Source organism: Castor canadensis, chromosome 1 (genome assembly GCF_047511655.1).
Source record: "Castor canadensis chromosome 1, mCasCan1.hap1v2, whole genome shotgun sequence".
NCBI lineage: Eukaryota > Metazoa > Chordata > Mammalia > Rodentia > Castoridae > Castor > Castor canadensis.
The window spans coordinates 77561560-77705738 of NC_133386.1; the positions used below are offsets into that span (position 1 = coordinate 77561560).

Consider the following 144179-nt stretch of genomic DNA (forward strand, 5'->3'; position numbering starts at 1 on the left):
ACCCATCAAAAGACACCGTTTGACAAAATAGATTAAAAAAGAAGATCCAACAATTTGTTGCTTACAGGAGACTCATCTCACCGACAGAAATAAGCATATGCTTAGGATGAAAGGCTGGAAGAAGATTTACCAAGCCAACAGCCCCCAAAAACAAGCAGGAGTAGCAATACTTATCTCTGACAAAGTAGACTTCAAACCTACATTGATCAAACGAGATAAAGAAGGACATTCCATACTAATAAAAGGGGAAATAGACCAAAAGGAAATAATAATCATCAATCTGTACGCACCCAATGTCAACGCACCCAATTTCATCAAACATACCCTGAAAGACCTAAAAGCATATATAAACGCCAACACAGTGGTTGTGGGAGACTTTAACCCTCCATTATCATCAATAGATAGGTCATCCAAACAAAAACTCAATAAAGAAATCCAAGATCTAAAATATGCAATAGATTAAGTGGACCTAGTAGATGTCTACAGAACATTTCATCCAACCTCTACACAATATACATTCTTCTCAGCAGCCCATGGAACCTTCTCCAAAATAGATATCCTAGGGCACAAAGCAAGCCTCAGCAAATATAAGAAAATAGAAATAATACCATGCATACTATCTGACCACAATGCAGTAAAAGTAGAACTCAACAACAAAAGTAAAGACAAAAAACATGCAAACAGCTGGAAACTAAATAACTCATTACTTAATGAAGAGTGGATCATCGATGCAATAAAAGAGGAAATTAAAAAGTTCTTGGAAGTCAATGAAAATGAAAACACAACCTACCGGAACCTATGGGACACAGCTAAGGCAGTTCTGAGAGGAAAGTTTATAGCCATGAGTGCATATATTAAAAAGATTGAAAGATCTCAAATCAATGACCTAATGATACATCTCAAACTCCTAGAAAAACAAGAACAAGCAAATCCCAAAACAAATAGAAGGAGAGAAATAATAAAAATAAGAGCTGAAATCAACAAAATAGAAACCAAAAAAACCATACAAAGAATTAATGAAACAAAAAGTTGGTTCTTTGAAAAAATAAACAAGATCGATAGACCCCTGGCAAACCTGACTAAAATGAGGAGAGAAAAAACCCAAATTAGTAGAATTAGGAATGCAAAAGGGGAGATAACAACAAACACCATGGAAGTCCAGGAAATCATCAGAGACTACTTTGAGAACCTATATTCAAATAAATTTGAAAATCTAAAAGAAATGGACAGATTTCTAGATACATATGATCATCCAAAACTGAACCAAGAGGAAATTAATCACCTGAATAGACCTATAACACAAAATGAAATTGAAGCAGCAATCAAGAGTCTCCCCAAAAAGAAAAGTCCAGGACCTGATGGATTCTCTGCTGAATTCTATCAGACCTTTAAAGAAGAACTGATACCAACCCTCCTTAAACTGTTCCATGAAATAGAAAGGGAGGGAAAACTGCCAAACACATTTTATGAAGCCAGTATTACACTTATCCCAAAACCAGGCAAAGACACCTCCAAAAAGGAGAACTATAGGCCAATCTCCTTAATGAACATTGATGCAAAAATCCTCAACAAAATAATGGCAAACCGAATTCAGCAACACATCAAAAAGATTATTCACCACGACCAAGTAGGCTTCATCCCAGGGATGCAGGGGTGGTTCAACATACGAAAATCAATAAACGTAATAAACCACATTAACAGAAGCAAAGACAAAAACCACTTGATCATCTCAATAGATGCAGAAAAAGCCTTTGATAAGATCCAACATCATTTCAGGATAAAAGCTCTAAGAAAACTAGGAATAGAAGGAAAGTTCCTCAACATTATAAAAGCTATATATGACAAACCTACAGCCAGCATTATACTTAACGGAGAAAAATTAAAACCATTCCCTCTAAAATCAGGAACTATACAAGGATGCCCACTAGCTCCACTCCTATTCAACACAGAACTGGAATTCCTAGCCAGAGCAATTACGCAAGAAGAAGGAATAAAAGGAATACAAATAGGTAAAGAAACTGTCAAAATATCCCTATTTGCAGACGACATGATCCTATACCTTAAAGACCCAAAAAACTCTACTCAGAAGCTTCTAGACATCATCAATAGCTATAGCAAGGTAGCAGGATATAAAATCAACATAGAAAAATCATTAGCATTTCTATACACTAACAATGAGCAAACGGAAAAAGAATGTATGAAAACAATTCCATTTACAATAGCCTCAAACAAAATCAAATACCTAGGTGTAAACCTAACAAAACATGTGAAAGACCTCTACAAGGAAAACTATACACTTCTGAAGAAAGAGATTGAGGAAGACTATAGAAAGTGGAGAGATCTCCCATGCTCATGGATTGGTAGAATTAACATAGTAAAAATGTCGATACTCCCCAAAGTAATCTACATGTTTAATGCAATTCCCATCAAAATTCCAATGACATTCATTAAAGAGATTGAAAAATCTACTGTTAAATTTATATGGAAACACAAGAGGCCACAAATAGCCAAGGCAATACTCAGTCAAAAGAACAATGCAGGAGGTATCACAATACCTGACTTCAAACTATATTACAAAGCAATAACAATAAAAACAGCATGGTACTGGCACAAAAACAGACATGAAGACCAGTGGAACAGAATAGAGGATCCAGATATGAAGCCACACAACTATAAGCAACTTATCTTTGACAAAGGAGCTAAAAATATACGATGGAGAAATAGCAGCCTCTTCAACAAAAACTGCTGGGAAAACTGGTTAGCAGTCTGCAAAAAACTGAAACTAGATCCTTGTATATCACCCTATACCAATATTAACTCAAAATGGATCAAGGATCTTAATATCAGACCCCAAACTCTTAAGTTGATACAAGAAAGAGTAGGAAATACTCTGGAGTTAGTAGGTATAGGTAAGAACTTTCTCAACGAAACCCCAGCAGCACAGCAACTAAGAGATAGCATAGATAAATGGGACCTCATAAAACTAAAAAGCTTCTGTTCATCAAAAGAAATGGTCTCTAAACTGAAGAGAACACCCACAGAGTGGGAGAAAATATTTGCCAACTATACATCAGACAAAGGACTGATAACCAGAATATACAGGGAACTTAAAAAACTAAATTCTCCCAAAACTAATGAACCAATAAAGAAATGGGCACGTGAACTAAACAGAACTTTCTCAAAAGAAGAAATTCAAATGGCCAGAAAACACATGAAAAAATGCTCACCATCTCTAGCAATAAAGGAAATGCAAATTAAAACCACGCTAAGATTCCACCTCACCCCTGTTAGAATAGCCATCATCAGCAACACCACCAACAACAGGTGTTGGCGAGGATGCGGGGAAAAGGAACCCTCTTACACTGTTGGTGGGAATGTAGACTAGTACAACCACTCTGGAAAAAAATTTGGAGGCTACTTAAAAAGCTGGACATCGATCTACCATTTGATCCAGCAATACCACTCTTGGGGATAAACCCAAAAGACTCTTACTCCAGAGGCACCTGCACACCCATGTTTATTGCGGCACTATTCACAATAGCCAAGTTATGGAAACAGCCAAGATGCCCCAGCACTGACGAATGGATTAAGAAAATGTGGTATCTATACACAATGGAATTTTATGCAGCCATGAAGAAGAACGAAATGTTATCATTCGCTGGTAAATGGAAGGAAGTGGAGAACATCATTCTGAGTGAGGTTAGCCTGGCTCAAAAAACCAGAAATCGTTTGTTCTCCCTCATATGTGGACATTAGATCAAGGGCAAACACAACAAGGGGATTGGACTATGAGCACATGATAAAAGCGAGAGCACACAAGGGAGGGGTGAGGATAGGTAAGACACCTAGAAAACTAGCTAGCATTTGTTGCCCTTAATGCAGAGAAACTAAAGCAGATACCTTAAAGCAACTGAGGCCAATAGGAAAAGGGGAACAGGTACTAGAGAAAAGGTTAGATCAAAAAGAATTAACCTAGAAGGTAACACACACGCAGAGGAAATCAATGTGAGTCAATGCCCTGTATAGCTATCCTTATCTCAACCAGCAAAAACACTTGTTCCTTCCTATTATTGCTTATACTCTCTCTACAACAAAATTAGAAATAAGGGCAAAATAGTTTCTGCTGGGTATTGAGGGGGGAAGCAGGAGGGGGCGGAGTGGGTGGTAAGGGAGGGGGTGGGGGCAGGGGGGAGAAATGAACCAAGCCTTGTATGCACATATGAATAATAAAAGAAAAAAAAAAGACAGGGACTTATACGGCCCAGACTAACTTGGAACTCACATTCTTCCTGCCTCAGCCTTCCAGGTGCAGGGATTACAAATGTGAACTGTCATGCCCCATTTAGCACAGATTATTTGATAGGATTTCCTCTAAAACCTGGTTCTCTGACACTCTGAAAAAATAAACACCCTGAAAGTGACCAGTGGAAGCTCAACATGCACTGCTGATAGGACCATGTATTCGCATTCCCTTATAGAACTTTGTTTATGGAGCCAGGCCTTCCAGAAAGCACTCTGCCATTGTCTCTCCCTGGTTCATGTGCAATTATTTGTGGGGAGTTAACAATCCTCAGGTGTAGAATGAAATTCTAATGGAGAAACACAACCGTGATTACCTCAAAAAGCAAGGGTATAATTGCCGTGTTTTGTCCTTGAGAAAGATCTGGTTTGAACCATGAGGGCGGGTAGTATTACAAACACTTGATTGCCTTCAACAGCCACTTCTCTCAGATTCTTGTGAAATTTCCTCTTAAAGCCAATAAAATTTGATGGGCAGAGCTAGTTTTAATCTACTTCACCACAAAAGCATTAAAAGGCTGAAGATCAGATGTTTTATTGATTTTTTTATTATGCAATTGCTTTATTTCACACATTGGGCTTTGGAATGCTAATACAAATACTGTATTACTGACAGTTAAAAATTTGCATATGTTCCCCCATTCTTGTTTTTAGTAGCTTTACCTCCATACCAAAGCACATCTCTATACTCCTTCTTTAATCAGCATTTAGTCTTTATTTCTACAAGTCTAAGTTTCACTAGCAATTCTGATGTCTCTCTAGTCTTTCTGGTTGTCTCAATCTTATTCCCTTGTAAATTCCTTAGAAAAGGCTTTTGACAACAGTAGTTCTTCAGTTCTTGCACTCATTAAGTTTTTGCCTTTATAATAAAAAAGAAGCATGTCTTTCATGGGATGTAAAATCCTTGGCTCACATTTTTCCTACCTAAGTGTCTAGCTGCTTTATACTGCTATTTTTTTAGGGAGGGGTTTCTGGAGATGGAAGCCAGGGCCTTGCACATGGTAGGTAAGCACTCCACCACTGTCATACACCACCAGCCCCGCAACACTTTCTTATAGCATAAAACAAGGCTGTTGAAAAGTCTGACGGTAATCTAATTTTCTTTGCCTTTTAAGCCATGACTTTTTGGTTCTTCTTTCTAGATTACTGAGGCTTCTTTTTATTGAAGTTTCAGTAGTTTTGCTAAATTTTATCTTGGTGTTATTTTTTTTCCTGGTACTGCACGCTAGGCAAGCACTCAATCACTTCAGTCATATCCCCAGACCTTTGGTTTGTATTTTGTTTTTGAGATACTATCAGGTCTTACTAACTTTGCTCTGACTGGCTTCAAACTCACAATCCTCTGGCCTCCATCTACACAGTAGGTGCCATCATGCCTGGCAGTGTGTTGGGTCTTTTTGAATGAATATTCTCAAGTGGCTCTTTCAATGTTCATATCAGTTTTTTGTTGATTTCAGAAAGATTTTTGTTGCAGTGTATTGTTTTTAGTACTTATTCTTTTCCCTTACTTTAATTTTCACATTTAGGAACTACTATAATTTGCATGTTGGATAGCTTTGGTCTTTAATGTTTACCATTCCCTCTTGAATCCTTTTTAGACTTGTTTCTTTTACATTTTCTTTTAAGAAGTTTTATGTATTTGTTCATTCTTGCATTCTTTGTAATCTTAATAATTAAAAACAGGAATACTTTGAGACAGAGTTTACATACTGTATAACTCACCCACTTAAGAGTACAATTTGATGGTTTTTAGTATATTCAGATATGTACAACCCATAATCAGAGCCAACTTTAGAACACTGTCATCAGTTCAAAAGAAAAAACTAACCTCTGCGATTGTAGTACTCCATCTTATCCTCTACTCTTGTGTCCTGTAAATGATCATTAATTACTTTCTATTATAGATTTCCCTTTCTAGTCATTCATATGAATGAGTCATGTATGTGGAATTTTATAACTGGCTTTTTTCACTCAACATAATGTTTTTAAGGCTTATCCATGTTGCAGCATATATCAGTCCTTCAATCCTTTTATGGCCAAGTAATATTCCCTTGAATGGATGTACCATATTTTGTTTATCCATGTACTCACAGATGGACATCTGGTTGTTTCTGCCTTTTGGCTGATCCAAGGTACAGCTTGCATTCCATGAGTGGGGGCTGGGATTCAGAAGGGAACTTTAACCAAGAAAGTAAACACATTTCTGAGTTTTAGGTCATCACTCTTGCATTCTGTTTTTAGGTCTGCTAAACTGGTAACTATGGATAAAGATGGCTTCACCATAAAACCCAAGCTGAAAGATACCAAGAGAATTGGCTGGATTGGCTCATGTTCCACTTTTCTTTTGTAGTCTGTTAGCAACAATTCTAAACAGCATAAACCATACAGAGTCTCATTCATCTGCTGTGGTAGTCTATAGTCATCAACAGACTTGACCCCAGGCTGATTTGGAACAAGTTTTCATGTGGCTGAGATGACGGGCCATAGCAGAGGTTGTAGTCAATCCTCTGCCAGAACAAGGAACTTGAGTATGTGTGTGATAGCTCCTCTTTTGCTCCATTACATTAAGGTAAAAATCAAAAACCTACAGTGATATCTAAACAAATCTAATCACCTTACCTTGGACAAATTTCTCTCTGTTTTCTTTATAGACTGTGATATACAAAATGGCCCACCAGAGATTACAACACCCTACAGCATGCAACCTTTTGCTATGTTATATTACATGGCAAAAGGGACTATGCAGCTGTAATTAAGATCTCAATTCTTTAAAGGAAAATGATGGAGGGGGTAAATTCAAGTATCATGTATTTGATATATTGTAAGAAGTTTTGTAAATGTCACAATGTATCCCCAGCACATGAAAAAAAAACCAAAAAACTGTAGTTCTTAAAAGTAGGGATTACCTGTGTATCTCAGTGGGTTCAATCTAACCACATGGGCCTTTTAAAAGAAGTTAACTTTCTCTGGCTGGGGCAAGAAAGATGTGGTGGGAAAAATTCAGAGAGCTTCAAAGCATGAGAGGGACTTGATCTCCCAGAGCTGGAGGGGCTGCATAGAAAGCATGATAAAGAATGTGGACGTCTTCTAGAAGCAAAGACTTGACCTCACTGACAGCCATCAAGGAAATGGGGGACTCAGCTCTACAAGTGCAAAGAACGAAAAATCTATCAATAACCTGAATGAAGCCAGAAGGACAACTTTCCCCCAGCCTCTAACAAAGAGCCCGCCCCACCCAGCCAACTATTGATTTCAGCTGGTAAAGCCTTAGAGGCCCAGCTGACCCACACTATGCTCAGACTTCTGAGCCACAGACTATGAAATAATAGGTGAGTGTTTTTTAAGTCACTAAGTTTGTGATAATTTTTCTGGCAGTAATAGAGTAACTAATATATAAACACATAATTACATTCTTCACAGGAATAGAAAAAGCAATCCTAAATTCATATGGAAACACAAAACACCACAAAAAGACAAAGTAATTCTGAGCAAAAACAATGCTGCTGCATATATCACAATATCTGACTTCAAATTACATTACAGAGTTATAGTAACAAAAGCAGCATGGCACAAAAATGGATATGTAGATGATGGAAGACTAGAAATAAACACACATAGCTACAGTTATTTGATTTTTGACAAAAGTGCCAAAAACACACATTAGAGAAAAGACAGCCTCATTAACAAATGGTGTGGGGAAAACTGGATATCCACACATAGAAGACTGAAACTAGATGCCTCTCTTTCACCCTGTACAAAAATCAACTCAAAATGGATCAAAGATCTTAATGTAAGATCTGAAACTACTAGGGGAAAACGTAGGAGAAACACTTTAAGATATAGGCAATGACTTTATGAATAAGATGCCAATAACTCAGGTAATAATAGCAAGAACTGACAAATGGACTTGCATTACATTAAAATGTTTTTGTATAGCAAACAAGAGTGAAGAGATGGAGAAAATCTTTGCTCTCCATCTGACAAAGGATTAATATCCAAAATACATAAAAATTTATAAAAAATTAAACACCAGAAAGAGCAAATAATCCAATCAATAAGTAGGCAAATGAACAGTTCTCATAACAAGTACAAATGGCCAGTACATGAATGAAAAAAATGTTCAACATCTTTAGTCACCAGGCAAATACAAACATAAACCACATTTACCCCGTCAGAGTGGCTATCATTAAGAAAACAAAAAACAACAAATGTTGGTGGGATGTGGAAAAAGGAACCCTTACACACCTTTGGTAGGAATATAAATTTTTATTGTTTATTGTGGCTCTACTCACAATAGACAAGCTGCAGAATCAGACTAGGTGATCGTCAATGGATGAATGGGTAAAGAAAATGTGGTATATATACACAAAGGAGTTTTGTTTAGTCATAAAGAGGAATGAAATTATGTAATTGCAGGAAAATGGGTAGAACTGTGGATCATCAGGCTAAGTGAAATAAGCCAGTCTCACATAGGCAAGTATCACATGTGCTCTCTCAGATGTGGAATTTAAAGAGGAAAAAAATACATGAAAGTATGTTTGGGATGTGGAAAAGGGAAGGGAAAAGAAAGGGTTATAGAGGAGGGAATATGACCAAAATACATTATGTATATGGAGATGTTGTAATGAAACCCATTATTTTATACAATATACATTAATAAAAGTAAATACATTTTAGATTGAAAAACAAAAGCAAGCAGAATTCTCAAAGGAATTTTGAGCATAATTCTCTTTCTTTATTGCAAATATGTGATATAGGAGTCTTTGCTCAAGAATAACAGTTATAACCTACACAGTATTTCACAGCATGTGGCTATTATTCACTGGAAGACTGTTTCTCTCCAAGACCTTCTAGAACACACATAAATTTACAATGCATTCCAATGAGATCAAGATTGCAGCAGGAAGACTAATTTTCAGGTCACTGAATGATAGACCAGGATTAGTTGGTAGGGGGAGTCAGATTGGAGAGGGAGACATTGACATTGATTCTTAAAGGTTCTAGAAGTGCCGAGTATGTGAAAAGTAATATTGAACAGGAGGTCTAAGCTTGGGAAGGAATGATTATGGTTAAATTTTAGTTTGGGACAATTTGAGTTTGACAGCCTTGTGGATAATCCAGATGGCTTCCAGGAGGTATGTAGGTATGAACACTGAAGTTCAGTTGATTTTCAAGTTAGAGACTTCAAAGTGGGAATTATTAGCATGTAAATTGATAAAATACTGTAGAAGAGATTACCCAGACAATGCTTATATGTGTTCTTTGGTTTAAAATATAATAAATAAAAGGAAGAATGAAGAAGAGATATACATAGAGAACAGAGATGAAATTGTTTGCTTGAGGTAAATGGAAAAAAATTGGAGGAGAGAGAAAAAAAGGCAGGGATGGGGGTAGGTAGCTCACGCCTATGATCCTTAGCTACTTTGGGAACTGCAAACGGGAGAATCTAGTTTCAAGGCCAGCTTGGGCAAAATGGACTGGAGGTGTTGCTCAAGCAGTAGAGTGCCTGCTTTGCAAGCATGAAGCCCTGAGAACCCCAGTTCTGCCAAAAAAAAGGTTAGAAAAGATGAGAAAGATGTTGGCTAAGACAGACTTGATGTATTACCAATGAGCTACAAACAAACAAAAAGTAGTAATAAAAGGAGGGAATAAAGAAGGTAAGGAGCCATGGAACTATAGGAAGTTCCTGTAAGCCCCCAGGGAACACTGCTGGCCCAGAACAGATAGATTTTTGACTTGGTGAGTGAAAATGAGGGTGGACCTGGCTACATTAGAAGGAGGCACAGGAAAAGTGAATGTGCAACCAGCCATTTATACATAGGGTGCTTATAAGCTGTGTGTTTATAATTTGGGGAATGTTAATATTGTGTGCCTCTGAGTAAATTACTCCTTCACAAAGATTTAGCTATTTACAAAACCATTTATAGGAAAACTGGAGACTCCTCTCATCCCCAATTTTTGTGAAAACACTGCTGCTGCCTTAAGACTGAAAAAATCCAAGTTAGCTTACGCATTCTCCACCCTGTGCATTCAATACAGTTTCCTCTTTAAAATCACAATGACTTTTGAAATCCTTTGCTGAATCCCAGTCTGGGAAAGGATTTCAATGTTGCCCACAGCAGCACGAAAAGAGAATGAACAGCCCACACACCAGTGTCTAGGAGGGCTCCCTGCCAAACTGCCCATCCTAGGGAAAGTAGCCAGCCAGGAACAGATTATTTAGGACAGAATGTTCCTCTTTCTCCCAGCTGGTTTAGATTTGCTCAAAAAGAATTAAAACTTAACTCATTCCAAAGCACTAAATTATTAGTTTAAAGTCACAGACTAAGGGCTGATGGAGTGGCTCAGGTGGTAGAGCACCTGCCTAGCAAGCATGAGGCCCTGAGTTTAAGCCCCAATACCGGGGGGGGGGGGGGGAATCAAGTAAGGTCATAGACTAGATGCTACTTTTTCACCCTTTCCTGATATCTTTGGCATTCATTTGGAAAAGAATCAAAATAGTTGTCAAGACTTAGTTAAGCTACAACATATTTAGTCAAAGCTGCATGTGTGAACTGTCTCTAATATCTTCTATTGGTTCCTTTTAAAACTCCCTTTAAGACACTGGTCCACTATTGTTACATTCAACTACATTTCTAGCACAAGGATTAAAAAGTACTTAAGTATAATTTTATTCTACTCTGCATCAATGCCATATACACACACAAAACTGTTTTGATCACTTAATAAGTTACTGCATTCGTTTTAATATTAATAACAAGAACATAAATGATCAATTCCTGAGTTAACAGTGCAATGTAAAATTGAATCTGTATTGCTAATAAGACATTTTATAGCATAAAAAACGTGATCAAAGTGATCATTTACTTTATCATGTCATAAAACACAAGTGATTACTGTAGAACAGTGATACAATTTCAATGGTAAGGAAACGTGTAATCCACAACAAAGAATCTTGTGTACATTTGTTGCCATGATTGACGTTCCAGGTCAAATAGCTGTAATAAAATAAGTTATGGTAAAAAATAAAGCCAAGAAGTTACCTACACGAAGGAACATTTGATTTCATTTAAGAAACGGATACCTGGATTCTAGTCAACCTTTTAGTACATACAAAAACTGTTCTCTTAAAAAAATCTTAAATAACCACAAATTTAGAGAAATTCCTTGAATAAAAGACAATGACAACTCTTCATTATGCGGTAAAACTATGGATCTCATCTGTGGAAAAGTTAAGATCTTGCAGCAACCTGAAAAACAAAAGTACATGTTTCTTAGGGAAAAAGTTTCAAGATAAATACAATCTAAGTTTACCACCACACCATAGTGCCTTTTCATTTTTTACATTTCATATGTACTTTTTAAAAAATACAATTCTCACATCTAAAAAAATCAATTCCTAAATGCCATCAACTATCTAGGCAGAGTTCAAATTTTCAGCCATTTCATAAATGTCATGACTATGTCAACTGCTTAAGTCATGATCTTATTACAATTTACTCAATGAAACTGGCTAGTAAATCTTTTAGGTATATTTTGATTTATAAGATCTTTGTTTCCCTCCTTCCACCCACAAGGTACTTCAATGTAATTGTTGAAAAAACATCAGACTTATTTGTTGATTCTTTCATGGCCTTCATTTTGCTGCATCTTGGTCATATTTCTTAATAACATTTTCCACAATTTAATGGCAAGCCATTATGGGTAGCATTCTTCCAGCCAGGGTTACATAATACCAAGTTAACTCTCTAACTGGACGCTACCAGCCATTAATGATAGATGATATTCTACTTTTATCATTCTTTGTTCAGCTGAAGAATTCTATAAAGAAAAAGTTCTGCCATTTACTATGTGGTTACTCAGTAGTATGACTCATCTAGAGAAGGCAGAACAAATGCTTGATTTTTTTTTTCTTTCTCTATTCACCAGTTTTCTTTCTTCCTTTTTTTTTTGTGTCACTGGGTTTGAACTCAGGGCTTCACACTTGCTAGGCAGGTGCTTTACTGCTTGAGCCACTTTGTCAGTCTACCAGTTTTCAAAGTAAGGAACTGATTCTAACATTCTACCCTCATTCTCCCTCACTGAGCAGAGAAAGAAGACATACTGCTAAAATAGAATTCAACTTGGAACACAGTACAAACGGAGACAAAAACCACAGAAATGGTTTAAAATGCTGCTGAAGATGACCACCATTTATTTAGTACTTACTGTATGTTTCACTATGGTATGCACTTCTCATGTATACTTCTCATGTATTACTGCTTAATCCTGTTTATAGATAAGCACACTAAGCTGAGAAAGGTTAAGAAGGTGACCCTAGGACACCCAGCAAATGATTTCAAGATGATTATTAAAATAGTGGAAGAGCTCGGACTGAAGCCCCAGTTGACAGTTTCCACAACTCACACACACTTACACACTGTGGCACAGGAGTTCTGAAACAGCAGTCTAGGATCTCTATCTGAACCCACCCTACCTTCCAGTCATGCAGTCTATCTCCTCCAGGCAAGGGCCTTCACTCTAGCCAAACCAGTCCAGTATTCCAAATACCTCTACTCTCAGTGCATCTGCTCCTTTTTTTCTCTGCCTGGTAAACTTCAGTCATCATTCAAAGCACAGGTCTTTTTGACCATGCAGATCCCATCTCTCTAGGACATACAACCCAGGTCTCTCCCTGACTTTCCATAGCATCTGATTTTATTTCTATTAAAAATAGTTATAGGGACTGGGGATGTAGCTCAGTGGTTAAGTGTTTGCCTAGCACACACAAGGTCAACCCCTGTACCACAAAAAAAAAAAAAATACAGTGTTATGAGTTGTATGTTAGCTATGAGTGTGTGCATTTGTTTACACCAGTAGACAGTGTGGGCCTTTTGATCTGAGACTGTTTTTCTCATCTCTGTAATAAAGTGGGCAACTAGTGGATCAAAAGAGCATTATTGGTGAAGTTGTAATAAGCTGCCTGTCTGTAGTTAAAAAAAAAATAGGTCGCTAAGTCTTTCTCTGTTGTCTTATCATACAAATTGACAAATGTTCACTAAATATGGAGAGCATGTTTGAGATGTTATACAGTTGTCCTTTGGTACTGAGGGGGACTGGTTGTAGGCCCACCCATGGATAGCCACCTCAGTGGACACTCAACTCCCTTATATTAAATGGCAGAATATTTGCATTCTACGTATTCATCTTCTCATATACTTTAAATTATCTCTGGATTCCTTATAATTCTAAAACAATATAAATGCAATCTATAAAGTACTCATTAAGATACTTCTGAAATAGTGTCAGTTCAGAAGATGACCATCCTCTACTTAGCCTTATACAGCTTAGTCTTTTTTTTTGCTAAGAAATTAAATACTTTTTCCTAAGAAATTAAAAATTTTTTGATTAAGGCAATAATTTTCATAATTAAAAATAAAAGAACAAGATAAAAAGTTACCAAGAAAATGTTACACTTGGTCACATACTAAACAAAAATAAGATCCAAAACATTTAAGGCAGTCATATATAAAATCATCTAAAAACTCAACAGTGGCTGTATTTAACTAAATATTTTAAAGTGTCATTTTAGAGTTAAATCGTATCAAGACAAATTTCAATCAGTGGCCACTATACTGATTTTTCATTATGTAGGATTCTATTTTAGCCTTATTATGTTCTAGTGTCTCCTTTCTGTATTGATGCCTCATTTTTGGATCACTATATTTATTATTTAACACCTTTTAACCAGGTGCAGAGAATGAAGATGGTAAACTATTTGAGATGATCATTGCTTATTAACTAGTATTTATACTATAAAGATTTGGGGAAAGAAGAGGTTGAGCCTGCTGTCCCAAAGAAGACTGTGGCGCCAATCTTGTAACTGTCCATTATGTCATTCATTGGCAGAAAATAGTGATTTCTGGCTGTGTCTTACTTTTGTGTTCATGTATGACACTATGAAAAATCTGGCTTCCAACCCCTCTCCTAAATGAAGATCAAAACCTTCATTATTTTCTTTAACCATAACAGATTATAAAACTGTAGGTTCATATGACTAGGAAAACTGAGAGTTATGTCCTCTGCTTTTTATGGAAGATATTCATTTTAAGGTGTTGTAGGTTCTACTTCCTACCACACTACTACTCACATTATTCCTTGTTCTGTAAATGGTGTTGGTCCACAAATGCAGAGGAGGACTTTGGATTTTTCTACACTTCTTTTAAAAAAATCAGAAAGAAGAGCTGGTGAAATGTGTCCCTGTTTTCCATTCCATTCTGAGTTAGGTGCTGAGAGAACAAATTCAGCATCAAATCTAAGGAAAAGAAACAATTTTCAAAAGTCTATTATTTTAAATATATTAGCATGTTTGAAGTTCAATATAACATCTGCCCCAAAGAACAAATCAATATATCGAGACTTATACACTCGATATATTATTACAGTAGATTATAAGTAATGATTTAACAAAACATAATCCAAACATACTAAGGATGAGCTTTTGTTACAGATAAGTAATTTAGCATTTTTATTAAACTCATTAGAAAGAGAACTCCAAGGATCTTAGAGAACACCACACTATTAATAATCTGCTTGTATAAATCAAAGTAAAAAACAATTTCCGGTGATATGTGTATTTTAATCTCTGGCTCAAACCTCTGACTTCTTACTGTTGGCAGTTCAAGGGCTGTCAACCTCATCTTGTGAGAGCTCCCTGCCCCATACCTGATATTAATTCTGTGAACAGTGCCAGTCCATGTGGTTGCATACGCTGGAAATCTGGGAACCTTTCTGTATCTTGCCCTGCATACTCAATTTACCACCAAGTCCTAGTCCTACTGTGTCTCCTCTCAGTTTTCTTGTATAGCACTGCCGACTCTCACTCTTCTTTCTACAATGGTTTGACTTCCCCTCACTCTTTTGTTGTTAGTTTAGGCATCATGTACTTAAGCAAGTGCTATGGCCCCAAAAGTCTAGGGTCCTTTATTACACACATTGTAGAAATGTTCTCCTTCTCCTTCTATTCATGGCCCTTCAGGTTGCAAGTCTGTAGTCACAAAGATGATTATTTTATCTCCTTTAGGTCTTACTTCTTACGAGTCCATTTGTGGAGCAAGGTGGGGAAATCACATATTGTCTTACAATTCTAATATTCTATGATTTTATACTCAAAGCACATAAAGAATTATGTTTTAGTTCTTACCTACAAAGTTACCATTTAGTACTGGCAGAAAGTCTAATCCACCCTGGATAGAACAGCCTCCCCAAATACAGGGTGAGCATCTCTAACCTGAAAATACAAAATACAAAATGCTACAAAATCCAAAGCCTTCTGAGTACCAACATAATGCTGAAAAGTTTCAGATTTTGGAGAATTTGGAATTTTAGATTTTCAGACTAGAAATGCTCAACCAGTATACGTAAATATTCTAAAATGCAAAATCTGAAACACCTCTGGTACTTTAGAATGTACAGTTGGATGCCCTATCACCAAATACATTTTTGATAAAAGGGATATTCAACCTGTACTTTCCTTCACTAACCTACTTTTTTGTTCCTGGCAGTTAAAATTGAGATAACATTAGATAATTTCAGAGTGTGATATTTGCTTACTGCTCCGTAAGAGCAGAATTCCTGTCTTGTTCAACACTGCATATAGGCCTGGTTGAATGTAAGAGCTCAAAAAACATTGGTTGAATGAATAAAGGAATTTAATGACAAAGAAGCCATATGAGCTAAAAATAAAAACTGTCATGGTCATATATTGTCATTTATGAAATTATACATATAAATGTATATTAATTAATAAGTGAATTTTTCTGGGATGGTTTATAATCTTTCATCAGATTATCAAAGGGGACCCAAAAGCAGCTACAGGATCAATGCCCTAAGAAATCTCCAATTATACATAGATATTTGGATAAAAGAAACACTGTGCTCCAGTAAGTTAAAAGATAGTCTCTTACAGTTCTATTTCCAACAAACTTTCAATGGAATAAAATTGTTAAGACATACAAATTAATGCTAAATCCCTATAATCTACAATAAATACTTACAATTTTTCTTTACTGGTATACTTTTTTAAAAAGGCCAATCAATGGTATACTTTCCATAAGCATCTACTTAGATGATGAGAAATAATTGAGATTCTTGCATAAATGGAATAAGTTCTCATGCATTTCATATCTATTCACATAATGGTCCCATGGCTCTAATTTTAGGCACTTAATGGAAAAAGTGAACAAGTGCCAGAGACACAATGTAAGAATATTATAAAGTGGTTATTATCCTGCTTATCTCTTCACGGAAAGAGAAAATTACTTAAACTGGAGCAGGAATGATTCTAAGTTAAGATGAAGAATGAATGATTTCTTACAGCATATAAAGACACAGTAGTGTCTGTGGAATCTGTTCTCTTGCATTTTTCTGAATGAAGGCCAACTCACTGTTGGAAGCAATTTTAGCAATGAGTTGCTAGAGGCATGAAAGTGCACATCAATAACAATTCCAAATTCCCCTCTGCCCTGTGATTTCAAAAGAATCAGGAAGGACTAGGATTATTGAAAAGGTTAGCTGGAACTAACCTTTAACTCATAAAATGCAAAGCAATATGGCAAAAAGAAGAGAGGAAAGGGAAAAAGAAGAGACTTGCTTCTGATGAATGCATACATGGTCTAAAATGTCAATGAAAGTAAATAACCTTGTTAACATTTTTTATTGTAAAGCAGATTGACTGCAGTGAAATAAAAAGTCTTGAAATACAAGTATATTCATTTTAAAGCACATGCAGAGCTTGCATATCCAACAGCTTATTTCTTCTTCCTCAGTTTCCTAAACCACCTCTGCTTCCAAAACCTGCCTTACTCTTCATATTTCTTGCACGTGCCTCCTACTTTCTCAATTTTACTGCCACAACTCCAGATCAGGCCCTTGTATCTCCTGTCTAAAATACTACTCTAACAGCCTTAGTCTTAGTCTGTCTGACACACAATGGCCATATTAGTTCTCCTAAAAGCCGAGATTCAATCATGGAACTTCTTTGCTTAAAAAGCAGTGGTTCTTCCGTGAATAGCCAAGGCAATACTGAACAAAAAGAGCAATGCTGGAGGTATCACAGTACTCAATTCCAAACTACAGTGCAATAAAAACAGTATGGTACTGGCACAAAAACAGATATGAAGACCAATGGAACAGAAAAGAAGACCCAGATATGAATCTATGCAGCTATACCCATCTGATTTTTGACAAAGGTGCCAAAAACATACAATGGAAAAAAGACAGTCTCTTCAACAAATGTTGCTGGGAAAACTGGATATCTATATGCAGAAAACTGAAACTAAATCCATGTCTTTCACCCTGTACAAGTATCACTTCAAAGCGAATTAAGGACCTTAATATAAGACCTGTACTTTAAAGCTAGTGCAGGAAAGAGCACGGAATATACTGGAATTAACAGACATAGGCGATGACTTCCTAAATAGAACTCAAATGGCTCAGCGACTGAGAGAGAGGACTGACAAAAGGGACTTCATGAAATGAAAAAGCTTCCGCACAACAAAAAAAATGGTCACCAAATTGAAGAAGCTCTCCACAGAATGGGAGAAAATCATTGTCAGCTATACAACTGACAAGGGATTAATAATCAGAATATTCAGGGAGCTCAAAAAACTAACTCTCAAAAAATCAGTGACCCAATGAAGAAATGGGCAAATGAACTGAACAGAACTTTTTCAAAGGAAGAAGTCCAAATGGCCAAAAAAACACATAAAGAAATGCTCAACATCCCTGGCCATGAAGGAAATGCAAATCAAAACCACATTAAGATTCCACTTCATTCCTGTTAGAATGGCTACCAGTAAGAACACAAACGACAACAAATGTTGGTGAGGATGTGGTGAAAAGTGAACTTTCATACACTGTTGGTGGGAATGTAAATTAGTACAACCACTATGGAAAAGAGTATGGACACTCCTCAAAAAATTAAAAATAGAACTACCATATGATCTACCAATTCCACTCCTAAGGACATACTCCAAGGAATGTAAGTCAGCAAAGGCACCTACACACCCGTGCTTATTGCAGCAGTATTCACGATAGTTAAGCTATGGAAACTGCCAAGATGACCCACTACTGATGAATGGATTAAAAAAATGTGATATTTATATACAGTAGAATTTTATTCAGCCAAAGAAGAATGAAACTATGTCATTTGCAGGTAAACAGATGGAACTGGAGAACATCATCTAAGTGAAGTTAGCCAGGCTCAGAAGACCAAAAGACACATGTTTTCTCTCATATGTGGACTATAAACCACATATGGTTTATATATATAAACCACATATATATACAGCAACATTATGAAAAACAGGCTACACTAAGGGGGAGGGTCACAAACAAGAGAGGGAGGGTAAAATGAGGAAGTTAGGAGGTGGATATGGTTGATATACTCTCTATACAAGAATGAATACAGAATTTTTAAACCTGTTGAAATCACCATAACAAGGGCTTAAGGTAGAAAGAAGAAAAACAGAGGAGATGAACCAATTTGGGTTATAATACATATACACATGGAAGTGTCATAAGGAAATTCCCTGAATAACTATCTTAAGCAAACAAAAATGCCATTTTCTTTCTTTTATAAAATCAGAGAACAGGAGGTCCTTGGGGAGTGGTTGTTGTGGAAGGGGAGAAGAGTAGGGAAAGGGTGCATATAGTACTAATACTGTGTGCACAGGTACGTAAATGGGAAAATGAGACTATTCCAGGAATGGGCAGAGGGAGGATAAAGGAGAATGGTGGAGAGAGTAAATTCAAGTATGATACATCTGATATATTGTAAGAACTTTTATAAATGCCACCATGTATCCCCAGCACAATTTTTAAAAAAATTTTTTTAAAAAAAGCAGTGGTTCTTCATTGCCCACAGATTAGCATCTCAGTATAGTTAGGGCCCCAGATTTTCCTTTTCCTATTTTTTGTTTTGTTTTCCTCTAGCTAAAGAAAAACTCTAGGAGCAAAACTGGACTCCATCACTAAAATACTAGAACAGTTTGGCCCTCATGTCTTTACTCATAAAATCCCACTACGCAAATTTCTTTTCTTATTCATAGAAATGCTAATTTGTTTCCCAAAGGCCAATTCAAAACTCCATTCTTCCATGTAGCTCTGCTATCTCCAGTCTCACAAAAATGGAATTATTTGGTCAGGCACAATAGTGCACACTTGTATCCCAGCACTCAGGAGACTAAGGCAGAAGAATTTGGAGTTCGAGACCAGCCTGGGCTACATAGCAAGACCGTGTCTAGAAAAACAATGACAACAGGAACCAAAACAACAACAAGAAAACTGTAATTACTCCTTTTTCTCCTGAGACTTTCATGCCTTAGTATTTGTTCCTCTCACAGCACAGACTCTATAGTTACTAACTTCAGAACTTCTCACCAGTAGGGTACTCTTTCTTATTTTGTATCCAATGTCAAGCACATTTTACAAATAGTGAGCATGGAAAAGCTTAAAGTAATGCAAATGATCTTCTGTTGGTGCATATAACTGGGTAAATAATCCCCTGCCCTTTGTAACACATTCCCTTGCTGTTTGGAATACTTTCTCTTTTTGCTATGTCCAACCACTAAACTCTCCATCCATTCTAAAGGAAAAATAATGATAAAATTAGAGCCAGGGAAAATATTGGGTGTTAAGTACTTTACTTTTCAGAGACTAATGGTCAAAATGCATCAGCAGCCTTAGAACATTTTGATCTAGTGATTCTTCTGATGAATTTTTATCCTCAACAGCTAAGGGAAATACAGAAGTGTGTCTAATAGGAAGTATTTAATTAAGTAAATTATGCTATGTTCACATAACTGAATACAATGCTGTTATTAAAAACCATGGTATACTAGATGGTTTCCCAACCAACACCACTGACATTTAAGGTTAGAGAATTCTTTGTTTTGGAGGGGTGTCCTGTGCACTGTAGGATCTCAGCAGCATTCCTGGCCTCTACCCACTAGATGTCAGTAGCATCTCCTCTCCAGCAGCGTCCCTGTGAGTAATGGGGTTGCTCCAGGTTGAGAACCTACAAATAGTATACACTGAACAGGAAATGTAGTTATAAAAAGTATAGTCAGTATGACTGCACTGCCTTAAAATACAAAATGAAATGTGTGTGTATATAGCACTAAGGGAAAATGAAGAGACATACGTCCCAGAGTGCATGAGAAAGTAAGTCAATGCACATCACATTACTGATGTGCCTCTGTGGACAGGCACTTGGTAGATGCTCACACGTGTTTCATGAATAAATGAATGTCTGCTATAAACATGGTAATTCTGGACTAAGCATCTTTATCTGCTGGTGTAGGTATTGATGTTTTTGTTCCGTAGATGAAAAAACTGAGGCCCAGTCAAATCAAGTAAGTTGCTCCAGGTCACACAGTTAACAATTTTCCACTTCATAATATTAGTTCAAAATTTTTCATTTGTTAACAATACTGTCTAGATAAACTCTGAGCACAAGAAGAGCATGCTTACTGAAGACGAAACCATATTCTATTCTTCCATGTTCCACAAAGGACTGAGTAGAAGGGGAGACTTAATTCTAGAGAGTATTTCAATGTTTTAAACTACAAAATTTCAGTGAATTTAAAAAATATTCACAACACTGAAAAGGGAGTGTGTTCAGATAACATATTCTGTCATCAGAAACTTTACTACTAAAACTACAAGTGACATAGGGGAGGTAAAATATGGAAATGGATAATTTGATATATATTTAAAAATTAATAGCCTTAAATGTCAACTAAAATATAGATGTGATTAATTAAAATTACCTTACATTAAATTTGAATTTTTATTTTCCTTGGATGTACAGGGTACACAATTATGTATTGACTGAATAGTACTACCAAAACGATCAATAAGCCTTTATGGGAGAGCAAGAGGAGAAAGAGAAGTAGAAGAGGGAAGAAAAAGGCAGGCTAGAGATGGGAACACTATCACTTCTCTCAGCAACCTGCCCAGGATAATTCACCTGGTAAGTGTGGTTAGAGCCAGGCATCCAGAAGTATAAAAAAAAAGGGAGGGTGGTGGGGCTTTCCTCAATCCTCCAGCCTATGCCATTCTACTGACCCAAATTATATGAAACAAAACAAAAAAACACAGGTGACTTTGTTAAAAAATACTTTATGTTTAGAGGCTATTGACACATTTTTTATCAGTTAATTTGTAAATAAAGTTTAACTCTTATTAATAGACTAAAAGTGCAATATCTGTTCATTAAGATAAAGCTAAATTTCTTTAAATGTTTTTATAATTTTTTTCTTTAAGGGATTTACCTTAACATTTCTGTCAAAAATTCATGAGAAATACATAAAAAAAAAAAAGCCAACTAAAACAGCCTGCCTATTGTCTATTCAAATTCTTTTAAATGTTTGGGAAAATAGGAGCTCTACACTTGATCTTAGACAAAAGGTCAAGAAGCTATGAAAAACAGTAGCTCTGCATTAAGGGCAACAAATGCTAGCTAGTTTTTTAGGTGTCTTACCTATCCTCACCCCTCCCTTGTGTGCTCTCGCTTTTATCATGTGCTCATAGTCCAATCCCCTTGTTGTGTTTGCCCTTGATCTAATGTCCACATATGAGGGAGAACATACGATTTTTGGTCTTTTGAGCCAGGCTAACCTCACTCAGAATGGAGTCAATGCCCTGTATAGCTATCCTTATCTCAACCAGCAAAACCCCTTGTTCCTTCCTATTATTGCTTATACTCTCTCTACAACAAAATTAGAGATAAGGGCAAAATAGTTTCTGCTGGGTATTGAGGAGGGGAGCGGGAGGGGGTGGAGTGGGTGGTAAGGGAGGGGGTGGGGGCAGGGGGGGAGAAATGAACCAAGCCTTGTATGCACATATGAATAATAAAAGAAAAATGAAAAAAAAAAAAAAAAGAAAAACAGTAGCTCTAAAGGTCAAGAAAGAAAGCACACACATTTATGGAGATCCTCTATCATCACAATCCAAACATCTGGAGGCAGCTTTACAGTTTCCAAAGCCTTACTTTACCTTTTCTGAAGCTCACAATAGCTTACTGAAGTAAGCAGAAAGACATCATTATTTTATTTTGAAGATAAAGAAACAGGCCCATACAGCTAAGTAATTTTGTAATAAAATTTCAGCAATACAATGGAAAGTTGAGGAGTAGAAATAGAAATTTGAATTTAGGTCTTTAAGGTTTCTTGATAAATGATTCAAAGTAAGACAAATGAAAACCTAAGAATTTGTATTTTTTAAAATCACTTTCTAAATTGTCATACAACTACCTAAACAGTAAATACTCTTAGGTTTATGCTTTCAGAAGGTAAAGAACAGTAACTATTCAAGGGTTAGTGTTCAGGCCAGCCTTAATTTGTGAAAGTTACTCATTAAAAGAGAAAGAAGAGGATGATGAGAGATAACAGAGAGAAAAAAAAATAGTAAAGACCACAACATTTACCTTATTTCTGATATTCAGAAAACATCCAGAAGAACCCTGAGCCTCCAGAAGAGCTGAGTTTCTAAGGGATCTAACTCTAACTTTTAAAAGGCCTGGAATTTTACCTGTATTAGACATTTATAAACATAAATGTTGACTCTAGCTATTTTGTGTAACTTATAAAGTCCTGAAATTCTTAGAAATAGCTTTCAATGATTTTAGAAATGCTTTAGAAAGTATGACAGCTTCTCTAGTTCATTATTCTTTTAAGAAATTTGTTCTGAATTTCCTATTTGCTTTCAATTAACTTTGTTGAGTTCTTTTCAAAAAACACATTCTCACTTTGCTGTCCTTTCTGCCTCTGAATTCAGCTTGACTAGAAATATTTTCTATTGACTACACCATCACTTCATTTCCCAAGGTGCATACCAAGGACACTGGGAACAGGACTATTAATAAGTTTTAACACAAACAAAAGAGACAATCTTGCTAATTACTGCATAAGAAATCCTTCTTGGAAAGTCACAATGTATATTCACGTATTAAAGACTCTAAGAAATCTTGTAACATTTAATCTTACTTAATCCATCCTTATCAAATTTATATTATCTGCCCCGTTATAGAAGAAAATCTTTACCAAACCGACTACACACTGGAACATTTTCAATGAAACATTTAAATAATATATTATATAGATCTTATCAAACAGTATTTGTTTGGGGGTTGGGGACATTAACATTATTTACACTTTGAGAATTATTAATTGGCTTTTTGTTTTCTTTGAAGAAGTTTCCTGGTCAACTCAAAGCTTTAAACCAAAGGAGGTAAGGCCTAGACTTACTACACAGATCTGAATATTTAAATTTAGAGTTAATACCAATGCAATACCTTTCATCTTTAAGTGCTAATTTTTCCAATTGGCTTCTCCAAATTATATCATCCTCTGTCTTATTGAAGAACATCAACTTCACTTTCCTTAAAAGAAAAAAATATGTACCTCATTAAACATAACTAATTAATTACATTTAAAATATGCACAAGCGCAAAGTCTAAAGTGAATTAGGGTGAATGCTTTTTTACTACCAATTAGATAACCAAAATTATCAAAAATTGAAATGAGATAAAAGAACCAAGTTAATAAGCTAACTAGGACTGGAAGAGGCAAGAGTAAGAAATAATGAATGAGGGAATGAGAACAAGTCTGTTATGGCTCAGTGAATTATCAACTTAGAATCCCATATGCTAACAAAACAGCCTCACAAGCAACAATAATTAGAGACGAGTTTACATACCTGAGACTGGGTATATTAGTCAAAGCATAATTCAGTATTTTAACCATTGGTGTGAAGCCTGTTCCAGCTGCCAATAAAAAGAGATCTTCTAATTCTTGGAGTTTGGATATTTTAAAATTGCCCTCAGGACTGCTTACAGAAACAAGATCTCCTAAACAATGAAATATAAACTAAATCAGAAAAACAAAACAAACAAAAAAACCCAAAGGGAAACTGAGAAGGCTAAAAGTAGCTGGATTTAGGACACTGACGAGCAACAGGATGAATACTTAATCGCAGCCATGACGTGTGTACTCTACGGTGTGCACGGAGTCTCAGAGGTGACCATTAGGCCTCCTACTGTCTGGATTATATCATTATAGTCAAATTAATAGTGAGGTTTTATTACATCATTAAGCAACATTACATTCCCAAACTATCTGAAGTACAAAATTCACAAACTGTGAAAAAGTTATCCACAAATGATCATTACAGGATTGACTACTAAACTACATTATAAGAACCTCAAAAGCAGAGTTCATTTATACCTGTCTTGTGTAATACAAGGTAGAGAATAAATACTTGCTATTCATATTTTAATTATTAATCATAATGATAGGATTAGGAGAGAAAAATGAAGTAGAAATATATTCTTAAATCTTACTCAGTAAGTGTGCTAACTTCTCCACCAATTATTTGAAAAGGCCTATTGATTAAAACAAGAAGAGCTGTTCTGAGTGTAATTCCTAGGAAAACAGAGCAGGATCAGAATAGCAGGCACCTATATTTGGAGCACATACCTCCCAATTCAGAATCCACACAGCTGAGAAATCAGTACCCAATTTCTACAAAGCAGTTGATGTGACCACTATGTACATTATGTACACTATGTAAGAAGTAATTTTCTTATATGATAGTAGTTTGTCAGGGTTACATTCAGACATTTCCAAAGTTACTTTAAAAACATAACCTAAAGCTGCCATTATTTCCTCTTTGTTGATGTTGCAGAAAAATGAGAAGACACAAAAAAGGAATTAGAAGCAAGAAGAAAGGCTTTTAAATCTTAAAAGATTCCATTATAGTTCTTTTATTCAATCTTTATTGATATTATGTGCCAATTGCCATGCTAGGTACTCAAAATACAAAGATAAGTAGGAAATTTCTACCCTTAAATTCAATTATGATAAAAAAGAAATATATTTATTCTTATAACAGAGCTATGAACAAATTATCATTGAGTGATTTAGAGGAGGAGGGAAGCTTCTTAAAGGAAGTATATTTTGTTTGAGTCTTTTTAAAAAAGGCATTCAACAGAGAAAGGGTGGAGGGGCATGCTAGGTGAGGAATTGCATACAGTTACGAATAAGGATGAACAATTTGTACAATTGTGAATAGCTCAAGTATTTTTTACAGAAAAAGATGAAGCTGAAGAGATCATCAAAGTCTTTGTAGGCCCAAGAGAAGACTTAGTTACAGTATAGATAAAGGGGACCCATGAGAAGCTTCAAAGCTACAGAGCGATAGGATTAAATCTCTTCTGAAAGCAGACTGGAAAAAGAATTGAAAAATGCAGATAAACAGAAAGACACCAAAAACAGACAGTGTGAGAGACCATTTAGAGGGCAACAGAAAAAGGAGAATGGCAAAATGGACAGGAAGGAAAGACGACAAATTTACTGGGATGTAGACTCAACAAAATTTAGTGGCTACCTTGACTGGAAGTGAGAAAGTGGGAAGACTTAAAGGATGACTCAAGTCTCCAGACTGAATCAAGGATGAACAGTAATGCTATAAATAATAAAGTCAGGGAACATGGAGTACAAGATAAAGAGATGATGACTTTGGTTGCAGACATATTTAATAGACTCCAACATAAGATAACTAGAGGATATTTGATCCAATCTAGAGTACAAGTAAGGTTTAAAAAATGCAAAGTTACTAACCAATCTGAAGATGATCAAACTCTGGTGTGAAGAGTCCAGCAGGATAGATTTTGATCAAAAAATAGATGCATTTATTATTGGGAAGAATTGGTTCTTTGAACTTTGAGAGTAAGGAATCAGATACAGGTGTGTATGGCTTTACTATTTCTGTACCTAGAAAAAAAATCGAAACAAAGAAATTAAATTCTAAAAACCTAAAAGCTCTTAATGAAACATACGAATTTTATAATGCTATCAGTATATATTTAAAACTAATATGTATATAATTCGAACTACATACTCTACAGTCATGTAGTAAATGTATTTATATTTAGCTCAAACTTTAGATGCTGAAATAAATTTTTTTTTGGTGGTATTAGAATTTTAACTCAGGACTTCACACTTGCTAAGCAGACACTCCACTGCTTTAGCTATGCCTCCAGGCCAATGCTGAAATAGTTCTAACAAATGAATACTTACTTACTCATAATATGTTTTATTAAATATGATCTAAAATAATAAGGACTATGTTAAGAAATTTAGTCAGTCATCTAGTCCATTAGAATATACATTTTGTAATGGACCACAATAAAAATGGCATCAAAAAATTTCCATGGAGATGTAAAAAGGTATTTACATACTAATACACTAAATATTTAATAACAGATCATTTGAGGTAGAAGGGAAGAATTTCACTTTTTCTGTATTTTAAATTGTTTTTAACATTTCAACACATATTAATGATAACTGAGAAGAATGTTTAACTGTTCAAAGAATATATTATTTTTTAAAGGTAAAATAAAAATGTACAATATAATTTTAATAGCCAAATTCAAAAGAGAAGAGTCATCAAACATTTGTAAGCTCAAAATTTAATACATGGCTCCTCGACATCTACAAAATTAATTCATATGTAAATTAAAACACATTGGTAATAACTGCATCGAGGAAAACACCTGCTCTTGAATGAAGCAATCTGGCATTCGTGATGATGAACAGAAAAACTTAATAGTACTACCGTAGATATGGTAATAATACCGTATCTACCAAATCCTAGCTGGTAATCTGTCAGACTGATTGCTAGAAACACTATGACTGTCATGAGAATTTTACCTTTTGCAGCTTCAAAAGGCAAAGAAAATGTTCAGTATCAGTAAGGCTGTTAAAAATAAACAAGGAAATTTTAGGATAAAAATCAAGGATTTTTTTTTAAGAAAAAATAATTTGCACAGCAAGGAATGGTACATTTATAGAACTTCTTACACTGGTGGCATGTATGGGGTATCATTCATAAGACTGTTTTAAATTTTCTAAATTCATTTCCATAAGTGATACAGTCCCAGCAGCAACTAAGAGGTGCTAGTATGAGACTCTAGGAGTAGTCTTTGTGAGTACCTGTGTACTCCCTCACCTCTTTCCCAGGAATGAATCACAATGCTCTTGGAACCACCTCTCTGACCAGTGGCAATCTGTTCCACATAATGATGTAGTACAGCACACAGGAAACAATGCATCCATAAATCAGCAATCCAGCTGCTAATAATTTAATAACTTAAATGACTGCTTGTTCATGAGATGGGTACTATTCTGAATAACTTAAATAAGAAGAAAATGTTCCCCAAAGCCTCTGTTTGCCTTACCTGTAATAGTGAGCTTGAGGTAAACATGTAGCCCAATTGGCACCTGAAGATGAGTGCTTGGTGGCAGCATCAAACAGAAGAGCTTTGTATCATGCGTAATATCTTCCTTGGAAATTAACTTACACTTTCTAAAGTACAAACCTAGAAAGCAATGGATTTTCTTTTATTGACAAATTAATAGATAGTAATACTAGATCTCAAATGAAATCACAAACACAGTTTTTGTTCTCTGGAAAGCTTTAATCCCACTAAAATGCCTATGCATTTTTAAGATTCATCAATACTATAGGGACTTTTAAATTTTTATTTTTGTAAGTAATCTATTTTTATAAAATATAAATACTTCTAAAATTTGAAAAATGAATTCAGTGTAATGAGCATTACTTCCTCAATACCTGTTACTATGCCCAAACCATTATGCTCTAAGAAATTAAGGCCAGGCATGGTGGCTCAAAACTATAATTCTAGCTACATGGGAGGTGGACACTGGAAAGATGGTAGTTCCAGGCCAGTCCCAGCAAAACGTTTACAAGACCCCATCTCAACCAATGGTTGTGTGCAGTAGTGTCTGCCTGTTATCCCACTGTACCTGAGCACAAGTAAGAGGATCATGATCCAAGCCAGCGGGACAAAAGCAAGACCCTATCTCAAAATAACCAACACAAAAAGGGCTGGCAGAATGGATCAAGTGGTAGAGCACCTGCCTAGCAAGCACTAAGGCCTGGAGTTCAATCCCAAGTACTGCCCCCCCCATACCCCCCACCCCCCGCCGTCAAAAATAAATAAAACCTTTTCCTTTGAAGTTTACTTTTTAAGTAATTTCATGTATTAAGCTTTATGGTTAATTTATATGAATTTTTTGTGAAAAATATTTGCTAAACAACTTACCTTCTGAAGTTTTTTTACACAATGTGAAAGATCTGAGCTGCAAGTATTGAAAGTTTAACAATATTAAACTATTTAAAAAACATTTCTACTTTATTATTGCTGTGCTGGGATACTGTATGGAAAGTTCTTGCAATATATCAAATTATCATATTTCAATTTCTCCCCTCCATCATTCTCCTTTATCCTACCTCCCCCCCACTCCTGGAATAGTTTCAACAGGTCTCATTTTTCCTTTTACATACATATGCACACAGTATTTGCACCACAGTCACCATCCTAACCCTCTCTCTACATCCTCTTCCCTCCCACTGTTACCAAGCCTTCAGGCAGGACCTGTTCTGCCCTCCTGTTCTCTGATTTTGTAAAAGAAAGAAATTGCATTTTGTTTGTTTAAGACAGCTACACATGGAGTTTCCTTGTGACATTTCCATATATATATGTATTATAACACAAATTGGATTATTTCCCCTATTTTTCTCCTTTTTTACCTAAGTCCCCCTCCTTATGGTGATATCAATAGGTTTAAAAATTCTATATTCATTCTTGCATAGGAAGTACATAAAACATATTCACTTCCTTAACATCCTACTTTTACCCTCTCTCTCGCCTGTTTTTCATAACATTGCTTGTGTTTACACTGAGTCTATATTCCATATATGAGAGAAAACATGTAGCTTTTGGCCTTCTGAGTCTGGCTACCTCACTTAGATTATGTTCTCCAGGTCCATCCATTTACCTGCAAATGACATAATTTCATTCTTCTTTATGGCTGAATAAAATTATATATAAATACCACATTTTCTTAATCCATTTATCAGTAGTGGGCATCTTGGAAGTTTCCATAGCTTAGCTATTGTGAATAATGCTGCAATAAACATGGGAGTACGCTTGTCTCTACTGTATCCTGACTTACATTCTTTGGGTATATCCCTAGGAGTGGAATTGCTGGATCATATGGCAGTTCTATTTTCAGTTTTTTGAGGAGTCTCCATGCTGTTTTCCACAGTGGTTGTACTGACTTACATTCTCACCAACAATGTATGATGGTTCCTTTTTCCCTGCATCCTCATCAACATTTGTGTTTTTTTGTGTTCTTGATAATAGCCATTCTAACAGGAGTGAGGTGGAATCTTCATGTGGTTTTGATTTGCATTTCCTTTATGGCCTAGGATATTGAGCATTTATTCATGTGTTTTTCAGTCATTTGGAGTTCTTCCTTTGAAAAAGTTCTGTTCAGTTCATTTGCCCATTTCTTCATTGGGTCACTGATTTTTTGGGAGTTTAGTTTTTTGAGCTCCCTGAATGTTCTGGTTATTAATCCCTTGTCAGATGTATAGCTGGCAAAGATTTTCTCCCATTCTGTGGGTAGCCTTTTCAATTTGGTGACCATTTCTTTTGTTGTGCAGAAGCTTTTTAATTTCATGTAGTCCCATTTGTCAATCATTCCTTTTTAGTTGCTGAGTCATTTGGGTTCTATTTAGGAAGTCATGCCTATGCCTGTTAATTCCAGTATATTCCCTGTTCTTTCCTGCACTAGCTTCAATGTTTCAGGTGCTATATTAAAGTCTTTAGTTCACTTTGAGTTGATACTTGTACAGGGTGAAAGACGTGAATCTAGTTTCAGTTTTCTGCATGTAGATATCCAGTCTTCCCAGCAACACTTGTTGAAGAGGCTGTCTTTTCTCCATCATATGTTTTGAGCACCTTTGTCAAAAATCAGGTGAGTGTAGCTCTGTGAATTCATATCTGGGTTCTCTATTCTGTTCCACTGGGTCTTCATGTCTGTTTTTATGCCAATACAATGCTGCTTTTATTGCTATAGCTCTGTAGTATAGTGTAGCTTAAAGTCGACTACTGTGATACCTAGAGCATTGCTCTTTTTGCTCAGTATTGCCTTGACTACTCATGCTGTTTTTTGCTTCCAAATGACCTTTAGGGCTTATTGTTCAATCTGTGTGGTAAATATCATTGGAATTTTGATGGGGATTATATTGAACATGTAGATTGCTTTTGGCCACTTCCACAATATTGACTCTGGCAATCCATGAGCATGGGAGACCTTTCCATCTTCTATAGTCTTCTTTGATTTCTTTCTTCAATGATTTATAGTTTTCATTTTAGAGGTTTTTCACATCTACTGTTAAGTTTATTCCTAGGTATTTTATTTTTTTGACATTATTGTGAATGGAATAAACAATAGTCTTAAACTAGAAGAAAGAAAACTTTCTTGGAAGACTAGATTCAATAGAACTCAGAATAACAAAACCACCTTGCAAGATGGTCATTAAATTTGAATATTTCTATACCTGTTACCTCTCTTCTCATATTTCATAGCTAATAATTAAGCCAATATTGTACACTGAAGTACTTGAAATATTCTAAGTTTCTAACTTCTATTTTATCTTTTAAAGTAGCAAAGAAATTTTTACTCAATTATAGACTACCTCATCTACTTTGTGTTCTTCAGATTTCATATTCAGGCTCTTCTAATAAAAATGAGAATAAGATAACAAGATGTCAAAATACCTTTGGGAAGTTTATGTTGCTGGGCAGAATAGGCAATGTAACAGAACAAGCACTGTGAAACTTTTATCTGCTATCCACAGTATTTATTTATCCCTATTAATTATAAACACTTATTTCATGTAGCAAAGAAACATGAATGTATAGGCATGGGTTGGAGAGAAGCAAAAGCGGTCTCTTCTCTGGGACTGAGCAAGATGGCAGATTGTTGAAATCCCTATAGCCCAGCAGTGATTAATTACCTTGAAAAAGGAAGATTCAGGGGACCCCAAAAAGGCATCCATGGGGTCCCATAACCAGTGAGAAGCAAAGCCCTCTCCAAATCCACAAATAGACAAGCAACTAACCACAGGAAGAATGGGAAGAACTCACAGTTCAACACTCCTGATCCCCCAGCCCTGAAGTCTCAGCATCGCTCCAACCTCCATTACTCCATGTTTGGTGGTAAATCCTGCTTCCCTGCTCACAAAGGAACTCAGAGTTCCATGATCCCCACTACTACATGACCTGATCCCTTCACCCTGAAACACCAGGGAAACTGGCGCCCCTGTATAAACACGACCCACAGCCCTCACTGCTCCACGGATAACAGAAGGTGCAAGCCAGCAGGCTTGGTTCCCCAGTGCTGGCAGCAGTACCACTGTACTGCAATCCCGGAAGTCCAAGCTGGCAATCAGGTCCCAGAACTCCCATGGCCCACAAGCTTGGTTCCCCCATCCCTGCAGCAGCCGCTGTGGCTCCTGGTAAACCGCGCCAACAAGCAGGCCTCAGGGCTCCCACTGCCACAGGCTTGGTTCCCCTGTGCTGGTACTGCACTCCCAGAAGCCCAGCTGGTAATCAGGCCCTGGAACTCGGTTGCCAGCAGTCTTGGTTCCCCCATGCCTGGAGGACTACTATACTACTCTCCCAGAGCCCATGCCCAGAAAGCAGGCCCCAGAATACCTGCTGCCTGAAGGCTTGGTTCCCCTGGGCATGCAGCAGCTGTCATGCCTGCACCAGTAATCAGGCCCCAGGGCTCCTGATGCCTGCAGGCTTGTCCCCCTTCCCCCCACAGCAGCTGTCATAGCTCCTAGAAGCCCAGACCACAACTCAGGTAGACCCCAGGGCCTCTGCTGCCTTGTGGGCACCAGATGATTCAAGCCCACTGGCTTTGCTGCCCCACAGGCACCCTCTACTTGCTACTCAGTGCCAGGAGCCCGCCACCGCACATGCAAATGAACTCCAGGCTCCATGCTTTGCTATTCTGCTGACAGCAGGAGGCTTCCCTCCCCACAGTTCATGAAGGCCCAGTTTTAACCACCAAGTCCTCCCATGGGAGAGCCCCTGCCACCCTATCAAAGAGCGAGAACCTAGCTCCTCAACTGAGTGTTAACCTGACATTCTTGTGAGTGCCAGGAAACCTGCTTCCCTAAGACACAAAAAGGCCCAGCAATTCTCACTGTGTCTGACCACAGAAGACCCACTTCTCTGTTAAGGAGCAAAAAAGCCAAATTCCACACTGAGGGGTAGAAAGCTATAACCTACTACTTAACTGCTCTCCCTCAAAAGCCACTTTCACCACTAAGAATGTAAACACCTGCATAGAAGAAGAAAAATCAAATAATGAATTCAAAAAAAAAAATGATTAACAACCTCAAAGAAGAAACACAAAAGCTGGTTTTAGACTTCAAAGAGGATGTGAATAAACAATTAAATGTGCTCAAAGAGAATAAAAACAGATTAATGAAATTAAGAAGACTATCCAGGATATGAAAGAGGAAACCAATAAAGGTATGGAACCCTGAAAAATAATCAAGCTGAAATAAACAACTAAATATCCCAAATAAAAATCTCAATCAAAAGCTTGGCAAACAAAGTGGGGCAAGTGGAAAACAGGGGATCAGAAATGGAAGACAAAGTAGAGGAACAAGACAAAACAGTAAGAGATCATGAAAGAAAGCTAAGAAAGTATGAATGGAACATGCAAGATATCTGGGACACCATGAAAGGGCCAAACCTATGAATCATGGGTATAGAAGGAGGAGAGGAAACACAAACTAAAAGCATTATAATCAAACACATCATAATCAAAACACTCGGCACAGAGATCAAAGAAAGAATTCTGAAAGCTGCAAAACAGAAAAGACAAGTCACTTATAAAGGCAAACTCATCAGAATAACAGATTTCTTAACTCAAATTCTAAACATAAGAAGGTCATAGAAAGGCATAATTCAGTCCCTGAAAGAAAGTAACTGTCAACCTCGGCTTGTCTACCCAGCAAAACTAACCATTCTAATTGAAGGAGAAATTAAAACCTTCCACAGCAAGGAAAAGCTAAAGAAGTCTGAGACCACTTAGCCAACACTACAGAAGATACTTAAAGGACTTTTACATGCAGAAGAAACTAGAGTGAGAAAGGAAGACTTAAGAAAGAATAAACCCTTTTGACCAATCAGACCAGTAAACAATGAATGTGTAAAACTAAACAACAGGGGAATAAAAAGGATTGGAAACAACAGGCACCTCTGAATTAACACTGAAAGTAAATGGACTCAATGCCCCAATGAAAAGACACAGAATAGCAAATGGGGTTAAAAAAACAAGACCCAACCAAATGTTGTTTACAAGAGACTCATCTCACTGAAAAAAATAAACACCAGCTTAGAATCAAAGGCTGGAAAAAAGTTTTCCAAGCAAATGGACCCATAAACAAGCAGGGGTAACTATACTTGTATCTGACAAAGTAGATTTCAGACCAAAATCAATCAGAAGACACAATGAAGGTCACTTCATATTAAGTAAAGGAACAATTCATCACGAGGAAATATCAGTCCTTAACATATGTAGGGGAACCAGACTACATTAAAAAACCTCTAATGGCCCTAAGAGCAGAGATAGACACTAACACAATGATAGTGGGAGACCTGAATACACCACTCTCACCAATAGATAGATCATACAGGAAACAGATCAACAAAGAAACTTCAGAGCTACTCCTCACATTAGACCAAATAGATATGGTTGATATCTACAGAGTATTTCACCCAACAACCAGGCAATATACATTATTTTCTGCAGCTCATAGAGCTTTCTCCAAAACAGACCATATTTTAGGACACAAAGCAAGTCTCAACAAATTCAAGAAAATCTGCATCATTTCAGATCACAATGAAATAAAACTAGACCTCAAAAACAAAAGAAGCCTTAGAAAACATTCAAACACATGGAGACTGAACAACACACTGCTGAAAAACCAATGGGTGACTGAAGAAATAAGGGAAGAAATCAAAAAGTTCCTAGAATCCAATGAAAATGAAAATACAACCTACCAGAATCTGTAAAACATAGCAAAGGCCGTACTCAGGGGAAAGTTTATAGCTGTAAGTGCCTACATTAAAAAAACAGACACCACTCAAACATCCTAATGATGTACCTTAAGCACCTGGAAAAACAAGAACAAACCAAACCCAAAACCAACAGATGGACAAAAGTGATAAAGATCAGAGCTGAGATCAATGAAATCGAAACCAAACAAACTATACTAATAATCAATGAAACAAAAAGTTGGTTATTTGAAAAAATTAACAAGATTGATAAACCCTTAGCCAACATAACAAAACAGAGAAGAGAGAAGACACAAATTAATAAAATCAGAGATGAAAAAGAAGACATAACTACAAATACTAAAAAAATCCAGAGAATCATTAGAGAGTACTTTGAAAACTTATATTCAAGTAAACTTGAAAACGCAGATGAAATGGATAACTTCTTAGATGCATATAACCAACCAAAATTGAACAAAGAAGATATTAAACACCTAAGTAGTCATATTACATGCAATAAAATTAAAACAGTAATAAAGAGTCTCCCTACAGAGAAGAGCCCAGGACCTGATGGATTCACGGCCAAATTTTACCAAATCTTTAAAGAAGAACTAACACCAGTACTCCTCAAACTTTTCCAGGAAATAGAAAGGGAAGGAACACTACTAAACTCTTTCTATGAAACCAGCATTACACCCATTCCAAAACCCAATAAAGACATAACTAGAAAAGAAAATTATAGACTGGTATCTTTAATGAATATAGATGCAAAGATTCTCAGCCAAATACTGGCAAACAGAATTCAACAACATGTCAAACATATCATACACCATGAACAAGTCAGTTTCATTCCAGGGATGCAAGGATGGTTCAACATACATAAATCCATAAACATAATATAGCATATAAACAAAGCAGAGACAAAAAACACATGATCTTCTCAAGAGACACAGAAAAAGCCTTTGACAAAATCCAACACCCTTTCATGATAAAAGCTCTGAAGAAACTAGGGATAGAAGGACTGTTCCTCAATATAATAAAGGCTATATATGACAAACCTAGAGCCAAAATCATACTAAATGGAGAAAAACTGAAACCATTCCTGTTAAAGTCAGAATGACACAGGGCTGTCTGCTTTCTCTACTCCTAGTCAATATAGTTTTGGAATTCCTAGACAGAGCAATAAGACAAGAGCAAGAAGTAAACGGAATTCAAATAGGAAAAAAGAAGTCAAACTATCCCTATTTGCAGATGACATGACTCTATACCAAACAGACCCCAAAAACTTTACCAAAAAACTTTTAGAAATCATAAACTCTTTTGGCAAAGTAGCAGGATACAAAATTAACATACAGAAATCAGTAGCTTTTCTATATAACAACAACGAACAGACTGAGAAAGAAATCAGGGAAACAACTGCATTTACAATAACATCAAAAACAATAAAGTATCCTGGAATAATTTAACAAAAAAAGAAAGATTTTTTTAATGAAAACAATAAACCACTGAAGAGAGAAATCTAAGAAGACATCAGAAGTTGGAAAGAACTTCTATGCTCATGGGTTGACAGAATCAACACTGTGAAAATGGCATGCTACCAAAAGCAATCTACGTGTTCAAAGCAATCCCTATCAAAATTTCAATGATATTCTTCACAGAAATAGGAAAAGCTATCATGAAATACATATGGAAACACAAAAGAGTTCAAATAGCCAAAGCAACACTGAGCAAAACATCCAATTCTGGAGGCATCCCAATACCTGACTTCAAACTATACTAGAGAGTCATAACAAAACAGCACAGTGTTGGCACAAAAAGCAGACAAGAAGACCAATGGATTAAAACAGAAGATCCAGACATAAACCCACACATCTATAGCCAACTGAACTTTGGCAAAGAGCCCAAAACACATCATGGAGCCCAAAAAAAATGCTCCTGGGAAAACTGGATATCTATATGTAGAAGACTGAAACTAGATCACTGTCATTCACCCTGTACCAAAATCAACTCAAAGTGGATCAAAGACCTTAAAGTAAGGCCTGAAATTTTGAAACAACTCCAAGAAGCAGCAGGAAATTCACTGAAACAGTGATTCACTGAAACAGATATGTACAGGGAATGACTTCCTACACAGAACTCAAAAGGATCAGCATCTAAGAGAAACAATGAACAAATGGGACTGTAACAAACTAAAGAGCTTCTGCACAGCAAAGGAAACAGTCATCAGACTCAAGAGACAGCCCACAGAATGGGAGAAAATGTCTTCCAGCTGCTTATCTGATAAGGGACTAATATCCAGACTCTACAGGGAACACAAAAAACTCAGCCTCCAAAGAATCAACACCCCAATGAAGAAATGGGCACATGAATTAAACAGGGAATTCTCAAAGAAAGAGGTACACATGGCCAGTAAATACATGAACAAGTATTCAACTTCCCTGGCTGTAAAAGAAATGCAAATCAAAACAACACTTAGCTTTCAACTCACTCGAGTTAGAATGGCCATATCATGGGTAATAACAACAAATGCTGGCGAGCACGGCAAAACAGGAACCCTTATACACTGCTGGAGGGAATGCAAATTAGTATAACAGTATGGAGATTCCTCAAAAAACTAGAGCAAGAGCTGCCATTTGATCCAGTGATACCCCTCCTGGACATTTACCCAAAAGAATGTAAGACAGGATACAGTAGAGAAACCTGTACACTGATGTTCATCGTAGCACTATTCACAATAGCCAAGCTTTGGAAACAATCCAGGTGCCTTACGGCTGATGAACAGATCAAGAAACTGTGGTATATATACAAATTGGAGTACAACTCAGCCATAAAGAATGACATGTGGTTTGAAGGTAAATAGATGCAACTGGAAGACATCATGTTAAGTGAAGTAAGCCAGCATCAGCAAAATAAAAGCTGCATGTTTTCTCTCATACGTGGAAGACAGATACAAGATAAACATATAGACAAAAACAAGCCTGATCATATACAAATTCAGATGTAGAACATGTTAGTTACGGTGGAACTACTCTATGGAACTTGGGGAAAGAGGGAAAGGAAAAGAGAATGATAGCGTATTAGTAATACTGCATAACATAAATGTGAAGGTAGAGGATATAAGGATATGTACTGAAAACGGTTGAAAAATGGGGGGTGGGAGGTAAAGGGGTAAAGGAGAATAATGAAAGGGTTGAATGGACCAAAGTAAAGCATACCCACAGTGGGCATACATTTGAGATACTCCTTTGAACATCAACTTAAATATTTATATTGAAAACCAGGACTGTAAAATAGGTAGTGTGGGGGAAGATCCTAGTAGGAGCAGGAAGTACTAGTGGGATGGTGGATGAAGGAAGGAGATTAAGGTGATGGCATATGGTAGATGGACTTCATATACCTATATGAAACAGAACTAAGAAATGTCTTGCAATTGCTTTAAGTAGGGTGGAGATGTTGGAGCCAACATGGGTATTTTCTGGGATTTACTGTGTGTCTAGAATTTACCTTCAATTCCCTACTCTGGGGGCTACACGCAGCTTTCTGCAAGCTAAAAAGTGTCACAGACCTCCAGCTAGGCTCTGCAAGGTTCCTGGTGACTGTGACCACATCCTGTATGGGGGTTGGGGAGAAACTCTGTAACCAACTTGTTTCTGTGTAACTGACTTGTCTTTCTGACCACCTGTTAACCATCTACTGCAAAAAAAAAAAAATCCCTGGTTACATAAACCACCTGGGGAGGTATATAACCCATCTCCTGACACTGATCAGGGCTCAGGGCTTTGAGAACTTATCTCCTTTGAGTCTGCTAGCATAATAAAATTTCTGCTTTCTGGAAAGTGGTCTCAGTGGCTTTGTTTCCCTCACCATTTCCTGCAACATTTCTGGGGCATTAGCCAGGAAAGAGAGAGACCAAAATTGGCATTTTTGCCTCCTTGGCTGTCGGGCTGTGGCCCAACTCCTGGAGACGCAACCCAGCCGAGGCATCACTGGACACTTAGTCCTGACGGCTAGGAAGCCTGCCATGGAGACTGAGGCTTCAGGTCTGTACACTCCAATGGAACCTGGGTAGAGACCTCAGGAACCAGGAAAATTTGGAGCAGCACCCATCTGGAACAGGTAGGACCTGGGTCCATGAGAATAGGCCCGTCCATGAGAGGATGGAAGAAGGGCATGATCAATCCCTAAGGTTCTCACCAGTACTCCTGAATCTGGTTTTTTGATTTTTGTGATTATTCAGGAGGAAGCTGGGATACCGTCCAGACCAGGTTTGTTGGGTTGGATGAATGTGTGATGTGCAACTGAAAGCATGAAAAGAGGGTGACTTTGGTCACCACAGAGTCCGTTTCCAGAACCCAGAGGAGTTCTCATATGGTCTACGGTGATCCCCCTTGGGGCATTGGTCTGGGTTTATACAGGCTCGCTATGGTTATGAGTTGTCTGAAACATCTCTGTGAGGAAAGCAGCTAGGGATGGATGAAGTGAAAGTCGTCTATGTTCCCTTTGTGTCAGAAACTGAGGACCCCATGCTTCATTTCCAAACTCCCTGATCCTCTTGTACCTTGTCTAAATATGGGTGGGAGACAAAGTAAAAAAACTCCTCTGCAATATATGCTTGACAACTTGAAGAGAGGGTACACAGGCGATTATGGTGTGGAGCTCACACCCCAGAACTTCTGGAGATTCTGTCAAATAGATTGGGTGTCCTTTAAAGTTGGATGCCGAGGATTCCAAGATGGCGGCTAGAGGTAGGAAGCAGAAAGCTACCCTCCTATAGTGAAATCTTGGAGAGACGCTGGAGACACACTTTGCAGGCATAATCACTGAGCAAAGGCATAATTTTGACCCCTCCACATCTCCAGCGGGTGCAGAGAATCTCCACTTCACGTTAAATGGAGAAACGAGGAGGGCCCCCGGGGTGCCAGTGGCCAGCACCCAAACGCCTTGGGAAGACGCGGACCAGGTGAGCTTTGCGGTACTGCAGTAGCCGCACAGACAAGCCTGGGCCAGAGCAGCATAGCCCCCTGGACAGACTGACCTCCACCCAGGAAAAAAAAGAGAAACTGAGTAATAAGCAATAAGAACAGTTAAGACACGCTGGAAAGAGGGTGGGGCGCCCTGAGCGCTGAAGATTGGGGGAAGGGAATCCTTCCCGGGACTATAAATAAACAAGCCAGGCGGGCTGGAGAGCCTCTGGCAGGAGCGGGGAGTGCGCCCAGCAACCAGGAGCAGGGAAGCTTGTGAGAGTGGAGGAGGGAATACCCACTTCCCACGTGAACTGTAAACAAACATGGCAGCTGGCAGAAACAGCAGCACCGCCCAGTAAGCAGGAGCAGGAAAGCTTCTGAAAGTGGCAGTGGGAGGAAAACTTCAGAGGAGAGGGAGGAAGACCCACCTCCCACATGAACTGTAAAATAAACACGCAGGCCTGACAACGCAGGGGCAGTGTCACCCTTCCCAGTGCTTGGAAAGGGGAAGGCCTGTAGCAGAGGCTCCCGCACAGGAAAACTCTGAGCAAACAAAGCCTGTGGGACCAGGTGAGTGCTAGCTCACCCCAGAGATCTGCATAAATAACACCGCCAGCTACAGGCTGAGAGCAGCAGGCAGGCAAGCCACAGTTGCAGATACCACTCTCAGAACTGTCTCCAGACGCTTTTTTTTCTTTTTCTTCCTACCTTTGATGAGAGAACAACCGAATTACACCTGCAAGCCGAAAAACTTACTGAAACTGTATTGCATTTGAACTGGGGACACTTGGTGGGGCTTTGTGTGTGTGTGTGTGTGTGTGTGTGTGTGTGTGTGTTTGTGTGTGTGTGTATGAGTGTGTAGTTTTGTTCTACTTTATGCATCCCCTTTGATGAGACAACTACAGAACAACATCTGAGGCACCAACTCTAGGACTGGAGATTATTATTAATTATAAATTATTAAGACTGAAACTGCATTGCATATAAACTTGGAAGGTTTTTGGTTTTTTTTTTTCCTTAATTTTCTATTTTCCATTTTATTTTAATTCATTTTTATATATAGATATTACTTTCATTTACTTATTTTTTATTTTTTTATCTTTGATTTTCAATCCTCTCTCTGTCTCTCTAATTTCTGTTCAGCTTACTGTCAACTAGTACACTAACACTCCCTGTTTATACCTTTGAAACTCTCTTGTCTGATACCTTGTTCTGCTTTCTCCCTCTTGTCTGTATATTTGTTTTCCCCTTTTCTTTAACTTCTTGCTTTCCATCTCACCTCACTCTTCCATTCTAAATATTACCATTGTTATTATTACAAGCTAGAAAATACTTAATTACACACAGTACAGGGACAGTAACAACACCAAGGACAATGACAGGAAGACAGAAAAAACATGGAAACCAGTTTCCCCACAGCAAAAAATTAGTACAGGAACCAGAGGGGAATGAAGAGAACAGAAACTCAGATCCAGACTCCAACAAAATGAAGATAAACTATGCCAAAGGACCCAATGAAGCCTACAAGAATAATTTAAAAGAAGACATACTACAAGTACTCAACGAGAATTTTATAGAGATGATACTGGATAGGGTCAACCAAAATGTACAGGAGACACTCAAGAAATTCCAAGACAATAAAAATAGAGAATTTGAAAAAGCAAAAGAAGAAATAAAGGAAACCATAGAAGCACTGTATAAACACCAAAGTGAAAGACAGAAAACAATGAATAAATGGATAAATAAACTCAGGACAAAAATAGACAACAATAAAGAAGAAAACTGCCAGGATATGGAAAACCTCAGAAAAAAGAACGAAACAGAACTGCAAAACAAAACGGAAGGCCAATCCAGCAGAATAGAACAAACAGAAGACAGAATCTCAGAACTTGAAGATGAAATGGTAATTAAAGGAAAAACTGAAGAACTATTAATTAAACAACTCAAGACCTGTGAAAAGAAAATGCAAGAACTCACTGACTCCATCAAAAGACCAAACTTGAGAATCATGGGCATCGAAGAAGGAGAAGAAGTGCAAGCGAAGGGAATGCGTAATATATTCAACAAAATAATAACGGAAAATTTCCCAAATCTAGAGAAAGATATTCCCATACAAATGCAAGAGGCCTCCAGGACACCAAACAGACCAGATCAAAATAGAACTACTCCACGACATATCATCATTAAAACAACAAGTTCAGAAACTAAGGAAAGAATATTGAAGGCTGTAAGAGAGAAAAAACAAGTAACATACAAAGGTAAACCCATCAAAATCACAGCAGACTTCTCAACAGAAACATTAAAAGCAAGAAGAGCATGGGGTGAGATCTTCCGGGCACTGAATGAAAATAACTTCAACCCCAGGATACTCTACCCAGCAAAGCTATCATTCAAAATAGATGGAGCAATAAAAGTCTTCCATGATAAGCAGAAACTAAAACAATATGTGACCACAAAGCCACCATTACAAAAGATTCTGCAAGGGATCCTGCACACAGAAAGTGACACCCAACTTAACCATGAAAAGGCAGGCAGCACCAAACCACAGGATAAGAAAAAGCAAGACAGTAGAGAGTAACATCAAGTTAGGTACACACAATGAAACCTTCAAACAACTAAGACAACTAAATGGCAGGAATCACCACATACCTATCAGTACTAACGCTTAATGTTAATGGACTTAATTCACCCATCAAAAGACACCGTTTGACAAAATGGATTAAAAAAGAAGATCCAACAATTTGTTGCTTACAGGAGACTCATCTCACCGACAGAAATAAGCATATGCTTAGGATGAAAGGCTGGAAGAAGATTTACCAAGCCAATGGCCCCCAAAAACAAGCAGGAGTAGCAATACTTATCTCTGACAAAGTAGACTTCAAACCTACATTGATCAAACGAGATAAAGAAGACATTCCATACTAATAAAAGGGGAAATAGACCAAAAGGAAATAATAATCATCAATCTGTACGCACCCAATGTCAACGCACCCAATTTCATCAAACATACCCTGAAAGACCTAAAAGCATATATAAACGCCAACACAGTGGTTGTGGGAGACTTTAACACTCCATTATCATCAATAGATAGGTCATCCAAACAAAAACTCAATAAAGAAATCCAAGATCTAAAATATGCAATAGATCAAGTGGACCTAGTAGATGACTACAGAACATTTCATCCAACCTCTACACAATATACATTCTTCTCAGCAGCCCATGGAAACTTCTCCAAAATAGATCATATCCTAGGGCACAAAGCAAGCCTCAGCAAATATAAGAAAATAGAAATAATACCGTGCATACTATCTGACCACAATGCAGTAAAAGTAGAACTCAACAACAAAAGTAAAGACAAAAAACATGCAAACAGCTGGAAACTAAATAACTCATTACTTAATGAAGAGTGGATCATCGATGCAATAAAAGAGGAAATTAAAAAGTTCCTGGAAGTCAATGAAAATGAAAACACAACCTACCGGAACCTATGGGACACAGCTGAGGCAGTCTTGAGAGGAAAGTTTATAGCCATGAGTGCATATATTAAAAAGATTGAAAGATCCCAAATCAATGACCTAATGATACATCTCAAACTCCTAGAAAAACAAGGACAAGCAAATCCCAAAACAAATAGAAGGAAAGAAATAATAAAAATAAGAGCTGAAATCAACGAAATAGAAACCAAAAAAAATCATACAAAGAATTAATGAAACAAAAAGTTGGTTCTTTGAAAAAATAAACAAGATCGATAGACCCCTGGCAAACCTGACTAAAACGAGGAGAGTAAAAACCCAAATTAGTAGAATTAGGAATGCAAAAGGGGAGATAACAACAAACACCATGGAAATCCAGGAAATCATCAGAGACTACTTTGAGAACCTATATTCAAATAAATTTGAAAATCTAAAAGAAATGGACAGATTTCTAGATACATATGATCATCCAAAACTGAACCAAAAGGAAATTAATCACCTGAATAGACCTATAACACAAAATGAAATTGAAGCAGCAATCAAGAGTCTCCCCAAAAAGAAAAGTCCAGGACCTGATGGATTCTCTGCTGAATTCTATCAGACCTTTAAAGAAGAACTGATACCAACCCTCCTTAAACTGTTCCACGAAATACAAAGGAAGGAAAACTGCCAAACACATTTTATGAAGCCAGTATTACACTTATCCCAAAACCAGGCAAAGACACCTCCAAAAAGGAGAACTATAGGCCAATCTCCTTAATGAACATTGATGCAAAAATCCTCAACAAAATAATGGCAAACCGAATTCAGCAACACATCAAAAAGATTATTCACCACGACCAAGTAGGCTTCATCCCAGGGATGCAGGGGTGGTTCAACATACGAAAATCAATAAACGTAATAAACCACATTAACAGAAGCAAAGACAAAAACCACTTGATCATCTCAATAGATGCAGAAAAAGCCTTTGATAAGATCCAACATCATTTCAGGATAAAAGCTCTAAGAAAACTAGGAATAGAAGGAAAGTTCCTCAACATTATAAAAGCTATATATGACAAACCTACAGCCAGCATTATACTTAACGGAGAAAAATTAAAACCATTCCCTCTAAAATCAGGAACCAGACAAGGATGCCCACTATCTCCACTCCTATTCAACATAGTACTGGAATTCCTAGCCAGAGCAATTAGGCAAGAAGAAGGAATAAAAGGAATACAAATAGGTAAAGAAACTGTCAAAATATCCCTATTTGCAGACGACATGATCCTATACCTTAAAGACCCAAAAAACTCTACTCAGAAGCTTCTAGACATCATCAATAGCTATAGCAAGGTAGCAGGATATAAAATCAACATAGAAAAATCATTAGCATTTCTATACACTAACAATGAGCAAACAGAAAAGGAATGTATGAAAACAATTCCATTTACAATAGCCTCAAACAAAATCAAATACCTAGGTGTAAACCTAACAAAAATGTGAAAGACCTCTACAAGGAAAACTATACACTTCTGAAGAAAGAGATTGAGGAAGACTATAGAAAGTGGAGAGATCTCCCATGCTCATGGATTGGTAGAATCAACATAGTAAAAATGTTGATACTCCCCAAAGTAATCTACATGTTTAATGCAATTCCCATCAAAATTCCAACGACATTCATTAAAGAGATTGAAAAATGTACTGTTAAATTTATATGGAAACACAAGAGGCCACGAATAGCCAAGGCAATACTCAGTCAAAAGAACAATGCAGGAGGTATCATAATACCTGACTTCAAACTATATTACAAAGCAATAACAATAAAAACAGCATGGTACTGGCACAAAAACAGACATGAAGACCAGTGGAACAGAATAGAGGATCCAGATATGAAGCCACACAACTATGAGCAACTTATCTTTGACAAAGGAGCTAAAAATATACGATGGAGAAATAGCAGCCTCTTCAACAAAAACTGCTGGGAAAACTGGTTAGCAGTCTGCAAAGAACTGAAACTAGATCCATGTATATCACCTTATACCAAGATTAACTTAAAATGGATCAAGGATCTTAATATCAGACCCCAAACTCTTAAGTTGATACAAGAAAGAGTAGGAAATACTCTGGAGTTAGTAGGTATAGGTAAGAACTTTCTCAACGAAACCCCAGCAGCACAGCAACTAAGAGATAGCATAGATAAATGGGACCTCATAAAACTAAAAAGCTTCTGTTCATCAAAAGAAATGGTCTCTAAACTGAAGAGAACACCCACAGAGTGGGAGAAAATATTTGCCAACTATACATCAGACAAAGGACTGATAACCAGAATATAAGGGAACTTAAAAAACTAAATTCTCCCAAAACTAATGAACCAATAAAGAAATGGGCACGTGAACTAAACAGAACTTTCTCAAAAGAAGAAATTCAAATGGCCAGAAAACACATGAAAAAATGCTCACCATCTCTAGCAATAAAGGAAATGCAAATTAAAACCACGCTAAGATTCCACCTCACCCCTGTTAGAATAGCCATCATCAGCAACACCACCAACAACAGGTGTTGGCAAGGATGCGGGGAAAAGGAACCCTCTTACACTGTTGGTGGGAATGTAGACTAGTACAAACACTCTGGAAAAAAATTTGGAGGCTACTTAAAAAGCTGGACATCGATCTACCATTTGATCCAGCAATACCACTCTTGGGGATATACCCAAAAGACTGTTACTCCAGAGGCACCTGCACATCCATGTTTATTGCGGCACTATTCACAATAGCCAAGTTATGGAAACAGCCAAGATGCCCCAGCACTGACGATTGGATTAAGAAAATGTGGTATCTATACACAATGGAATTTTATGCAGCCATGAAGAAGAACGAAATGTTATCATTCGCTGGTAAATGGATGGAATTGGAGAACATCATTCTGAGTGAGGTTAGCCTGGCTCAAAAAACCAAAAATCGTATGTTCTCCCTCATACGTGGACATTAGATCAAGGGCAAACACAACAAGGGGATTGGACTATGAGCACATGATAAAAGCAAGAGCACACAAGGAAGGGGTGAGGATAGGTAAGACACCTAAAAAAGTAGCTAGCATTTGTTGCCCTTAACGCAGAGAAACTAAAGCAGATACCTTAAAGCAACTGAGGCCAATAGGAAAAGGGGAACAGGTACCAGAGAAAAGGTTAGATCAAAAAGAATTAACCTAGAAGGTAATACCCACGCACAGGAAATCAATGTGAGTCAATGCCCTGTATAGCTATCCTTATCTCAACCAGCAAAAACCCTTGTTCCTTCCTGTTATTGCTTATACTCTCTCTACAACAAAATTAGAAATAAGGGCAAAATAGTTTCTGCTGGGTATTGAAGGGGGGGAGAGGGAGGGGGCGGAGTGGGTGGTAAGGGAGGGGGTGGGGGCAGCGGGGAGAAATGAACCAAGACTTGTATGCACATATGAATAATAAAAGAAAAATGAAAAAAAAATAAAGTTGGATGCCCTTCCAAGGGATCTCTAGATCAAGAAACCAGTCATAGGGTCTATCAGGTAGTGACACAGATGCCAGGTAACTCTGACCGGTTTCCCTACTACATAGATATATGGCAGACATTGGCAGGTCATCCTCCTTGGTTTAAGAAATCCTTTAAAGACAGTTGCAAGATTATGATGGCAAGGGCTACAAATACTGGTATTCTTAAACGAAAGGAAGAGAGAAAAAAGGCCTTGCCAGTGCTTCAGATGCTCCTCAGCAGGGAGGAATGGAGACAAGTTGCCCAAGCAGCCCTACATTGGTTTGAGGCTCATAAACCAATGGGACAAATGGTGTGCAAGTCTATGCCCAGACAAATTTTCCAGAAGCTGAGCCTGCATGGGACCCAAATAAGACAGAAGGCTGAGACAACTTACACAAATATAAAGAGGCTCTGATGGCAGGTCTAAGAAAAGGGGAAAAAAGGTCATAAACATGAAGAAAGTCACAGAGATCTTACAGAAGTCTGATGAGAGCCCAGCACATTTCTATGAGAGACTATGTGAAGCATACCGTCTATACCATCTATATTCTCCCTTCAATTCTAAGGTTCCTAAAAATCAACAAATGATCAATGTCACCTTTGCGGAGGAAGCCCAGGGGAACATTAAAAGAAAGTTACGAAAATTAGAAGGCTTTGCAAGCATAAATGCATCACAGCTTGTGGAGTGGCAACCAAGGTGTTTGTTAAGCAAGACCAGGAAGCTCAAAAGGAGGCAAAATGAAAGATAAAAAAGAAAGCAGAACTCCTGGCAGCAGCATTAAATGGACAAGGAGGGCACAGTTCCTGTCAGGGTAGAGGCTGAGGAAGAAGCAAAGGGGGGCCCCTAGGAAACTCCCCACAAGTACAGCCCCAGGGATCAGAGCCCCTAAAGAAAAATAAATGTGCCTTCTGTCACCAAGAGGGACACTGGAGAAATGAGTGCTCATAGCTCCAGGCCAGATGCAGAGTAACAAAAAAGAAAGAAGACTTAGTGGACAAGCATTGAGCAGGCCGAGGATTAGGGCTGACCTGGCTCTTTTCTCCTCATCCCTCAGGAGCCCATGGTCCATGTTAGTAGACCAACCTGTAGATTTCATGGTGGACACTGGCACTGAGCCAATGGTGGTGGTGGTGATCCAAAGGTAGCATCAATCTCAAAAAGACACAAGATAATTTTGGGTGCTACAGGGACCCAGACCTGCCACCCATTTCTCCAGTCCTGAAAATGTACTCTGAGAGGACATCTTGTGACTCATGAGTTTATATATCAGAATGTCCAGTGGCACTGATGGGCTGAGATCTGCTAAGCAAGCTGTGGGCCCAGATCAGTTTTCAGGAGGATGGACAACCAGCTTTGAGCTTTGGCTCAGGGCCCCCTAGGGTCTTAGCCTTCGTCACTCCCCTAGAAGAGAAATGGAGATTACATTTAGTAGAGACTGCCTTAAAGGGGCCAGAGATGCTCTTTAAGGTTTCAGGAATATGAGCAAAAGACAATCCTCTGGGGCAAGCCATCAACATTCCTCCAGTGGTAATAGAGATAAAGTTGGGTGTCAATACCCAATCCTGATGAGGGCACGAGAAGGATATCTCATCACCTCTAGAGACTGTAAAACTATGGAATCCTGAGACCAAGCAAATCTGCCTGGAACACTCCTTTGATGCCAGTTCAGAAGCCAGGCACCAATGATTACTGCCCAGTGCAGGATCTCCGGGCAGTCAACCAAGCAGCAGTGACTCTGCACCCGGTGGTTCCTAACCCATACACCTTGTTGGCCGATACCAGCAGAGGCAACCTGCTTCTCATGCTTGGACTTAAAAGATGCATTCTTCTGCATCCAGTTGTCACCTGTGTGCCAACCTATCTTTGCTTTCCAATGGGAGGACCCCCAGTCAGGGGGCCAACAACAGTTAACCTGGACTCGTCTCCCACAGGGTTTCAAGAACTCCCCAACCATCTTTGGAACTGCTCTGGCATCAGATTTGTGAGCATACCCAGCAGAGGAAGTTGGCTGCACACTCTTACAATATGTGGATGACCTCCTCCTTGCAGCGGCTAACCACCAGGACTGTCTTAAAGGGACAGAGCTCCTACTCCATTGCTTATGGGAAGCTGGATACAAGGTATCTCGAAAGAAGGCTCAGATCTGTCAAGACCAGGTCAAATATTTGGGGTTTCGCATCACCCAAGGCCAGCGGAACCTTGGTGCAAAAAAGAAAACAAGCTGTCTGTTCAATCCCTACTCTGACCACAGGAAGACAAATCCGTGAGTTCTTGGGAGCAGCTGGGTTCTACCAAATTTGGATACCTAATTTCTCATTGGTAGCAAAGCCTTTGGATAAAGCCACAAAGGGGGGTGAAAGGGAGCCCCTAATCTGGGAATCTGAACAGCAACAGGCTTTCCATGCTATCAAGGAAGTATTAGTCAGTGCCCCTGCTCTGGGACTCCCAGATGTGAGAAACCCTTTCTTCCTCTATGTGCATGAGAGAAGCAGCATGGCAAGTGGAGTCCTGACCCAATTTCTGGGCTCATGATATCAGCCAGTGGCTTATCTCTCCAAGCAGGTGGATTCAGTGGCAAAGGGATGGCCTCCTTGCTTGCAAGCTCTTGCAGCCACAGCCTTCCTGGTATCAGAGGCAGAAAAGGTAACACTGAGAGGGGGAATAACTGTCAGGGTCCCACATTCTGTACTGACTCTAATGGAATACAAGGGACAGTATGCTCTGTGAAAATCCCCAAGTGAAGCTAGAAGTTGTTTGGACTTTAAACCTGGTGACCCTTCTCCTGTCAGTTGTAGGGCCCCCAAACCATGACTGTGTTGAGGTGATTAATGAGGTCTTCTCAAGCCACCCTGATCTTAGTAAACAGGCACCTCACCAGCCTAGCCAGCAGTATTTGTAAGCAATGTGAAACATGTGCCAAAAATAACCCCAAACAGGGGCCCCTCCCTAAACTGAGAGTCCAGCATGTGGGTAGTTCCCCTTTTAAAGACTTGGAAGTAGAGTTCACTGAGCTGCCCCAAACCAGAGGCTACAAATACCTTCTAGTGATTGTGTGCACATTCTCTGGGTGCATAGAGGCTTTCCCCACCTGCACAGAGAAGGCCCAAAAAGTGGTCTGTGCTTTACTGAAGGAAATAATTACCAGGGATGGGATCCCTATCTCCACTGGGTCAGACAATGGACCAGCTTTTGTGGCAGAAGTTGTTAAACAACTGAGAAAGGGACAAAAAATAACCTGGACCCTTCATATAGTATACCACCCTCAGAGTTCTGGCAAAATTGAAAGAATGAATCTGACACTAAAAACTCAGATGAGTAAACTCTGTCAGGAAACACACCTGACATGGGAACAGGTCTTGCCATTAGTCTTCCTTAGGGTCAGGTGTAGCCCCCACCAAACAGACTGGGTTGTCACTCTATGAGATTCTCTACTGAAGGCCACCTCCCACTAATAAAGGACATTAAGAGAGAGCTAAAAGAGATAGGAAATCTAACTTTGCTCCAACAGATGTGCAGTTTGGGAGAAGTGCTCAATGTCCTACACCATTATGTTCAAGAAAAACCCCCTATTAGCTTAACCACTGATGTACATTCCTTTTAGCCAGGTGACCAGGTTTGGATAAAGAAGTGAGTATTTCAGCCTCTCCAGCCTCGATGGAGAGGGCCCTATTTGGTGATCCTAACCACTCCCACAGCAGTCAAGTTGACAGAGATCACCCTGTGGATCCACCACACCCCAGTGAAGGAGGTAACTCCTGAGTGGAAGAGTCAACTGGACTCCAGCGATCCACTCAAACTAACCCTGAGGAGGGGATCTTCAGTCTTCCCTAGTCACAAACTGGAAGCTGACTAGTCTACACATAGCAGAAGCTTGGAGTCAACTAGACAGACAGTTAATGGACTGTTGTTTCCCATGGGCAGTGTTCTGTGGTGATGTCTGAGTTCTGCCATCTCTTCCCTATCTCTCTTTTTGGTAGTGTAACCTTGTTTTGGTCAGTAGCAATAACAGTAACTGCCCCAACAGGACTGAGTCAAATCAAGAGGCTCTGGCAATCTTTCTCCTCCTACTGACAGGATGTGGTATTGTTTTGGTTGCTTCTATTCTGGGTTCCTTTTTTCAAACCTAACCCCCAAGTGATGGTTCTCTACAACAGAAAGACTTAAAACAATGTTTGGGGCTGTAGTAATTATGGTGTTTGGTTGTATTATACTCCCTGTGTGCTACCACAGGTCATGCGGTCCATATCGACCCTGTTGGGAAGCCATGATGGAATGAAAAATGGCTGCACAATTTTATCTGTTACAAGGTTATCAGAGAGTAAATCCCATCCCTGAGGATGAAAAAGATGATGCATTTTGACAAATAAAATGTGAAAGCATCAAAGTGGGGAATATTGGAGCCAACATGGCTATTTTTCTGGGATTTACTGTGTGTCTAGAATTTACCTTCAATTCCCTAGGCTGGGGGCTACACGCAGCTTTCTGCAAGCTCAAAAGTGTCACAGACCTCCAGCTAGGCTCTGCAAGGTTTCCAGTGCCTGTGACCACATTCTGTATGGGGGTTGGGGAGAAACTCTGTAACCAACTTGTTTCTGTGTAGCTGATTTTTCTTTCTGACCACCTGTGAACCATCTACTGCAAAAAAAAAAAAAAAAAAATCCCTGGTTACATAAACCACCTGAGGGGGTATATAACTCATCTCCTGACACTGATCAGGGCTCAGGGCTTTGAGAACTTATCTCCCCTGAGTCTGCTAGCATAATAAAATTTCTGCTTTCTGGAAAGTGGTCTCGGTGACTTTGTTCCCCACGCCATTTCCCACAACAGAGAGAGGGTTGAGGGGGAGAGACAATAGGGGCAATGTAATTAATGTATGATATAAGTCTAAGCAGAATTGTCACTACAAATACCCCCATATAATGAATATATCCTAATAAAAATTTATAGAAAAAATAATTTTTAAAAAAATGGTTCTTTCTATACCTTTGAGGACAAGCAGTGTATGTGTAGGATCACAAGCCTACAGAAAATCTTGTAGCAACAAAGGGGAGGCCATAAAAGATACAGACAGGCTGTGTTCTGACAATGAGACAGGGGGAGGGGATGGCAAAGCAGAGAGATAAAACTGAAAGAACTGAAACATGAAGGTCACATAGCATTGGGGAAATGAACTAGCCAATGAAGTCACATGCAGCCATATGTGGGTTGAGCTTTGCTTTTTCTTCTGTAACCTGACTGCAAAAGTGTATAAGGGGGGACCCCTTAGAGCTCAGCCTTTGGACATGTGTCCACTGGGTCTGTGCCAGCACAATAAACGTTGCTTCCTGCTAATCTGCCTCAGAGACTTGTATGTCAGCTCATAATTTCTTGCAACATTACTTGGGGGCTTGCTGATTTTACAGGAGATGGTGAGTTACCACCTCCCTTGTCACTGGGGTTCATCCCCCAGACTGCTGGGAGGATATTCCACCAGGTGTTAATGGACAGCTTGATCTGGAGGGGGGATCTGTCCTCCTGGTGAGTTGGGGCAAAGGCCTCAGATGAACAACAGAACCCACTGAGATGCAGGAACCAACTTAGGAGCACTGCTCTTCGTAGTGGTAATAACCCAAGTTCAAATTCAGGCCTGCATCAGGAGGAGGGGGTGGGGGAGATTGATCACCTCCCAATGAGACACCCTAGTAACCACCTTTTGGGGGGATGAAACCGTGTCTCTCAGGTTTAGGGAGTGGGATGGAAGTTTTTGTTTTTGTTTTTTTATACAAAAGGATTTATTAAAAAACCAGTAAGACACTACTACATCATGACACTGTCACACTGGGCTTTAACACAAGACTTGCTCTACAATACTGGGGTGGGGGGAAGGGCATAAAACACAAATTGATTCTGAAGCATAGCAATTAAGAAATAAAACAATGAAAGCAAATTTCTTTTAATGAAAACTCAGAATTAAACTTCAGAGGGACCCAACGTCATACTTCCATTCGGGGACTTGATACAAAAAATTTAGTTTGAACTGCTATTAGCAGGTGGCAGGAGCCACCTTCAAATGAATCTTCAAATTGGAAAATACTGATTCACCACCTGTTGGGGATAAGTTGCAAATGGAATAATTTAGTACGGTTTGTAGCTATTTTGATGACCACCTCACCTGGATACTTTTTCATAACCACTCTGCTGGTTGCTATAATCACCATATCCATAGTAGTTGTTGTAACCAGTGTAGTCACATACTCCATAACCACCGTAACCTTGCTGTTATATCCATAGTTGCCATAGCCTTGATTCCAATAGTTACTATATCCCTGGTTCCAGTTTTGACTGGGGCCACCACCTCTCCCACGAGCTCTTCCTGCAAATCCTCCTCTAGATCCCCACTGCTGCTGTTGCTGATACTGTTCCTTCGACATGGCTACTTTTATTTCACATTTTCTAAGCCCAACATTGTGGTATTTGTTTTCCATTATCTTCTTCACTGGTTCTTCTTCCTGAAAGGTAATAAAGCAAAATCCACACCCCTTATTGGTCTTGTTGTCCATGGGGAGCTCTATGGATTCCACCTCACCAAAACCACCAAAGTACTCCCTTATTTTCTCTTCAGGTGTATCTGGACAAAGGCCACCAACAAAAATTTTTTTAACAGGCTCTTTCGTCTTCATGGCTTTGGACCTTTTAGGATCAATCACCTTCCCATTCAATTTATGTTCTTTCTGATCCATGACCTTATCTACACTCTCTGATTCTTTAAATAGCACAAAGCCAAAACCCCTTGATTGCCCTGTGATAGGATCTAACTTCAGAGTGCAGTCTACAACTTCAACAAATTTGGAAACGTAGTCCTTCAGATCTTTCTTTGTAGTGTCCCAGCTAAGGCCTCCTATAAACAATTTCCATTCTTCTCGCTGGGCCATCGCTGCTTCAGAGTGTCATGGGGAGGAGTTTGAATGGCTCCTCCTCGCTTTAATGGCGCCGCCGTGGACCACCTAAAATGGCCAATGGAAGAACAGCACGTCCCGGTCACGTGATGGTAGAGCACGCCCTTTGCGCCTCCTCCACCCCCTCCACTGCTAGTCCCCCCCACCCCAGGGATGGAAGTATTGTGCCATATAAGAGTGTATGAAAGTGTGAGCCTGATACACAGCCCAGATATGAAGTAAGCAAGAAGTCCCAATCCTCGGTTCCATGGTGTACTCATAAGGTCAAGGGTGAGCACCAATGGGGCCTCTGGTCCAGGGTTTATATGGACTTACTGGACCAAAGAGTCACCTAAGTCCCCACTAGGGGAGCAGCAGGAGATGGAGGAAGAGAGTGCTTTTCCAAAACCCCTCCCCCTCTGCATCTGTCTTGCCATATGGTAATGAGAGGAGATGGATGGAAATCAGAGTAAAAACCCTTCCTTGGAGTATATTATTAATAACTTTAAAAAGGGATTTAATGTACTAGATTATAGAGTTAAGTTAACTCCTAACAAGCTAAAGGTCCTTTGTGAAGTAGATTGGCCTGCTTTTGGTGTAGGATGGCCCCCAGAAGGGTCACTAGATAAAACTGTAATTAATGAAGTTTTACAGAGTAATTGTAAAAAAAAAAAACAAAACAAAAAACCCTAACACCCAGAAGAATGAGAAAAGCCAAGAGGCTAAAACTGATCTTCAAAAACCAGACTATGCTGTTTATTTAAACTCAGGTACCAATTTATTGGGCGGAATGAGGAAAAAAATCTGTCTTTCAGTCTTGATGGGTAGCTTTGGTGCCCCAGTTTGCACATCTTCACCCAAAATGGGCATCCTGAAGGAGGACTGAGGCTCAGCACTAACTGAGCTGTTACAAAAATTAACACATGACAGATGGACTTGCACTGATACATAAGATCTGGCCTAACTTGAAAGAAAAGGAATGTTGCAGAAGGGTTGTGAATGTAGAGAGGAGAAAATGGAGGAATGAAAACAAAATTGGTATGAAGTCTTCATAAATGAAATGAGGAGAGGGGGTAGGAGGAAGAGAGTGAGGAAAAAAAATAAAATGCCATAAAATGTTTGGAGACAGAAAAGGATGAAAGGTTTAATATACTCCTGAGTTTTTATGTCTTAAAAATAAAAAGTAAATAGAAAACAATTTAGAATTATTAAAATATGCCAGAAACACTAAACTTGCTGGCATGGCACCTTTACTTCTAGGGCGTATAAACAGGGAGAACCTACCTAAAAGTATGAGAAAAAGAGCAACTTCTACTGTTGCTAGTAAAAAAAGAAACAGTTCCAAAAGGTTGGTGCAGTAAGCTTGGTCTGTTATTGAGACAGTCATGAAATGCTTATGTTTCCTTTCTTAATGGCTGGTGAGATTATGCATCCATCTGATAGTATGCTCACAGTGTATGTATATATGTAAACATCTTGAGAACAGTTCTTATTATAGAGTCAATGTAAAAATTATTACTCTGTTCTATTGCTACTTTTAAGAAAACAGGTTATTAAATTTACTTCAATCAGGTCTCACTAAGATGTAGGCATTCAGTGGTTAACACTCCAGCTCAGACCAGAGGAGGGAGAAAAAAAAAAAAAAGAAGAAGAAAAAGGGGGGAAGTCACAGCTTGCAGCAGGAATCTTGGAATTTGGGTAGTTAAAAAAAGTTGACTTTCACATGTTTCATTCTGTCATAAATACAATCTGGAATTTAATTCTCTTATAATACATGGGTCTATTAACAAATGGGCCTTCTATAAATTGCTTTTATACAAAAATAATTTCAAGGTTGCTTTCTTCCTTGCAAATGTAAGACTCTAAGTTAAAAGATTTTATGAGTTATTTTCAACAAGTAACAAAAATATAAATGGTATTAAGGCTATGGTTTTTAAAAAATAAAAGGTAAAAAAAAAATACTACTTTTGGATAAAGAAAGAATAATGACAAGCTCCCCCAGAGGGTACATATTAAGTTGTCACAAAGATAAGTTAACTAAAATCTAGGAGTTACATTAAAGGTATCTTGTAAGGTCAAAATTTAACGTACTGATGTTAAACTAAAACAATTCTCTAAGCTCATAACAACAAGGCTATCTTTAAAATATTGTATTGTTCTTAATAACATTTACCAAAGAAAAGTCTTAAAATGGTTTTTGTTTTGTCAAGATAACTGTCAGGAATTTTGGTGCAACAGGTTAACCTACATTTGTCAAGACAACAAGAGTTTATTAAAACACAGAGAAACAAGAGGCAGCTAAGCACAGGGAATACTGCTGCGCTGACATAAGGGTTAAGACAAATTTACTTATGTAAAACCAAAGTACACCCTCCAGGTAGGATAAATAAATAAATAAATAAATAAATAAATAAACTAAAAAAGGAGCACTACACTAAGTCAAGACCTCCAATTTTTATTAAACTTAACAGAGTGGAGATGTTAGTCCTACTCCTTCCACATGGCAGGCAGAGGGAATTTTTGTACTGGGATGGCCAGATTGGGCCTGTTATTTTAGGGGGGCTCCACTGACTACAGGTTGGTGGGATCCTGCTGTATGTCATAAACAATGTGTTAATGTCAACAATCTGGGATGTGATTCCTTATCAACATCTGAGCCATGATTCTTGGCCACTATGTTTCCTAACTCCACACTTAGTCCCCATAAATATTTACCTATGTTCTCTGGTAATTTTTGTCAGTGTTTTAACTACTAAGGTAACTGAGTCATGTTCATTTAGGAGTTGGTTTATGTTGGAGTTAACAATAAGGACAGCCATGTTAGGACCAGACCCCTTCTCCCTTGTAGATGGCTTGCGTTTATCTCTCTGGATAGATGGCAAGGACAGTTGGGCAGACAGTGACCTAACTACAACTCATCTTTCTTGGTTGCCCAACAACAATATCCCTTAGTGACCTTCCCAGTACTTTTCCACCAGCCCCCTATATCTAGCCCAAGCCTGTGTATGGCAATGGGCTCTAGCTCTCTTGCTGGGGTCCCCTCCACAGGGCTCCTGCCTGAACAATAAACCCTGTACTGGTGCTTGAGCCATCTCTCTGCCTCTTCCACACCTCTTATTTTCTAACAGTTTATATAAAACTTTCTAGATGACCTCATGGTTGATTACAACTTTTATCTTGGGTGATTCTAATACAGTTGGTATCCTATATGTGTCTATGACTGGGCTATTTGGGGTCACTGACCCTGTTCTCCTCCCCCAGCTGATAAAAAAAACTAAGGTTTTACTTTAAGAACAACTAAACTAATATGTAACTGTAACCTCTATATAGTTGTGATGCAATTGCTGGTTCCTATATTTATGTTTTTCAAGTATATCAAGCCTTCTAAAATACAAAATTTAGATAAATACAGTAACAAAAAGTTAGTACTGATATACTGTTCTGTTAGTTGCTAAATTGTCCATCAGAATTTTAGCCATGACTCTTACATTTTTGTCATTACAGTTGTGATCCTTCTGGGGCATTTACAATCAAGTCCATAAAAAAATGATTCTAATAACTACTTATGTGTCAACCAGGTTAGCTTTTTAGACATCTGCTTTTGTTAGATTTTTATTTTGTATTGTCCTTATCTAGAAGCCTGCTGCCTAAGAGCCACTCCTTCTAAGCCTCTTTGTTGCTTAAATTTGGCCAAAAGGGTCTATTTGGCACTGACTCCCACCTGATCTGTTCGTTATTCCCCACCACCACCACATGGGACCAAGACCAAACAAACAAACATAATCCAGGAAAGAGCAAATCCTGATAATGACCAATCAAGAAAGATCTTCAGTCTACAGCCATACCACCCTGAATGCGCCTGATCTCATCTGATATCAGAAGCTAAGTAGGGTTGGGCCTAGTTAGTACTTGGATGGGAGAAAGATCTGAAGATCTTTGACTACTCAAAGAAAGTTTGGAGACAAGGTGGGAATGCCATCAAAGTTCAAATGGGGTCACTTGTGCCAGACCTCTCAAAAATAACCAAAGCCGAGAGGATTAAGGAAATGGTTCTTATGCATGTGTGGCTACATAACATTAAAGCCCTTCCAGACACAAACTTATTTTTAGACAGTCTTCTACTAAATAGAGACAAAATAACTATTTTTACTGGCTCTGAACATGTTCTTTGATACTAAAAGATGGTGGTTTTAACTTTTTTAAAACAACTCATTTTCTTGGACATATATACTGATAATATATTGTTGCTATGGTAATTCTACTCAGTTTAAAAAAAAGACATTGTCTAAATATACATATATATATATATATATATATATATATATATATATATATATATATATATATATATAAAATGTCCACTCATTAAAACCCCATTGGAGAGGCCCTTCTTTTTTTATCTTCTCTATTACTCCCACCACAGTTAAAGTAGCAGAGATTGCTCCTTGGATCCACCACAATTGAGTCAAGCCAGCTTCTCTTGAATGGGAGTGCATCTCTGATCCAGATTCACCATGCAGGATCATCCTCTGGAACCTGAGTGGCCTCCCTCAGCAGGACTCCACTTCCCAAGAAACAACAGGGGACCAAAAACACCGGGATGACAGCCCTGCTCTAGTCACTTCCCAGAAGCTGACTAGTCGACACACAGCAGATGCTTGAGGAGTCAAATCTCCAACAGGACAACTGGACTGTTTTTACACCAGTTATCTCAATGTGATGCATTGTCACCCCTTGTTTGTACCTGTTGTTGTAATTCTCACCATAATCTTTACCATAGGTTTGGCAGAAACCGCCCCCAATGATTGGACTCACAGTGAAAGGTTTTTATTTGCACTCTTCTATCTCTTTTGGGAAGGATGCATAATTACTGTTTATTATTACTGATTTGGTTTCCCTTCATGGTCCCAGAGTCCTCCTCCTGTGACCTATGTATGCATGCTACTTGGGCAGGAAATGTTATCACTAGGACTTTGCTGTTCCATACTTACTATTCTTGTGCAGGCTCTGTTATCAGATCATGCACTCACAACTATATTACCTATTTAATGTGCTCCCATGGTAATCAGTATATTTGCCTCAACCCCACTTACCACCCTCAGGAGCAATGGTTAGAGATCAGGAGAGTCCACAACCCTTGGAACCTCATCAGCTGCCCAGGTGTTTAGCCCTGATAAACCAGTGCCAATGCTCTTTGATGCATGTGCAGCCATAGACAAGGGAGGATATGGAGGTACAGGCTGTGGCCTAGCTTGGGAGAGAGCCTATACATCAAATGGTAAGTTTATGTGCAGGAGAGACAATGCTTGGCCATGTGATGATGTGGGTTCTTATTATTGTCCTTATGGGGTTGTGTTTCATGGGCCACATGGCAGAGGGCAAGATACGCAGCTCCCTTCACAAGGGGAAAGCTGCCCCTCACTGTACCCATGGCATCTGTAACCCTGTAAATTTCACTATACTTAAGCCATCAGAATGGCCATGGGGACATATAATTGGCATAAGGAGAGATGGAAAAGGCCTTGACCCTGGAAGTGTGATGCACCTCAAATTAGTAACTGTTACCCATGAGAGTTCCTCCTACCAAGTTTTTTACTCCTTTTATGAGGAAATGAGGAATGAATTTTCCATCTCTGCCAAAGCTTAAAAACTTGTTCCTCTCACTGGCTGAGTGTATAGCCCAGACACTGAATGTCACTTCATGCTATGTTTGTGGTGGGACCAACATGGGAGACCATTGTCATTGGGAAGCAAAGGAGCTAGACCCACTGGAACCTTTGAATGAGACTGTTTTTCCAAAGCACAGGAAAGGCATCTGGCTTCTAAAAACTCCTTCATCGGAAATTATTGTATCTCCTGCCCAGAAGGCCAATTCTCCACCTCAGTGGGGGATTTAACTTGTTTAGGACAGAAGTTTTACCGCTTGGCTTTAGACTATTTGTTGGCCTCTGAGGGAGGAATTTGTGGAAAATTTAACCTAAGCAACTGCTGCTTACAGATTGATTATGAAGGAAGGGTCATAAAAGAGATCATAGACAAAATGAGAAAGCCTGCCCATCTCCCCATCCAGACTTGGAAAGGATGAGATCCCAATGACCTGTTTGGAGGATGGTTTTCTGCCTTAGGTAGATTCAAAACTCTGAGAGGGACAATGGGCCTAATCCTAGGAGTATGCTTAATATTGCTCTGTCTGGCTTCCCTGATGCTACAATCTATCAGAACTATTATGGAGGCCATTTAAGAAAGAAAAACGGCCACACATGCTATGGAAATACAAACCCCAAGATCAAAGTGATGCTCTTTGACCCTGGGTGGGTCCGAGCATCAAAGTGGGGAAAAATGCAGCAAGAAAGGGGAGGCCAGAAAAGAAACAGACAGGCTGTGTTCTGACGATGAGACAGGGGAGGGGATGGCAAAGCAGAGGATAAAACTTAAAGAACTGAAACATGAAGGTCACATAGTACTAGGGAAATGAAATAGCCAATGAAGTCACATGCAGCCATATGTGGGTTGAGCTTTGCTTTTTGCTTCTGTAACCTGCTTGCAAGGGCATATAAGGGGAGAACTCTTTGTTCTTGGGGCCCAGCCTTTGGACATGTGTCCGCTGGGTCTGTGCTGGCACAATAAACGTTGTTTCTTGCTCATCTGCCTCAAGACTTGTATCTCAGTTCATAATTTCCCACAACAATCTGAGTTAAATGACACAAGTACCCTCTCCCTTGTGTGTGTGCATATGCATGTGTTAGCAGCTAAGAAGCCCTGATAATAAAAAAAGTAGAAGTCAAATGATGTGAAACTGCCTTTTTCTAAGTTAAAAATTTAAATTCATGAGGAATTTCATGTAGTTCAACTTGGATTTAAAAGGCAGTTACACAGCCAGATGCCAGTGGCTCACGCCTCTAATCCTAGCTACTCAGGAGGCAGAGATCAGGAGGATTGAGGTTCGAAGCCAACCCTGGGCAAATAGTTTGTGAGGCCTTATCTCAAAAAAACCCATCACAAAAAAGGACTGGGGGAGTGGATCAAGGTTTAGGCCCTGAGTTCAAACCCCAGTACCACAAAAAAAAAAAAAAAAAAGACAGTTACAGATTTTGTGTGTATGTGTGTGCGTATGTGTAAGCCTAAAGGATTATGACATAATTTAAAAAAATCTTTTCTCCTAAAGCTAATTTCCTACATTGTTTGTTGGTATATCTTTAAAGCTATCTTTATCTGATGATCAGTCTCCATATTATAAGCAACTGCAAATAAAATGTCAGGTTGGTGTATTAAATTGGGTTATCAAACTAATTTATACTGTTTTTTTACCTTGACAGGTTCCTTGCCTTCCCCTCCATCCTCTCCTTTACATACATTCATACACACAAAGCTACTACTCATGATATTTATGTGAGTAGAAAAAAATAATTGGAGACATATAAGTGGTAGTTTAGCACCATTCGTACATTTGACAATATTACTTATTACACTGGGATTCAAGGTAAAAAATGAAATAGCAGTCTCTCTTCCTGGGTGATGTTCTTTGCTATATTTGAATATTTATGGAAATAAATTGATTTGCATCAGAAAACACTATATTAAATGTTTTCAACTTACATCTTTATTTTCAAACTAAAATTCTTTGAGCCAAGAAACTAGTAAGATAAAACCAGCATGGTAATCCTTAAAAGCCATTAATTTTGGTAATATATATTGAAAATCCAGGAACCACATGGTGGCCTGGGCTGCAAATGTTTGAGGTTACTAACAACAACTGTAATACATTTTTGAGCAAATATTCAGCTTTGCCAGTAAATAAAATAGTCTACAGTTTTTGCAATGATTTAAGGAAGAGAAAGAAGAAAGAAATTATCTTTGCTAATTCGATTAAATAATTACTGCTTAAAATCTGAGTCATTTTCCAAAGCAGAAAACCTACCTCACTGAAAAATACAAAATACAATTTTACACAAAAAAGCTAAAGCTTTTTGCTTATTTTTTTTCTTTTAAATTCAAGCTAGCTCACATATGAATAATAAAAAAATAAAAATTAAAAAAAAATTCAAGCTAGCTTTTATTTTCAAATGGTGGTTCAGGACTAAAAGAAATTTACAGTAGGGATAAAAGCCTCAAGAAATTACAGAGAATACTTGAGCAATGGTCATTCTGTTTTCAAATGGAGGTCCACCTTGGTTTTCAGCATCACTTATTTTTGAACTTGGCTTTTATCTAGTTTGCTAGGACTTTTCAATCACTAGGTAAGTCAGAGAATCTCAGGGCAATAGATTTCATTCTATTAGTATCTCTTTTCATTTTCACCATCCCTTCCCTATTTTCTTCCAATCTGCTGGATCACACCATGTCCTGTGTCCTCTCTTCCTACTTATACCACAAGCTTAAGATTTCTTGCTTTGGAAAAATTAACCTATTTTTTTTCCTACACACTACTTACCTTTTTCTTTCTTTACAACCTGCACAATGCATGGAACAATATGCACTCAGCTCTAAGTTCTTCATGGTTTTTTTTGTTTTGTTTTGTTTTTTGATAGTCATGGACCCCGCCTTCAAAACACTTGAAATCACCTCCTCCAGGTAGTTATTCAAAATCAAATTCATCTGTCTGTTCACTTGAGGCTACCTCAGAATATGTTCAGTTTGTACTACATAACTTATCCTTGTTGGCTTCTTTCTTTATAAAAAGTATTCTTCAATCTCATGTTTGTGTATGCTCTCCCTTAGAAAGATAATTTCTTACAAGGATTGTTTCATAGCATAATGTGTAAACCAGCCTTCAACACGTAACATGTACTCAAATTAAGGCTGCCTTCTACAAGCATCTGTAAATTATGTACAGATATATTTTTATAATTGTGAAATAAGAAACATAAACTGGTCTCTGACTCTAATTCCTAACCAGAACTGCTAAAGCCCTGATAGAGAAGAGGTAAGAGAACATTTTGTTCTAATATTTGGTCTTTGGCCCCAGTTGCTGACACAGGGTTCCTAAAATCTTTATAACTTCCTAAGTGATAGGTATGTCTGATACAGAATTCCTAAACCCCTTTAATGTCTTGGGTGACAGAAGGTGACTCTTGTAGGCTCCTGGATGGCTTCTGGATGGGAGACTGGTTTCCAGGGAATCAGCCATGCAATTAAAGAGCTGGAACTTTTAGCCCCATCCCCTGACCTCCAGAGAGGCCAAAAGGGCTAAAGGCTGAGTTGATCAGCAGTAGCCATGATGTAATCAATCATGCAGGTGTGATGAAGCCTGTGAGAATGTGCAGGGCACAGGATGGAAAGCTTTCACACTACTGAGCAGGTGGAGGTGCCTGGAAAGTGGTGCACCCATAAAAGGCACAGAAACTCCATGCCCTTCTCATAAACCTTGTCATGTGCATCTCTTCCACCTGGCTATTCACTCTGCATCCTTTGTAATAACCTTTAGAATAAGGGATAAACATAAATGTTTCTTAAAGTTTTGTGAGGAATCCTAGCAAGTTTTTCAACCCAAAATGGAGATAATGAGAACACTGATTTATAATCAGTTGGTCAGAAGTATAGGCTAGAATCTGGGGCTTGCGACTGGCATCTGAAGTTGGGGCGGTGTTGTGGAACTGAGCATCAGAACAGAGTTAGATCAGAGGGCACCCAGTGGTGTTAATGAAGAACTAGCTATTGGTAGAGAGAAATCTCTCCACATTTTTGTTCTGTGGTGAGTGGTAATAGTAGGAAAAACAATTTGATTTCCCCAGCTCATACAATAATTTTAAATATTTATACTAATTTTAAATATTTAAAGATGGTAAAATGAGTACATGAAGTTTCTATTTGAACACTCTAAAGTAATAGCAAATAGGTCATGCATGTGTGCCTGGTTGCTTTCTAATGCACAAGCCAACAAAGACAGAGAGAATGGAAATAAAAGATGAAGGTAACAAATTCTGGGAAACAAAAGGCAAAGAGATGACTAATAACTGACTCAGCAGACCCAAGAAAGCTGAATCCTATGCTAGACTTGCAGAAGCCAAGAACTAATCCATTTTAACACAAACTCCCTTTAAGACTAAGAAGTTGGCAGGACCAAGTACCTTTGGAATCAGTGTCAATATGAAGCTACAACCACGCTCTGGATGAAAGTTCACTTAAGAAGCTTGGATGCTTGCTCTCCACCAGCCCCTCACCCCTGAAATCCTCTCCTGGTTAGCACAGCTATGTGACTGACCTGCTTATCTTGGCAAATTATTATAAGTCCACTCGCTAGGGAGGTAAAACACAGGCCAGGTATGGTGCCTCATGACTCTTATAATAGCTACTCAGGAGACAGAGAGTGGGAGGACTAGTTCAACGCCAGTTCAGGCAAAAAAATTCTCAAGATCCATTTCAATCAATAAAAGTGGCTGTCATCTCAGCTACAAGGAAAGCATAAATGGGAGGATCACTGTCCAGGTAGGACTGGGCATAAACTCAAGACACTATCTAAAAAGTAACCAAAGCAAAAAGGGCTGGAGGTATGGCTCAAGTGGTGGCTCAAGTGGTAGCACAAGTGCAAGGCCTTTTGTTCAAACCCCAGTACTGAAAAAAAGGAATAAAGAAAAAGAAACAAAAAGAAGTAAAGCAGTCTCGGAACTGGATAGATGTTATACAATGAACTATTACCTCCCACACATCCCAATTAACAAGGAGACAGGGTCTTTTAAAAGGCAAGTGAGAACACCATGTGAAGATGTAAGATGAAGACAGCCATGCACACAAGCCAAGGAAAGAGGCCTCAGAAGAGATCAAATCAAGCACCTTGATGTTGGACTTTTAGCCTCCAGAACTGTGAGAAAATAAATTTGTTTTTAAGTCTCTCAGTAAGTAGTAGAATTTTATGGTGCATTAGCAAACTAATATAGCAATCTAATCACAAAAAAGAAACGAGGAGGTGGTGGAGGAAGAAAAGGTGGGGAAGAGTAGATAAGAAAGGCATCAAAACAAACACATGACAACAAACAAAACCGGGGGACACAAAGATTGCATGGGGAAAAGAAAACTCTAAAACACTATCAGTAACTCTTAAAAAGGTAAGAGAAGTTAGTAAAAATAAGATGCTAAAACAAAGAAACAAAAAGAGTCTTAAGAAATTAAAAACACGAGTGGAAGCTAAGTATGGTTGTTGCCTGTAACCCTGTGGGAAGTAGATGCAGGGGTTTGGCAAGTTCAAAGTCTACCGGGATTATCTGCCTCAAAGCATGTCTATCAAGACCCCATGTCAAACAAACAGAGTAGAAACAAGCAACTCAATCAAAGTACTGAAAGAAACAACTGAAGAAATCATCCAAAAAGAAAACAAAAGAACAAAATTGAAAATGACAGAAAGGATAGGATAAAGAGACGGCTTAAGGAGGCTTGACATAAGACTATGTCTAGAAAGAAAGAAACAACATGGAGGGATGAAAAATTAATGACTTTTTTTTAAGATTTAAGAAGGCTCAATATAAGACTCTAGAAAGGAAAAAAACAACATGGAGGGAAGAAAAATCAATTTTTTTTTTAAGAACTAAAGGTCATAAGTTAAAAGATGAGCACAAAGGTTGGCACTCAGCAGGAAGAACAGAAACAGATACACATTATGGCAAATCATTGAGAAATCACAAACACTTGGTACAAGCAGCAAATGCTACCAATTTCTAAAAGAAAATATGCAAGATGTTCAAACCTGTGAAATTTCATCAAATAGAGCATTTATACTATAATACACATTCTTCTTTACACATATGTTAAACTAAGACAGAAAGTTTTTTTTAAAAAAGAATGGAAATGAATGGTACCACCCTTTACAAGTAAATGGAAAAATAGGTTTGTTTGAGCAGAATATTAAACATGTCTTTAATAGAAAAAAATTGATGTACATACAAGGCATAAACTTGTTTTCGTAACTTTTATTGAAAAAAGGTCCTGAGAGAATGAATGCTGGGTAACAGTCTAAGCACAAGTGGGCTTTTCCATTCAAGATATCACCTAATGATTTTGTCATACCTAAACAGTAGGAAGAAGAATCTGAAATTTAACCTCTATGAAAAAAATAAAAACAAAAAGAACCTTCACAGATACAATGTCCCTTTCAAACATCCCAGAGAGAGATACAAGGACCCTTTTAGCTAAGCCCAAAGCATGCTTCCAAAATCTGGTACAATTCTACCACTAGCACAATAATTTCATTAACATGAGATTAACATAACAGCACAGCATACCTGCATCTTTCTTTGGAATAAATGAATTATGCTTCTCCAATGGATGACCAAGACATTTCCAGGAAGTATTCTCTCTCTTTTTAAGGACAATCTCTACTTTTCCCACATTCTCAACAACTCGCACTGAAAAGAAGATAGGTTTCAGTTGTACCATTGATACTAAATATAAGATTTCATTTTAAAACTAATCTTTCTCAGGCAAAATGTTCTGATCTCACTTTACGCCTAGGCTGGCCTGGACTATGGTCCACCCTATGCAACTGGGCATTACGGGCTTGCTACCACACCCAGTCATTGGCTGAGATGAGGTCTCATGAACTGTTTGCTTGGACTGGCCTCAAACTGTGATCCTCCTGATCTCTGCTTACCATGTAGCTAGGATTACAGATTTGAGCCACTGTTCCTAGCAGGAATTTTTTTTTTAAAGAGGGAAAAAGGAAAAATAAAAGAGATAGAAGGAACATGGAGAAAGAAAAAAGGGGAAAAACAAAAATCAGTAGTATAATTTAAAATTAATGTATTTGTTTATATAGAAAGCATTATACATTTGTTTGTAATAAGAAACTATGCATAAGAAAAAGAAGACAACTGATAGGCTTTTCTCTCTCTGTCTCTCTCTCTTCCTGTATGCATGCATGTATACACGTAATTTTTTTTTTTTTGGTAACTTACCAGAAAAATCTTCCTGAACCTCATGACTTAGCCCTAGATTAAAAAAAAAAAAAAAAAAAAAGAAATGCATTTAGTTAAAATCTGAAATCAATTCATACAGTTTACGAACACCATATAATATCATTTTAATGCACTATTTCAAACACAAGACTATGAAAACGTATTCTGAAATTAAAAGATAATATATACAAAGTTGTAAGTCAAATTATTTAAATATATATTTTCCCATTTTTTCATTTCTCTCCCTATTAACTGAGGAGAAAATACTAAACTGCCTATAAGATGACAACCCACACTAGCTCAAAATGATATTCTATAAAGCAAGAAGCAGGTAGGCTAGAAAGGAAGCCAGCATCTCACACATACATGCTCCAGTGTGTCATGTGCTATGTGAATACAGCTCAGACCTGAGTACAGCTTAGTTTTCCTATTGTTTTCTCTAAAGGTAAATATCCATTGTTACTGAACAACAACAACAACAAAAAAAAACCTTGAGAATCTGTGTAACCAACATTTTTCATGTATTATGGACAGAACGGTTCATAGGAGAGAAAAATCTCTGCCCCCTATGGATCTTACATTCTAGAAAGGGAAAACACAATCTGGCACTTTTAATTTTGCATTATTTCAATCTTTCCAATGCAATACTGGCAACCAAGAGTTACACACACACATTGGCTTTGTCTTTCGGCTTTTTTTAAAATTGGGATTAGGTTTGAACTCAGGGCTTCAGACTTGCAAAGTAGGTACTTTACTGCCTGAGCACCCTCTCCAGTCCACTTTGCTCTGGTTATTTTGGAGACGGGGTTTCTCAAACTATTTGCCTCAGCTGGCCTTGAACATGATCCTCCCAATCTTAGCCTCCCAACTAGCTAGGGTTATGGGTGTGTGTACTACCAGCATGTGAGAGAGGTCTCCTATTTTCTATTGGAATTTTTGTTTGGTTTTTCATGTGCACTAAAGTAGGGTCCCACCACCGTTTCTCCCACTTTTTCTGTCCTGACAGAGAAATACAAAGTACATTGACTGCTGTGTGACACAGCCAGGTACATGTTTTCCTCTGCAGAAGCTATGAAAAAAAAAAAGAATTATATATATATATTATTATATTAATATCTATATATATATAGAGAGAGATTAACAGATATTTCCAGGCATTAAAAAAGTGTGTCATCCAAAACACTGTTAAAGAAAGTAGCCACATCCCTGAGCCAAACTCCTCAAATCCTTATGTAAACTCTACAACCTGACCGCTCACTGCAAACGCACTACCTAAAACATCCCTTTTTCTCGCTGTCAGCCTGCATGATATGCTACACCTTCCTTTGTGCTAAGTTTCCCTAGACCTCCCTGGCAATTAATGATCTCTTCTCTGGAGTCCCAGCCAGCCTTATGTTGGGACAGTTTGGGGGCACTCCCCTGTGGGAACTTCCTGCCACAGCTGCTTTTGGGACAGCTCCAGTTACAGCTTGGGTAGCAATCAGATATACTGTCAGCTATAGTGTGAACAAAATTAGTCATACAAAGTATTTTTTAAATATAATAGTGCTGGCACAGAGATTTTACTTAAAAAGAAATTTTGACAGTACTAATGACTAATGTACACATTTCTAATGTCATTAAGAGGCAATTAGATCCAATGCTAACAAAAAAAAAAAGAAGAAGAAAACATAACTTTCCATAGGGTAAGATATATTTCTAAACAAAAGTTTTAAAGGTTGAGGTTGGTTGATTTAATGAATGGGAGGAAATAAAGAAAACAAAATTTATTGACTCTGACCAAATTCAGAACTAAAGGTAGAATCCCAAGTCAGCTGAGGTAGAGAATTTCAGTTTATGTTTTACAAAAATACCTGAATTTTTTATAAAGAATGCATGTTTAAAACAGTTTCTATATAGTCTTCTTCTTATTATTTTGGGGTTTTGGTGTCATTTCTACCATCTAACTAGAAAAACTATCACCATTGTGTCATAAAAGGAAAAAAACAACAAAATCCTACAGTCAAGTTCATTACGGCTGAGAAACAGATTAACAATTTGATATCTGATTCCAGATTTTCATCTTGACTTCTCTTCTGATAGACCTGTAATCTCTCAAAACTGAGAAATGAATTGTAAGGCTGCTGTTTTGTCCTGAAGAGACAGGCAGCTGAGGAATACAATACAAACTTGCAGTCCAGGCTATTTTGTTGCAACCTCTGACCTCTAGAGGCATAACAGGCAAGGAGCTGGCCAGTGGAACTGCTCTCCCAGTGAGAAATGCTCAGTAGGTGCATGTGGCCAACAGACGGTTGAAGAGTTACTTGTAAGTGTCAAGAACAAGAGCTGGACCAACAAATATTAATTCTGATCACATCAGAATCAGTTTACTTGCTTAAGCCTGGAAAGGTGAGCTCAAACTGCCATTTGCTAGTACTTCTATTAGTATAAAGGAAAACCCAAAAAAGATTGATCAAAAATGACAATGGTAGAGAAAATATTATGGTCACCTACACCATAGACTAAGTTTTTGCCATAAAGGAAATGAGCTATTCCCATCAGTTAAAAAAAAAAAAGGTACTCACCAAGATGTATAAGATATGAACAATCCTTCACAATTGTTTCTGCTCTAAAGGATCCATCCTGATGATCAACTATTACTGAGTCTAAACTGATAGCCTAAAACAGAAAAGCAAAAGTAGAAAGATTAAAAAGTAAAATTTCCCCTCCAAACTCTGCAACTATATATAAAGTGGTCTTTGGAAGTTCTCACTACTTTATAGATTCCAGGCCAAATAAATATACTTATGTTTATTTTCTTTCTCATACAACCCAGTTTTTTTCCTTCAAAACAAATATCACAATTTTAGTTACATGTTTGTCTCTGTTTAATATCTACCGTACTCAGTACATTCTAAGGCATAGGTTTTATAGACCATCTTTAGAGCACTGCTTGGCAAATAGTAGTTGCTCAATATTTGTTCTCTATGAAAAATGGCAAAATTAGAAGCAGACTAGAAATCAAGATATTTGCATTCATTTTGAACTACTGTGTGATGGTAGGCAAAGGGCTGAACCTCTCTTGAGCTCACCTTATCAAAAAAAATTAATTCACTAGCAAATTCTTAAACATCTTCAATGTCTACATAGCCTTGATGGAAGGAATTTTGGTATCTATCATTTATACCACAATACTGAATACATTATTCATGTAGAAACCTTTCCCCTTCCCATAGCCATCCACTATCTATGCTCAACTGATATTACTAGTAGGAGTGGACCCACACATTCCCTCAGCCCTGTTGTCTTGAGCTTGGACTCTATGACGAGAAGACAAAGTGAGAGGGAGTGGGAAGTGGACAAACAGTCTCTGGCCCTGCTGGCTGCAGCATGCAGAAGCTGCTCACCCCTGCAGAACATCAAATCATGCTGTGAAAGTCAGAGGAACCATGGCTCAAACATTCTGCTACCACAGAAGTAGTATGAATGCTCTAAAATCCCTAGCTATCAGAACTCGTTGTTAAGTCTATCTGGATCTTCTAACGCGGAACCTCAATAGCTGCTGGATAATGTTCTTGGAGATGAGTTGTCTGCTTATTTATCCAATTGTCCACTTGGAAGGAAAGCCCCACAAAGGCCAGTTCTCTATGGATCTGGCCCATTTTTAGATTAAGTCCATGACAACTAAGACAGAGCTCCTCATATAAAAGAGGTGTTACATAAAGACTTAGTAAATGAATTTGCTCTCTAACATTAGCTTCAAAGGGCATCTAAACACCATTAATGGTTTAAACATATTAAGGCACAGAGGTACAATCTCTCTAATCCCAATTTATGTTCAGGAAACTTATTCTTACAATGAAGTTAACACACTTTTGTCATTTATCCTTTAAAAAAATCATAGAAAATTACATCAAACAGTTTCTAGTCTAGTTTTTTAAGAGGCTACATCATGGTTAGTAAGAGCATTATTTGCCAGGCAGGAACTAGACTGCCTAGGCTCCAAATACTAGACTGCCACATACTGTGTGACTATGCATAAATTAATCTTTCTCAATTTCTTTGTCTATAAACCAGGGATAATATTGTATACATCATAGTCTTTGTGTGAGGAGAAAATAAGATAAGTGCTTAGAAAATAACCTGGTGCATGACTAACATTTACTGAATATTTACTTTTTTTCTTCTGAGTTTTAAAGACATGCTTACCTTTTGTTTGGTATATATGACAATCGTGACTAAAGAGTCTGTTTGGAACCAGTCATAACTGTAAAACATTAAGAAAAAAATGAATAATTATTATTGACAATAACATACATTAATATATATTAAATCATGAAGTGTCTGGAATTTACAAGGAGAAATGTATTTCTCTAATACACATATAACCTTGAGTATTTTGAAGTGTCATTAACAAAAACCTATCTGTATTGCTTAATTTAGTGTCAACTGTTTAAGACAATTAGTGTCCCACACATTTTGAAAGAGTTTCCACTAAAAATTAATTTTAAAACTAGACAAACAAAACTTTGAATAGTTAAATGAACTATGGTACAGTCACAAACAAAAAATGTTTTCATAGAATATTTAGTGATATAGGAAATTACTCAGAATACACGTTAATACAATATTATAAAATAGAATCATATGGAAATAGGTATTATAGGAACCAAACTGGAAGGGATAAATCAAAATGCTAAGGTTGGTGGATTAGAAATGATTTTGTTTTTGCATTTGTTTATACTTTCCAACTTTTCTACCACAAATGTATACTTTTAATAATTAGAAAAATATTTTAAAATAACTTTTAAGTGTTGATGTTAAAAATGGATAAAACTTTGGTTACATTAAAAATCACAATTACAGAATATTTCATTGCCCAACATTTGGTAAATGAGACACTACAATTCCTGTGCCAAAAGTTTGATTAACAATGACAGTAAATCAAACCCAGAGCTACTTTCTTTCTTTAAATGTTTGTATTTTTGTGTAGAAGCGGCATAGCTTTAAAACTGTAAAGCAAGGTGTATACCTTGGAGAACTAGGATTTTCTGTGGCAAGTTTATCTGTCACTTGGATCTCAGGAAGCATGCCTGCACAAAGAAACACAAATAGCAATCATTTATCTGCACAGTTTTGCCTTTTCAGTTAACTTCTCATTATACACATATGAAAAAGAACATAAGTTATAAATGTACTACTCAATGAATTTTCATAAATTGAAATATACTCATGTACCCAGTGCCCCCATCATGTCTTTTCTAATCATTTCCTCTCTTCTGAGGGTAATTACTATTATGACTTTTAATATCATTAGTGTTTTTATTTTTTAATTAACATATATTAATAGCACACAATGACTACTTTTTGCCTGCATTTGACCTTCATACAAAAAGAACTGCAAAATGTCATCTCTTTTGCTGTGCCTTTTTCATCCACATTAGAGACATTATGGTTCTCTTCAAAATAAGGATGGTTGACAATAACAAATTAAGAGCTTTCTCAGAGTTTTGGCCATGTGTTTGCATCACAAGTTTGTTTCTTTTTAGAACAGAATAGTACCACAGTGCATAAACTTACTACAGATTATTCATTCTCCTACTGACAGACATTAGAGTTGTTTCCAGTTTCAGGCTATTACACTGCCATTATTCTTGTACACACCCACATTCTTAAAGAACACACATCTACATTTCTGATGGGTACAGGGTATGTGTTTATTAGCTTTAGTAAATACTGCTAAACAGTTTTTTCCAAGTGGGTGTTCTAATTTACTTTTTTTTTTTGCTGTTTTGGTGGTACTAGGAACTGAACTCAGGGCCTTGTGCTTGCTAGGCAGGTACCCTATCACTTGAGCCATGCCCTAGTCTTTTGCTTTTTTTAGTTTGTTTTCCAGACAGAGTCTCATGCTTTTGCTTGTGCCAGTCTTGAAACGCAATCCTCTCACCTCTGCCTGCTTAGTAGCTGGGATTACAGAAATGCACCACCATGCTCCACCTTGTTTTTGATAGGGTCTTTTGCTAACTTTTTCCTGGGCTGATCTCAAACTATGATGTTCCTATCTCTACCTCCTGAGTAGGAGGGATTATGCCTGCATGCTACCACACCTGGCTAATTTGCACATTTTATCACAGTATTTGACAGTTCCAGTTGCTCTTCTACATCAGCAACATGTGATATTCTTTTTCCACTTTTCTCATTCTTGTGGGCCCACATCAACACAGCCTTTTAAAGGCCCACTGAAGCTGTGGTTTTCAAAAACACTTCAGAAAGCTTTGAGACATGGAAGAACTGAAGTTTCTGTAAACATTAAACACTTTCTGAGAGGAAACACTTGACAGCAGTCATTGTATGTACCTGTAAGATTCAGTTTTGGGGGAAAAAAGTACCACTGCTAAATGACTTGTGAAAATAAATGCATCAATTAAATGACTATTGCTCAAAATACGCAAGAAAAAATTAATGATTGGTCTCTGGTAAGTTTTTTGCGTTCTCTATTAGAAGGTCAATAATTCTGTAGTTAAAGTTGGCACTACCTTAGAGACAAGCTAGCTTAGAAGCTTTCAAGGTTCTTTTCAGCCACAGAACCCTGTGCTTAAACAAAAGCTTAGGTGAAATCATAGATATAAACTGGGCGTATTTTTCAGAATAAGGCAAATGGTAAGGCTCAAGCTTATGCTTTGCTTGTTTAGTTTGCATCTCTTCCCATTTAACTCTGTAGAGCACACCAAATTTTCAGATAAACAAAGAAAGCATCAGAGATGTGACAAAAAGTCAAAGTTGTGAACTAATTAGCAGTAGACCCTAAAAGAATTTTTACTATAAAACTACAGGTATAACAAAAGCCAGAATGACAATTTTCTAAAATGGCAAAAGGTAGTGTTACTAAATTATTCGAGAGTGCTGAAATACATTTTATTAAAAGCTTGTCATTACCATTTTAGAAGTATCTTAGGTATATATACAAAAAACACATATATCAGTCAGGTGCTGGTGGCTCATACCTGCAATCCTAGCTACTCGGGAGGCAGACATCAAGAGGATCATGATTCGAGGCCAGCCCAGACAAATAGCTCTCAAGACACTATCTAAAAATAACCAATGCAAAAAGGGCTGGTGGAGTCACTTAAGTGGTAAAACTCCTGCTTAGCAAGCACGAGGCCCTGAGCTCAAATCCTAACACTGCATGAAAAACAAAAATCGTAACACATACATCATAATCTAAAAATTCTCTGGAGGAAAAAAAATCAAGAGAATTCATTAATTATAAATCAATTTGATCTAATATGACTTGTATGACCAAAAATCTGTATTTAAGCTTACTATCAGCACTGTGATCCAATTCAAACTACTGCTTCCTTTTCCTCAACTCTCATGAGGGCACAAATGAGACAATTTCCAGGCATTTTTTAGAAAAGCTACAGAGTACTATAAAAATATAAGTTATTAGAACAGAATAATGTCATATGCCGTGAAATGTGCATTTATGTCAACGTTTGTAAAAAAGAAAAAGAATAAACCTTATGCGACATCCTTCTGGATCAGGTGAAAAAGCTACAAGGTAAATGTGAGATGGAGTACAATAACTAAGTAAGGTAAGGTGGGCTGAATGAATGCTCTCCCTCCCCAAAGTGCAGGGTGATTGAATGACATCAGCTTAGGGATCAGGTCCCTACCAGAATACAAAAGTAGTCTATCCCACTCAGTATTTTAAGCAGCTACTGCAATAATGACAGAGAAGGCATACAGATCACACTTGCAAATATGTAGCCAAACCACACACAACTAAGATGAGTCAAATCTTAGCAGTAGCTAATAAATACAGACATGTATTTCAATTCTGCACAGATTACAAGTAGATGCTATTTTCATTTGAATGCTACCTTTAATTGAGATAGTAGTTAAATGTGGTGCATCCAAAGGAGGGTAACAGGAAACTAAAAGTTCTGGAAGTCACATGTGGTGGGAAAGAAAATGCCTGGTCCATTAGTCTTTAGTCTCTAAGCAATGGTATCTCTAGTATTACAGAAGAGTCAATCATCAGCTGAAACCTAAATCAGTCCTCATTTAACTCAGTATATACCATTAGATAACAACTTCAGATATCACAGATTGCATAAATTAGTCCATAATACATACTATTTTCCTGTCAAAAAAGAAAAGGTAAAAAGCAATATAGCTTGTTAGCGACATTTCTATAGTTTTCTTTTGCAAACAGGAAGGAAAACGCCCTATTTCTAAATGTACAACAGTATAGTTCAATCAGAGGAACGCCATGCATTTCATGAGTCAGAAGTAACTACCACACTGGTGTGGTGTGGTGTCAATCATAATTCAAACCATACTAAAATGACTATGGATACCAGAAATGCTCAGCCCAGAAAAAGAAGGTTAATAAGTACTTGCATTTGTGTACAAACACTAGAGGTAAGTTTACAGGCCTGAGGGAGTGGACTTGTTCAGACTTGTTTCAATTTCTACAATTATTTAGGATTTAGGCAGATGAACATGTGTTCACAGATGTCATAGTAGCAACTATTATAAGAGTAATAGCTGGAATAAGGAGCCCATAAAGTGCTATCAAGTCCTCTAAGTTTGGGAAAGTAAAGACATCTTTTACATTAAAAAAAATTAAATACTCCAGACAATTTTTTAAAGCAATACTATATACAAGCATGTGAGTATGATTCATTTTATATATATATATAAAAAATATATATAGATACAGATATAGATTATATATATACATTATATATATATATACATACATGGAAATAGATATTACTTACCATTTAAGACTCTCTTTTCCTCACAATAGTCTATACGATGATCTGGAGGGGAAAGTCAGATAAGAATACTATTAAGAGAATAACAGAACATTTTATTGATTTAACCATAACAACCCTTTATTCCGAAGGTATGAGGACAGAAATGAAGCTATTAAACATATGGCCTCTATTTCAAATAAGTCATCTTCATCTCTAAAGACTGCTAGGCCATTTCTCCAGATGTCTGCCTCTTCTTTTACTGAGGTTTTTTCCCCTTTTGGTCATTTTTTTTCTAATGTCTTGACTGATTAATTTATTTCTTTCTTATCCCCCCTCCACTGTCTGAAATGGTAGTCATCACACTGAGGACTTCCAGAGTGCTAGACAAGAGGTCTGAGTTTCTCAGTTCATTTCTTTAAAGAGCACATAAACCCCAAGCTTTGTCCAGGACACCATATTCTAAATTAGTCTAAAGTAAACAAAATTTATTAGATTATACTCTATAAAATAAAATATACATGTGAAGAATGATAATGACACTTCATTATCATTCTCCTTAATTGGTATTAGCACTTAAAAATAATGATTGTTACTACAAATTTAAAGTGGTTGAAATGATTTTTAAAAATGTCAAGAATTTCACATGTATATATAATGCAATTATTAGTGTTACAACCCAGAAAGAATTTAACAGGTATTTCTTTCAGGATGGTAGCCAACTCACAAAACTATAATATATCTTAATAACCACAAGTGATATACCATTATGGTCAAAATAAATGCTCAGCAAATTGTCAGACTTTAATTTTTTTAAAGAATGTTAAGTTAAAACAACACATTCAAGCAGTCAAACTGAAAGACATCACCTGCAAAGTTGACATTACCTTCTTCTATGAAAAAGGAATTAATCTCCTTAAATCAATGCTCTCAAAAGAAAAAAAATTAATCAAGGGTCTCACTATATAGCCCAGACTTATCCTTCTGCTTGGCCTCCCAAGTGCTGGGATAATAGGCCCGTGCTTCCAGGAATCAAATTTTTTTGACTTCTAATTTCTAATCACCAGAAATTCCATAAATAGCCCCATTTTATTCACGTGACACAAAATATCCATGACTAAGGAGACCAGATGACCACTCTTTTCCCCCACCTTACTAAAATAATTTTATAACTAAGGGGTTTCTTAATAACATATAGCAAATTTTCATCCAGTCCCCTCAATTTAAGAATAAAAATTAGAGGCCAAGGACTTGAATAAAATTAACAGCTCTTAGCAAAGAATCTAATATTAAAATGCCTCCCCTGAAGCTCAGCCTTATTTTTCCTGACATGATATTATTTAAGTTAATACTTCCTGAAAATACATAAGATTTAAGGTTACATATAAATTATAACATAAAATGAGCTTTATCAACTGCTAGATAAAAATCTAGTCGTTACAGTTTGCAAGGGACCACTGATGTCCCTGCTTGGTCACTAACTTTCATCCATCTGTTTTACCTGTCCTTATACTGAAGTTGAGATTATTTGTTTTATCTTAGACAAACAGCAAATTCATAGTATATAAGTAAATCTATTTTCAGTGTATAACATAGCTGGCAGGTTGATAAATCTCATTTATCATGAAAAAATTGCTTTTACCTAAGAAACTCACAGATTTTGAAAAAAATGTATCTCTACTAGTCTAGCTTTTCCAACGCTCTTCAAAAACTGGTAGAAATATCAGTTATTCTTTTGCTGTAAGCATATGTACATCTGAATCATTATAGTCACAGGAAATATAGTCTCCCTGAAAAGAAATTTGCTATTCCCCCTTGATAGATGTTTATCTATCATGTGGTTATTTCTGTGAACAACTGAATTTATATCATCTCATCCTGTTGGCTAAATTACAAGAACCACTATTCTTGGAGCAGTCAAGACATTCAGAAGGTTTAGAGATCTAACAGCACTCTATTCTTCCTTGGTACAAGGCTGTGACCCAAATCTAGTTTACTTCTGCTAAGTGGAGCCCCTCAGATAAAGAAAGAAAATAATCTGTTCAAAAATCACCTCTGCCTGGGAACAAAACAAATGACAATCCAAACAAAATACTCGTCAGTCACACTAATATTCAGGTGTGCATCTGCCTCTTAATCAGGGACTTCTCACCTCCTATTTTTATTTTATTTATTTATTTATTTTCAGGACTGGGGTTTGTTTATTTATTTCCAGTACTGGGGTTTGAACTTACTGTGTTTCACTTACGAGGCAGGTACTCTATCACTTGAGTCATATCCCTAGCCCTTTTTGCTTCCGTTATTTTTCAAATAGGGTTCCATATTTTTGCCTAGTGCAGGTTGTGGACCATAATTCTCCTACCTACACCTCCTCTGTAGCTTGGACAACAGGTATTTACAACCATGCTTGGCTCATTGGTTGAGGTGGGGGTCTAGCTAAATTTTTGCCTGGGCTGGACTTGAACCAAGATCCTGCTCTCCACCTCTCGAGTAGCTAGGATTACAGTTGTGTATACCATCACACCTGGCCCTTCACCTCCTATTTTTAAACTATTTTCCCTTAAATAATTCTGGCAAAAATTACCTAGGCAATGTACTTTATGGAAGCAAAAACAAATTAGGCAGCCAAACATACATTGCTAGATAAGCAGCAAATTTGCTCACCACATAAAACCCTCTCACTATGAACACCACCCCTCTCTCTACCAGCATCTTGCTTCTCCCCAACCAGTTAGCCTCTACGTTTGTGCTCTGCCCACCTGAACTGTCTCCATTTTACCAATGGGGAAACAGAGACTCAAAGGAACGAACTCTGACTACAGAAGTTAAACCTTCAGCTGGCAGCCAGCCCATTCAGCAGTTGTCTTGTGCTTGCTCACAGTGCCTTGACACTAATAGCACTCCTTGAAATTAATGGCTCAGCAGCCCAGTCGGTCCTGGTGTCTATCTGCATCTGCATCTCCAACTCTACAAATGCTAGGGTTTGCCTGGGATGAACCACAGTGCTGTCTACATACCAGTTAATGTGCTTGTGTCACTAATACCGTTTTTAAGAATAAAGAAGTAATGTGTGCAGGAAGGTTTCTCCATTTCATCATTATTAACATTTTGTGCCAGATAACTCTGTGTTACAGGAGTTGGTCCTGTACACTGTTGGGTATTTACCTGACCTCTATCAACTAGAGCTAATAGCATCTAGTCTAGTTATGACAATAAAATGTCTCCAACCATTGCCAAAATTCCCGTGAGGAACAAAATCAATCCAATTTATATGGCAGTATTTAAGGATCAAAGGAAAATAAGTTATTCCAAAGGAGAAGCTGGGTATAGTGGTACATAGCTGTAGTATCATCACTCAGGAGGCTGAGGCAGAAGAAGCATGAGTTCAAAGCCAGGCTGGGCTACATAAATTGTTCAAGGCCCTATTTCAAAAAACAAGCACTGGATACAGAGCCCAGTGATCTAGTGCTTGCTTAGGGAGTGGGGCTTCTCCAATTAAGCAACTTTGTAGCCTTTAGTAAAGTATATACATTTATAATCTTCAGTACCTTCACTTTTAAATTAAGGGTGCTAGAACAGATTGAAAACTCTTGTCTACTAACTTTTCTACTGTCTTATGGCTCTAAGACATAGTCATTAGGGAAAAAGTATGAAACCTAAAAACATAAAGTAATAGAAACTATGATAAAGTAATGAGAAATTAAGAAGAAACATTCCTGAGGGTGCACTACGCTCTTGGAAATATGACTATTTTTTAAATGACATAAAATATTTTTAAAGTGCATTTACAGTCTAGAATAGTGCTGTCCAAAAGAAATATGATGCAAGCCACAAGTATAATTTTAAATTTTCTAATAATCAAATTAAAAAGATAAAAAGCAATTCAATTTAATGACATATTTTTACTTAATACAGCAAAAATGCTACCATTTCAATAAGTAATCAATGTAAAAACTTATGAGATATTTCACATTCTTTTTTTAACACTAAGTTTTAAAATCCTGCAAATCTGAATTTGCATTACGCATTCATAATATGCATTATCATGGGATTGGGGATTGAACCCAGGGTCTCACGCTAAATACCTGAGAGCTACCCTCTCAGCCTTTTTGTTTTTATTTTGTTTTTGAGATAGGGTCTCACACTAACTACCCGGGCTGGCCTCAAACCTCCTTCACCTCCTCCAGATCCCGAGCAGCTGGGATTGCAGGTATGCACCACCACTTCTGGCTGCACTAGCCACATTTCTACTGCTCCAATGCCATGTAATTGGCAGCTATAATAATGACAACCAAGGAATAAAAACTTACTTTTCACCTTTGCCAGAGAATGAAGTGGTCCAATAAATGAAAAACTATTAATAACTGAAATTTACCTTTTCAAACAAAGTTTGTCTTTTATTCATTATTGATGAATCTAATACATAATAGAAAGCCATAATACTTTTTTGAAGAAAGGATTATAATAAATACAACTAGCTGATTTTTCCTTGAAGATAAACTCAAACCATATTTTATATTCTGAGTCTGTTAGCTTTCCTGTTTTAGTTCTAGACACCCAACTATTTCATCGCTGCCACACTAAAAACCACCAGATAAACTGGGAACTAACCTCCTTGAACCATGGAGATACCCACAAAATGCCAATTCTGGATATCCCTGCATTGGGATCTGACAAGTCAGCTCCTGTTTGAATAATGAAAGAGATCAAGGATAAAACAACTCTTCAGTATATGCACCATCTCCCCCACCAACCTCCATTCCAGGTCTCTATTCACACTCGGTTCCCACTCTGTACTGTTTTCATCCTAATTGTAGGGTGAACATATGCCCTGGTTTGCTAGCGATTGCCTCCTTTTATACACAGTATTGTTAAAACAGGGTTCTTATTTCTGACACATTAATCTCTCTTTAGCTGTTTTATGCCTTTATAGGATCTCTTTGTACACCTCAGCCTGCAGTCAGACTGTGTCTTTCTACATCTTACCTAACAGCTTTCTCCAATCCACTGCTTGTTCTAACTTTTAGTCTTTGTGTATGTGGATTTTAAAATCTCACTGTTAAAAAAGTCCATTTACTCACAATTAATGCTTTTCTGATTTGTAAAATTCTTATCATTGCTTCCTAATGCCTTGCGAGTTGTGTCATACCACTACTTGCTACTGGCCTTATCCTAGCAAAATATTCATGATCCAAAAGGCTTTACAGTGAAGCACAAACTGATTCACAACCACACTCTCAAGGGCCCTGTCAATAATAATATTGCTTTATTTTTCATAGGAACACAACCATCTTTCATGTCAAAATACAGCATAATATACTAATTTAAATCTAGTAATTATAGCGATACATTATGGGATCAAGCCAGCCTTAGCCTTATAGAAGTAGAGCAGCAAAAATGGCCTCAATAGCAACAGCCAGTTCTACTTGTCTATCATGTTGATTCCTATGTACTAGGTAGCTGGTCAATATTACTTTATTTAACCTTTACAGTGATATTAGGGTATTTATCCTTAAACTCCATTTTGCTGATAAGGAAAAACATATATATTAATGCCTAAAAAAAATTTATGTGTGGCAGAGATGAGATGTGAACTCAAGATTACCTCTGTGAAACTTGGGCTCTTTCCACAGATCATGTTGCCTCAGTATCAGAATAAAGAGTAGAGACAGTAAAGAACAGAAAGCTTTTTATGAATTAAGACATCTCAAAGTTCATACACCATTCTTGTAAGAAATGTGTTTGCCCTCTCCTGACCCAGGTGGTGAAAAGAAGGAATACTACTTATAATTTAGTTCTTTATTATTACATTTAGCCTGAAATTCTCAGCTTCCTCAACCCTTTTGACTTTGGCTGCATGGGTTTTTTGAGTTTTTTATTAATCTGTTTTTTCTAGTCTTATGTACCTTTGTTTCATCTTTGTTCGTTAATGATTTTAGGTTGTAGGTTATTTTTTCTCAGCACTTTTAAGGTACTATTCTATTTTTTGGCTTGTTCTGTAATTTGGGAAATTAGCTGCAGTAGCCAGTAAATAAAACTAGTAAACTGGTTTCAATTTACTAACTAATCATTACTTTGTTAGTACATCTGTCTCTGGGTGCTTTTCCTATCTTCTCATTGTCTTTGGTATTCTATAGTTTCACTACAAAGAGTCCATGTGCTGATTTATTTTATTTACTTTGTTTGGAGTTTGTTGAACTTGATAAACTTAAAAATTATGACTTCTACCAATTCTGGAAAATTCTAAGCCATTATCCCTTCGTATTTGCCTCTCCCTCGTTCCCATTACTATTCATTCTGGAAATCTAATTACAAGTTGTAAAGTTATTACTCTATCCTCCACGTCTCCTGTTCTGTCTTCTTGTCTCTTTGTGTCACATTCTGTGTAAGTTCTACTGTTCAATCTCGCTGTTCACTAAACTCTTCTACCATGTCTAATCTATTTCACTATTCATGTTATGCACTCTTTAATTTAACCAGCTTCATTTTTTCATTTCTAGAAATTCTAGCTGGTACTTTTTCAATTTTGCGCAATTATTTTAATAGTCTCTCAACTTTTACTCATGTTATCAATTCAATCTTACTTTCCTGAATATTTTAAACCTAACTATCTTTATTCTGGATATGAATAATGAAGTTGTGCTACTATTTGTTTTTGTTAACTGTTTTCCTCATGTGTTCCCAAATTTTTTTATTGAGCAATAGTAACTCTCTGATTTTTACCTGTGGGAATTTCTGAGGAATTTGCAGGAACTTCTGAAAACATGTCCCTTCATTAAAAATGTGCTTATACATTTATATGCCAGGTAGCCTGGGAAATCAACTGAGAGACTATTTTGTTTCTTGGTTTGAGGTTTCTGAGACTACACAGTTGGTATGTTTGGATCCAAACTCTTATTTCAAACTTACAAGTGGTATATATAGATTCATAGGTAGGTAGCTCTATAATCAGTTATGGCCTGTACACATCAGGACACAGACTCCTTAAATAACAAAGTGCTTAAGTTGTTTTTCAGGAAAACTCTCTAGAAGCCAGTCAAGGATGATTTGAAGCTCCAATCTCTCTTTGTTTTTAGTCAGATTTTTTTCCAAGCCTTCCCATTTCATTAATTGTATACCCCTACAGAGTCCAGGGTGCATGCAGAGTGGCTCAGCTCCAACTTCCTGCCTTTTATGGACCCAAGACCCTGTCTTCTACCCCTGTGTGAACTCTGAAATTTCTCTGTGGTTCTAAGGTCCTACTATCTGTATAGGTTTTTGGGAAACAGGACTTCAGAGCTAGTTTATGGGTCTTGATTTCTGGTTCCGCTTGATGTTTAAAAGAAAAAATATTTTCCTGCTTATTTATTTGATGTTTAAAAGAAAAAATATTTTCCTGCTTATTTAAAATGGTGTTTATTGGATGTGATCAAGCATTATTTCAAGAGGAAAGAGGGAAAATAGAAAACTCCTTTCACTAATTCCATGTCTCCTATGGACCTGGCATACTTTCTGATCTCCCTGAATGGTATCCCAGAAGAATACATGATCTTTACTGCTGGATCATAAAGCTATGTAACACTGAAGATCACAAAGTTAGTCACTTAGAAATTTTCATAGGATCATATTCCCTGCTGGCCCACAACCAGTGAAATCAAGAGCCAACGAGATGTAAAAGGGGCTGGTTTATGAAAATAAGCTGGCTTAGAAGAGCTTCAAAACACCAAAGTTCAAATTTGTTTACTTTTGATATATATTCATATTGCTTATTTGTTCTACCAATAGAAGAAAAATAAATAATCCTTTCTAATCATCAGTTACACTACTCCTGTGCGAACTTTACCCATGCTAATTCCCAGCACTATGACTCGCTGCACAGACTAGAAAACTGAGGCTCAGAGGTGGAGAGACTACACAAGTAATAAGTCACGGAAGTGAGGCTCAATCCTAGGTGTGCCTGTGCTATTTTCACCCTGCCCAGAAGCCTATGGCAAAAAGCCTTAAATTACAAAATTCACTGAACTAAGTGTAGAAGACTGATTGAAGAGGCCAATTTATTCCTAATTTGAGTGTGAAGATTAGGAGTTACTCAAAAGAAATTATTTCATTCTCTCATAGGAAGAGGAGGCTTAGGGAGAAAGGGTGGAAAGTATTTTTCAAGCAAATAGCCCTCAAAATAGGCAATAGTTATCTAAATTAGTCAGAAGAGACAAAGAAGGTTACATTGCACTAATAAAAGGGCCAATATCATCAAGAGGAAATAACAATTGTTAATTTATATGTGCCCACATGTCAGCATACCCAACTTCATTAAACAAACACTACAGGACTTAAAAGCACAAAGAGACCCCAACACAATGATAGTGGGAGACTTTAACAACCCAGTGACTAATAGATAAATCATCCAGGCAAAAAAATCAACAAAGAAACTTCATAATTAAATGACACCTTAGACCAAATGGACTTAACAGACATGTACAGAGTATTTCATCCAGCAGCAGCACAATACACATTCTTCTCAGCAGCCCATGGAAATCTCTCCAAAATAAATCATATTTTAGTACACAAAGCAAGTCTTAACAACCTGCACACTGCCTGACCTCAATGGAATAAAACTAGACCTCACTAACAAAAGAAACAGCAGAAAATACTCAAACGCCTAGAGACTAAACATGTTGCTCCATGATCAGTGGGTCATTGAAGAAATAAGGGAGGAAATCAAGAGTTCCCGGGATCTAATGAAAATGAAAATACAACCTACCAGAACCTATAGGGTACAGCGAAGGCAGTGCTGAGGAGAAAGTTTATAGTTATGAATGTCGACATTAAAAACACACAGAGATCTCACATAAATGACCTAATGCTGCAACTCAAATTCCTGGAAAAACAAGAACAGGCTAAACCCAAAACAAGAAGAAGGAAAGTGATAATAAAAATGAGGGTTAAAATCAATGAAATGGAGACCAAAAAACCATACAAAGAATGAACAGAACAAAAAGTTAATTCTTTGAAAAGATAAGACTGATAAACCATTAGCAAACCTGATGAAAATGAGGAGGGGAAAGACACAAATTAATAAAATTAGAAATGGAAAAGGGATATCACCAATGAAATCCAGAGGATCATTAGAGAATACTTCAAACACCTATACTTGAAAATGGGAAAGTCTAGAACAAAGGTATAACTTTCTAGACACATATGGTCAACCAAAATCGAACCAAGAGGATACAAATCACCTAAAGTAATGAAACAGAAGCAGCAATAAAGTCTCCCAGGACCTGATTCACTGCCGAATTTTACCAACCCTTTAAAGAAGAACTAATACCAACACCCCTCACACTTACCATGAAATGGAAAGGGAAGGAATACGACCATGCTCATTCTATGAAGCCAGAATTACACTCATCACAAAATTGGACAAAGACACAAACACACACACTCATACATACACACACACACACACACATACACAAAGAATTATAGGCCAATCTCCTATAATGAACTTAGATGTAAAAATTCTCTATAAAACATTGGCAAACCAAATTCAACAAAATATCAAAACGATCATACACCATAGTCAAGTCTGTTTCATTCCAAGATTCAACATAAGTAGATTAATAAATGTAATACAGCATATAAACACAAGCAAGGACAAAAACCTATGATCATCTCAACAGCTGTAGAAAAAGCTTTTGACAAAATACAACATCCTTTTCTTGATAAAAACTCTGACAAAACTAGGAAAAGAATGTACTTCAATCTAATAAAGACTGTATATGACAAACCTAAAGCCAACATCATACTAAATGAGGAAAAATTGAAACTATTTCATCTGAAGTCAGAAACAAACAACAGTGTCCACACTCTCTCACTCCACTCTTATTCAACATATTCTTGGAATTCCTAGCGAGAGCAATAAGACAGGAAGAAGAAATAAAAGGAATTCAATAGGAAAGGAAGAAGTCAAATTATATCTATTTGCAGATGACATGATCTTATACCTAACAGACCCAGAAACTCCACTAAAAAACTCCTAGATATTATAAACACCTTTGGCAAAGGTCAATATACAAAAATCAGCAGCTTTTCTATATAACAAGAATGAACAGATTGAGAAAGAATTTAGGAAAACAATTACACTTATAATAGCCTCAAAAAAATACCTAGGAATAAACAGAAGTGAAAAACTGCTGCAATGAAAACTATAAACCACTGAAGAAAGAAACTGAGGAAGATATCAGAAGATGGAAAGATCTCCCATGCTCATGGATTGGCATAATTAATATTGTAAAAATGGCTATACTACCAAAAGCAATCTATATGTTCAATGCAATTACCATCAAAATTGCAATGGTATTCCTCATTGAGATCTAAAAATCAACCCTAAAGTTCATATGGAAGCACAAAAGACCAAAGTAGCCAAGGCAATACTGAGCAAAAAAGCAATCAATGCTGGAGATATGACAATACTGGACTTCAAACTATACTACCAAGACATAGCAATAAAAACAGCATGGTACTGGCAAAAAAAAAACAAAAAACCAGACACAAAGACCAATGGAACAGAATAGAAGAGCCAAACATAAATCCACACATTTACAGCCACTTGATTTTTGACAAAGACATCCAAAACATGCAATGGAGAAAAGATACCTCTTTAAAAAAACATTGCTGGGAAAACTGAATACCTGTATACAGAAAACTGAAACTAGATCCATGTTTTTACCATGTACAAATATCAATTCAAAGTAGATCACAGACGTTAATATAAGGTCTGAAATTTTTAAACTAGTGCAGGAAAGACTAGGGAATACACTGGAACATATAGACATACCCAACAACTTCCTAAATAGAGCTCCAATGGCTCGGCAACTAAGAGAAAGGATGGACAAATGGGACTACATGAAACTAAAAAGCTTCTGCACAGCAAAGGAAACAGTCACCAGACTGAAGCAGCCCACAAAATGGGAGAAAATCTTTTCCAGCTATACACCTGACCTGGGATTAATAACCAGAATATAAAGAGAGCTCAAAAAACTAAACTCCCAAAGAATCAATGACCCGATGAAGAAATGGGCAACTGAACTGAACAGAACTTTCTCAAAAGTACAAATGGCCAAAACACACATGAAGAAATGTTCAGCATCCCTGGCCACAAAGGAAATGCAAATCAAAACCACGTTAAGATAATTGATTCCACCTCACTCCTGTTAGAATGGCTATCAAGAACACAACAACAAATGTAGGCAAGAACGTGGGGAAAAAGGAACCCACATACACTGTTGCTGATAATATACATTAGTACAACCACTATGAAAAACAGTATGGAGGCTCCACAAAAAACTAAAACAGAACTACCATATAATCCATCTATAGTACTCAGGGGCATATACCTGAGGAATGTAAGTCAGGTTACAATAAAGACAGACACCTGCACATACATGTTTATTATAGCATTATTCACAATCTCCAAGCTATGAAAACAGCTCAGATACCCTACAGCTGATGCATAGTTTAAGCAAATGTGGTATTTATAGAGGATAGAATTTTTCTCAGCCAAAAAGAAGAATGAAATTTTGTCATTTGCAGGGACATGGATGGACCTGGAGAACATCATCTTAAGAGAAGTTAGCACATTCAGAAAGAAAAAATTCACGTTTTCACTCATATGTGGAAGATTGATCCAATACAAATATACGCATCATCAAATATACATAAAAATATATACAGAACATGTTTCCAAAAGTGAGACTGGTAGAGGAGACAGAGGGAGGAGGAAAAGTGACAGAGTAAATAATAATGAAATACATCATATCTGTGTAGGAACAAGACACAATAAAACACACTGAAAACTGTTAAATAATACAGGGGAGGGGGGAAAGGGGGAGGAAGAACAGTGGGGGGAGTTAGAATGATTTAAGCACAATATATTTACAGGTAAATTACCAAGGCAAAATCCCTACTGAACAACAAACAGACTCTTAAACAATGAAGGACAGGAACATAAAACAGGTCATGTTAAGGGGAGGGTATTAATGGGAGGGGGAGGGTAAATGGAGAGGATAAAGGAGGGGAATATGGTTGACATACTTTCTATACTTGTATGACTATGGAACACTGTAACCTGTTGAGCTTATTTTAAGAATGGGAATGTGGTAGGAGGGAGAATAATGGAGGAGATGAACCAAACTGGGATATAATATATTGAATATATGGAAATGTGACAACAAAACCCCACATTAAAAAATAAGTATTCTTGTGACTACAATTCCATGCCTAAAATTCTAAAATGGATCTTCTGAAAGAAGGTAGGAAGAAAAGAGATGACCTTGAACACCACTCAGAGAAGAGAGCCCCAGCTCCAACTCAGGTAAGGGAAAGAAATTACACTTCTTTTTATATTTTCTGGGTTTTTAATCATTTGAATGCATTATTTAATAAAAAAAATTAAATTCTAAACTAGGCATGGTAGCTCACAGCTGTAATCCCAGCATTTGGGAGGCTTAGGAAGGAGAATTTTGAGTTTGAATCCAGCTTGGACTATATAGCAAGACCCTATCTCAACAAAAATACAAATTATAAAAAACTAGTTTAAAAAAATCAACCCATGCACACTAACTGAGTGCTATAGTTAATCTGCCTACTTAACAATAGAATAAACAACTAACAAATACCAGAGTAAATAAAGTTCTCTTGTTTCTACAATCCTTACCCCTCACACTATGAATTTTCTTCACAAAATATATCAAATTTTTAAGGTAAAGTCACTATATAATTTTTAAGAGCTAAAGTAAAGTTTTTAAACAGCTAGACCAGGAAGTCTGTGAAAATAGGAAAAATATAGTGACTTATTTAAATCTATTTGCTAAAACACAAGTTTAAAAAAAAATACTTGTGCATTACACATCAATTAATACTGGTTTAGCACCAGAACCACTTACTTACCTTTAGGAACAATTGGTTTAACTGCCATCCTGCCAACCAGGCATTCTTTCAGCATAGATTCATAATTGACCCAACGATGAACCTGAGATGGGAGAAAAATGCAGACAAGCAACATGACTCTAACTCCACAAGATGCTCTTATTTTATTATGAGTAAAATTAAGCCTTCTTAAATACCTCTGAAGTAGATTCAATTAACCAACAAGAATGATAGAAAACAGTGGCACAGAGATTGTTTAGAACAATGTTCTAAATAGTGTTCTAAAGAGTAATCTATAGACTATGGAGATCTGACACCTTTTCCATCAGGTATCCATGAGGTCCCAATTAGTTTAATGAGAATACGAAGGTGTCATTTGCCTTTTCACCATTTGACATTTGCAATGATGCTAAAAGCAATGATGGATAAAACTGCTGGTACCTTAGCAGTAATCAAGGCAATAGCTCCAAACTGTACTAGCAATCATTACGTTCTTACCATCACAAGCTTAGGAGAGTTGTATATAAGAATATCCTTCACAAAGTAGAAAAAAATATTAATTTACTTAAATTTGTATCTTTTAGAATGGTTATTTTGTATATTCTTGTGACAAAACACAAAGTTCTCAAAAAAAAAAAAAACACTTCTATAGTATATGATGGTTGCCCTGGGGAAAAACATATCAGCAATTATTTTATTTGAAAACTAAATGGGGCTTTTCTCATGAGAAGTCATTTAAAAGGAATAATGATAAACTGGTTATTCAGATGTCAGTATTCAACAGACATATTCTTAAAAATGAACAAAGACTGCTACTCTCAAAGAAAACCACTGAAAGTATCTGTTGCCAAATACCACTGGTGGGAATTAAATGTAAACCTTTCTGGGGGGCACATTCTCAATAACCACTAAAAGCCTTAAAAGATACACCTATTTCACTTAAAAGTAGCAATATATGTGAGAAGTACAAATATACTCTCATAGCAATATTTAAATGAGCAAAATACTAAAAAATCTAAATGTTCAGTAGTTAAAAGATCAGTAAAGGAAAATTATAGTATATTATTCAATGAAATACTATGTAAACATTAAAATAACCAGGTTAGATAGTATTGACATGAGAACCTTAATGATATGATCCTGAGTAAGTAAATAACATAAAATAGCAAATAGGTTTTCTAAATGTATACATATAAATGCATACTTATTTACTAATATAAACTGAAATTTCACTTTCCAATATTTATAGAGCATCGGTAATGTGTAAGTCACTATCTTTGGGGGTACAGGAATGGGCAGAATTTAAAAAGACAAACAAGATAGATAATCAAGAAGGTAAAGGCATGGGATTTGTAAACCATGGAACTGGTATAAAACAACAGGAACTTAAATTTGCTCAAAGCAGAATATTTAATCTGTTACACTCTCATTAGGGCCTGAAATAGTAAGCAAATTACTAAATTTATTCCCCTGTCAGTAGTGAGCCATTAAGAGTTATAAAGCAAGGCATTATACCATTGTCTTCAAGAAAACTAATCTAGCCAGGCACCAGTGGCTCAAGCTTAAAATCCTAGCTACTCAGGAGGCAAAAATAAGGAAGCCAGCCCCAGACAAATATTTCAAGAGACCCTATCTTGAAAATACCCTACACACAAAAGGGATGGAATGGCTCAAGGCCCTGAGTTCAAACTCCAGTACCACCACCACCAAAAAAAAAAAGACAAGAAAACTAATCTAGTAACACATGCTATCTGGGTACTGAAAATAGATATTTGGACAGTACTGAAATAGTAGGTTTAGAAACAGTGATAATGACTTGAACTAAGGCATTGGGAATGAAAAAAAAAAGTGTAATGTTTAAAGACAGATAGGGACACATGGAATTATATCAAATTAAAAAGCTTCTGTACAAGGGAAACAATTTATGGAAATCAAGAAACAACCTACAGGATGAGAGAAAAATCTTTGTCAGCTATTTATTAATAAATGGGCAATTAAACTGAACAGATTATTCTTCAAAGGACAAGTATAAATGGCCTATAAATATATGAAGAAATGTTAATTCTTACCCATAAAGAAAACGGAAATCAAAATGACATTGAGATTCCATCTTACCCCCATACAGAATGGTTATCATCAAGAATACAAACAACCAATGCTGGTGAGGATTACCGGGGGTTGGGGACCAAAACAGGGAACAACACATGGAACATTTTAATACTGTTGGAGGAAATGTAAATTAGCCTAGCCACTATGGAAATCAGTATAGCGGTTTCTCAAAAAACTGAAAATAGAACTACCATAAGATCCTGGACATATCAGAAGGAATGTAATTCTGCATAGCGTACAGCAGAGATAGCTACACACACATTTATAGCAGCACTGTTCATAGGAGGCCAAACTATGGAATCAACTTAGGTGTACATCAACTGATGAATAAAGAAAATGTGATATATATGTATATCACATTATATCATATATAACATAAAATATATAATATACATATAACATAAAATTTAAAATTTTTTAATTGAAAAATAATGCCATCATAGGGTGCAGCCAGTGATGAAATACTGGGCAGAATGAGAGAAGGCAAAGATTATTCAGGGGCTTCAAGTCCCAATTATCACAAACAGGAAACAGGAATAAAGAGGAAAGACAATAAATTTATATTATTTGAGGGGCTCACTGAGGTGAAATGCCAACAGGTTATAAAACTGCCCATGAGGCATTTGGAAATACAAAACAAGACATCGCAGTAGGATCAAAACTGAAGCCAGAATCTGACAATAAAAAGATTATTTAATATTTTTTGTAGAACTCAAATACTGGGCACAAGAAAAGTTTTATATTGAAAGAACCAAGAGGCTTCACCACAGTTTATAGAACACAAAGCTGTTTACTTCCATGGTAAATGAATGTCGTAATAATTTAAGCTTTACTGGGCTTATGAAAGTCAAGGGGATGCAGCCGTCTGGTAACTATGGTCTAAAATGCTAAAGAACTTAACACTACAGCAGTTCTTGTGATTTCTCCCAAACAAGCCTTCCTTAAACAAGGCCCATAAGAAATCATAATGCTGAGGAATATAAAGAAAATTAGATTTTACTGAAAATTGTTCTTATGGAAGAACAGATTCAACAAAAGGTTATAGAACAGATACAAAAGAAAACTATTCAGATGACTTTTTAGGCAAATGTTCCCAAACCTTTCTTTTTGGCTTGTATTGCTAGATAATAACAAATAGCAAATGATAATGGGAACTTGCCTTAAAACAGCAATAAGAAACTCTGACTGGAATGCTATTACGGCTGATGGGCAAATACGACTTTTCTCCAATCCAGGAAGAGCATTAACAGCAAATGAGGTTCTACCATTTAAGCAAACGCATCTAAGTACTTTAAATTTAAAACAAATTATATTTCTGGCAACCTAGTCAAAAAGTAACTTCTAACAAAGTGAGAAAGTAGGAACCAAACTATATCTGCTCAAAAACAACTATTAAATAACACAATCTGATTCAGGAATCTTGACTGATAGTACATCCCAGTACTATAACCTGGTTAACGATTATTAAAATACAAAATAAAACATATGTGAGACAAAGGCAAACTCTATCCTTCCAAAGATCATGATCTCAGAATAACAGCTCAGTAAATTGGTAGTAATTAACATATTCTATATAGTTTTTAAATCGTGTAAGAGCTAATGCTTATATTAGGAAGGGGAAAAGTGACTAACACAAATATTTTCTGAGATAACCATACAGAATTTCTGCTTCTATTCTAGGAAAGATAAGTTTTCTATTTATTAATCTATTCACTTTTTATTTATTATTAATTTACTAAGTCTCATCTAACTTTCTACATGATATGCAGATGAGCATAGTAAGGCAGGCCAAATGAGGAAAGATTAAGAGCACAGATGCTATGTGACTTATTTGAAGCAATTTAGCAAGTTAGCGGCAGATCCCAGTGTTTCCTCTTCCTATCATTACCATATTCCGTAAGTCAACTATTATCATTACTACAATTTAACAGGATTGAATAAGCACTTGCAAGCAGAGGCAGAGAGCATGATGGTGATTTGAAACCACCTCCAAAGTTTCAATACAATGATTCAAAAGCAAATCAAATGGACAGCTGCTACTTGCGAATATCTGCCTAAATTTCAAAATTTATGCGACTCTTGTCTTTCTTTCTAGAAATGTCACACTGCTACATATATGAATTCTCTTCCATTGTAATACTTTTTGATCAGAACCTTACCTGATCAAAAAGGTCAGTACCATCTGATCCTGCTGCTCTCATTAATTCATCTTCTCCACCAGGATGATACTCCATATATGGGCTGACATTATAAACAAACCCTGTATCAGAGCAAGGAAAATATCTTAAATGAACTTCTTAAAAATTGTAAAATGCATAAATCAAAGTTCCAATAAATCTCTCCCAATACATTTTACTTAATGAATCATTATTTCAAAGTATCAAGAACTGTAAAGGGTCTGGAATTTCACTGAACTTGCAAACAAGTTAACCTGCAAGTTACATGGGCCCCGGCAGATAACATGAGACCCCTAGGACAGAGACAAAGAACAGTTCAGCACTCTCATCAATAACAATAGATACAATATCAATATTTCCATCAGTTCCCTGAAACCCAATTCCTCTGGAGCTATATTAAGAGGGTCCAGTAAGATTTGCAGACTCCTGTTCCTTCAAGAGAAGAACCTTGACTTTAGGAAACTCAGGTCTTTTATAAAGGGCAGTAAGTATGCCTTTTATTCTGGAGGGAGACACTATTTTTATTATATGGAACTGTAAGCAAACCTGTCCTTTGCTCTAGAGTGAGATATTCTATTATTCAAGGTTGTTCACTATGTAAACACCCTTGAAAAGATTGTCCAGAATGAAGACAGTGCCTCTGTTTACAAGATGTGCAGAAATGCAAAAGACCCATTGAGAACTGACTTCCAGCAAAAGTAAATAAGTAAATGATGAGTGTGTGTGTACATATATAATTTTGGAAGAGAGAGACTGACTGACAGTCCATTCCATCACCCTCTCCTGCCCTAGAATCGAGCTCTCCTCCATGTGTCTGATTCTCTTCAATAAAGGCTAAACAGTGATGACCATTTTGGCCTGCTTGGTGAAAGATGCCCAACTCTTCTCTGCAGCTGTCCAAAAAACAAAGATTAGATTTGTACCTCTTGATCTTCCCCAAATATTTATTTTACCTATTCATATATCCGACTACATTTTTTTATCTTTTAAGAAATCAGGAACAACAAATAAAGCAGAATATTCAGGCTTAACAAAGAAGGATGCTGCTTTTTATGTCTTTACTTAAAAACTAAATAGTAGACAAATTCAGTCCCAAAGACACCTCAAAAGTGTGATGAGAATTGGTATTTTTATATTCAAGACTATTCCCTCTTTATATGATGACTTCCATGAATTAAAATAACCCTCAGATAATTTAAAATGTTCGTCTGATGTAATAATCTTGGAAGAAAAGAGGAGACTGGATTTCAGACCCAAGAAAGGTACTATAGCTTTTACACCAGTTAATTTTTAGAAAAGAACCAACCAGTCTAAGGGTCTTTATAAAACTGTTTAGAGGCAAGCACAAAAGGAAGGGAATACATAGACTCACTCTTAAAGCAGTCATCAAAGAAGTCTTAAAAAAAAAAAAAAAAGCTAGAAGCTATCTTTTCTCTCTTCTTCCCCATCAAATTTAGAAGGAATTTTTCAATTGTTTAATGCTCCAAAATCCACAGACCACAAATGTGAGTGGTAATGATTAGGATCAAACTTATTCCCACTAGGCATTTTATGACAGAGGATGTCTATCAAACAAGTGTCAAACTTTCTCTGCAACCAAGCCTTAACAAAAATTCTAGAGTTTCTCAGGAACAAGATCTCTTCCACACATGATCATCTGTGATGGAATTTCATGTGTTTCAGCAGACAGCTTCTCAGGAAGCTTTAAAAGCTAACCATGTCAGTATATAAAGCCAGAAATACCCCAAGTGTTCTCTGCTGCCTTATACTCTTTCAGATTGATGCTTATCCTTTCATAATTTTACCCTCCTTTCTGACAGACTAGGATCACTCTGTGGACCTGAAGAATATCCCATCCTCTTCAAATGGACAAAATTAAGAATCTTCTAAAAATCCTCATGATAAGCAGTTAAAACTGTTAGTTTCAGTTCCGGAAATATTAAATCCCGCCACATTTGGCAATGTTAGCAACTTGCTAATTATAAGACTAAAACCCAGACTCAAAAAGAAACCAGTCAATTTCCTCTTATATAGAATCTCTCCCTTCTTTCTCTGTCTTATCCCTTCTTTTTTCCCTTTTCAAAAGAATTTCCTAACAATTGAAAACATCCCTCAATGTGGCAGAAGAAAACAAACACAAAACCTGGATGCTTTTCCTTCATGCTTTTTTACACTATCTTTGTTCATACATGTTTTTTATTAAACAAGTCTGTCATGCTCAAGGTTCTAGCCTCTTGTGAGTTGAGTTTTTGTGTTGTTTTGCTTTGTTTTGTTCTGTAGTACTGGGGATTGAACCCAGGCCTCCACTTGAGCTATTTTGTTTTTGAGACAGGGGCTCAATAACTTTACCCAGGATGGTCTTGAACTCGGGATCCTCCTACCTCTGTCCCCCCACTAGCTGGGATCACAGGTGTGATCACCACCACATCCAGCTATGTTGAGTTCTTTCTACTTGGTTTTTAGAAACAATTTTGTAACCTTTTATTTTTCCAATGATACAATTTTACTAACTTCTTTCTACATCTCTAATTGCTCAGGTATGGCAGATCTGAACATCTGATTGCCCTTTAGATAGAAACAAAGACTATTTGTGGATCACGGACATCAAATTGATGCTGGGCTCTTAATAAATTTTGCAGAACCTAAGTCCTAATTAATAATAACATTAGGACATAGAACAGAAATGGGCAGAAACTGATTTACGAAACACCAATCCTGATAGCACAAAACTGGACTGTGACCAAGGTCTTCTGATTACAGTCCAATTGATACTTTCCAATCATTTACATGACTGACCTTCAGTGGCAGAGGGGTGTTTAAGGAGGCCATCCATCCATCTACATCCATCCATCCATCCATCCATTCCTTCCTTTATGCTAATACTTTATTTTGTATGTGTTTTGCTTTTTAAGTTCTAACCAGGAGTGGACACAAGGAAAGGACTGATTGTAAAGAGCAACACATTTAAAATAAAACACAACAACTGTACTAGGAAGATATTCTCTAATGTTTAAACAAATTGCTCAAAATGACCTCCAATATTCTGGTGTACATGTATAGCCAACTCATCCTAGCAGAGCCATAGCACAATGGAAAGCACATATTCAGAACAGCTAAACTGAACTTCTTTAGCCATAGTACTGGTAATACCTGTTATTAGCATCTTTCTCACTAAATTATGTCTTCTTGTGTTGTAAGTCTGGTACTCTGAGCTCTCAAAAGAAAGTTCTTAGAATAAAAATTAGCTATGTCTGGACAGAGCTGGAGATCATTGTGTTAAGTGAAATAAGACAGGCTCAGAAAGACAAATACAACATGCTTTCTCTCATATGCCAAATCTAGATTTGAAAAAAAAAAAAAAAAGACATGAAAGTAGAAGGGAGAATATGTGGGAACAGTAGGGAACCAGGTGGACAAGAGAGGGTAATAGGGGTGGGTGGTGAGTATGATCAAAGTAACATTATATACATGTGTGAAAGTCATAATGAAACATGTTATTTTGTATAATATGTGCTAATTTTTAAAAAAGAAGAATAGACATTTTTAAATGATTACTTAAAACTCTGTCTTGTCAGAAACTTTTACTTCAAGTCAATCACAAAATGACAGTCCTAAGAGTAGAAGAACTCTACTGGCAATTTTCAGTCAGCTCTCTCATCCAGTACAAAATTCACCTCCTTCATGATCCAGACAGGGCATCATTCAGCCTCTGTTTGAACAGTTCCAGTGTCTGGAAGCTCACCACTTTTTAAAAGCTTATTTCAAGGATCAATATAATTTTTACTCCTGAAACTAATGTTGCCATATTATATAGACAGTATGCTTTCCATCTTGACAAACACTACCTACAGTCTTTCAAACAAACCTTTTATATTTATTTGCTTTTAATTTAAACCAACTGCCTCTGATGAATGCTGTAGGGCATTTTACAGTAAAATGTTATGTTTGTGTGTAAAAACTTTTAAACCCCACCAAGATATGCAAAAGAAAATAAATGAGATCCTGACCTAGCTAAGAGTATTATGGGAATTGAGCATTTAAGATACTCTTGAACTTCCTAAACAGTAGTCTCCTTATCTGATCTTAAAAAATTAAGATAAAACAAATGAAAAAGGAAAGACTCATTTATTCTTTCAAAGGAAGAAACTCTCTTAATATTGTAAAGAATTAGGAGTCCTTACAAAGGGACACTCCAATTTAGTAATACATAGAAACATTCTTCATGTAGCATTCCTTCATTCTCCTCAGCCCTAGGGAACCACTAACCTTTCCATTTGTATAGATTTGTATAGTCTGGACATTTCATATAAATGGAATCTTATAATATGTGGCCTTTTATGATAGCCTTCTTTCACTTAGCATGTCTTGAAGGTTCATTCATGACACTGCTTGTATCAGTTTCTTTCCATTTTATGGTTAGATAATATGCCAAACATATATTGTATTGTACTTATCTATTTATTCATCAGTGTATGGATATTTAAGTTGTTTTCAGGTATACAAGTTTTTGTGGTGAGATATACATATACACTTATGTAATTTCTCTTGGGTATATATACCTAGGAATAAATTTGGTGGGCCATATAGTATTATATGTTGGATCCTGAATGTTTCCCAATGGTCATAGGTTAAGCCTTAATACCCAGCCCATGGTTATACTACTTTCAGAAGTTGGGGCCTAGTAGAAAGAAGTTAGGTCATTAAGAGTATGCCCTTAAAGGAGATATTAGGATCCCAAGCCTTCCTATCTCTCTTTTTGCCTCCCAGCTACAAGGTGAGCAAATTCTTCTGTCACATAATCCCACCATAATATACTGTCTTCCATGGGCTGAAAAGCTATGGGTCCAACTGACCATGGACCAAAACTTTTGAAAACATGACCCTCCTTCTAAGTCATTTATTTCAGGGACTTTGTCACAGTGATAGAAAGTTGAGTAATACACGGTGTTCTAGATTTAACCATTTGGGGAACTTCCAGACTATTTTCCATTCTTAAAAGCAATATACAAAAATTCCAATTTCAGAGAGCTCTTTCTTTAGCAACTTCTCCAATTCCCCATAGAGAGGAAAAGCCTTTTACCACCTACACCTCAATGTCTTGAGGGAGCTCAAGACATTGTGATAGTCCAAGACCAAAAGTTTTTCACAGTAAGACTATAATGTTATCTGTGTTTTATTCTCATTCTTCCATAGCACAGAGTTTTCTAGAGCCTATGAGACATGATATAAGATTGAATGGAGATGACATGAAAATACACTTGTTATCCAATTAAGCCACTCATTTAAAATATTTGCCAAAAATGTAAAACAGTACACACTTTTCTATTTTTTTTTTTTTTGGAAAATAGTTATTTTTCATTATGTAAGTTAACGATAACATATGCTAGGCTTATGGTTTTAATTTTTAAATTTTGGAATACCCCTTAAGTTTCTAATTTTAATTACTTAAAGGTAAGTGTCAACAGATATTATAAATAAAAGCCCTTTGAGGTCCTCAGTAATTTTTAAAAGAATACAGGGATCTTAAAACCAATAACTTTGAGACCACTGATATAAGTAAAAGATGTATTTTTGTTATCAGATTAAACAATAACTTTAGGTTTTAAAATTCAAACAAATAATTAACTCTAAAGGCTATTATCTTCATTCAACACAATGTATTTAATGTCTATTATGTATATATCAAATATTATGCCATTATACTGTAGTATTCCTATTTATTTAAATTATTCACCATTATTCACATGTTGACTCCAAAATAAATGAGGGGAAAAGATGTGTTCTTACAGTAAAGTCATGGCATATTTCACTGTATTCAAATGTGCAAACTGATTTTTATGAGCACTGTGACTACATTGCCATCTGGTGTTCGGGAATGAAATTGCACGATTATTTTCATTATTTCACGTCTACTGATTTTCATCTAAACAATTGCTAAAATATGTTGAAATATTCAACTACACCTGCGGATTATCCCTCAATTCTAATGCTTGCTCCATATATTTTGAAGCTTTGTTATCATGTGTAAACACAGTCTTCCTAATGAACTGACTCTTTTTATCATTATGAAAATTCTTTATCTCTGGTAAGATTGTCTTTGTCTGGGTAACACTTTTTAATCTGAGATTGATATACTCCAGCCAGTAAAATCAAATCAATAATGTTGCTTACTGTTTAGATGGAAATTTTTTCCACACATTTCCTTTCAACTTATCTGTGTCTTTAAAGTACATCTCTATAGGTATCATGTAGATTGGTCTTGATACATACACACAGGGGCACACACACTCAGGCCACACAGACAATCTCTACCTTTTACTTTAATTAGAATTTTTGGTTCATTTACGTGTACATTAATTATTGTGGCTGAATTTAGATTTTTTTTTTACTAATTCCCCAGCTCCTCCCTGCCTTCTTTTGGGTTAACCAATTTTTCTTAAGAATTTCATATTATCTATTGGCTTTTTATGTATACCTCTTTGCATTACTTTTAATGATTATTTGAGAATTACAGTATATATCCCTAACTTTTACTTGTTTAAGATACTGCTTCACATGTAATATAAGAACCATTTAGTGCTCTCTATCCTATCCTGTATGCAACTCCACAATACATTATAACTTTTGTTTTAAACAGTCATGTATTTTTTTAAATGAAGAAGACAAAATGTAACCTTTTCTCTTATTCAAATATTTACCAATTCCTGAAGACCTAAGCTTCCATCTGGTAACACTACCTTTCAAACTAATTAACTTCTTTTAGAACTTCTTATAGGGCAAGTTTACTGGTAATAGATTCTCAGTTTCTATCGGAAAAAATCTATTTCATCTACATCTTTAAGGAATTCTGTATTTTTACAGACATAAACTTCAAAGTTAATGGCTTTTTTTTCTTCAGCAGTCATTTTTATTGTTTCTTCAGCAGGTTTTCTCTGGCTGCTTTCAATATTTTTCTCTTTCAGCAGTTTGAAAAGGATGTGCTTAGCTGTGGATTTCTTTGTAGTAATCATACTTGAATTTGCCAAGATTCCTAATTCACAATTTTATGTCTTCCATTAAATATGTGAAATACTTAGCTGTTATTTCTTCAAATAAATATTTGCAGCCTCATTTTCTCATCCCTCTCCTCTTCTAATTATACATACACACACACACATACATTAAACCTTTTTTATTTTGTCTGCTAAGTTCTTGAGTCTCTGTTCATTTTATTCCCAATTATTTTCCTTCCTGTTCTTCAGATTGGACAATTATTCTTTATCTGAAAGTTTACTAAATCTTCTGCTTATTACCTACAATCTGCTATTAAACCTGTTCAGTAAATTTTTTATTTATTTTTTCAGTTCTAGACTTTCATTCTTTATAATTTCTATTTCTGGCATTTCCTGTTTGTTTACTCCTTTATTCTTTTACTTCCTTGAGCATCTTTAATCTTGTACAACTAAATTCAAACATCTGGATCATCTCCAACACGCATTTTTTATTGAGCATGTAGTAGTTTTGGATTATACTCTGGACATCATAAACAACATGTGATAGAAATAATGGATTCTGTTATGTTGTTCAAAAGAGTTGTTACTACTTATTAGGCAATTAGCTTGACTAGACCTATACTCCAAGCTGTGTTCCCTTTGGTGAGGTGAAAATTAAAATCTCTCCCCAATGCTTTTAGCCTTTGGACTACTTAAGAGACTGTCCTGTGTGCAAGACATAGACAGTTTATATACCTCTGTGGATCTCTCTTTTTCTGGATTTTCTCCTTCATTTTCTAGTCATTGCAGATGCACCAACTTCTGACTTCTAGTTCTTCAAGGAAGTAAGACTGCAAGTCTCTATTTAATTTTTTTCCACCCTTCATGACAATACTCAGGTATAACATCAAGTTCAAATGCCATAAGAAATGGTAAAGTAACCCAGGGACATTTCCCTCTTCTAAATATAAATGATCCTTGCCCTCCAGTTTCCATCTGATTTTGATTGCTCACCAATGTCTTCCGACAACTTTTGATGGTGGTGATGCTTTTTGTTTTATTTGGTTTGGGGTTTTTGAGACAGGTCTCACTATGTAGCCCAGGCTGGCCTCAAACTTGTGATCCCATTAACTCAACCTCCAAATGCTGAGATTACAGGCATACACCACCACACCTGGCTTTGATATTTCTTTCTTCTTTATATTTTGTCCTGCATTTATAGTTGGTAATTGCTAGAGTGTTGATCCAATAGAGGTAATCAATTATAACAAACTGAACTCTTCATATTATTTTAGAAAACCAGGCATAAGACCTTGCCAATTTCTTTTTCTTTTTTTAGTTTTTCTTCTCTTCTTTTTTTTAATTATATTATTATTTCATTTAGGGTAACCGTACCAATTTCAATTGAAACAAATGGAAAGAAACTAATGAAAGATAAACAGATTTTATAAGGATTTAAAGTAAATGCTGTCTTGGTATTTTCAATAATAATGTCTAGAAGTAGGCTTGTGAAAGGTGTTGGATAGTAGAATACCTTAGGATGTCTGGATTAAAAGTACTCACTTGTTTCTTACATTCCTGAAAACTTTTTAAAATAAATGCCAATGACAAATAAGATATAAAACCACAAAAACATGGAAATCAGAAAAGGAAAGGACATTTTAGAAGCTTAAAAGCCAAATGGATGTTATAACATACTTAGCACATGAAGAAAAGGTAAAAATAAAAGTCTGTGTAAATTGGAAGAGAATCTATAAAGACAATTCGCTTAACAGAACCCCAAAAGGTGCAGGAATCATAGATCCCATGTATTTCTGAAAGTCAAAGGCAGGAGAGCCTCAAAGTCAACATAAGAAGCAGCATTACCATACATCTCCCACCCCATATCCCACACAACCAAGTGACAACCCTCCTATTCAACTATGTGAGATGAGCAAGGTAACTCTGGAAAGGATGTACAGAGAGACACTACACTTGGGGAAATAGATGTCCTTGGAGTGGGACAGAGGTTTGAACTAAAAGAAAGAAGCGAAACTCCACATGTCAAAATATTAAGACCCACCTCCTATCATGGCCACCCATTCCTAAGTGGACTGCAGGACATCTGTTACCAAAATTTCTCTTAGTGGGGAAATGACCAGCCCAAGATTGATGCCAATGCCAGAGGGAAAATGTCTTAAAATAGCTACCTCCAAAATAAAGAGAAGTAGAAATAAATGAAACAGAAACTAAAGCCAAAATTACTTTCTAAGAAAAAATTAGTAAAACTGATAAACTCATAGTAAAACTGATCGAGTATAACAGAGAAACTAAGTATAAGCAATACAAAGAATGAAAGAGGGTACAAGGATATCATTTCTTATGGCATTTGAACTTGATGTTATACCCTTCATTACATTAAAGAGATAATAAGGAACAATGTGAACAATGTTATGCCAATATATTTGATCACTGAGATGCAATACATTCTCTGAGAAGCAAAACTTATAAAAACTGACACAAGAACAAGAAAAAATTTTAATATCCCTTTCTTTAAAAGTTGAATTGGAACACATAGAAGTTTTCATTTCAAAAATGTGGCCTGAAGTTTGTAAAGCACTGTATCAATCAACTAGAACATGACGGGTTAGATTAGGCCTAAAGAACAACAAGGTGTTTCTCCCCTTTGTTGGATTTTTTTTTTATGATTGGTAGAAAGAGGGAAAATTTAAGGAAAAAAAAAAAAAAAGAAGCAGCAGCAAATGACAGTTCAGGAGATAAAGACAGAGTAAAAGCAAGATAATCTTAAATGTCAGTTAGAAGAGTGAATAAATTCAGCAAGGACCAGATTATTTGCACTAATGGTTTGGAGTAGGCAATCTAAGAATCTACAGCTAGGTTAGAAATGAACAAAAGGAAGGAAACACACACCTCCTACAAACTGTGATTTTATTCCTAAGTAACCAAATGAGAAGTCGAAGAAACTGTTCAAAAACCTGTTGTCAAGAAGCAAGTAATAAGGACAGTAGACAGAGCAAATAATCTAAAAAATTACTGACGTCACTGTAATAACTGTTTCATACTATACTGTGTTACATTGTAAATTAAAACATCAGTTTGGAACTGATGTTTTAATTTATAATGATGCTTCTAGGGCTGGGGACAAGATTCAATCAATAGAGCATTGCCTGGCAAGCACAAAGCCTTCAGTGCAAACACCAGTACCACTATTCTTAATAACGATGATGATGATGATGATGATGACAATGGCGTTTTAAAAAGAAAAACTGCTCTTAGAAGAAAACATTCAGATAACAAATGTTTCTCTGCCAGAAACAAGTAATACTGCTGCAGTTTATCAAAATAGAAGTGAAGCAGGAAGCTAAAGGAAACCAAGAAAAAGGAGCTTACTGTTGGCAAAAATCAGTTCTATTTTTGATTGGTTTGAATCTAGCCTAAAAAGTAGAAAACTTACTTTATCATTACTGCAGTATAAATAAGGGACAGTCTACATAAAGATAGTTGATTCTGGTTATTTGAAGTAGTTAGATTCTATTAATTCTGAATAAACAAATTGTGAATTACTATTCTTAGAAAATATAAAGTTAGATCCCTCAAGACAACACAGTGTGCCAATCAATACATAAGCTTATTTAATGTGTGTTTCCATGTAAAAACACCTTTTTTAATATATACTGTTGCTTCATGAACCAATAGTGCTGCAACCCACACTTGAATGTAGCTTATCCAACATGATAAGGTACTCTACAGCCCTCTTGTGACAACTTCAGCATTAGTTCTGGGGGCCATTTTACATAGCAATATTACCCCACAAACACAAACACACACACACAACACGAAATGTCAAAAATATGACAGTGAAAGATACTCTGTGGAGTGAGATATGAAACAAGACAGAGCATCTCCTTGTTTGCCCTCAGCTAGCAATATGCCTATGGGGTGGCACAAATTTTTCACTGTCTTCAAATGGCTATAAATGTACACTATATTAATTTTGAGGTTACAAATAAATCTCCCAAGCAGGCAAAGTGGCAAATTTAAACTCCAGAAATAATGAGGGTTGAATGTATTCACAAAGGCTTATACTAGCAATCCTATGGGTAAATCTTAAAGGTTTACTCTAAATGAACCTAGAAATCAAGAAACTGGCAATATAACAATATAACAGGACTAAATACTACTTTTTAGAATCAATTTGCCAAGGTTTTTAAAATAGTAATGAAACATGAAAAATGAAGGCCCATAAAATCCACTTTTTCAGTGGCCTCAAGCAGACTTCAGTTCACTAGGATATGGCAATCAGCATTAGGAAGAAAATCAGAGTGTGCTTGCTCCTAAATCATAAATTAAATCCATTAAATCTCATTTGAAGGACGTAATCTGCTAAGATTTTAACAACAGAGGCAACCCAGTCTTTGGATTATAATCAATTTTTTCAAACTACTATTTACTCAAATGAAGTATCAGGCCACACTTCTCTCACAAAGGTCAAAGACAGTATCATGACACCAAAAACTGATTTAACACATCATAACTAACACTGATCAAATACTATCGGAAAATCCATCATCCTACAAAAAAAAAGAAAAAAAAAGCCAATCTGATCTAGGCTCTACAGAGCTCTCACACATGAGAGATTTAAATGTGCTCAAAGCTCCCCACGCTTGTAAATCACCTTTAGAGAGTAGCAGAAGTGCTACTCCATACTCAAAAAGAGAAAACAGTTTCTGTGTCAGTCAGTTTTGCATTACTATAAAGAAATACCTAAGGCAACTGACTTATAAAGAGAAAGTGTTTACTTAGCTCACAGTTCTGGAGTTTTCAGTCCAAAATCAAGTGGCCACAGGGCCTCTGGTGAGGTCAATAAATAGCAATGGCAGGGAGTATGTTGTGCAGCAAACAGCTTACATCATCAGCCAGGAAGAAGAAACAAACTTGCAGGATCAGGGTCTCACAATTCCCACACCTCCAGTGACCTTAAGCCCTCCCCTCAAACCTCACCTCTTAAAGCTCCATATCACCTCCCAATAACACCATCTTGGGGATCAAATTCTTAACACAGGGACTTTTGGGAGATACTATCTATATTTAAACCATAGCAGTCCCAAAATATCAGCCAGAGAAATTTATCCTGATCAGCTGAACTCTAGCCTGATCTAAAAATGAGGCAATTGTTAAAAAATAAAATAAAAAGTGACACTATGATACCATGCTTTTGATTAAAACTAACCTTTGAGGATAATGTTGGCCTATATTCCCCTTTTAAGATGCTATTAGTGATATTTTATATGAGAACAGAGCTATGAAGAAAAAGACAATTACGTTTAGTCACAAGTGTTCTACTTTCACAAGGATCATGCTGGAAATTATAGGTAATTTTTCCCCTCTAAACACAGACCAGTAGTAGACACATTTAACCGTGTCCCAATGACTCAAGAATGTCACTGTGGAGGCTCACTGCAAGGCTGTCACTATTTTTGTGCCTCTCGTCAATGCCAGGTTGTTGGCTACTAATAGGTCTCCTTTCATTAGCAACTCCTGTGTCTCTGCTCACTTCTTGCATTACTCCCATTTCCAATGTGGAACTTATCATTTAGTATGAGCTAGAAAAATCAGGCAACTAATATTGCTAAGAAACATACATTAAATAACAAAATTTGCTGTAAGTGAGAACTGAAGATTGGCTTTAATACAGGCTTTCTGGTTTCCTTTAGATTCTCAGAGACATTTTTTTCAACAGAATTCATTTACATGGCTCTGAGATGGAAAGCTATGCTATACAAACTGGATAATACTGAATAATTTTGCTATTCTACTTTGGCATTAAATTGCCTGGTAAATACTTGCTTTCTTTCAAAAAGAATGCAGTGTAGGCAATACCAGGGGGGAAAAAATTTCATTTCCAAAGTTCACTGTTTCCTGCACCAAAATGTAGTTATATTAGGAATACCATTCAAAGGCAGAGTACCATTGTCCAGTATAGGCACATTTTTGTTATTTAATTCTGAATCCTATTACCAAATAACATGACTACGGAATTATATGGCATTATAAATGGAAAGCCCAGGCAAAATTTTTTTGAAGTACTTAATAAATACCACCTACCTCTTATGCATATCCAACAGTCATCTTTCTTGTTGTGTTTCTTAAGTTCTTCTTCAGTTACTTCACTCAACCTGCCTTTTAATCCTGTTAGGTCCTTTCCACTTTTGGTCACTCGAATCCAATCCATAAGACTTCTGCCCTGTTTTAGAGGCACCTAAAAAAAGAAGAAAAAAAAAGGGAGAATTAAATTTGGCCTCTACAAGTTAGTTTTTTCCCCTCATCTTTCTGATACTTGTCTTCAGACTAATTCATTACTTTTATTCCCCTTTAAAAAGGTAAAACTCCTCTGGAAGTTGAGGTTAGGAGGATTGAGAGCTTAAGGCCAGCCTGGGCTACATAGCAAGACAGTCTCAAAAAAATAAAAATGGGATTGTGTGCAATGGCTCACATCTATAATCTCAGCTACTCGGGAAGCAGAGATTGGAAGGGTCACAAAAGGCCAGCCCAGCAAAAAATAGTGAACTCTGTATCAACAAATAAGCCAGACATGGCAGTATACTGCTATAATCCCAGCCACCCAGGAGGCACAGGCAAGAGGATCGAGGTTCAAGAACAACCAGGCAAAAATGCAAGCCCCTATCTGAAAAATAAAGCAAAAACGGCTGGAGGTATGGCTCAAGTAGTAGAGTACTTGCCTAGTAAGTGCAAGGCCCTGAATTCAACCCCTAAAACCCTCAAAAAATAAAAATAAAACTCAAATCTAGCAATTCTACAAATCCTCAAAGCTTTGAGATGCTGTCAAAATTGCTTTTCTTATATTAGAATTACAAATAGAACATTATTTAAAATACCTGGGATCCAAGTGGGACTTAAAAATCGTCTCACAAGTTTTCATTATAATGGTATCTTAGTATAACAAAAATAGTATTGAATCTAAGTCAGCAAACATGTTCTGTTGGAGGCTCTGTCACTTACTATGTTACAGTCACCAAAATGGATTAAAATTAACTCATCTTTTAAAAAAATCAAGAGATTTAACAGAAGATACACAAATGATTGTCTAACAACTTTTTCTGAATAATCAATATAAACACAGTATTAGGAATCATACATCTAAGAAACAAAGTTCATCAAAAAGTAGAGGCGATGAACCAATTTGGGTTGTAATATAAATACATGGAAATGTCACAATGAAACTCTCAGTAAGGCTCCCTTATACAAATAAAAATGTCTTCAAAAAAGGAGAACAGGAAGGTAAAACAGATCCCATGTAGGGGTAGGCACCAGTGGGGGTAAGGGAAGGATATAAGAAAGGGTGTAGAAGGGTGAATATGGTGTAAATACTATGTACTCATGCATGAAAATGGGACAATGAGTCCTGCTGAAACTATTCTAGGAATGGGGAAAAGGGGATAAAGGAGAATGAAGGAAGGGGTGAATTTGACTATGATATAGTGAAAGAACTTTGGTAAATGTCACCATGTACTCCCAAAACAAAAGTAATTTTAAAAAAATTAAACAAAGTTCATCAAAAAATGGAAAAAAGACGATGGCAAACTATAGCTGCCAACAATGCCAATGCTTTTACACAGCTCAGAGCTAAGAATAGTTTTCTCTTGTGGTGCTTGTTGATAGTGAAGTGATTAAAGCCTTATGAAGTCCTGAAAGGCTAAAACACCTCTTTATAAGTTCTCAGATCCCAGTGAGTGCCTGAGACTAAGGACTAGCCTCTACATATACTATGTTTTTTCTCTACATACATTTCCTTTTCCTTCTTCACAATTTCATGGAAAAAGCAACCTCAACATGATTTTTTTCTTTCCTTATTAAGAACTTTCATCTTTTCACTTAAAGCAAGAATTCCGGCTTTTCTCTAGCATATCAAAATTGCTAGCATCACTACTCTTGCACTTTGGAGCCATTACAAGTAATATGACAGTTACTTGAAAACAAACACTGTGACTGTGCTGTGAACCTGGTAACTTTGAGATGGCTATAAGTGATTGTGGGGTGAGTAGTATGTATACTGTGGATGCACTAGACAAAGGGAGGATTCAAGTACCAGGCAGGGTGGAGCATGCTACTTTAAACTGGGTCATTAAAAAATTACCAACTGTTTATTTCTAGAATTTTCCATTTAATATTTTCAGATTGCAGTTTACTGGAGGTTGTAACTGAAACCATGAACTATGAAACCAAGAATAAGAAGGACTACCTATTTACCATGAGGTCCTTTGCAGCAAACGTTTGCCAAACCCTGCCTAGATGATTTGGTAACAGGATGGTTTGGGGAGTTGTTCTGTTTTACAGAATATGTTCTCAAGGCTTCGAGGTGAGAAATTGCTATTGTCTGAATGTGTCCCCCAAAATTCACATGTTGTAATTTACTTAATCCCTAAGGCTGTGTTGGCACATGGGACCTAATGGGAGTGTTTAGGTCATAAAGGACTCTACCTTCACGAATGGATTGATACTGAAAAAGAGTTTGAGGATGCCAGTTCTGTCTCTTGTTCTCTCTCACCACGTGATGTGCTACACCTTCCACCATGTTACAACAGAGCATGAAGGCCCTTGGCAGGATGTAGACCCCTAATCTTAGACTTCCTACCCTCCAGATTTATAATAAATAAATCTCTGTTCTTTTCAATTATCCAGTCTCGGTATCCTCTTATAGCAGCACAAATGAACTAAGACAGCCTCATATAAATTTTTCAAGACACCTTTATGGACTAGGGCTACTGTCTACATTTGTCTAACTAGTTTGTAACAAACTACCAAAAGTACGTCCAAAGCAAAAGCATGCACATTCAAGAAGGTTGTACAACTCCAATTCTAATCCTCTCTATTTTAGGCATTCATTTACGCCCCCCCAGCAAAAATAAGTTAATAGCTCTGTGACCATTTCCAATTTCATATTCCATCCTTCCAATGTACGTTGTCCCATTCTGACTATCAGAGAAATCTCTAGGTCTCTTGATCCAAACAAATGAGAAAATGATTCCTATCCCAAACCAAAATCCCTCATCTTTCTCTCCATTCCATAATCCTTAAGAGAGTTAAAGTAAGCTTTTAGAAATGTAAATCAAATCATGGGCCTTACCTCCTTCAGTGGATCCCAAAATTTCCTTATAATAATGTCTCCAAATTCCCTAATCATTTATCAAAGCCTTCATAATCTGGTCAATGTTTGTCCCACTAGCTCCATGTTTTAACATTTGCTACTTCCCATCATATGCTTTAGCCAAATGAGAACCGATTCCTTAATTACTGTCAAATACTTGCTCACAACTGTTGCTTCCTCTGCCTGGACCAGCTCCCTCTGGCCCCCTGATTTTCTTTGGAACTTTCTCTGACTCCTACTTCTACTTGGTGATAACACTCTACTGTAGTACTTATGACATTTTTTAACAACCTGTTTATTAGTCTGTGCAGGCTATGAGACTAAACTTGAAATCAGAGACCACGTGGCCAGCATACGGTAGGTCCTCAATAAATACTGATTTGTAAGAGTACTAGTAAAAATAGTAGCTATTACATACTAAATGCACTCTGTGTCAGATGCCAACCAGTGATATTTGAATAAAACCCCTAGGGTAAGCAACAATTAGTAAGTGCTCAACAAAGATAGGCTAAGGAAAACATTATCTCATTTAATCTTATGAATAACTCAATAAAATTGGTACTGCTATTCTCATTTACACCTTAGGAAACAAAGAGACTAAGTAGTGGATTTGGGAAAGGAATTTTGCCTTTCTTACTTCAAAGCCTATGTCTTAAACAATTTGATATATAATCTTTCTAACTAGGTTTCATTCATTTCATCCTCTACCTGTCCCATCCAATTCATCTGATTCAGGTTCTAACATGTTCAAGAATATCATTTCACAAAGAAATAAAATAATTTCTCTTTGAATTGCACAATAACCTTATTTTGTGCCATCATACCTGTGTGACTTTTTATCTTTGTCTCTAAGTTTTCTCTTTTATGTGGACATTGAGAACAGGGCTGGAAGTTTTAATGGAGAAGGGCAACAATTCTTATTCTAATTCTGGAAAGGCTACACTATTCAGTCAAGTATTTAGATTAAGGAGAGAAACAGACCCAGCATCAGAGAGGACAACATATGATTAAAAGATTGGATAACAGATACACAGACCAATCAATGAAATGTCACAAATAGAATCACATCCTAAGCCTATATGCTCTAAGCAAACATTTCTTAACCAATTTCCTTTTCTGTTAAATGGGGACAATAAAAACTCTAGTTTCATAGGATCATTGTGACAATTACAGGAAAAACACTCAAAACATATAGGGTCATTAGTAAGTACTTAGTAATCTCAGTAGTAGTATTACTACATTTGGGGATACAGACCCCTGAACAGCAAACAAAAACTACAGATCCCAAACCTATATGTTGATCTAGGATTAGAACTCCAAGCCCAAGTGGAGAAAAATAAGAAAATCAGTGAAGGTCCCAAGTGATACTAAGCCTCAAAAAGAATCCAGAAATGAAAAGAAAAAGGAGTGGCCTAAATAGGTGGAAGTCTGAAAAACAAAACATGAAGATGTGGTTACAGAACAAGGAACTACCAAAAAACAGGAACGAACAGCATTCAGGTTGCAGTTAACACAGGACAAAATTTTCATTAAATCTTGCAGATATAAAATATACTTCTGACCAGGCATGGGGGCTCACACTTATAATCCTATCTATTCGGAAGGCAAACATTGGGAAAATCATGGTTAGAGGTCAGCCAAGGCAGAAAGTTAGAGAAATCCCATCTCAACAAACCGCTGGTCTGGTGGGGTGTGCCTGTCATCTCAGCTAGAAGGGAGCATAAATAGATCACTGGTATCGGCATATTTCAAAAAAACCAAAGCAAAAAGGACTGGGGGTGTGGTTCAAGTGGTAGAGCATCTGCCTAGCAAGTGCAAAGAGCTAAGTTCAAACCCCAGTACCTCCAAGAAAAAATAAATAGAATATGTTCGTATTCCACCTGTTGCTAGCAGTAACTATGCTCAACAAATACTCCAAGTGTACAACATCAAAGTCAGCAAGTGATATAACTAGAAAAAGATAGTGTAGAAACAATAAGGAACCAGAGAAAGAAAGTCTGACTTGGAAAGAAATGTCCGTAAACCTGACGGAGTTTTGTGGACACTGGTCTTGGCTTTTCCAATCTGCCGTTGCCCCAGAAGTCCCCACCCTTGCAGGGATTTGTCTGGTCGCCACTGCTCCCCTGCTCCCCTTCTCCCCTGCGGAGGAACCCGCATCACCCACACTCCTTCGGCCAGTGAAGATCGAAGAGAAGAGGACAGGTTGAGGGAAGGAAGCTAAGACTGAGTGCCCACAACGCGGCAAACACTGCACCCGGTCCAGTCCTATAGATGTGAATTTATTCAGCAGGAAAGGACTTGGAGGAAGAGATCTGACCGCGGGACAGAGGGACGGGAAAGAGGATGGTAGGTGAGAGGAGAGTGCGAGGACTGGCGGAGGCGTAGGGTCAGAAAGCAGCGAAACGCAAGGGCAGGAGACCATGCAAGACCGGGGGACAGGCGGTGGTAGCCAAGGCAGGGGAGACTAACGCGGTCACCGCTTACCTTGCTGCGCCCCCCAGAGGTGACACGCTGCTGGGAGCTGGGGGTGGGGAACGATTGGGAAGGGACGTTTAGCATCCTGGATCCTTGGCCCGGGCCCTGCCCGGGGTCCGCCACCACACCAGCCCACCTGGCCGGACCCTCGGGCGGCTAGCGCCTGCCGCTCCAGTTCTGCGGCCTAGGAGAGGCCAAGCCCCCGACCCACTTCCGGGGTCGCGAGGGGTGAGTACGCTATGACGCAGCACGTCCTCGGGGGGCGGAGCCAACAGGATGGAGCGCGCGGCGGCGGCGGCGGCGCGGGGGGAGGTGGTGGGAGAGCGACGCATACGCATGTTCAGTTCGTCCCCGGTCCTACACTTCAGCACTAGACCGAGGTGACAGCTATTTGGAGGAAAGGCCGGAGAAAGTGCAGCTGTTCCTCAGCTCTGGTGCTGATCGAATCCGAGAATAAATTTGTGTTAGAATAAAATTCCGTTAACCCAGCACACCAGAGTCTGTCCATTGATAAGTAGTACCATCATAGCACTTGAAATAGGGAATAAAATAGCACTATTAAGGTTCTGAGTGCACAACTTTAAGAGCTAATGAGTCAAATGCAAACAGCATGCAATGAGTGACGGTGGCTCTTTGCACAAGATAAGCACAAACTGTGCTTTATGTGGATGTTGAGAACAGGGCTGGCAGTTTTAAGGGAGAAGGGCAACAATTCTTATTCTAATTCTGGAAAGGCTACACTATTCAGTCAAGTATTTAGTTTAAGTATGTAGTTCCTCCCATCAGGGAGGAAGAACATGATTGGAAGGTTGGATAACAGATACACAGAGCAATCAATGAAATGTCACAAACAGAATCACATCCTAAGCCTACATGCTCTAAGCAAACATTTCTTAACCAATTTCCTTTTCTGTGAAATGGGGACAATTTCACAGAAATAGGATCATTGTGACAATTACAGGAAAAACACTCAAAACATATAGGGTCATTACTAAGCACTTAGTAATCTCAGTAGTAGTACTAGTATTACATTTGGGGATACGGACCCCTGAACAGCAAATAAAAACTACAGATCCCAAACCTATATGTTGTAAGGCACTAGGCTGTACAAGAAGGAAAACTACACAACTTTAAGAGCTAAGGAATCAAATGTAAGCAGCCTCTACTGTTAGGGGTAAAAAGAAAAGTTCACCTTCACAGATGACGGACAAAGGAGGAAAAGACGTCCAAGTCTCCTGCTCTAACCACCCACTCAAGAGATTCTTTCTCCTCTTGTACCTGCCAGTTTTCTCTAAAACAAACAGGGAATTGTGCACGGATGAAGCTAACTCCCAACTGCGGTGTGAACAGCTAAATTTAAAATTCAGATTGATTTGGTTTTGATGTCATCCCTGCATTTGATGGCTGAGGTCTTATGCAAGGTACTTTAGTTTTCTACATTTGCATAATAGGCTTGGGTTTTAGTAAGAAATAAATAATTATATCTAAACTATCCAGTATATGGATGGTTAATAAGTAGCATGCTTAGAAATCAAACATATTTGTAGTATCTATTATATTAGTAGGAAAAGTGTGTGAATATATGTTGTCATCCAAGCAAGAGACATTTCTTAACTAACTAACTCCCTCTGATCTTTGCCTCTTCCCATTATCACTCTGGAATATTATAGAAAAAAAAATTTTAGGCGGGGTCCTGGTAAGTGGCCAGACAGTCCTCAAACTTGCAATCCTCCCATCCCAAGTAGCTTGAATTACAGAAAAATAACAATATTTTTACTTGTAATTGAACTGTTTATTGTGAGATTGTATATGAACTACAAACTTCATGACTATAGTTTACTATTCTACCTTAACCTTGAAAATTGCTCCTGTTTTCTCACTCATTAGATAATGGTGTATTCCTCTGCAAGTCTACATGAGAAAAACTAATCACTGGGACTTTATTTCACTTCCTATAAGAAAAATTTCACATAACAACATCAAAAGCAGTGAACAAGACCAAAAGGAAAATTGATAATATTGAAGAATACTGCATATCTGTCAAACATTTATGCTTCCCCTTGGACAAAAATTGAAAAATACTTTCAGATTCTGGTCTTTAGGCTCTACTTGTTTAGGCTCCATGTAAATCACTCCCATTTAAACATTTTGTTTCAATTAGAGGGATCCCTCAATATAGTATCATAAGTACTGAACACCTGTGCTGTTTCACTACAAGACTTACAGATAACAGAAAAATATTAAACTGAGAGGTTTTTTTTTTTTTTACTCTATATTCATTTGTTTTGTTTGTTTGGCAGTTATAGAACTTGAACTTAGAGACTCACACTTGTCCAGCAAGCACTCTACCCCTTGAGCCATGCATCCAGTCCTTACTTATTATAAGCCCTAAAATTTAAGAGCCTTAAGATTGATTTCTTCTCTCAATTATAGGTAATGACTTAAGATATTTTCACCATCTTCTCACGAATACAATGTGTGATTGGATACATAAGCCAATTTTCTTCATCATCTAATGAGGTAGCATAGTCTGTAATTACAACACCCAATTGAGACATGTAAGAAATCGCATATGTTACAAGATTCAGTCCTAAAAATTAAATAGTCACTGTTTGAAAAATCATAAGTAAATAGAAATCTGTAATTTAATGACGAGTCCAAAATTATCCTTTGTAAGCCCCAAATATTTAAATACAATGTATATGTTTGTAAGTAGTATTTTAAGTTTCAACATTTAATTCTTATGCAAAGATTTTTTAAAAGGTCAAATTACCATAGTAATTACAAAATATTTCATTTTATTAATAATTTATATACAAATAAATTAGTTTAAAAAGATTATAATACATTTATACAGTAAATTTAAATCCTTCAAGCTTTGAATATCAAGTAACTAATTAGATTAATTTTCACAAGTCAGCTCTTCAATTTCATCTTCACTATCAGAATCTTCATAAAATGAAATTGTAGCTTGAATTGGAAAATTTTTCAGAAGAGCTTCTGCTTCTTGATATAAATAATCGTAACACTTTGACTTTGGCCAAAATAGTCTGAAAGGAGCAGACAACATAGTGTACTTTATTTTTTCACATTCAGAATCCTTATATTCAAACAATGATCAAATTTCAAAGGGCTCTATGTATTTAACAACTGATATATGCATCTAGATAAAGTCTTAAATACTCATCAAATTTTCACGAAGTCTGTTTATCAAAGAATCAATAAATGGTTGATCATTTTAAATCTTTATCCAAAGTATAAATTACATTACATAAATCCATACTATAACCTGTATAAGCATAAGACCAATGTCTAGCTTACTTCAAGCATCAGGTATATATTTATACTTATAACACACAGAAGATTTGCCTTCCAGTTTCCAAATTCTGTTGGGGGGAAAATGAATTCTACTACCATATTAAAAATTTGAATGATAGCTATCTTTGTAAAGATGACAAAATATTATGCACCCTAAACAAAGGCAGTACTCACTTACTATCTTGCTTAAAACTCACAGATTTAATTCTTAGTTAAAAATGTAGTCATTGTATGTTCATAAAAGTACCAAGAACAGTGTTTTCAAACTTGAGACATAGAAAGTCTACTTGTAAAACCGGTCTTGATCCCATCTTCTTCCTCTCTCCCCATTCAACCAAATTTGAGGATACCATATTGAGATACTGAAAAATGATGTAAGTTTTATACAACTAATTTGCATGTAAGAATGATTATCTCATAATTTTAAAAATCCAATAAATAAGGATCTTGCCATCTGGCCTTCTATTGTTTTTCACCCAAAGAAAAAAAGGAGTGCAGTCATTTTAGTGTTGCCTATATCCAGTAATTCAAAGAAGGGTGTAACTGCTGCTCTATGACCAGCTTAGTTACAAGGCTGGGCACAGAGCACAGGCTTCCATGCTGTGACAGCACTTTGTGAATGATGTGTCTTTCATCTACTACAAGCCCTGTGTGACCATGTAATTGACTGATGTGGACAAAGAAAAGGTTTCCTATGTTTAGTATGCTCTATTTTATTTTTAAATAGTGCTATTTCTTTATTCTTTACCACATGCATCTTCTCAGTACACTTGATTTTAAAAGGCAGAAAACTAGACAGTGTAGTTAAAAGTTTATAATTTCGATGTTTAAGTAAGTGACTCAATTGTTTATTCAAAACATATTATAGTGGACCCTTTTGCCAATATGATTCACAATTCCAAGATGAGTAAATCATGGCCCTTGCCCTCAAAAAAGTTGACAACTGAGTTAAAAGAATAAGAAACATAGTATTAATACAGATAGAATTGAATAAAAATAAGAGAAGCACAATTAAATTATGACAGTAGTTCAGCTAGGCATGGTGGCACTTCCCTGTAATTCTAGCACTCAGAAGCTAAAGCAAGAGTGTCACAAGTGGGAAGCCAGCCTGGGCTACATAGTGAAACCTTTTTTCTCTTTTAAAAAAAATTTTTAAAAGTAACCATAGTTCAGAAAAGAAAGGAATTGTTTATAAAGCTAACAGCTTATTTTCTAATATGTAACTAGAATTGCCAAATGCAAGGAATTCTGTTTAGTTGTTATCATCACACTCTGCCCACAATTTCTCACTGTGAACCATTTGTCTTCCACGGACTTCATACTTTCCTGAATTCCTTTAGTTCTAATTCTTTTGTCTCCTTTGTGGATCTCTCTTTCTTTATATACTGGTTAGATGCTGGCCTTCTCCCAAGGTTTTACTGAGAAAATTATCTCTCCTCTCTACACTGTCTAGAATAACCTGACCCACTCTCATGATTACCCCTACCCTTTATTTCCCATAAACTCCCAAGCTTGTACTTAAAATTTTTAACTTTGGGCCCCCAACATATAAGAAACTCTCTACCTGATCTTTGCATTCGAATACCCCATAGACACATTAAATGTGACAAGTGGAAAATCAGACTAAATCTCTTAATACAGTGCTTGCCTGATCACCAGCCACAAACTTGGGAGGAATTCTAGCTGTTTACTTCTTCACTTGCCGTATTCAGTGCATTACAAAGCCTAATGTCACCTAAGTATTTCTGAAATTCACCCAGGCCCACCCCACTTCCAATGTCTTAGAAAGGCTATTCATCATTTCTTACCAGAACAATTGCAATAGCTTTCGGTGTTCTAAATCTATATGTAATTTCCTTAGTGATTTTTCTGAAACATAAATCTGATCATACCACTCTTCTGGTTAAAAATCCCTTGAGTAGCCCTCAATCATACCTACAGAATGAAGTCCATGGGTTCCAAACAAAGTTCTGTATCAAGGTATACAAACTCTGGCCTATTGCTACCCTGCTGAAATGACCACAGCTTCATACACCCCAATTCCAGTTCCTTGGAATTCGCAAAAGAAGCCAAATCTCTTTTCCTATGCTATTCCTTCTACCCCTACCACCCACCAGTTTATCTATCTTCTTCCAGACTCAGCCCAGTTCCCACCACCTATGACAGACATTTCCCTGAGACTCGCCCCTTCCCTCAAATGAAGCACTTAACACCCTGTCAACATTCATAAAACTGACCAAAGTAAATTTCATTACAATATTTGTCATATGCTGTTATTATCTTTTTCTTATGTGCTTCAACTTATTTAGCACAGGATAGAAAACTAGTCAAGATGTACTGACTAGGGTGGTACATATAAACAAATGCACACTTTACAAACATCCAAAGTAATTCATTTAACAGCTCTCTGAAGCAGGAAAGCTGCATACAGTTGTCTGAATAAAAGCTGCAAAGAACTTACAGAAAGTTGACTTCCTGTGGCAAGATACTGTAAATAGCTCCTCATCACTATGTTAAATAACTTTTGACCCCTTTTAGGATTGTCCTTTGTGATCGCTGGCATTTTCCTTACATTTCCAATTTCTCTGTTACTGTTAACCCCATTCCTCCTTCTGGTTTGCAAGAGAGTAGCATACACACTCTGCACGGTGTGAAGTCAATTTCATTTGGCTCCTTTAGGATTAAAAGTAAAATAAAAACTAAAAACAGTTCAAGCATTAACTGATTAACAATTCTTTAAGGTGGGTTTGTGAATTTTCAATTCAATGAGTAACGACCTCTACGAGTGGAAAGACAGAGTAACCTTAAAGACAGATTTTTCCAAGAAAGAAAGACTGCAGGACCAGCTATTGAGCTGGGGTGTGATGCCCCCAGCTCCTCTCTGGGCTGGAGGAGTTAGGAGACCTTCAGTGAGGTCTGTCACTCACCTTACCGGGTGTCTGTATTGGCAAAGCTTTCCTGATGCTCCGGTCATTCCGGGGCCATTGGGCATCTGGGGACAAAAAAAAAGGAGATGAATCTCAGTTATCGTTCACTTTCTTGTAGAAATTGGAAACTTGTGTGATACAACATCCCTCGCGCCCACGGGAAATGTGACCCCAGGCTTTTCAGCCACCTAGCTCTGGCGGGATCCGTGTGGCCCACTCGCTCCAGAGAACACGCTGGCAGGCGCGATCATAAACGAGGGGTAGGCTGGAATAGGCTGAGCCAGGCGGGTCCTTCAGGCCCGGCATCCCTATCCTTGATCGTCCTCTGCACCCTTCAGAGGTGCAGTGTTCACTTACCGCCTCCACAGCTCGGTGTGGCGTCCCTTCCTCTTTCTCTCCTGGAGCTTTAACCCACGGTCTCCAAAAGCGTGCGGATCTGCGGGATGGGGAGCACAGGCGGTGCGGTGGAGTCGTGAGCCCCACCAGGGAGAAACCACCGAAGCCCAGCAGCATCTGAGCCCAGGCATGGGGCGGAGAGCGGAGGGGAGGAGCTGGGGAGGTTAGGAGGAGGGCCTGGGAGGGATGCTTAGACCGCGTGGAGGAGCTGTACCCGGATTCCGCGTCGCTGCGCTGTGCCTGGCCATCGGGAACGCGGGGCAGCGGCCGGCCCACGCGCCCCGGCTTCGGCGCTCCGCTCTCCGCGCTCTGTGTGCGCTCCGCGGTTTCCATGGCGCAACCCGGCTCCGCAGAAGGCTGCTACCAGATAGGCGGGCAATCCTGGTCCCTTCCATCAGATGTGGGACCGGACTTTATATAGCTCCTGCTGCCTGCTGCAAATCTAGAGGTTCGCACCCTCTCTGTCCCTCTCTTCCCGCATAAACAAAAAGGCTGCGCGTGAAGGCGTACCGGGCTAAATCCCGGGTGTGAACGCGTGCGGCTTCCAAATGGCCTGGGAAGGGGTTTTGTCGAGCGAGTGTTAATCGCCCTTGGACACATGGCTGCGTTAAAAAACAACATTCGCCCGAGCAGCCAATTTCCATGTGAAGAGGTTAGGAGGGGATAAAATTAAGCGATTCTACACGTTTTGTGGATTTCTGCAAAAATGCCAACTGCTGGTAATTGCTTGGCTTTTCTCACGCCTTTTCGGCCTTTGGCAAATGCAGCTATTTGTGCATCCTGTGTTACAATGAAAAGGAATAACCCTAATTTCTCTCTCTGGAACAATTAAAAAGAAAAGAAAAAGAGTGAATGTATGGCCTCCTTCATAAAGGAATGTCAGATTGTTTAAAATACATCGATAAATTGGGCTCGCAATCTGCTTTTTATTATTTGAAGACAATAGGAAATCATTGGCAACAAGAGATGAATGGTAAACAATTCAATATTCCAGCCAAGAGGGACAGAGATTGTAGTACTGTGATTTGGGTATATAATACCTCTGTGATTGTCTCCAGCATCTTGTCAATATCGCCCTACAATAAATCTGTCACTACCTGGCATTTTGTCACTTGGTGATAATAAGAAAATTCTTTTGTGGGGGTGGGAAAGATGTGGGATGACAATGAAATCTTCAAAAATTATGGTATGAGACAAGTTAGTCATTCTTCCTGTGCCCATTTCTCTTATTTGAGCTATCTACAGAGGTCCATTAAACTTCATAAAAAGTGTGACATTTCAAAGGAAACATGATATATAAATGTTACAATTTTTTTCCAAAAGGTTTTAAGTAATGGGGCTGAATTTTCAGATAGATGACAGCTATAGTGTCTCTACTATTTATTCAGCTATTACTTCATAAGAAAATAATCCTCTTAATTAGTACCTAAGGGGCTATGAAGATCTACCTCCCAGGAATATTACATCTATATATTAGATAATGAAATCAGTAAGGACAGATCCCTAGCATATGTCTCAGTGACCTAGAATTATTATTTGGCTACATAAAATAAAGCTTATTGAATGCTTGTTGCATACCTGACATGTAATGAACCTTCAACAGATTATAAAGTATTCTAAAAATATAAACCCTTTACAGATGTGAGTCTATCTGATGGAATGACTTATTTCAGTTCCATAAACAGCTTTGATATGTTCAAAATGTGTTGAGTATGAACTTTCCAGATACCCCCCATTCTTGAGGAGATTATAATCATTATAATCTAGGTCCATTACAATGGCCACATAGCAAAGTTTATTTTTAAAGAACACATTCAATAGCAAAGGCACATTTTATGCTGAGAAGTGACACAAGGGAGAGCCTTAAGAAGTCTGTTAGGAATGACCAGATAAGTCTTGGAGCAAATGATAGTCAAAATGAGATTTCCAGAAGGCTCAGTCAAAGAATATTATTGTCTGTGTGTGTGGTGCAGGGATGGGAGGAGAAGGAATGAACATCTCTAAAGAAGAGAGAGATATGTCTGAAGAGATGGAAAGAGCTTGGACTATTCAGAGCCTAATATGTCTTGCTAAAATTCTGTAAGCACTGACAGAAGATTTTAAGCAGGAGAGCATAATGATGTACTTTATAAAAATCACTTTGGCAGTCACGATAGAGCTAGGGAAGTCTGGTAGTGGAGACAAGGAAACCACTTAAAAGACCCTTGTAATAGTCTAGGCCAGAGATAGGAAGTTGTATACCAAGAATGGACATGAAAGGACAGATTTGCAGGGTGCTTAGGAAATAGTATCTGCAGCCCTGAGTTGTAAAAGGCAGGTGGACATGAAAGTGGAACCTGGATATGCTCCCAGTTTTCTAGCTTGGTTAAATGGGTTGAGAGGGATGCCTCAAAGAAAAAGAACACAGGTAATACAGGGAAACAAGCAGGTGAGACACTTCTGTGTTGTTTTATTCTTTTAATAGTGCACAGGAAAAGATAATTAACTTGGTTTTGACTTTTCAGTCAGTCAGAACAGGCTGGGCTATTTGACAGTGAGAAATAACTCCAAAATCTCAAGGGCTTGAAATAGCTCAGACTCTTTCTCCCTCCTGTCCATTTTTTGGTTAGTGGAAGATTGACACTAGCTCATTTTCTCTTAAGGATGCAAACTGATGGAGACTTTTATCTCTGGAATATTGGCAGTCATCTTAACTGGCAAGAAGGAAGTAGAGAGTAAAATTGTGTGTCAGTTCTCAAAGATTTCTGCCTAAAGTGGCAAATGTCACCTCTAATACACTTCGCTGGCAAAAATGAAGTATATGACACATCTAATTTCAAGGCAGCAGGAATGTGCACTTCTGCCACCTTCCCCAAAAGAAGAGAAACAGAAATAAACAGCATTTAAGAGTTCACTCTCCTTCATGCATGCCAACACAATCTGCCCAAAGAGAGGAAGCCAGAAGAGATCTAATAGAGTTTAGAAGTCTTAGTAACACATAGGCGGAGAAGATACCTAGGGAGCAAACAATGACATGAGCACTGGAGTGGAGTAGAGAGTTTAGGATTAGAGATTTAAAGTGAGAGGCATCAGCAAAGAAGTAGTAATTTAATTAAAGCAATAGGAATTGAACAGTTTTCCAAGGGAATTTTGTAGGTTGAGAGTAAGACCAAGGACAGAACTCTGGAGATCAACATTTGATTGTTAGGTGAGAGCATCCATGGAGGGGGATGGGAAATCTCACTGAAGAGGAATGATGGAGGTAGAAGTTGAATCTGTGGAAAAGGTGTGTTGAAACATGGGATGAAAAAATTGTAACAAGGAAGGAGAGATCCAAACATTAAGTACCGTCAGGAAGCCAAATAAGATCAGGACGAGGTATAAATTTGACTTTGCAATTAAGCGGTTATAAGTGACTAGCACATTATTTGAGTGTATAGGAACAGGAACTTTTTTTACAGAAAGTTAATTGGTAGATTCACGGTGAAGAAATGAAAACAATGAATTGAGACTACCTCTCTCAAAAGAGAAAGAAGGGAAATGCTGGATTAGTGAGGGGTCTGGTTTTTAGCATGCAAAGAAAAAAGTATACTTATAAGCTGAGGAGAAGAGGTCCTCTAGAGGGATAGGGCTGGATGATAGCTCATGGTCCCCAAGGAGGAAGGAAGATATGAGACCAATAACCCTGGAGAGGATCTGCATGAGGTTGGATGTTAATCCAAGTCTGGAAATGCCTAATAAATAGTTTTAATCAAGGTGACTAGATCTGGAGTGTGGAAGAAGGGTTACAGTGTGATGATAACACATAAATCTTAGAAAACATTGATTGTTCTAAAATTGTGAAAAAAAGAAACATTAATAGAAGGAAAAAGGAGAGATCCAATTAATAAAAATACAGCATAATTTATTCTCGATCAAATTAATGGTAAACTGAGCAACAGAAATATGTACTACTAGAACTAGAAAATCCCAAACCTTCCATGTTTTGTTGACTTCATTTATGTCACCTATTTGTACAGATCTTGAAGCTGATTCCCAGTTTATCTTTTTTTTAATCAAATATGGGATCTCTTAGCTAAATCATGAAGGTCAATATTATTTTTAGCTGTTCCGGAAGATGAGAATAACCAACGTAATTTTGAGGAACATTATATTTACTAGTTTAGAATGTATATTATACTTCTTAAGCAAGCTTGATACATATGAGGATACAAAGTCTTATAAAATAAATAGAATCATAATATAATCTGAAGTATAGCACATTCATGTTAGAGTTTAGATTTATTTTAGAATGTTATACTGAGTTGCACCAGTGCATGTAAAATATGTGTTTTATGTAATGTATTGACACCCTTTTTATAACACACCAATGAGTTAAACCAACCTATATAATTTGCTAGGAGTTACATATTAAAAACTTCATTTATTCCATAAGCATTTATTGAATATACATGCCAGATGCTGTTCCAGGAGCTTGGGCTCTATCAGTGAACACAATAGGCATAACCCCATGCTTTCACAAAACTACATTCTAAGAGACATCTAAGCCACCAACCTTTATATTTTACTAAGAGAAAGTATTATAAATTCAGCTTACACATGGTACATGTGTGGCTAACATGCATTTTTTTTAAGTTTCTGAGTTTTTGCAAAGACAGATGAGAGAAAGGAAAAAATGCACCAGAGGAAAAGTATTATGACCCAAACAATGCATGCACATGTGAATAAAAGAATAACAAAAATGTTTAAATAAATAAATGAATAAAAGAAGGAAGCAGAGAAGAAATGGAGACCACATTTTAAGAAATGGGTATGAGCATCTACAGTATCTAGAAAACAATATCCAACAAATTGGAGCTGAACTAGGCTCCCATTTTGAATGTGGCCTAGTATGGTCCAACACTTTCTGATGGACAAGATGACCTCAGCTGGAGTGTGACTATTCCCTACTTAGAAACTGAGGTGAAAGACAGAAGTGTGAAGGAATGTGGGAATATAATGACTCACAGCAGCTATCACCACCATGTGCCTCCCAATAAAGCCAGTTTTGCTTATAACAATCCAAAAGGTGTTTAAACTGTTTTTGCTGAAAAGCACTGGCTCCTTACTTGGGCCCACAAATTAACTAAAAGCAGGAGAAAAGCCCTGCATCCCTGCTTGCATTGTGTCCCTGTTGTCCTTTGCTCTGAGCCATTCTCCCCAGCAGCCACCATGGAATCAAGGAAGGACAGGACTGACAGATAACATCTTTATGACAAAGGACCAACACTACGCCTCAGGAACAGCAGAGCCTTGCAGGACAGACCACCCCAAATGATACAATTACCTATAGTGATGAGGCTGCACCCTGGAGCAGGAGTAATCAGCCTATGGGAACCTGACAGCTCCCTTCAAGTGATACCAATTTCTTCTGTGGAACCCTCAGAGAGCCAGAACCAGGCCACACCTGTAACTGGGACTGTTTAACTATGCACACCTTTTGCCCTGCCTTAATTCTTTGTCTATTTAAAGCTAAATCTCAGGTCTCTACACCAAAGATGGCTGAAGAAGCATTAAAGTGCTTACTTTGCCTCTTCCTATGCCTTTCACCATCTCTCTTTACTTGATATTATTACAGGGGCAAGTGGTTGGGCCTGATGTGGAAGCCCAGAAGTTTTAACCTGAGGTCAAAAAACTCTGGCTCATACATATTCCCTCTTCATGATTTTTGACTATTATTTAAGGAAGACTATAATACCTGCTGAGGTAGCTAGACTCTGTTGAAAAATTGCACATAGAAAATGTGTTCCTTTCCAGGAAAATTATTCATATTTATGAATGCCACCAGAGTCAAATTTATTATCATTTTTGGTATTCTATTTCAATTATATAATTATGTGTTTCCAGAAATCTTGTAAAAAATTGAATACTGTTAGGGTACAAATGTTAGGGTACCTTTGAGGCTTGCAGCCTACTCAGCCTGAAACCGGCCATGGCTAACATGACCCAAGCCACCACTTACTGGAACTAAGGGAGGTGGGACAGTTTCTGGGAACAGGGACTGTTTCTGGTTAATCTTGCTAAAACGGTATGTGAGTCAATGAGTTGAGACACCTGGTGTTTACCAAATTCCTGATAATCTTCAAGTAATCTGGCCCCACCACCAAGATGTGGGTGATATCAGAAATATGTGACCCCAGGGACCATAAAAATTGCTGTGTGACCGTGACTAATGTCTAAAAAAATATAAAAGCAGCCTGAATTTTGTATTCGGGGTCCGTGTTGAAACCCACTGCGTCGGGCGGATACCCGGACCCCAGCTGGCTGGAAATAAACCTCGCTTTGTGGCTTACATTATCGTGAGTGTCTTTTTGTTCCTCTGAGGGGTGGTCAACCTTGGACCCCAACAAATACAAAGCCCTAAAGATAATATGTATGGGGGATCTTTTGGGGGTGATAGAAATGTTCTAAAATGGGATTGTAGTGATTGTTACACAATTATGTAAATTTACTCAATGTCATTAACTTCTATAGTTAAAACAGATGAATTTTATTATGCAAAGTATAGCTGAATATAAAAACTTTCAACATAACATTAAAGGATTGATTCTTAGTCATCCTCAGGCTGGGCTTGATGCACTAAATACCACAGTCAGAATGAAGCCTATTTTAAATGTTTCTGATTTGCAGGGTTTTAATCATGTTCCCTACCAAGAGAACGCATCTCTTGTACTGTTAGGATCTGTTTCAAAGCATAGTTTGTATTTACACTGGTCTCTGGATTGTTCTAGGTAGTTTTGCATAGTGTGGTCTTCAGGTGGGAACACATGGATGCCCTAGTTCTAGGTAATCAAGTGCTTCAGAAATGATTGTATTGGTCTGCAGTAAAGACCTGGGCCTCTAAGCTATGCAGTTTATTTACTGTCAGCTCTTGTCAGTAAAACCCCACTATGGCTGATTGGCCAGAATCTAAGCTTTCACCTGGAGGCTGCCATTCTAAAAGGAGCATTTGCATAACATTAACATAGCTAAAAACCAACAAGTGAGCTCAAGTGATTAGGAATTTTACTTCAGATTAAAAGCTAAACAGATGAATATATTTGAAACTCCTCTTGCTAGTCAAATTCTCTGGTTTTTTCTTTTTTTTTCCTTACAAATGGATTGGAATTTCTGTGGTTCACATTTTATGTTGATAAAATTTCATTTGAGATAGAAGTCTTTTTTATTTCAAGGATTAGTCTAAAGTGACATTTCCAAGCTTCAGACATTAGGGAATGTTCTCAGGTTTAAGACAAAGCTTACAGTCCTGGCAAAAACTGACTTAGAACTGAGCAGAGCTGGCCTGTGTTATTTTAAACCAAGAAGGTGCTCACAGATGGCCCAGAGAGAGATTTAGCAAGTCTGTGCAATTCACACTCATACATGGGAATATCTCTACTGAAAACAGCCACACTTCTTGTGCTCCTCATGTAGCTTTCTTAGCTGGTTAATTAACTACAACAAAGTATAATATTTAATAGCCTGAAACATTTCATGCTTCATATTATAGTTATAATTGGATGTGTATCTTTTATTAGCATATATTAATTGTACATGATAATGGGTTTTATTGGGACAATTTCCAACAGTACATAATGTACTTTGATAATATTCACTACCTGCCTATTACTCTCTCTTGTCGTGTCCCCAGCATCCCCCGCCCCCGCCACTGGTCCCCTTCCTCTTCCCAAATAGTCTTCCTTCTACTTTTATGTGTTTTAGAAAAAAACTATCTAGATCCCACATATAAGAGAAAATGTGATACTTGTCTTTCTGAATCTGGTTTATTTCACTTAACATGACAACCTCCAATTCCATCAACTTTCCTGAAAATAACGCAATTTTGGTTTTCTTTATGGCTGAATAATACTCTACTGTGTATATTTTTCACATTTTCTTTATCCATTCATCTGCTGATAAACATGTAGATGGATTCCATAACTTGGCTATTGTGAAAAGTGCCACAATAAAAAATGATGTGCAGGTGCCTCTAGTGTATGCTGATTCCTTTCAGGACTGGTATGGATGTGTATTACTAACACCACAAGGAGAGAGGGAATTCATGAGAGGTGGTTCCAATTCAAAGTCTATGGCAGATACAAAATATGTTCCAAAGTTCACCTTTGGACAAATAAATTATTATTGGTTCTTGATAGTTTCACTTCTAGCTTCAGGTAGATTAATTTCTCATACCTAATAAATTACATAAAATAAAATTATATAAAAATTTACCCATCTCACCTAAAAAGATATTCATCTTTTACATTATAAAACTATATTTAATAACATCTGACACTTTATATTAAATGTCTATTAACAATATAAATTTAATAGCAATATTATTAAATATCATTTAGTCAATATGATAAATGCCAAAATTTACTTATTTTACATTTAAAATATCTCAATAAGTCAGAAAAGAAAATGTATTCAGTTAGCAAACATTTATTGATCAGCTATTATGAAGTAGGTACCGAATAAGCTTTAGACATACAGTATAGAATAAGACCAACATTGCCAGGCATGGTGGTACATGCCTGTAATCCCAGCTGTCAGAAAGCAGAAACAGGAGGGTCTCGAGTTGGAGATCAGCCTGGGCTACACAGCAAGGTACTGTCTCAAAAAAGAAAACAAAAAAAAAGCAAACAAAAAAAGGACCAACTTGATTTTTTTGCTTATATTCAAGTAGGAAGACAGAAAATAAACAAACACATGAACTTGAAGAGTGATTTAATAGAAAGTAGTTAGAAGAGGACTCTTCTATAAAAGGTGGCAGGGAAAGCCCCCAAGGGGTTTAAGCTGAGACTTGAAGAAAAATGAACCAGTGCAATTTTCTAAATAATATATACATTATTGCTGCTATAGCAAAATCATAGAGGAAATATTTGCCTGCTCTGATTGGCTCATTTTGTTAGTAGGAGACCAGACAGCTGATGTGTGGGCTGTCACAGAGAAAGAAGGCCAGATTGAATAATATATCTATGTATTTGTTTCTGACTTTTATTAATTACTTAGAGAATCACTTGGACTATAGAATAAAATTTATATTTTTTAAACATGTACATAACTCCCATTTTAATAGGAGAGCCAAATTTTAATTTAAATTATTAAGTTTTAAAGCTGGGATCCATTAATACATCAGCAATGAAAACTGAATGAAAATTTAAGTAAGGACACAAAAGATATAATAGTACGAGATTGAATAAAACTACTTTTTGCTATTGAGCAAAATATAAGTGGGAATTTATAGAAAACTATAAGCTAAGAATTAAATTATCAATGATATTTAAGGAAATAAGACTTCATATTTGTAATGCTATTAGGCATTCATTAGACTCTTTGTGATTACTGATTAATTGACAGAAGGAAAACAGACAGGTAACATTTTTTTATAACACTTCTCTGATTCTTATCCAATATTCCATGGGAGCATTAGTGATTGCAATGAGACATTTCAGTTGTGATTAGGTAAGACCTTATGTAAGACCTGTTTCCCACTGCCACCCTCATTCTTGCTAAGAGAACTCAATTTTGTTCAAATATCAAGTAGTCAAGCGTGTTTGGAAAAGCTGGGTCCTTCCTCAGCCATAAAGAGAGAATGAGTGAACGATGGCTGGACTGAGCCAATAACCCTAACCTCATTCTTCTTACCTGTTATTAGTTTGAACAGTCACGTAATCACAGTCTGATCAATGAAGAGTCAGTGTTAGGGTCATGAGCTTGAGAAAAGTCTTACCACCTAAAAGACCATGGGAAGAAACATTACATTCCTCCAAATTTTGTATCTACTTTTGATGTCAGGATTTGGGGCTCATGAGAGGAGTCAGTTACATGAGTCAAAATGCTGAAATTAGCAGATTGAAAGGATATAAAAGTATTGGGACTGTTTTGATTCTGTTAAACCTGTGGAATAGTTATCTGAAGAAACACCCAATGTCTATACTTCTTATTGTATGGGAATACAATTTGATTATTTTAATTATAGTTTCTAACAAATTTTAGACATTTGTTGTCAAATACATCCTCATTCAGTAACTAGTTCTATTCAGGCATTATTCAGTAGATTAACTGAACATACTTTCTTAAAATCCAAAGATGCAATTGATTGGGTGTTTCAAAACATACAGGACAAACTACCCTTCCTTGCAATGGGATGTGTTTTCACAACATTCCTTTTATATATAAGTAAAATGTTTTATTATCTGACTGATCCTTAGGATCTTCACACAGACTGTGTTATAGTTTTTTTTTTGAAAGATTAAATTAAATTTGCCAAATAAGGTATTATCAAAAGACCGTGGATCCTAAACCTTTTGGTCTTAGGAACCCTTTAAATTCTCAAAATTTATTGAGGATAATTATTTCAAAGCACAAAGTTAAGACAAAATGTTAATCTCCTAAGAGTTCATGTTGATTACATGTATTGATATTAACTGTATTACTAATTAAAACAGAATTTAAATTACTATATTTGCTAATTGTGTTGAAATAATAGTTATTCATTGTATAGAACTATGGAATATACATTCATATCAAAAGCACCAATATTTTCCAGAAATAATTTCCTTTGTAAATCTCTTTAATTTCTGCCTTAATAGAAGATGACTGGATTCTCATTTCCATCTGTTTCTAATCTGTTACACTGTGTTTTCTTGATAGAAGGACCTGGCAAAAATTTGTTCTGAGGTAGTGTTTGGGAAGGGAAGAATTTTATAGATTCTGCTGCATTCTGGAGATTTCCCCACGAGTCCTACACACTTCTTAACCTACTGGTATAAGATAACATAGTCAGACTACTCTGATAAGGCTTTGAAAAGCCAGATTGATTTGCTTTTTATCATCAGGTAGCATAAGAAAATACAGTGTATAAAAACAGTTAGCTCCAATTCTCTATCTCCTAAAAAATTTTACTACTCATTATCAAAATAAATGTAGTGGGCTCATTCTATTGATCAACCAAATTTTTCTCTTTAAAAATTACTAAAAACCAACTCAAGAGAAGCCTGAAATGAGAAGATACAAACTCTCCATTACTTATGAAATGCTGAATTTGGTGGTTATTGATGTTCTCCAGTGATTCTGAGATGTTCTTCCTGTGAATGAAGTAAGGTTGCACTTCCTGCCCCTTCACACATTGGGTGTGTGGCCATGTGACTTTAGCTAAAAACATATGAGCAGAAGTAATTTGTCTCCTTCCTGGATGGAAGACAAAAGAACCAATGGGCAATATGTCATATTCCCTTCCTTGTCTGGATGGAGGAGATTCCATCAGCCTCAATAAGCAAGATTTAGAACAGAGTTCCCTGCTGACCTGAAATAAACTTTAGTTTTAAAAGCTAGTGACATTTTGGAGGGTTTTTTTTTCACCTTACTTTATAATGCATTAATGAAGAACACCATGGAAGCAAAACTATAATAAACAAATTCCCTCTATAATTTTAACAAATTGAAAGACCATATAAGGATTATAATGTTTTTGACCAAAGATGTATTGAAACTGAAGTATATTTAATGTAATCTTTGCAGTAAATTATAATAAACAAACAGTACCAAATTGAGATGAATTTCTATAGTTGTTATAAGCAACATTTTGAAATGGTTTTTATAAGAAGAATCTTCATTCATTCTAAAAATAGTCATCAATTCTCGGGAGTGGGGGTTATTGATGGGATCTACCCTCATGGAGTGAAGCCATTTCCTGAAAAATTCATAGAAATTATATGTCTAAGTCAAATTATTTTTCTTTAAATATTTTTCAGTAATAAATAATAAAGCTCAAATTAGCAGCAACTTAAGCAAAACAGAATTTAATTTTTTTCTTATGTAAAATAGTCATTCCAATGAGATATTTCAGGGTTGTATGGCAGCTCTTTTTAAATCAGATTCTTCTGTTTCTTTTAGTTGATTATCCCTGGGAGATGAATCTTGCCTTTACTGTTCAGTATGGCTGCTAAAGATCCAGGCATTACATTCACATTCCAGTTAACAATATGGTAGAAAAGACCAAAAAAAAAAAAAAAAAAAAAAAAGAGGAGATTTGTGTCTAATGCCTTTTAGGCAAATGTCTTAAAAACTGACATATAACTTTTTTGTTTAGCGGTTTTGTGCACAATTTAGCTATATGCTACTCCTAAATGCAAAAGAAGCTGAGAAATAGAGGCTTCTTTGTGAGTAACTGCATATCTATCTAAAAATCAGATGTTTGTTGCCAAGAATGAGTACCGAGGTAGTGACTCACAGATTCTATTCTGTAGCAGATGCTACATAAAACTTCCTGTAAAAATTTTATCAGAATATAATTCCCTACCTTCACACTCAGTGGGCTCTGGGAGTCTGGAGTATGTTGCCTGTGACAAAAGCATTAGGAATATGATAGTAAAAAAGTAAAGAACTGGCATGGTTTGAAAGCAAGGTTTCTCTAAGCTTAGAAATATGAGCCATCAGGATAAATTGATCTGCCATAATCAATCATCCAATGCTACCTGGAGAAGATTTTTACCTAAGAGGCAATCTTTTAACTATAGTATATTTATTTTTAAATAACTTTGTTAACATTGTTTGATTCCAAACTTACGAAAAGCTTACAAGGGCTCCTATATGTCTTTTACTTGAGTTCACCATTTTTTAAGTATTTTGCCTACTTTGCTTTATTGTCCTGTCTAGACACATATTTTTTCCTCTATTTTTAAGAGTAAGTTACAGACATCATTACATTTTAGTCTTAAATATTTCATTGCATGTATCCTAAAATTAAGGAAAATTTCTTTCATAATCACAGAAGAATTAACAAAATCAGTACATTGGTACACTGACTATTATCCTAATCCCTGGTGAATATTCAAGAATTCACCAATTGTCCTGTTAATGTCCTCTATATCTTTTCATTTTCCTGGCCTGTATTCAATCTAGTATCATGTATTGGACTTAGTTTACATGTCTTTTTTCACCCCTTTAGTCTTTGACAGTTCCTTAACCTTTCTTTATCTTTCAAGATGTTAGCATCTTTTAAGAGTACTAACCAATTATTTTCTAGAATATTTGAGTGCATCTGATATTTCTTTGTCATTAATCTATGCTATGCAAACTTGGGCAGAATAACTCAGTATATTTTTTGGTGCATCCTAACAGGTGACACATGACATAAGATTGGACTCATTGCTGTCATATTTACTTTAGTCCCTTGTTTAACATAGTGTCTGCCCAGTTTCCCCACCGTGAAGTTATTTTCTTTTTGTAATTAATAAGGAGTTATGGGGAGACACATTGAGACTATATGAAGTGTGAGACTATAAAAGTGTAATGATACCCTGTTTATCATTAAACTTTTACCTCTAGTTTTGGCATTCATTGACATTTCTTATCTAAATTTAGTACTATGAGGATGGTTTCAAATGATGACTTTCTCGCTGCATCATTATTCCTTCTAATGCCTTAGTGGCATTCTAAGCTGCTAGTGTTACATTACAAAACAATCCAGTGATCCTATTCTGAATCAGTTTTCTGAATCACAGACTTTTGTTTGCTATGTAATTCTGTTGGGATGGGTCAAAATCAAACAAGTCGGTGATATTTGTAAATGAATATCTTGAAATTCTGTCTTTGAGAGCAAGATCATTTTGATGGATGACTTTTTATAGCAAACTGAGGTAAATTCTAGGTATATTTATACTACAAAGATTTGGGAGAGTTTTTAAAGTTTATTTTAGAAACTGAGGCATAGAGAAGTAAAGTAACTTGTCTAAGACGGCTTAGCAGGTAACTGGCAGAGCTGAAGTTTGCACTCAAGCAATTGCACTCCAGGACTGTGCTCTACAACCCCTGTGTTTGTAAATAACCAATGACCAGAGTGGAGCACCGAAAGTATTCACTGCAATGCACGGCATCTGGGTGTCTGGTCTGTTGAGAGTAGGACTCCTTTCCTGAGTTGGGGTTCGTGCATTCCTATAGTTCCCAGGACAGAGAATTGGGCTGGTCTCAGTTCTAGAAGACCCTGAAGACAGTTAAGAAGAGTTATATTGAAATCAATACCTAATATGTTAGTCAGCTTTCTGTCACTATGACAAAATACCTTAAATAACCTACATGTAAACAGGATAGATTTATTCTGACTCATGGTTTTAGACATTTCAGTCCATGCTTGGTCGGCCCTCTGGTGTCTGAACCTGTGGTAAGGTAGCACATCATGGTAGAAGAATATGGAAGGATGTCATATTCACATCATGACAGCCAAGAAGCAAAGAGAGAGGAAGATGAAGGGCCACAGTTCCAATGTCCCCTTCAAGGGCAGTGACCTAACCTCTTCCCAGTAGGCTTCGCCTCCTTAAAGTCTTAAAACAATGACATAGATTGGTGGCCAAGCCTTCAAAACATAAGCCTTTGGGAGATATTCAAGACTCTAACTATCACATCTGGATATTGAAAATTCTGGAATTTATATGGCAAATATATTGAAAATAACAGTTTATCTAAAGTCGGAGTGTAAGATACTTGCTTGTAATGGGGTGTTCAATGTTCCCACCATTCCAGTACAGTACCTCAACTCCACCTCAGCTATGCCTGCTGTTCTCAAATCCAGAACCTCTCAGAGTTGACTTTCCAGTCCTCAGCTGTGGTAGAGGGCATTTTCCTGGTCTGTGTGCTGGGGAAAGGAATTTAACTGCTGCAATTATAGACTTTCAGCTAATTCTGTTTTCAGCTTCTCCCCACCTTCTCATCTTCAAAGGTAACTGTTTTCTGTAATTCTTGAGCCTTTCCAGAGTTCTGCAGCATGAGTCAGCTTGTTTCTGGCTATTGCCTCTCCCTCTGCTGGTTTAGGTGTCAGCTTTCTTAAGACTGATGAGTCAGTTATGGGTCTTCCACCTCCTCCTCTTATCTTTGTCCTTGTGCACACATGCCTTTTTCAGTTTCTTTACCATCAGTAAGCAGGACCAAGAAGGATCTGAGACAAACATGTGTTCACATTTGGAGAGCTTGCTTTAATTATATAATTAAAGTTAAGTTGGATTGAAGTCAAATCAAGAAAATCTCCAAGTCAGTATAAAATCAAAAATATGTACTCTTATCCTTTTTTTTGTGTTTTGTTTTGCAATACTGGGGGTTAAGCCTAGAGTCTCATTCATACTAGGCAAGTGTTCTACCACTTGAGCTACACTACCTGCCAGTACTTTCTTTCTTTCTTTTCTTTTTTTTTTTTGAAATACTGGGGCTTGAACTCATGGCCTTCACCTTGAGCCACTCCACCGACCCTATTTTTGTGAAGGGCTGGCTTCAAACCACAATCTTCCTGATCTCTCCCTCCTGAGTTGCTAGATTACAGACATGAGCCACCTGTGCCCAGCATTTGTTTTGTATTTTGTTTTTGAAATAAGGTTTCACTAACTTTGCCTGACTAGCCTTGAACTTGAGAGACTTCTGCCAATGCCTCCCAAGTAGCTGGGATTATAGGAATGCACCACCATGCCCAGATGTGTACTTTTATTTTTATCAATTACTCATAAATTGCCAACGAAGAAATTAGATTTTGTCCCCCTTAATTAGTATTAATTCTAACAAGATCCTGACAGAGTTGGTTTCTAAAGCCAATTCTACTTTAAAACGTTTCATAGTATATACAATACATACATGTATACATAACATACATGAGACCTACTGGATTGAATCCAGCGGATTCTTAAACAAATTAGTAGAGATCCATAGGTTGAGCTCGAACTTGATTTTTGTGAGAGGATGGCAACAGTTTCTCCTCTCCTGCCCCAGCCCCCTTTCTATCTTGTCAATAATTGTTCTAGACTCAAAGAGAGGCTGGAATTCAAGCCAGGGAATGATAAGAATAAAGAACTCAGAAAGGCTGATTACGGGAAGTGGGAATCAAGGCTGTCACCCCAGAAGGACGGCTTGGTCAGAATACTACTGTTGAGGCCCACATTATGTAAGATTGATTGTCAAATTGCCCCCATCCTTGATGTCATCCCTCAACAGTCAAGATCTGGAGGGGTGTGCTTTATCCAAACTAAGCAGCTACAAGAGGATGTCACCAAGCTGGGCATTACTGTGGGAAAGTGGACTTGATCCTACCAGGACCTCTGAGGTACGTACATCCCACCTCTCAGAATCACATACTCAGCAATAAGATGCACTGAGGTCAGGCAGAGGACAGATATGTCTCCTTAAGTTTCAGATTCTGAGAAATGGTAGATCAAAGCTGGGAATTCCTGCCCTCAGAAATTCTCTATAAAGAGAGCAGGGTGCCATCAGGAGCCGGGCTGTGCAGCAGACATCTGAAGGGCCTTGCCTCACATCCACTCAGTGTCAGCACTGTAGCCTTGGCTTTGACAAACACAACAAAGTCAACTGAGTTTTAGTCATCACAGGCTAAGCTGTGCTGCATCCACAAGTCTCCCAAAGTTCAGTAGCTTAACACAATACAAGGTTATTTCTTACTTAGACAAAGTCCAGTGCAGCTGCTCCTCATCAGACAGCTTTCCAGGGCAGATGTCCTCCAAGCTGTCCATCACCTGATGATACAGACCATTTTCACACTTATAATCCCCAGGGCAGAGTGCAATGAAAGGGAAGGCAGGATCAGGCATACGTGATTCCTTATGATCCAGGCCTGGAAGTGGACCTCATTGCTTACACTCATATCTCACTGGCCAGAATCAGTCACACTGTCCCACAAAGATCCTTGGAACTGGAAACTTCTAGGTGCCCAGGAGGAAAATAAAATGTCTATGATATCTGCATAGCTGGTAGAAGAAGACACACCTCCCTCTTCAGGTCCACTTTCTCAGAAGGAGCCTTTTCCCCTCTTTGGGCCACTTCCCCTCAATCATTTCCCCAACTTCTGGGAGCCCATCTGGTATCACCTCTTTCTTACCCCTTCTTTCTTTAGTCTTCCCCAATGCCACAACCTCTTCATCCCTCTCCATGCCCCCTGTTCTCCCACAACAGACTTAAATGGTTCATTAATCCAGAGTCTAGATCAAAAGCTGCAGAAATAGGGTGCAGTCTTTGAAATCTCCCAGGGAGTGAGAGGTCCAATCCTCTAATTCAGCAAAGAAGGAAGAAAGGATAAAATACATTTCATAAGCATAGTAACAGAATATTCATATTCTGCTGTGACTGTTTAATGTCCCTTTCTCATCCCTATGGACCTCTTCAAGTCCAGACGCTCACCATTTCCCACCTGGACTTGTCCTGAGTCTTTCCCTCTACCCTACAGAAGTTGTTGTTTTCAAAAGTGAAGCTCTGACCAAGGCATTGCATAATTTAGAAAGCCATAATAGTTCCCAGTAGCCCTAAAGATACGTTTATATTTAGCAGCATAATTCCCTTCTTGGGCAAAATAATGCCCTTTACTTAAAGATGTCCAAATCCCAAGCCCCAGGATCTCTGAATATGTTACTCTACATGGTAAAATGGACTTTGCAGATGTGATTAGGGACCTCGAGCTGGAAGATTATCCTAAACTATCTGGGTGGATTCCATGTAATCACAAGATACCTTGTAAGAAGGAGGCAGGTGAATAAAAATTGGTAGTACAACATGTGATAACAGAAGCAAGACAGATGTTGAGGGAAGTGAGGAAGCACCCATGAGCCAAAGAACCCAGGCAACCTCTAGAAGCTGGAGGATATAAAGAATGGATTCCCCTTCGAGCCTCCAGATGGAACCAGCACTGCTCATATCTTCATGCTAGCCCTGTAAGACTTATTTTGGACTTCTGAGCCTATAATTATAAAAGAACAAATTTGTGGTTTTTTTGAGCCACAAAATTTATGTTTATTTGTTAGAACAGCAATAGAAGCTAAGAAGGTTCTTTCTATCCTGTTCCCAGACTACTTTTCCAACATCATCCCAGCCCCTCTCTCTTTTTCCTCTGACCACAGTGGAAAGAATCACTTTTATCAAATATCTTGAAACTCTGCCTTTGCTATCCCCTAACTCCTGCTCTTATCCATCTAACTATCTGCCAATCAATCCCCTACTCAGGCTCTAATGATCAGTTCAAAACTCCCTCTGCTCAGGGTAACACTGACTTCTTCCTCCTTTTCTCATGGTTTCTATGCTACTTTTAAATATTTCTAGTTTTAAAATCAGCACCTAAACTAGAATAGGCATTAAAAGCATTTGTTGGAGAAATTCAGTTATATACACTTGTCCATGTGAATTATTTTCTATGTGAAAAAACTCAATACCAATCTGAGGAGAGAAATTCTCACACGGAACAGACTGCAAGTCCTGGACCATGTTAGAGAATCTTACCTCCTGTACTACCTTTTATACATTTTGTCATCAGAAATAAAAAATAATGATTGGATAAAATCACTTAATGAATCAGAGTTAAATTTATAAACCAACTTATAGGTATTAGGTAATATGCATATATTGTTTCTATGACATTTATGGTATCACTTGAAAGTGTTTTGAAGACAATATAATAATCATAGCAAAGTTTCACTTAAGGAAGCTAGCTAATTTCTTTGAGTGAACGTTTTAAGCCCTTCTCAGATTTGAATATTTTAAATCTCAAAGGATAAATTTTTATGGACATTATACATAGATATTTATTCATAATATCAAAACATCAAGTTATATTATGTGGACACAGGTGGTAAGGAACTGATCTTGGGGGAAAATTTTCCAAACTTTTGACATTAAAAATCAGAACCCTAGCAGGGCATGGAGGCGTACTCCAGTAGTATGAGCTACTTAGGAGGCAGAGGTAGGAGGATTGCAGTCTGAGGCAGGCCAAGGCAAAAGCACAAAATCCTAGGTGAAAAGCAAACTAAAAGCAAAAGAACTGGTGTGTGCTCAAGTAGTGGAGTACTTGCCAAGCAAGCACAAGGCTGAGTTCAATCCACAGAAGGTGGGAATAATGAGGAAGACCCAGAGAACTCTAAAAATTTATGAAAATCCAACTCAGAATACTTGAAACTTCCCTAGTGCCATCTCTTCCCTTGATGGAATAAGAGGCAAATGTAGTAACATGCTACTATAGAAATCTGATGCTTTTAGAATTTACAGGAAGAATAAGAAACATTGTACAATCTCAGATACATCCACAGTTTTATAATCCTAAGGATTGAGGTTAGCAGTATGTTTTTAAGAAAGTGTTAAAGCCAAGTTATTTTGATGAAAAACTGATCTACTAATGATGAAGATTGGGCTAATGTAATGTTAGGATGAAACAGAAAATAGAGAAAAAGGAAAAGCATTGTCTCTTAAAAATATTTATGTAGAAAATGAAACATGTATATTGGTCTATTAATTTTTTTCTTTCTAATTCTTACAGAAATATATGTCACTAAAATCAGAATTAGAGAATTTAGTCATAGGGACATGGATTCCAGTCAAAGTCTATGGCAATTCAATCATAATCTTTGTTTCATCTTAAGGATTACTAAAATTTTCTATGATCCATGCTTACAGTTTGAATCTTAAATGTCCCCAAAAGGCCCATGTCACTATTGGGAAGTGGTGGGACCTTTAAGAGGTAGAGTCTAGTGTGAGGTCATCAGACCATTGGGGTGTGCCCTTGAAGGGGATAATGGGACTCTAGCTCCCATTATTTTCCCCTGCTTGCTGGTCATGAAGAAAGCAGTTTTGCAAACTCTAGGCACCCCTACAATGATGTGTTATCACAGGCCCAGAACAATAGGACTAACCAATCATGGTCTAAAACTGTAAGACACAATAAACATTTTCTCTTTATAAGTTGAATATCTCAGGTATTTGTTATAGTGACAGAAAGCTGACTAACACAATGACATATTTAGAAATGGCCCTTTCTTTTAAACACCCAAAACACTTGAACACACTGTGTAATGTGGATGTTTATTACCTATGGCAAAGGTATAAAAGACATGGATTTTAATGCTAATCTGATTAATTTCCTACTATCACGCTCATCTCATTAGTGACAAGAAAATTTTGAGCATTTCTGTATCAAAATACAGTGGCATGCTGTAGCAAGCTCTCCCCACCCCCTCCAGCTCAAGAACTGATGGTTAACTTTTCAGGAATTTGGACACCTAGTTGTTAAAACCAGTTGGTAGCTTGAAATTCAACATGGTGGGAGTGTTTACACCATGGAAACTGAAACAAATCAGAACCTTCCCCCCCCCACACCTCATTTCTCTCCCTCCTTCTTTCTCTCTTCTCCAAAGAGCCTGTTTACCAACACAAAAAAAACTCCCCCCTTAACTGCACCCTACCCTATCCCACTGCACCCCCACCCATAGCTCCAGACCTTTGTATCTGTAAGCCACAAGGAAAGAAGTCAGTATCCTTGTGTAATAGAATTTAGGTAATAGTTTTTGGATGAAGAGTAAGTCTGTTGAGTATTATTTGGTCTGTGCGGCAGAGCTCATCTGTCCACCATCATCCCTGAGGCAGGCCAAGGAAGCATTGTGCAGTTCCACTGGTACTGCAGGCTGAGATGCTTAGAGACAAGAGATGGCACTGGGCTGAGCTTAGCACCTTCTCCTAACTCTAGCCTCTTGAGGTTTTTTGGCCTGGAGCTATTTCCTGGAAGCAGAAACCAAGAGCCTACTGACTGCACAGGATCATGGAGTTTCTTACACAACCCAGGTGTGACCCCAAGGCAATCTGCTCAATAGCTACACATATTAAGCCACCGCCCTTCCTCTTGCTAACACTATGACCACCCACACTCATGTTTTCTGATTTGGGATTGGGACAGAGGGTGCAAAGGCTGTCACACATCTGCAGGTTTTCCAGGAAGTGTACTGTTGTGTCTGAGTGTAGAGAGTGGGGTCGAATACAGTGACTTTTTTTGCCCTCGGCTCTTCTAACTATGTGGTGAGAACTATATTCTGAGCCTGCAGGACAGCAGCCTTTTCCCTCAGAAAAATTCTAAATGGAAAGTTAGGTTCATATTTTACATTCAATTAGATGCACAGAAATAGGACAAAGCCTTATCTGAAATGGGCATAAGAAGAGGTATACAAGGACGTACATAAATAAATGGTGAAACAAACTAAGTCACATGCAAATTTTAGCATGTTCTACAGGTTTTTGTAAGTGAGTGAGGATTACCAATGAACTAACAAATAAGTAAGTCTATTTTTTTTTTTTGGTCGATGAGTTATACTTTGACCCAGTGACCATCTCCCATCTTCAGGTTACATCTTCCCTCCTTAATGGACGAGACTACAATAAAAAAAAAAAAATGGAGCCATGTACCAGTGGCACACACCTGTAATCTTAGCTACTTGGGAGGCAAAGATCAGAAGGATCATGGTTCAAAGCTAGCCCCACACAAAGAGTTCATCAGACCCTATCTCAAAAATACCCAACACAAAAAAATGGCTGGCAGAGTGGCTCAAGTGGTAGAATGCCTGCCTTGCAAGCATGATGCACTGAGTTCAAACCAAGTACCACTGGAAAAAAAATATGTAACCTCTCAGATAAGAAAGGAGCAAGCCAAAGCCTTCTTTAGAAAAGAATCAAAACAATAATTAAATGACAAACCATGACCATGGTTAGAGATCTGACCATGGTTCCCTAAAATAATAACACAACTGGCAAAGAAATTTGGTCACCTCTATTGCATTCTATACTTTAAGATAACCAGAATTATCACCAATAGAATTGTACCACACCTATCAGATGTCTATGTATTTCATACAATTCCAGCAACACATTTCAATAATACATCTATACTAATATAGCTTGAAAATGTAGCATTATTTGACAATGTTGCCCACATAAATTAATATACCAAGTAAGTATAATTCACTTAATATATCTTTCAGATACTCTAAGGATTCCTCTGGAATGTCCCAAAATTAGTTCAAAGTCATGGGCCATTTCTCCCCCCTGCCCCCCACTCCCCTCACTTCCAAGCAGAACCTGTTCTGCCCTTTTCTCCAATTTTGTTGAAGAGAAGAGGTAAGCAATAATAAGAAAGGCACAGCATTTTTGCTAGTTTAGATAAGGATAGCTATACAGAGAGATTCCTAGCATTGCTTCCATGCACAAGTGTACTACAACCTGAATTGATTCATCTCTACCAGACCTCTTCACTACTTCCCAGTCATCTTCCCATATTGACCTCTGTCACTTTAAGGTTACTGTATTAGCTCCTCTGCAGTGGGCACATCAAACACTTTCATGTTTTGGGTTTCCTACCTTTTCCTATTCCTCCTATATGTGCTCTCCCCTTAGCGTGTGACTCAAGTCCAACAACATTGCTGCATTTGCCCTAGATCTAAAATCCTCATATCAGGGAGAACATACGATTTTTGGTCTTTTGAGCCTAGCTAACCTCGCTCAGAATGATGTTCTCTAGTTCCATCCATTTACTTGCAAATGATAAGATTTCATTCTTCTTCATGGCTACATAAAGTTCCATTGTGTATAAATACCACATTTTCTTAATCCATTCATCAATAGTGGGACATCTTGGCTGTTACCATAACTTGGCTATTGTGAATAGTGCTGCAAAAAACATGGATGTGCAGGTGCTTCTGGAGTAACCTGAGTCGCATTCCTTTGGGTATATCCCCAGGAGTGGGATTGCTGGATCATCTGGCAGATCTATGTTTAGATATGACATACTTTTAAATGAAAAAACAAGTTCATCTAATTGTTTTATTCTTATGGATGTTTACGTATGCCTGTGAGCTTTGTAAAAGTAAATGCTTCTAAGAAATAGGGACACAAAATGGTATCTGTTAGAGAAGAAAGTGAAGGATAACTTTAATATTTAGTTTATGTATAGTTATAGTTTATTTAAATTGTTAAATTAACATATCTTAATTGTACAAGGAGGTTTCATTTGATAGTTACATAAATTTGTACAATGTACTTTGAACAACTTCACCCCCTACTATCTTCCCATACTCCCTCCCTCACTCTGCTTTTCAAACAGTATTTAATGGGTTTCATTATGCTATCTTCATGTATGTATATGTGTACATGCATATATTGTTAACATTTGGTTTACGTATAGTTTGTTTAAAATGTTATAATGAGCATCTATTTTTAATTTTTAAAAAATGGAGAAATTAAATTTGAAGAAAAAGGAAAATGAGCAAAGAAAATGAACAATTTTAGAAGAGAATACAAATTACACTAACCAAAAATTTTAAATGTATAGTTTACCCAGTTTAAAGAAAAACAGGGTCTGGGGGCATAGCTCAGTGGCAGAGTACATCCTTAATATGTACAAAGCCCTGGATTTGATCCTCAGCATCAAAAAAGAAGAGAAGCAAATTCAAGGAACACTGAAGTGGTATTTTGGGGACATTAAACTGAAAACTATTTTTTAATGCTGATAAGTAAGTCTGAGTGAAATGTAATGTAAGAGAATGTGATGTGAGAATTTATACAAATTTTGTTGGTACATTCACTCAAAACAGTAAGGGCAAAATATTTTATGAACATTTAAAAGTTTTACATTTTACTCAACAGTTCTGATTCTAAAACCTATTCAAAGGAAGTAATCAGAGGTCTGATCCAAAATTTAGGTATCAAAATAATCATAATTCAAAAAAAGCAAAATCAATATACATGTCCAATAATGCTGAGATTATTAATGGATTGTTATTCGTTCAGTTAAAATATTCTGCTCAAAGCATATTTAGTGATATGTTAAAAATCTCATTTAATAAGGTCCAGCAAAACTAGGGACAAAAGGATTTAAGGCAGGAATTCAATTCTGCAAGCAAATATCTAGATATTATATATATGTGTGTTCATGTAATTATAGGCAAAAATCAGAGAAATAGACTAAAATGTTAAAATTTGCTGTAGGTAGGACTTCAATTACAGATGATTTTTTATTTTTTAGTATTTTTCTAGTTTTCAATAATGTTCTTTCTTTCTATCAAGGAAAAAAATTGTAAAGTTAAGCTAAAATAACATAGAAAGTAAAAGGATGTAGTTCTAAGATAGAGCACTTACTTTCCATGTGCAAAGCCCTGCATTCAACTCTCACACCACAAAAAAAAAAAAAAAAAGAAAAAAGAAAGAGAAACTCATTGTAGCTATTTTTTTTGTTTGTTTGGTTTTAGGCTTTTTTTTTTTTTTTTTTTTTTTTTGAGACAGGGTCTCACTATGTAGCTCCAATTGGTCTGGAATTCCCTGTGTAGCCCAGGCTGGCCCCAAACACAATCCTACTCCTTCAGCCTCCTAAGTGCTGGAATTACAGGCATGTACCACCATTTCTAGCTACTACACTTCTTTTTAACTTTTTAATTGAACAGACAAACCCTCGGCCACGTTTGGACAGTATGCTACTGTTAGAAAATATATTCTAAGGGAAAGAAGTCACGCCCCCACTAAAGCCAGTAATATCTGTTTCTTTTAATTTCCCAGTAAGCTTTACTGCGAAATAGCCTGTGTTCTTTCGAATTTGGAATTACATAGTTTAAACATAATATAACCGCTTTGAAAGGTCTATTAGTATTTTTACAATACCAGGAGTCCAAGTGGATTCAGCTGGATTGTACCTCCTATGTCACAGCCCTCATGTATAAAAAGATCCTGTTAGGAGGGAGCTGTGCTTTTCATGGTTTGACTCCATCTCTGATGAAACCCTATGCTGGGACAGGGTTTTGAGGCATCTGTATTTTGGATCCTGAGAATAAAAGAGCTCACTTTATCTCACCACACTCTCTAGGAAACAAATTGCAATCAGCAAATGCTTCCCTGTTGTTTCCACTGATGCCTCATCTTTGTGTAAAAGTTACTTCTTTAGCTGCAGGATTTTTTTTTTTTTTTTTTTTTTTAGTAAGAGGACAGAAGATTCTTGGAGTGAATGTTTTTAAAAATGAACTTGCTTTAAAGTATTTCTTAAAACCATCACACTGTATACTTAAGACAGGTCACCTTACAGTCACCATCCTTAACAGAAAAATTCCTGCCAATTTCCTCATTCCTTGGGAGGCATAGATGCTAGGAGAAAAGGCATCCATGCAAATCCCGTTCTTTCTGTCCCACATTGTTCTACTCATATCAAAACACATTTAAGAAAGCAACAGAAACCACAACCAAAGTCATTTGGAGACCAGGAAGTCTAGTCCAGGTTTGGTAAACATCTATACTTTGCACTTTCTTTAAAGTAAATAGAAAGCCCTGGTGCTGCTGCAGATTTGGCTCTGGGTGCTAATGAAAACACCCCACATGGTCCAGGGCCGTGTGACAGGCCAGTGTTACTCACAGTGCTCCCAGGGAGCAAGGGCAGCAAGCTATGTCTCCTCAGTGTGGCTTCTCAAGATAGTTTAAGGTTACTTGAACTTACACCCCTGGTTTCTCTAATCCCAGTGTGCCTTGGATTCACTTGTGACTCACAATGTCCTACAATACATCATTTCAATGCTATCTTAAAGAGCATGAAAGATTATTCAGGATTTGGGATAAAATAGACTGCTACTTAAAGATTTCACATTTGGCTCAGTCTCTCTGTGACTTCAGGTTTCCTTTTACCATGGAAAGTTCTTCCTAGATACTAACATTTCAGAAGTACTTTGTAGGAAATTTAATCACTATTTCTGTATTATTTAATTCTAAATGATGTGATCAATGGTACATCATTGTGCCTCTTGGAATAATCTCAAGAGGAGGTAGGCTAGTTAACCAAGATATGTGTAAAGCCTTGATATTTGTCGATGCTCGTGGCATACTAGTTGTGTGTGTGTGTGAGTAATATCCTCACATGGGATGTGTGTGACACGTGTCCATGCATAGACCCTTTTCTCCTGAGCTGCTGGGTCAGTCTGTGGTTAGTAACGCACTGACTCCAGGGCAGGTGTTCTTCATTCACCTGCTTTATTTCAAAGCTCTTTGAATATCCTGAGTGATCAGAAGCTCTTTGAAACAGTCTGAATTCTGTTCCTGTCAGGTTACATAAGTGCAATTCCATCTTTTACATCCTGATCACCATGTTCTAGTTAATCAAATAGAAAGACATTTTATGAAAGATGTGAGCTCTTGGTGCAATTATAACTGACTACTTCTTTTTTTAAACAAAGATAAAAAGTTTCCAATGGCCTACAGAGACTTCTAAAAGCCTCCTGTTGGAAACTGAATGCCTCAGGCCAGCCCATTTAAACACCAGTGCAGACATGGCTGTAAGTAGCCTCTGTGGAATTGGTTTGCCTCACAATGGAGTCGCTTGCCTCATGCACTCATCACAGTGACACTGTCCTTGGAGTCTTGTCTTAATCTGAGAGGTCTGAATGCTCTCCAGTAACACCACGTCCATCACTTTGCAGGCTAATTTCCCCTATTTCCAGAGTGTGAAACATATAGGTTTGAACCCAATTCTGCCATGGCTCTTGACTCTTTACTTCATCTGACTTACTAAGCCTCACTTTACTTGTCTGTAACATAATTGTTAGGTCTATGTAAGAATTAAATGCGATAAATATTTAAAATTACATCACAAAGATGTACAATTGGCCAACACACATAAGAAAGATGTTAACATAATTAGTTGTTAAGGAAATGCAAAACCCATAATAAGATATCACTTCATACTACCTACAATGACTAGAATTTCTTTGAAAAATGAAAAATGACAGTTTTGGAGAAGATGCAGGGAAATTACAACCCTCATATATTGCTGGTGGGAGTGTAAAATGAGAATGGGAAGCTTGGTGGTTGCTCACTAAGTTAAATATGGAACTACATCTGACCCAGCAATTCTACTCCTGAGTGTATAACCAAAACAATTGCAAACAGGTGCCCAATGAAAAAATCTGTACATGAATGTTCAGAGAGTCACAGTTTACAATAGCTAAAAGAAAGAAACAATTTAAATGTCCACTAACTCATGAATGGGTAAATAAGATGTTTCACATCCATAACATGCAATATTACTGGGCCATAAAAAGGAGTGTAGTACTGATACATACTGAAACATGGATAAAGCTTGAAAATATTACTCTAAGAAGCCATATCTAAAAGCCATACATTATATGATTCAGTTTATATGAGATATCCAC

The 144179-nt window shown here is 37.2% G+C and overlaps 2 protein-coding genes and 1 pseudogene across 7 annotated transcripts; all 3 read right to left on the minus strand.

Moving 5' to 3' along the window:
• Nucleotides 1-11025: 11025 nt before the first annotated feature.
• Nucleotides 11026-117240, minus strand: Cyb5r4 (cytochrome b5 reductase 4). 5 transcript variants are annotated; one of them, XM_074078711.1, is made up of 17 exons: nucleotides 117169-117240; nucleotides 116812-116876; nucleotides 105031-105184; nucleotides 91937-92037; nucleotides 87690-87771; nucleotides 74790-74831; nucleotides 71033-71093; nucleotides 70210-70267; nucleotides 68586-68679; nucleotides 66022-66054; nucleotides 65350-65472; nucleotides 27581-27721; nucleotides 25962-26114; nucleotides 24040-24190; nucleotides 23636-23722; nucleotides 14429-14593; nucleotides 11026-11549 (listed from the first exon to the last, which is right to left on the minus strand). In XM_074078711.1, exons 3-17 carry the CDS (start codon nucleotides 105155-105157, stop codon nucleotides 11495-11497), a joined length of 1473 nt encoding a protein of 490 aa, XP_073934812.1. In that variant the 5' UTR covers nucleotides 105158-105184; nucleotides 116812-116876; nucleotides 117169-117240; the 3' UTR covers nucleotides 11026-11494. The 5 variants fall into 5 exon arrangements, with proteins under 5 accessions (XP_073934812.1, XP_073934804.1, XP_073934796.1 ...); XM_074078703.1 differs by lacking the exons at nucleotides 116812-116876; nucleotides 117169-117240 and adding exons at nucleotides 12508-12567; nucleotides 110576-110794; XM_074078695.1 differs by lacking the exons at nucleotides 116812-116876; nucleotides 117169-117240 and adding an exon at nucleotides 110576-110794.
• On the minus strand, nucleotides 52028-65470 carry LOC109682009 (heterogeneous nuclear ribonucleoprotein D0 pseudogene; annotated as a pseudogene).
• Ripply2 (ripply transcriptional repressor 2) lies at nucleotides 112414-117673 on the minus strand. 2 transcript variants are annotated; one of them, XM_074078741.1, is made up of 3 exons: nucleotides 117169-117673; nucleotides 116817-116876; nucleotides 112414-113616 (listed from the first exon to the last, which is right to left on the minus strand). In XM_074078741.1, exons 1-3 carry the CDS (start codon nucleotides 117538-117540, stop codon nucleotides 113518-113520), a joined length of 531 nt encoding a protein of 176 aa, XP_073934842.1. In that variant the 5' UTR covers nucleotides 117541-117673; the 3' UTR covers nucleotides 112414-113517. The 2 variants fall into 2 exon arrangements, with proteins under 2 accessions (XP_073934842.1, XP_073934836.1); XM_074078735.1 differs by having other exon boundaries at nucleotides 116812-116876.
• Between the last annotated feature and the right edge of the window lie 26506 nt (nucleotides 117674-144179).

Coding starts and splice junctions, on each gene's coding strand:
- Cyb5r4 (XM_074078695.1), bottom strand. CDS start 110,650: ATGCTAAACGTCCCTTCCCAATCGTTCCCCACCCCCAGCTCCCAGCAG. Junction 23,723..24,039: donor ACTAATATACCCAGTCTCAG/GTATGTAAACTC, acceptor TTTTCTTTTAAG/GAAAGTGAAGTTGATGTTCT. Junction 14,594..23,635: donor TTAGCACTTAAAGATGAAAG/GTATTGCATTGG, acceptor TCTTTTCCTTAG/ATTTGATGCTGAATTTGTTC.
- Ripply2 (XM_074078735.1), bottom strand. CDS start 117,540: ATGGAAACCGCGGAGCGCACACAGAGCGCGGAGAGCGGAGCGCCGAAG. Junction 116,877..117,168: donor CACACCGAGCTGTGGAGGCG/GTAAGTGAACAC, acceptor TTTTGTCCCCAG/ATGCCCAATGGCCCCGGAAT. Junction 113,617..116,811: donor CAATACAGACACCCGGTAAG/GTGAGTGACAGA, acceptor TGCTCCTTTCAG/ACTATTTTGGCCAAAGTCAA.